At 42.3% G+C, this 144,179-nt stretch overlaps 2 protein-coding genes and 1 pseudogene across 8 annotated transcripts; all 3 read left to right on the top strand.

The window, feature by feature from the left end:
* Positions 1–30,298: 30,298 nt before the first annotated feature.
* Positions 30,299–31,224, top strand: LOC118673262 (annotated as a pseudogene).
* A 9,982-nt stretch (positions 31,225–41,206) lies between these two features.
* Positions 41,207–97,325, top strand: LPGAT1 (lysophosphatidylglycerol acyltransferase 1). Of its 6 annotated transcripts, none has more exons than XM_036342573.1 (9): positions 41,207–41,342; positions 41,587–41,776; positions 42,615–42,879; positions 65,983–66,101; positions 67,993–68,088; positions 71,773–72,046; positions 75,265–75,391; positions 88,210–88,316; positions 91,113–97,325. In XM_036342573.1, exons 2-9 carry the CDS (start codon positions 41,645–41,647, stop codon positions 91,262–91,264), a joined length of 1,272 nt encoding a protein of 423 aa, XP_036198466.1. In that variant the 5' UTR covers positions 41,207–41,342; positions 41,587–41,644; the 3' UTR covers positions 91,265–97,325. The 6 variants fall into 6 exon arrangements, with proteins under 6 accessions (XP_036198466.1, XP_036198471.1, XP_036198470.1 ...); XM_036342578.1 differs by lacking the exons at positions 88,210–88,316; positions 91,113–97,325 and adding exons at positions 76,208–76,256; positions 77,230–77,411; XM_036342577.1 differs by lacking the exons at positions 88,210–88,316; positions 91,113–97,325 and adding an exon at positions 77,230–77,411.
* On the top strand, positions 88,210–138,627 carry NEK2 (NIMA related kinase 2). Of its 2 annotated transcripts, none has more exons than XM_036342570.1 (9): positions 88,210–88,316; positions 129,132–129,516; positions 130,511–130,728; positions 131,008–131,248; positions 132,912–132,994; positions 133,702–133,828; positions 134,753–134,972; positions 136,180–136,305; positions 137,755–138,627. In XM_036342570.1, exons 2-9 carry the CDS (start codon positions 129,421–129,423, stop codon positions 137,979–137,981), a joined length of 1,338 nt encoding a protein of 445 aa, XP_036198463.1. In that variant the 5' UTR covers positions 88,210–88,316; positions 129,132–129,420; the 3' UTR covers positions 137,982–138,627. The 2 variants fall into 2 exon arrangements, with proteins under 2 accessions (XP_036198463.1, XP_036198464.1); XM_036342571.1 differs by lacking the exon at positions 137,755–138,627 and adding an exon at positions 137,408–137,708.
* Positions 138,628–144,179: the final 5,552 nt, after the last annotated feature.

The raw sequence follows: 144,179 nt of genomic DNA, 5'->3' as shown, positions 1-144,179 counted from the left end.
ACATCTTTATGGTAGAGGGAAGAAGGCTGCAGGCCAGTCTCCTGGATTGAGCTTTCTTAAAAATAGATCATATTCTATCTTCATTGAATAGTATAATGATTATAATCACTTCTATTTTCTAAGGACCTACTCTTTATAGTAGTTGTTTTATTTTTCTTTAATTTTGTTTTATTGCTTAAAGTATTACAAAGAGTATTACATATGCCTCCTTTTTTTTTCCCCTTGACCTTCCCCCGGCCTCCCCTGCCCCCCCCCCCCCCAGTGTCTTGTGTCCATTGGTTATGTATAGTAGTTGTTTTATATATTAACTCAACAAATCTGTTCAATAAATGGGTAAAGCAATAACTATTGTTGTCTTCAGGGATCAGGGTTCAGAGATGTGAAGAACTATGGTTGACCACCTTTGGGATGCCTACCTGATTCACAAGAACTGTAGTAACTGCCCCTGGTCCACCCGGCTCTCCTGTCCTCTGCTGACTCAGAGCCTCCTCAGGCATCTGGAACTGTGTCCAAAGAGAGATGGACTAGGAGCTCTAAGATGGAAACAAGGTCACCACAGGAAGCCATATGCTGCTAGGCTGAGACAGAGAGGGACGGGGAGACAGAGAAACAGAGAAAGCAAATCCCTAGAGATAAGCAGAGACCAGGGGAGCTTCCAGGTGGTTCCTGGTCAGTAGACACTCACTTCCCTGGCTCTGGTCCTTCTTGGAACCTGGATGCCTTCCTGCCCTCCGGTCAAGAGTCAGCCCTATATCTTCATGTTAAAGGGACCCTTTTCACTTACATTAGCTTACGTGTCTATTACTTGCAACCTAAGTTCCACTCAGGTTTGTCTACCTCCAGAGTCCATTCATGGGACCTCTTGGCTCCTTTCTGTCTGCTCCAGAGAGGCAAGCTAGGGTAACATTTCCTAAGAGAAGGGTTGGTGGGACCACTTGCTCTTTGCTTCCTCAGGGTGGTTCCTGTGCTGATTGGACATCACCAGTCTGATAACTAGCTGCCCGGATGGGGGACCACAGGTCAGTGGTTCCCCATAATCACATTCTCCCTAAAACGTACACCCTTCCCATAAAGGCGCCGTTTCCAGGTTTAAAAACCATGCCACAGAAACAGTTGCTTTAGAGCTTGGGTTTCTAAGATTACACAGCCCCTCAGACCCTATGCTTGCTCTTTACACACTGCTGCTCCCTCGCTCATCTGAGCTGTCACCCTTGCCCTTCTTGAAAACCTCTGCCCACTCATTCTCACCTAGTTGGAATCTCCCTGAACCTTGTACCAATGTCTGCCACAGCTCTGATAACAAATTGGTGCTTTCATTTACCTAGCTGTCTGCCTCCCACTTCTAGCTGTCATGGCAGCAGCTGTGTTCTCTTTGTTTTTGTGTCTCTAGTCCCTGCCACAGTGGATGGCACATAGTTCTAGCGAGTGAATGAATGAACGATAATGAAACAAACTACTTTCTTTCCCGGATTCATTTCATTCACTGTCTCTTCACTCTGACAGACTATGCTATGTTTTACTTCATTAGTAATGTTTCTTTTATGATGATTTTGTCTTCTCTGTGTTCCTTTGTCTGCCTGAAGGTCTGTAAAACAAAGGCCTTACTCCTGCTCTCCTTCTCACACCTGGCACAAGTCCTTACAAACAATTGGCGTTGATGTGTGGGAGTGTGTGTGTGTGTTGTTTTACAGAGCTCAAAATCATAATCCTATGCTTATTCTTTCAAAGGGAATTTCTAAGATGGCAATTTCTTTACTGTCTTGTCCTTTTTTCTCCTCTCCGTGTGGCTGGCCATCTCTTGACAGTGGGCATAGAGCAACACAGGGCTTTAAATTCAACGTGAGTGGCCTTTGGCTTAGGCAGCCCAGACAGGAATTTACTCAAATATCCAGAAATAGAGGCATCTGTTTAATTGACCTGATTGAACTTGGGAAAATCGGTCACAGCACATGCCGGAACAGAACAAACAAGAACCTGAGTGGCCACTGGGAGATTATCACTGTCCCTGCCAGTCAGATGGCAGAAGCACACGGAGCAATGGGTGAACTCCCAGCCTTACCCCCACCCCCTCCTGACCATGCACATCTTACCTTTGCCCCCAGCTACTGCTGTTTTTACAGGCTGGGTTTCCTTTCCACTACAGGGCAGGGTTAGAGGCTCAACAAGATGGAATTGGACCAGACAGCCAATGAGAGGAGAGGCCTTGATGAGCAGAGCGGCTCTCTGGGTGTCAAACTGGCCATCACTGCCTCGTGGTGTTCAGGTTACCATTCCCCACTGGGCAACCTGGGATGCTACCTTGGTGCTGTTCTTTGAGTCTGGTCTCTCTGGGCAGCAACAGCTCCCTCTGCTCTCCTGGATCACATCACTTTCTTTTAGGTGAGCCAGGACAGCCCCAGAGAGGAATAAATATGTTGAAAGTGAGGCAAACTGACAGTGCCAACTTTATGCCAGGAACTATGCTAGATCTTTCCTTCCTTCCTTCCTTCCTTCCTTCCTTCCTTCCTTCCTTCTTTCTTTCCTTCCTTCCTTCCTTTCTTCCTTCCTTCCTTTCTTTTTTCTTACTTTCAATTAAAGAGCATATCTAAGAAAATTTAGATATCTTAAATTAGAGTCCTGTATGATTAATTTCCTTTTACTAGGTCTAGCTTGCTAGAAATTGTTTAAAATCTCAATGCCCCACTGTTTCAGCAAGATGCTTGTGAAATTGCTTGGCTTTTTTTTTTTTTTTTTAACATATAATATACATGAGAAGAGGACTTGCTCTTGTATTTCTGGTCTCATATGTAGCTCTGACTTTTATGGCCAATATCCGGAGTCTCATTCTGTTCCTGGAGTCCTATTGTTGTGGCAAATGACCCAGGAGAACAACAGCCAGCACCCAGAGGAATCAGGAAAGTAAAGCTTTATTACGCAGCACTGCTAGTCCAGGGGACTCTGATCCAAAGCCCGAACTGCCAATGTGGGGAGGTTTTGATATATATGTCTTCTTGTGGCCAGCCCCAGGGGATGGGCTTTGTAGCTCTGCCCAAGTCAGTTAGAATGGGGAAGTAAGATTACTGTTTAACTAGATACTGAACTAGGCTATAAGCCCCCAAAGGTGTCCCCCAATTTTCCTTCTCACTATAATAACTCTAATTGTCCACCAAAATTTGTTCTCTCCTATATTCTGGTCATATCTCCAGAATCCTTGAAGTTAGATATGGCCAAGTGGCTAAATTTCCACCCAAGGAATATGAGCAGAAGAGCTACATACCACTTCCAGGCCTACACCTTAAGACCTGGGTGTGTCTCCTCCTTCTTGCCACACAATGGGACCCAGTCATAGGCAATGACTTAACTTTGACTATGCAGACAACATTGAGGCCTAGGTGATAGAGGAGCAACGAGATGGAAAAAAAACTTGGATCCCTGAATGCTATGGAGAGGCAGAACCAGCCACTGCCTGGAACACGCACCCTGGACTGTTATCTGAGAAAGAACTAAACTTGTGTTCTTTAAGGTGAGATTATTGATGGGTCTTTTTGTTAGAGCATCTTACTAATGAAGAAAATTGTACTAAAATATGGTATTGCTTTTACAAACATCCAGAACATGTGCCATTGGCTTAGTAGCTGGAAGATAAGAAAGTTGGTATTGTTTACTGGAAAGCCAGTGACTTTGTTATGTTGAGGAAAAAAACATTTGGTGAGATTGTCATCTGCAATGATTTGAAGGAGACTACTTGCCTATTAAGTCCCAAACTCTAGATGAAGTACTTGTGTAAAACCACATTATTAGTGTCTACTAGCCTCTTCTTGCTTTTTAGCAAGTCATTACAATAGAAGGCAGGCAAGAACTGGTCAGATTGCAGGGGACATCTGGAAATTTGGATTTTTACAGAGAGTTAGAAAAATCAATTGCTTCTTTATCCCAAAGGGGAAAAAAAACACACACTATAGTTACTCAAAGCGTTTTTCAAAGTCCCATGAAAACGAAGCCAAACTAAAAGCCAGGTCTGTGGCTAAGATGTGCCTCGGGGTCTAAGGATTAGCTTTGAAGCCTATCATTTCAGATGGAATCCAGATAGCCACGCTAAAATGAGAGAGAGCGAATCATTGGTTGATGGAGGAAGCAAAGACATAAAGCAGCTTTGGGAACTATTTTCAGAAAAGAACTTTAGAAGTGGTGATTGGCTCATGAAACTGACTGACATTTTCTCAGTTTATGAGATAATTACATTGTCAACGAAACGATAAGTTTTTTTGTTTGTTTGTTTTTTTTTAAAAAGGATTTAAGACATAAGGCAATGCTTAGATACCAACATCTACACCAGCAAGGAACCAGCTATGAAATTTGCACAGCTCCAAAAAGAGCTTAAACTTCAAATGTTGTGAGAGAGGGACATAGATGAAGGAGAACCTTTCAGAAGGCAAAGAGTTAGCCATGAAGGTCTATGGACATACCTCTTCCATACTCTTTCACTTCCTGCCAACTTGGATTAACTGTGTTGTTGCATGTAGCCATAGGTCATTCATTTTCATTATCCAAGAGTATCCCAATGTAAAAAGAATATACCAAAAATATTTAGCCATTCTATCATCTATAGTCATTTAGGCTGTTTCTGTCTTTTTGATGTTATGTTATAAACATTCTTTCACATATTTGTTGGTGCCCATGTGGACAGATTTCTCTGAGGTGCAATTGGTGGGTCATAAGGTACTCAATAATGCCAAACTCAAAATAATTTTATCAATTATAGTCCCTTCTGTATTGTACTTGTGTTCCCTTTGTTTTATTTTTAATTATTATTATGGATTTATTGCAGTGACATTGGTTCACAACACCATACAGGTTTCAAGTGTACAACTCAACAAAACATCATCTTCACACTGTATCATGGGCCCACCACCCCAAGCAAAGTCTCTCTCCGTCTCCATTCCCCCCACCCCTTTCCCACCTCCACCTACCCCATTCCCTGGCTATCAGCACACTGTTGTCTATGTCTATGTGATACATATATATATATTGTTGTTTAATCCCTTCACCTTCTTTCATCCAGCCTCACAAATCCCCTCCCCTCTGATGTATCTGTTCCATGTATCCATGCTTCTGTTTCTATTTTTTTCATTAGATTCCACATGTAAGTGAGATCATAATGGTATTTGTCTTTCTCTGACTGGCTTATTTCACACTTAGCATAATAATCTCCAGGTCCATCCATGCTGTCAAAAAAGGTAAAATTTTTCTTCTTTTAGTAGTAGTAGTCCACTGTGCAAACGTACCAGAGCTTTTTTTTTTAATCCACTCATCTACTTATAACCTTGTCTACATTAGTTATTTTCAGATATTTTAATTTTGCCAATCTGGTAGATGTATAAATGGTGTCTTGTTGGGGTTTTAATTAATATTTCCCTATTAATGAGGTAGGCTGAATATCTTTTCATACGGTTCATTGGCCATTTGGATTTTCCCTTTTGTGCCTATTCAAAAGTTTTGGATAGAGCCAATATGTCTCCTTCATATTAATTTTTAGTAATTCTTTTATGTAACTATTAATAATTTACATAATGTTGCAAATATTTTCTCCCACATGCGGGCTTATCTTTTTCCTCTCTAATTGGTCTTTTGATGAATAGAAATACTAAATTTTAATGTGGCTTAGCTTAATTTTTTTTACTCTTCAATCTGTAATCCTCCTTCTCTATAAATCACATTCAAAATCTCTGAGAGATGATCCAGTTAGTAGGACCTTCATGATCAGTACCAACTTTGGCCTTATATGCTGTCCCTAAGATAGGTGAGTGCCATTTAAAAAAATGATGGAGACAAGAGGAAACTAGACAAAGGATAAGATATTCATTCAAGTCAAGAAATATTGTTCACTGACAATAAGTTCTTGAAATGAAGAAAATAAACAGAAAACTTCTTAGAATATTTATCATTCTATAGTATGGGACTTTGCACCTTAAGTACTTGGTGATTAAGTATTTAATAACAGTCACCCAAAATGTGTTTTGTAGACAGATTTTTATTGATTAGATTATGGTGATTCCAAAGTCATCACCAGGAAATTATAAGCTTTAAACTTCATGCCTGGCTGGCATGACTCAGTGATTGACCGTCAACCTATGAACCAGGACGTCAAGGTTAGATTCCTGGTCAAAATACATACTCAGATTTCGGGCTCCATCCCCAATGTGGGGTGTGCAGGATGCAGCTGATCAATGATTCTCACTCATCACTGATGTTTCTCTCTCTCTCTCTCCCTCTCCCTTCCTCTCTGAAATCAATAAAAATATAAACTTCATGAAAGTGTGTTGGAATGTTAAATACAATTGCGATCCAAAATGTGGCAGTCCAAAGTCTAGAAAAAGGAGAGTCCGTGAGTTCAGATTTGCCAGTGCTCATTGAGAAATTCTGAGACAGTGAGACTGGATGGACATGAATGTTCCTGTCAATTCAGGAAGCTCTGTTTCAGTTTTAGAAATTAACCTATTCCTCTTAGAAGCTCAAATGAGGAGGGAAGCTGGTGGGGACTCATGAGGAGAAAATTGCTCCAGAGAGCCAGGAGGGAAGAATCATGGACTCATCCAACTCAACATGCAGTTATTGAACGCCTGCCATCTGACCGATATACCGTGGAGACAAAGTTGAAGATGGAGTCCCTGTAATCAGTTAGGACTCTTCATGTTGCAAGTTACAGAGAACAAGGCTCCCATTTAATAAGCAATTTTTTTTTGGCTCGTGTAACTGGAAGTTCAGAGGTAGGGCAAGCTTCGGGGTTGGATTAATTCAGTGGTTTCTGGGTCATCTCTTCTGTCTACTGGACTCATCTTTGGGTTATCTTCCCAGACTGTGGCCAGTGGCATTTCTAGACACTGGGATTTACAAAAGAGAGGAAAACTTCTATGGAGGTTCACTTAGAAAGATAAAGACAATTCTTTCCCAGAAGCACCTAGCAAAGGTCACCTCATTTTTCATTGGTCCACCTGGGTCACATGCTCCTTTCAAAACCAATCCCCATGTGGAAAGAAATGTCATGCATTGACTGTTTAGAAACCCAGGCCTAAGACAATTGCCTTGGCAAGCAGCATGGGCATACCATTTAGGCAATAAAAACCCACCTCTTTATCTGGGGGGTGGGGTCATCTCTCCCCAAAGCTAATAGGCCAGAGAGTAAGCACCTGAGTGAAAATTAGGGTGCTGTCAGGAAATGGCAGACAGTATGCTGTGCTGTCTTCTCATTACAGTCTCAATCTGCAAGGAGCATATAGTTTAGGAGGGAAAGCAGGGTTGACAATTTAGGAGAGAAAACAGAGATACAAGTGCTATGGGAGACTAGAGGAGAAGGCTGTTTATGGCACCTTCCTCTGGACATCATTCTGATTGTGATGTGCATCTGGTTTTCGTGTAGTGAATTGTGCGCTGAAGAGCTAACAGCGGAGGAGACAAAAAGCAGGAGGGGTGGGGCAGGAGAGGTGCCTGTCAGTCTATTGGCACCTCTCTGAACCCTGCCACTGATTGTAATGGGACTTGCTGTGCCCCGGCTCATAATTTTTCAAGCACTAAGATAAGAGGCCTTATTAATGGCCTCTCATTGCTCGCTTCTTTTCTACTACAGCTTTCTTATTTCCCTGTGAACCTCCCTTCTGTTCCAGACCAAGAGCATATTTTCTCCCCTCCTCCTGGAGGGAGTCAAGCAGGAAAGGGGCCTTTCAGGCCTCTTGGTCTGCAGTTCCGGGGGGAAGTCTCAGAAGTGACTTTGGGTGCGGCTAGGACAGGATATTTAAAGAAGGAGGTGGGAGGCACCAAAAACAGAGGGACTGGGAGCTGCCAAAAGAAAGAAATGGGGGCTCAGTTTAATATCTGTTCTGGTACCAGCCACTGTCACCTTCCATAAGGTATCTCATCGATTGAAGTGGATAGTTACTATTTTGTCTTCTCAAGTTCAGCCCTCCCCTACCCCGCATTTTTATTTTTTTATAACAGCATTTACAAATACCTATTCCTCTCCTCTCCCTACTCTATCAGAAGATTGAGGTGGGACTGTCAATCACAAAACCCTTCTCCCCTCCCAAGGGTGAGCATGCAACCCCGATATGACCAATCAGAGACTTCCTTGGGCTTGTATATACTGACACTGGAAAAGAGAGGTCCTTTTTCTCTCTGGGTTACTAAGCAGAAATGAAATAAAACTATTTACAACCATTGCCACCACATCTATGGAGGAAGCTCATTTATCATAGGAGAAAATGAACGTAATCATAGAAAGAAGCAGAACTGAGTGTGTGTGTGTGTGTGTGTGTGTGTGTGTGTGTGTGAGAGAGAGAGAGAGAGAGAGAGAGAGAGAGAGAGAGAGAGAGAGAAATTGAGACACATATCTCTGTATCTCTATCTACCTATGTACCTATGTATCTACCTACCTACCAACCCTTCTATCCATCCTTCTATGAGAGGAAGACAGAAGGAGAAAGAGATCTAAAACTATTTTAGTCATAATGTAAACAAATAATACTTCTGTACACCAATACTTTTTTTTCCTTTGGTGTAAGCCTGAGTTCTGTTTCAATACTTAGAACAAGGAGAGTTCTAATAGACTCCTTTCATGGTCATATCAAGCTCATGAAGTAGTCAGGGCTCAGAGAATTAACTGTCCAGAAGTCATTTATTTAGTCAATCATTGCTGAGCCAAGGTTCACTCAGGTCTCTCTGATCCCCCAGCTCTGCTGCTGGAACTCTGTCAAGCTGCCTGCCTCCCAACAATGGGCAAAACCTGGTCCTGCCTCCAAGACACAAAGGCTGCGAGGATATGAGACCTGTATAAACCCTATAAAGCAAGCAGAACACAATACTATAAGAGAGACACAAAAAGAATTCAGTGGGATGCACAGAGGAGGGACTTGAGACTACAACTGTGCCTCAAGTCAGACCCAGCTTTGGGGGATTCCTGAATAGTACTTGGATGCCCAAGGAAACCCCAAAGTCACCAGTCTCCCAAAGTTTGGGCTTTCCTGGGCACTGGCTATTTACTGATGTGCAAACCAGCAGTTCTCACAACCCTGAGCAGAAACTGATTGCTAGGAGCTGTGGCCACAATTCACAGAGCTTGGCATTGTTTGTGATTCTGTCACTCATATTTACAGTTGCCTTGAAACCTTTGCTCCTAAGAGCCCCGCCCTACTCCCAGTCCTGATCACTGCTCGCCTGCCTGATCCTTCCACTCCATTCCTTCCTGCTACAACTACAGTGAGCCTGCAGCTGAGTGGGGGGTTGGAAAAAGGTAAGTGTGGATAATTATTTTCTAGGCATCTACCAAGGGAAATGACTTTACACATGCCATTTACAAGCTATTTGCAAAATCGGCAGTATATTCAATTGTTTATTCGGCAGTAGTTTTCAACCCCTTTTTCTTACTTGAGCCCATTTTAAGCTGAGCAAAAGAGCCCAGAGCCCGTCAACGCCATCCTTTCTCATGTACCAATGGAAAAATAACTCAGGGATACTCTTAAGGGGCATTGTAAAAAAGTATATTTTGGGGAATTAAGTGTACATGTGTTTTAGCAATTAGGGCATAAATGATTCATATTCAAATTGCATTGCATAACTGTCTTTAGGAATAATCACTGGAAAATTCAAGGCCAAAAAATACAGTCACTTTAAGGTTAATCAAACAAATCACAACTAACTTGTTAATGATGGAGAGAAGTTAACAGTAAATTATAATGAAAAACAAGCAATTGAAGACCTTGACCCACATATGGCCACACTGATGGTAGACTAATGACAGTGTTTCAGTCCAGAGAATGTCAATGCGTGGGCAAGGCTCCATCAGAACTTTCCCTGGAAGCTGGATTTCTTGGTGGAATATTAAACTAAAACTCGGTAGCTCACTGATTTTGGTTTATGAATTCTAAATTAGATTAACCTTTTAAAAAATACATAAAATTTGAAAAAGGTTAATCTAATTTAAGGGACTATTCCGGGTTACTCAGAGGTGACTGATCCTGGGATCAAAGGTTAATCTCTCCCCCTTTTAAAAAATACATATAATTTTTAAAAGGAAGAGAGAGAGATAGAAACATGAATGATGAGAATCATTGATCGGCTGCCTCCTACATGCCCACACTAGGGATCTAGCCCACAACCTGGACATGTGACCTGACCAGGAATCGAAATGTGACTTCCTGGTTCATAGGTCAATGCTCAACCATTGAGCCACACCGGCCAGGCAGATTAACCTTTAATAACTCACTTAGCAAGCTATTAGTAAGTCTTAGATGTACATAAACATGGGAATGTATGGATTTGTAAATAATTTGTCCCAAAAGACTGAAGGGAAGACTTGCTTTATTGGGTCAGTTTGAGACCTGTTAGGTGAGCCTTGGGGTCGCTTTTGTGAATAAGCTACCCAAGGTGTAAGCTTGAGTTTGGTTCTCAAGCTTTGGTTGGGAGGCTCTGGAACGCAGCTGCATTGTTATCTGCAGGGGTCTTGGACCACAGCAGGAGTGACATATGAGACTGAGAGCCAGGGACATTTGTTCCAATGCTCTTGCTTTCTATAATAAGAGTTTGCCTGGACCTCAGGAGAAAGTGCAGCATTCCAACCGGGCACTCCCAGTGAGGTTAGCATGGAGGTCAGTGTGACTGGGACATTTTTCACACTGGCTAATTTAAAAAAAACAACCTCCTCAAAGCAATGATGATGGATGTTGTTGACTCACAGAAGTGTTATGAAACTTTATTTGTAGCTAGAAAATTGAATGGCAGAAAGACTAGGAAACCGTCAGCCAGAAAACCCAGCAGTACCAGTTTCCCAAAGGTACAATGCCTTCTACCTTAGGAAATAACACTTTACAATTGTGTAACACTTTTAACCTTTCAAAACACATTTGCATATGTTACTTCAATCTAGCCAGAAGGTGTAATTGCTGAGGTGACCAGAGGTAGTTTGCAGTTCTCTGACCCCTTTCTTTTCTCTTATTTCCTCAGTACTCTCCTTCCCTCTCCTTGGGTTCATATCCCTCCTAATTTATCCTTTCTCTCTTGTGCTTTCTATTCACTTTCTCAGTTATTGCTTTAATAGTTGGCCAAGGCCTTGATTATTCTTAAAATGAAACCACAGGACTATTCAGGGTTACTCAGAGGTAACTGATCCTGGGATCAAAGTCTAATTCCATCTAGATCAGAGGTTCTCAACCTGTGGGTCGCGACCCCTTTGGTGGTCGAACGGCCCTTTCACAGGGGTCACCTAAGACCATCCTGCATATCAGATATTTACATTACGATTCATAACAGTAACAACATTACAGTTATGAAGTAGCAACGAAAATAATTTTATGGTTGGGTCACAACATGAGGAACTATATTTAAAGGGCCAGAAGGTTGAGAACCACTGATCTAGAGCTTCTGGATTCTTTGTTATTTATTTTAATTTTTTATTTTTAAATATATTTTTATTGCTTTCAAAGAGGAAGGAAGAGGGAGAGAGAGGTAAAAACAGCAGTGATGACAGAGAATCATTGATTGGCTGCCTTCTGCATGCCCCAGGTATGTGCCCTGATCGGCAATCAAACTGTGACTTCCAGGTCCATCAACCACGGAGACACCACGGCTGGGCCTGGGTTATTTAAAAAAAGAAACCACACACACAAGATTTGACTTTTCAGTGAGTCAGGCCTTCATGTAAAGCTCATTCATTCCTAGGTAGGTTGGGTTTATTGATGAGGAAAATAAGACATTTGGGGGAGGGGGGGTGCTGCTAGCAGCGTTCATTCCTGGATACATTATTCTAGGTAGGTTGGGTTTATGAACTATGAGCGACTCATGCATAGCATAGGCTTTCATGTTTCTGGCCTCACAGAGTCAGCCAGCACCAGCTACACATGTGTTTTGGTTGGGCAACCTAAAATTCAGTGACTCGGGGAGTGTTATGGGTTGAACTGTGCCCCCCCCCCCCCACCTGGCCCAATTCATACTAGTAAGTGGAAGTCCTAACCCCTAGCACCTCAGAATGTGGCCTTACTTGGAGATAGGGGCTTTAAAGAGGTAATCAAGTTAAAATGAGGTCGTTAGGATGGGCCCTAACCCACATGGCTGGTGTCATAAGAAGGGGAAATTTGGACACAGAGACAGACAAGTAGAGGAAAGACACTGGGTGGAGATGGCCACCTACAAGCGAAGGAGGGAGGTTTGAAACAGATGCTTCCCTCACTGCCCTCAGGAGGCGTCAACCAACACCCCCCCCCCCCCCCCCCCCCCCCCGCCCAGCTTGATCCGGGCCTTCCAGCTTCCAGAGCTAGGAGACAATACAATTCTTTTCTTTAAACCACTAAGTGGTCTTTTTACTAGCAAACTGATAAATACAGAGAGCAAAGAGCCCAGGAGACTAATTTTTCCTACCCTCTCACGAGATAGTTTTAGGAATTAAATGAACTGATAGATGTAAAGCACTTTGCTAACAGTTAAATCTACAGCGAAGATTGGTATTAATATTGTAGCAGTTCCTGGCTACCATATTTAAAACTACTGTACTCTAAAAGCCATCCCCTCCCATACAGGCACACGGAATCACTTTCCTTGATTTGTTTTTCCCTACATAGCACTTATCACCTTCTAACACACTATGCATTTTACTTATTTTGCTTATTGTCTGCTTCTTCCCACTAGAAGTAAAACTTCATGAGGGGGAACTTTCTTTTTTGTTCACTGCTGTCTCCCCAGCACCCAGAACTTTGCCCGGTGCCTCGAAAGTCCTCAATACACTTGTTGGATGAATCAGAAATGCCTATTTGTATCCTCTCATCTTTATCAGGCTATTGCCTACTTATCCTTCAAGACCCAACAAGCATCTGCCTTTCTCTCCCCTCGTTTGGAGCCCCACCTCCATTCTCTGGAATGGGTATTTCCATCATTGCACGGACCACATCACACTTCATGCCTCCCTCGCTGTGGGTCCTGGAAGGGAGGGGCCCCCAAGATGTGTGTGTCCTGTGTCCCAAGGAGGTGGCTCAGAGCCTGATCCTTGATGGGCACTCCGTTCTTGATTGCTGAGTGAGCCAGGAACTGGGGAGCAAGGGAAGGGCACAGGGAGAAGGTGGATCAGAAGTGGCTCACTAAAATAAGAGTGCTAGTGACGCTGTGAAGAAAAGGGAATCCTTGTGCACTGTCGGTGGGAATGTAAACTGGTACAAATGCTATGGAAACCGTATGGCAGTTCTTCAAAACATTGAAAATAGAACTATCTGGTCCAGCAATCTCACTTCCGGGTGTATACTGAAAAAGAGAAAGTCACTATCTCAAAGAGATATCTGCACCACCATGTTTATTGCAGCATTATAATCACATTAGCCAAGATATCGAAACAACCTACGTGCTCCTCTATGGATTGGTGGATAAAAAGAGGTGGTGTACATGTACAATGAAGTATTATTAAACCGTTACAGAGAGGGAAATCCTCCCATTTGTGATATCCTGGATGAAACTTGTGATTATGCTAAGTGAAATAAGTCCGAAAGAGAAAAGCAAATGATATATGTTCTCACTTCATAAGTGCAATCTAAAGAAGCCAAACTCATAGAAACAGAGAGTAAAATGGTAATTGCCAGGGGCTAGGGGTGGGGAGGTGGGGGAAACAAGATGCTTCTTGTTTGCAAAGGGTACAAACTTCCAGTTATGAGAACAGTACGTCCTGGGAATCTCACGTACAGCATGGTGACTATAGTTAACAATACTGTACTATGCAGTTGGAAGTTGCTAACAGAAAATCTTAACTGTTCTTACCACAACAGTAACAAAATGATAATTATGTGAGGTGGTGGTGGTGGTGTTAACTAATCTTATTGCGGTAATAGTTTCACAATATTTACTGTATCAAATCATCACATTGTATACCTTATCTATAGAATGTTACATGTCAATTACATCTCCATAAAGCTGGGAAAATAGGAAACAAACGGACAGTGAGGCAAACCATGAGAAGGGCCTCATGGATTTGAAACAAAGGAAATAAAATTAAAAATCAATAAATCAGAACAGATGTATTCAAAATGATTTTAAAAATAATTAAAAAAATGAGCCCTGACCGGTTTGGCGTAGTGGATAGAGCGTTGGCCTGCAGATTGAAGGGGCCCAGGTTCGATTCCAATCAAGGGCATGTACCTTGGTTGTGGGCACATCCCCAGTAGCCGGTGTGCAGGAGGCAGCTGATCGATGTTTTTCCGTCATCGATGTTTCTAACTCTCTATTCCTCTCTGTAAAAAATCAATAAAATATATTTAAAAAATAGAATAAAATAAATTAAAAAATGAAAGGCTCCTGGATATACAAAACAGAAGTCTCACCCTAATTAATATATTAACACAATTACATACAGAATGAGTCCCCCCTGGGGCTGGGTAAGGAGTGGGGGTTGTCAACCTAGAAATTTCAGTTAGAAAAGAGAGAACTGAGGGGCCTTTGTCAGCTGAGCCTGGCTGAGATGAAGATATCAGACTTTCCTAGGAGGTTTTTGATGGGAAATAAATGCCAGAGGTGGAGGCAGGGCCCACTTGGGAATGGGAGAGCCCAGCGTGACCAGGAAGTAGTGCCAAGGTGTAGCTCAAACATAACAGAGTGATTTAGGATAAGAGTTCTCTGCCCTGGGGAAGCATGGTGTTGCTGTTAGCATTTAAAGAGGAAAAGGAAAATCTATACAGGGCATTGTTCTCCGAGTGAAGAATTAAGGGTCTCGGGCTGATGCTTCTCATCTGCAAAGAATGAGGAAAGGCCTCCGCTTGCCAGACTAACCCCCTTTGGGCTTTTACTTTCCCAGGGAGCAATAATCGTCCTTTGTGAATGTTCATGCATTCATTCACACATTTTTGAACCAGACCCTCTGCTATTTCCTGAGGATAAATATTAGTCCAATGAAGAACCTTAACCTCCTAGATCTGTATGCAGGCATACCTCATTTTAATGTGCTATGCTTTATTGCACTTTGCAGATATTGCCTTTTTTTCCTACAAATTGAAGGTAAGAGCCTCCACCCCACCAGCAAAAAGATTAGGACTTGCCGAAGGCTCAGATTATGGTTAGCATTTTTAGCAACAAAGTCTTTTTTAATTAAGGTATGTACATTTTTTCAGACATGATGCTATTGCATACTTAATAGACGTCAGTATAGTGTAAATATAACTTTTACATGCACTGGAAAAACAAAAAATTCATGTGACTCACTTTATTGTGGTGATCTGGAACCAAATCCAAAATATTCCTGGGGTATGCCTGCCATATATAATCCAGTTCAAACAAGTGGACGCTGACTTCTCCCGGGGTTAGGAAGAGCATGGTGACGGGACCACAAGGCTAATGAAGCAGAGCAAAAAGCCATTGGAGGAGTACATGCCAGCCCACCAGGGGACCTGGGACCAAACCCTGCATCCTCTTGCTGGGAACGTTTACTGGAAATCACTTAACCAAAATTACCATTGAGCTAAATGAGGGAAGATTTCAGTTAAGCAGGTCTTTCTAGAATGCCTGCAGTCATTGGCATGAGTCATTGGCTCGTCTTCAGCAGTGAACATTTTACTAGGTGCCTGAGACAAAACAGATTTATAGAATGCCCTCTTGACTCCCGTGAGACCTCCTCACCTGAAGCAGAAAGATTAAAGTGATCAAGCTATACTTCCTGTTTTAAAAATAAACATTCTCCAGGTCTTGAAAAATGAATTTCCCCAGGGAACACTTTACACAAGTAATTCCCTACACTGTGTATTTTGTATTCTCCATAAGTCTTATAAATATTTTGCATATTAGAGACAAGAAGATATTCAGTGTTTACTTTGGAGGCAAAGGGAAAAGGAGGATAGTCTTTGTCCAAAATCATCGTCTGTTTCCCAGCCATCAGAAATTTGTGGAGGTTTTACTATGTCCTGAAAGGGCGAGTTGTCGCGGGGCCTACATGGGCCGGCCGCCAGGCCCCATGAGGCACAGCCTGACCACGCTGCTGGCGGCCTCAGGCACCGACTCCCCAGCCCACGGCGGGAGCCCGGCGCAGGCCACCACCCGCCCGCCGCCCCCGGACCCGACCCACGCGGCAGCAGTGGTGGCGGTGGTGGTGGTGGGGGGGGGGGGGGCGCGTGCCCTTGCCCAAGGAGATGGAGGAGGAGGCGATCGCCGGCGCCCCTGGGGACGAGACGGAGGACGTGGACTTCCTGTCTGGGCTGGAACTGGTCGATCTGCTGGACCCCCGGCAACCAGACTGGCCCCTGGAGCCCGGGCTCAGCTCGCCCTGGGGGGGGCTAGGACTGTGTCCTCCATCTTGCCCTGGGTCCTCCATTTTGGGGGCAGCCGCCATGTGCTCAGGAGACTACCTTCTTCCCGGAAGCCCAGGCCCCTGCTGGCCACGCCCGGGATTTCTTTAAACTAACCAATGACAATCAAGGGACGTGCGTGCCATAGAGATGACCACATCCTGTGTAACAAGACCCGACTCGCGCCTGGCCAATCGTCGGGGCCATAGTCCCCTCCCCTGCCCTTACTATAAAACCCACAATCCCATCAGGCCTCGCTCTCTCTGCCACTGGGCTTACCGTTGCATCGGTGAGTGTGGTCGGGGAGCCGAACTAGTTCGAAATGAAGGACTCTTTGCTTTTGCACCGGACTAGCTGGCTCCCTGGTGGGCTTTTTGGGAACCTTGAAATCTGGGCACAACATGTCCAACACTGTGCTGAGTATGAGGGGGGTGGAGCAGGACAAAAGGGGAAAGAGGATACAACGAAGGTGACAGCTAGTCCTCAATAAGCTTCCAGTCTCAGGCAGGTGCGGTAGGTCAGGTTCCCTGGGTCTGAGATAGAGATATGGGAGCAAGAAGTTTATTGGGGCATGTTCTCAAGAGCACCTGGATGGGACTGAGAAAACCAGGATTGGGCAGAGCTGGGAGTTGAACTGTAATGCAACCAAAGACTCAGCCAATCCCCAGGAAGCTCCGAGGCTGAGATGACCCTTCAGAGGTATCCCGAATGGAGGCAAGGGAGTGCACCGTTGTGCAAGCTATTGAATGTCGCTGGATGCAGGCTTCCCCACTAGGAGGAAAAGTAAACTTGAACAAAACAGCTAGTCGCTATGGAGGGAAATTCATGGGAGGGACTCAGCTATGAGTTTTCAGCAGGCAACTTACCCAAAAGTTGGGGGAATTGTGCCTTGTCCCCGTAGGTGTGACTGGCACACCACCGCCTCCACTACAAGGGAGTACAACACGACGATACAAATCGTGATATGACATCATGGTGCTGTAACAAAGGTGTGGATGTAGTCAAAGGAGCATTCGGAAGGTGGAGGGATCACATCTGCTAGGGAAAAAGGAAAACTTCTGGGTGTGTGCAACCCTCCAACCCCTGCCCCAGGAGAAGAGCTAAAGTGATACCATCAGACATTCCCAGCTGGCGGGAAGGAAAATGGGGCAGTGGGAGGATATATGTTCACTGATTGCCCTGGTCATGGACTGGCTTGCCTGACTGAGCAATCCCTGTTTGGTCCTGGAACCCACCCATCCAAGGTGACCCCAAAATTCTGAGTCTAGATGGCACTTTGTTAAAAGAGTGCTTCTCATTCTCAAAATTTTTTGTTCCTAAAAAAAAAAAAAGAAAGAAAGAAATTGTTCCTATCAAGCCCAGTTGTTCGCCCGTTTTTGAAGCGTGGGTGTCAGGAGTGGTGAACCTGGAGCCACCTTTCTGGGGTCAGAGGGGATGAGAAAGTGATGCTCCACTCTCTGGCAAGGCCAAGGGTACTAGTATTTGCATCAGTTTTGCGATTTATCGTTCTGTTTGAGATGCCTCCAGGGTTTTCCATGGTTGTACCCCCCCAAATAGCAACATGTCCCTTTTCCCATTTTACAGTTCTGTTCAGTTACTCCCCTTGAAATTCTCCATCTTCAGGCAAGGCAAAAAGCTGCTGTCCAGAAACTGAAAAATGGTTTCCCTCCCAGGGCTTTGCATAAATTTGTATACTCCAACACAATTAAACAAATAAAGGAAAGCACTTTAGCCCTATTGCAGATAGGGCCTCATTTTCCTGCCTGTAAAAATACAGAGATTGGTCTTATTCAATGATCTTTATTTGCTATGCCCTTCTATACCAAGAGCCACTGAATTGTACTGACCTCAAACAGCTGGTTGAGACCCATTGGAAGGTATAATAGTTATCTATTGTTGCTTAACAAATTACCACAAAATGTAATGACTTAAAACAACAAACATGTATTACCTCCGGTGGTTTTTGTGGGGGTTTTTTTGGTCAGGAATTCTAGAGCAGCTGGTTCTGCTTAGAGTCTCTCATGAGATTGTGATTAGGGTGTTGATGGGGCTGCAGTCATTTTAAGGCTTGACTGGGGTTGGGAGATCCATTTCTTTCTTTTTTTAAAAAAATATATTTTATTGGTTTTTTACAGAGAGGAAGGGAGAGGGATAGAGAGTTAGAAACATTAATGAGAGAGAAGCATCGATCAGCTGCCTCCTGCACACCCCCTACTAGGGATGTGCCCGCAACCAAGGTACATGCCCTTGACTGGAATCGAACCTGGGACCCTTGAGTCCGCAGGCCGACGCTCCATCCACTGAGCCAAACCGGTCAGGGCCGGGAGATCCATTTCTAACGTAGCTAAACTCACAGTCTCAGTTCCAGGTCACACAGACCTCTCACGACCTGGTACCTGGCTTCCCCAGAGAAGGGGATCCAAGAGAGAGTGACCAAGATGGGAGCCACAATGTCTTTAGTGACTTAGTCTTGGAAGTGACACACAATTACTTCTGCCATATTCTGTCCCTTAGAAGCAGTCACTAAGTCCAGCCCAGAACCAAGGGGAGGAGACTCAAGCTCCCTTCGCCAAGGAGGCCAAGGAGTTAGTGGACATAATTCAAAACCACTTCAGAAGAGAAGTTTACGCTGAGTGTCAGAGTGAGCCCTGAGCAAAACTGCGAATTAGAGTCTCACTTTGTTGCAAGTGTCACCCTAGGGCCCTCACACCCACACGCCCATTGCCATTTCTTTGGCTCAGCATCTCAGAGTGTGTTCTCACCTCTCCTCATCACTCCATCCCAGCCCATTATTTGATCCTTCCCTACGGATATCTGTGCCCTTCAGGACCTGGTCAGATAAGTTGATGTACTTATCCACTCCTGGCTAATGCTGGCATTTCATTATTGGAAACTACCTCTGCGGTGAAAGCCAAAGCTATCCTCCTGGAGAGAGTATGCATTTAGAGGGCAATTCCCTGGCGGACACTGTGGGGTGACTGTCCTGAGTACTCACAAACATGGGGTGTCCTAGGGAGCTTGCATGCAGCGAAGGATCAAGAATAATGTCCAACATGCTGCACACCCCCAAACCTCCTCCATCGCCTTCCACCTCTGAGGTTGGAGAAGCTTCAGGCCTAGAGATGGCTCCCTTTAGGGAGGTCCTTCACATCAACTTCTGCTTCTGGTCCTGCACTGGGACTCCAAGCCCAAGAGAGATGTTTCAAGTCCTTACTGAAGGAGCACAGTTCTGCTGCCTGAGCCGCCCCCCCTGGCCCCTCTCCCATGTTTCATCTACTGGTGTCAGGGCTAATCTGCAGTTTTCTGCAGGTTCAGTAACCCACAGTCAACCATGATCAGAACGTGTGAAATGGAAAATTCCAGAAATAAACAATTCATAGGTTTTAAAGTGTGCGCCGTTCTGAGTCGTGTGATAAAATCCCGTGCCATCCTGCTCTGTCCCTCCCGTGATGTGAATCACCCCTTTGTCTGGCATCTCCACATTGATGTGCCACACCCCCATTAGTCACTTAGTAGCTATCAGATTGACATATCACAGTGCTTGTGTTCAAGTAACCCATATTTTACTTAATAATGCCTCACTGATATAACTTTTATTACAGTATATTACTATAATTGTTCTACTTTATTATTAGTTATTATTGTTAGCCTCTTACTGTGCCCAATTTATAAATTAAGCTTTATCATAGGTAGATATGTATAGGAAAAAACTAGGATAAAGTTTCGTACTATCCTTTGGGGGTCTTAGAACAATGACTGTGTAAAGTTGAACCATCTCCCATCCTAGAGTGGACAGCAGACTCAAGCCAGTTTCTCGGAGTCCTTCTGGATTGGGCCTCCAGGGCCACTGATAATAATTGTAATAACTGTGCTCTCTGGGGTCAACCAGCCAGGCCTGGATCCAGCAGGGACACAGGGAGCTGGACCTATAGCTGCTCAGTAGCTCTCAGACTTGCCTTCATTGGTTGGTTCCAATCACCAGATGATGGAATAAGCTCTACTGGTGTCTTTAGGTGTCTAACGAGGGAGCAGAGCCCATCTAACATCCAAACTGAGTGCTCAGGGCTAGATCTCCTCTTCCATCTCTTGCTTCCTCTCCTCTCCCTTACCATGGTCAGGTCCAGGACCTAGTGACTTCTTTTTTTTTTTAATATATTTTATTGATTTTTTTACAGAGAGGAAGGGAGAGAGATAGAGAGTTAGAAACATCGATGAGAGAGAAACATCGATCAGCTGCCTCCTGCACGCCCCCTACTGGGGATGTGCCCGCAACCAAGGTACATGCCCTTGACCAGAATCGAACCTGGGACCCTTGAGTCCGCAGGCCAACGCTCTATCCACTGAGCCAAACCGGTTAGGGCAGGACCTAGTGACTTCTAACCAGACAGCTGCAAGGGCCTCCCTGCTGTCCTCCTGGCTCTGCTTGGTGCACATCAAACTACACTGGCTTGCTCATTGGCTATGCCCCTCAACAACTTCCAGTGAATTCATCTTCCACGTGAAGGGTGCATTCTACTCCTTCGTTTTCCAGCCACATTCCCCACCACTTGACTTCCTATGTGTGGCTATTCAGGTTGTTTCCCAAACCTACTCTGACGTTTTCCCACCTCTACTTATGTTGTTCTCTCAACTGTAATGTCTTCCTTTCTCACCTTACTTCCATTTCTTTCTCCTTCAAATTTGTTCTCACCTTCACTTCAAGCCATGTCCCTCATGAACATACATAAACAATTCTGACCAAAATTTCAGCAAACCAAATCTAACAATATGTCAAAGGATAATACAACATGACTAAACAGGGTTTATCCCAGGAATGTAAGGTTGGCTTACTAGTAGCATTCCAAAATCAACCATTGTAATTCTTTGTATTCACTTTCTATTGTTGTGTAAAAAATTATCACAAACTTAGCAGTTCACAACAACACAACTTTAGTATCGTACAGTTTCTGTAAATCAGAAGTCCGGGTATGGTACAACTGGGTTCTCTGCTCAGGGTCTTACGAGGCTGAAATCAAGGAGTTGGTCATAGTCGTGGTTCTCGTGTAGGGCTTGAAGTTCTCTTCCAAGCTAGCAATAGCCCTTTACTGTGCCTCTTTCGGTGGCCTATTTTATTGTAGAAATACTCGTGTCTTTGTCTTATTCCCACTACATTCCCTGCCCTAAAGGCAGAAACTGGCCTCTTCATCTAAGGTGTTGTGAATTTGTACCAAGAAGTCCAAATGTACTGCTACTTTCTTGAGCATTTTGTAACAGTGAATAAAGAGTCATTTCAGGTTTTATATTTTTCCCATTTTGCCACAGAACTTGTTTACATTCCACTCATTTGGCAGTACTTTCCCCAGTCTGGTTAGTCAGCATTTCTGACAGCTGCTTGGCATGGCTTTCAATCTGCCCTGGCTGGTGTGACTCAATGGTTGGGTGTCGTCCCATGCACTGAAGGGTTGCAGGTTCAATTCTCGGTCAGGGCACATGCCCAAGTTGAAGACTCAGTCCCCAGTGGGGGACCTGCAGGAGGCAGCCCATAGATTGTCTCTCTCATGTCAATGTTTCTTCTCTCCCTTCCTCTATCTCTCAAAATAAATTTTTAAAAATTCTTTTAAGAAAATGACAGCCATCTGTAAGGTACACTGTCACACAGCCCATTCTCTGGAGGTGGTGATAACAATCGTTACTATTACTTAGTTACAGCCTAATGGGCCAAAGCACTTTTATTTTAGAACTCGTAACCAAACGTGGGTCCACCATTTCTGGATAAAACTTTCATTTTAAGAAATTACATCTAGGGAATCGAACCAGATATAGAGATATCTGAGAAACTGGAACAAATACCCATACCCCAAACTAGAGGGCTCTTCTTGGGTAGACAGTTCAAGGTGGTTCTATACTTCTCCCCCCATCTCAGCTGTACCTACTTGGAGTCCTTTTCTCACTTCCATTTCCATGTGATGGGAGCAGACAGAGTATTGTGACTATGGGAGCCACCAAGGACTTTGCCTCCCTTCTTTTACAGAGATCTCTAGCTGGATGAAATAAGTCAGTCAGGGAGGTTCAGGTGTGCAATACTAGTTAACAGCTCAGGCTTTGGAGCCCAACTGTCTAGGGTTGAATCCCAGGATATGTTTCTTAATATTTTGTACCTCAGTTTCCTCATCTGCGAAATGGGAACAGTTAGAGTGCTTATCTCATAAGCTTATTCCAAAGACTAAATGAGCTAATTCATTTAGAATAGTGACTGGCACATAGTAAACATTAGGTCATAAAAGTTAGCTACTGTTATCTTTAGAACTGTTGTATATTCAAATTAACTGGGAAGATTTTGAAAAATGCTGATGCTTGGAGTTCCCATCCTAGATCAGGATTTCTCACCTGTGACACTATTGATGTTTTTGACAGCTAATTTTTTGTTGTTGAAGGTTGTCTATGCATTGTAAGATATTTAGCAGCACCCCCGGCCTTTATCCATTAGAGGCCAATAACATCTCTCTCTCTCCACTCTCAGTTATGGTAACCAAAATTGTTTCCAGACATGGCTAAATATCCAGTAGGGGCAGAAATTGACCTCAGCTGAGATATACTGCCCCAGATCAGTGAAATAATAGTTTCTGGAGTTGGGGCTTTGAGCATGGGTCTTCCACAGGGCAGATCCAGGTTTTGTGGGGCATGAAGCTTATAAAATTTGGGGGTCTCTCTTTTAGAAAAGTAGTACATATTACAAAATTTGTTATGAAGTGAATATTCATTTAGAATGAGTAAAGAAATCATAACAAAGGATTGGTGACTTGGAGATTCATATTCCTTTCTTTTGAGATCACTATAGACAATTTCCCAGCAAAAATTCTTTTTGATAACAACCTGGCTTTCTCTTTCCACCTGTAATACCCTACACCGCCCAGCGTTCACAGTGGCCCTGAAGTTTAAGCAGCCTGAGCAAGCTTTATGGGCAATCTAGCTCTATGCCTTCTGTTGTTACAGCACAGCGCTTTGGATGAAGGCCCAGCTGGGCAGAGCAGGCACAAAGCCCCGAAGGCCTAGTTCCCTTAATCAAGATTTCAGAAAACTTGGCAGGTAGGATGCAGACAGGGAGCACAGCAAGAGGACATTGAAATTGGAGTCCAAACCTAAAGTCTGGAGAACCATGATTCTGATCATGACATAACTAGTTCAAACAATGGTGCTGAGCTTTGGTTTTCAGCCTCAGCACTGAGGTCCTGGGCAGGCTAATTGATCACAATTCGGGACTAGGGGTGGTAGGGGCGAGGCAGAGGAGAGGTGTGCCTCACAGGTCAATACAATTACCCTCCATGAATTCCTCAGGAATACTGACTCCCAGGTCTGAGCAGAAACCAGGCAATGGGCAGGCCACATAGGCACACAGCAGCCATAACTAGGGAGCCAGACTCCAGGTCTTAGAGAGTAAACTTACTTCTCAGACCCATTAGATGAGGTTGTAAGGAGAGACTTAGCCTGTAAATACTGAACTCTGCTTACAGACTGAATATGTGTGTCCTCCTCAAATTCATATGTTGAAATCCTAGCCTCCAATGTAATGGTATTAGGAGGTAGGACCTTTGGGACGTGATTAGGTTATGAGTGGAGTCCTCATGAATGGTCTTAGTGCCCTTATGAAAGAGACCCATAGAGCTCCCTTGCCCCTTCTATCAATCAAGTGAGGACACAATGAAGATGGCAGTCTATGAAGCAGGCAGTGGGCTCATCACCAGACACTGAATCTGCCAGCAACTTGATCTTGGACTTCCCAGCTTCCAGAACTATGAAAAATAAATATCTGCTGTTTAAGCTACCTAGTCTATACTAACTGTTATAACAGCCCGAATAAACTAAGACAAAATTCCTGCCTCCCTTTGGATGGGCCCCAGAACTGGATGTGAGGAAGAGCAGCCGGGACTGGATATAGGCAGAAGCTGTGAACCCACCTGGGATGCGCTGAAGCAGGAAATGAGGTCAGGACTGACAGGGTAAAAGCTACTAAACAGCTCTCCTGATCCTGGGTATGGAAAACGGGCTAGGTGGAACTTACAGCTCTTTATGACATCATCACGGTTGCCTATGGAAGCATCACGGAACCTGCTAAGATAAGATGATAAACTTAGGGGTTTTCCAGACTCCTGAAATCAAAAGGATTGAACCTTGAAGTCACCTCTGCAATTTGGGTTGGCTATGTAGTCAATTTATCAGAACTGGGGATGAGGACTACTTGACTATGAACGGTGCTCCTAAAGGTTAGTTGGATATGCCAAGGATCTTGCAGACCATTTCCATGAATTGACACCTTTAGCACACTTAATAGAGAGCGTCTATATGTTCAATATTATTACTGCTGCCATTTCAGTAACCAGGATTGCTGGCAAGTACTGTGCCTTTAAGAGACAGTGAAAAGGACAGATTCCTTTTCATTCAGAATTGCCCCAGTGTAGTGTTTGGGTGAGGTTTTAGGGGGCATTGATTACAGCGTGTGTGATGGCACAAGGGATAAGGTGGAAGAGGGGTTTTTCAGTCTGACTCCCTGGTAACTGTGGTCCTCTCCTATCCTACCTGTGTTCCAGTTACCCATGAGTATGGCTGCGTGCTCTCTAATCTTTATATTATAAACCATCAGGGAAGAGGCAGTCTGTGTTTAAGTGATACTCCAGTCAAACTAACTGTCCTAATGAACCAAGGGAACCTCCATCTGGCTCCAAGTGTTCTTCCAACCTCAGGTGTGTGAATCATTCAACTAACCTAGGAAACTATCTAGAACCAGTGATTTCATCCTTCTATTGGGACACAAGCCCATCTTACTCTCCCTTTCCTTGCCAGTCATTAGTAATCCTGCAAATGGATAATAAAGTAGTCCAAAGAAGGCAATGGTAAGAGAAAAAGCAACAAGTTTGGATAATTTTGAAATTAGAACTTCAAACAATCTCTTGAGCAATGAGGACAAATTGCTTAATATTAGAAGGATGTCTCTTCTCCCCCAACCCTCCCCCCGGCTCCCGCCTAATAACCAAAGTCTTCCATGCCATATTCCATAATTCTAGGAACTCATATTTTCTAAAGGAAATTGCTGTCTTATTCTCCTGGGTTTTTAGGTTCGTTATTTGCAAAGAACAATGTTGAAGTCTTTTTCTTAGAATTACGTTAACTCTTTTTATGCTTTACCTTTTAACCTCTCTAATACATGTTAGAGGCCTGAGATTTCACTCTCCTCCCTCCCCCCACAAGCCACAACATCCACAGCACATTAAAAGGAAGGTTAGAGCATCAGCTGTGTCTCTGAGAATATCCTTTTAGTTGCTATTTTCCCAACTATGTTGGGATCTGAGTCCAAGTCTGTCAGAGTCAGGCCTGTCTGGCTTCAACATCAAGACTCTACCCACTCTCCCTCACTGCCCATTCTCCCAGGAGGAGGAGGAGGAGGGAGAGGGGAATGGAGGAGGGGAGAGGGATGGGGAGAAAGAGAAATAGAGATGCTAAAGGTGGTTTGCTTTTGAGGGAATTCAATATCAGCTTTTTATACTTTTGAATGTAACTCTCCATCAAGATATTGTTAATAATTAATAAGGGAATAGCCTATAAATATCTGTAATAGCTACTTCACAGGACTGTTGTAAGGCTACTATTAATATTTAATAAGGTAACGTTACCTTATTAATACCTAAGTATTATTTAAATCTACCTCACAGGATTGTAGAGAGAAATACAGATAAGTATATAAAGTGCCTGGCACATCAATGGTACTTATTAAATAGTAAATCTTACTGATCCTATGAATTTGGTAGAAACACATTCTCTAACTCTGGAGTCAGGCAGACCCGAATTTGTATGACTTTGAACAAGTTATTTAAAGTCACAAAGCCTTAGTTTCTTCATTTATAAATGGTAGAAAATAGCTCCTACGTCACAGTATTGTTGTGAAGATTAAATATGCTAATGCTATGATATTTAACATGATGCTTGTAGAAAATGCTGAGTGAGCATGGTTATTATATTAATGTTATTATGAGGGTCTTATTATTCTGTTTTTGTTTAGTTTGTCCTTGATGCCATCATACATACCATTTCCTTGTTAAAGACTCCACATGCCTTTCCCCCACCCCTCCTTTTTTGGAATATCTATGCTTTTAAAATTCTGAAATCAACTAGGAAAGATTCCATTGGATTTCCTTTTTTCTAATCCTCGTTGAGTCTACTTTCATTACCTTTTTCCCCTTAAATTGTCTCAGTCCTTTCTTTTTGTCATTATTATTTTAATTTAGAGCACTTATGGTGCACAATCCATTATTCAAACGTAGCACATCTTGTGACTTGGAAACACTTTTTGTTCAGTAACAGTCACCAGGCCCAGACGAGTTCAGTGGGGAATCTTACCAAGCATTTAAATAAGAAATTATACCATACCCTAGCCAGTTTGGCTCAGTGAATAGAGCGTCGGCCTGCAGAACAAAGGATCCCGGGTTCGATTCCAATCAAGAGAACTTACCTCAGTTGCAGGCTCCTCCCCGCCCCGGGCCCTGGTGAGGCAACCAAACCATGTGTTTCTCTCACATTGATGTTTCTCTCTGTCTTTCCCTCTCTCTTCCACTATCCCTAAAAAATCAATGGAAAAATATCCTCGGGTGAGGATTAACAAAAAAAAAAAAAGGGAAATTATACCAATTCAACAGGAACTGTCATTCATTGCTGGTGAGAATGTAAAATGAATGGTACAGCCACTTGAGAAGACAGTTTGGCTGTTTCTTACAAAACAAAACACACTCTTACCATACAATTAAGCAATCATGCTCCTTGGCATTTACTCAAAGGCGTTGGGAACTTATGTCCACATCAAAACCCACACACAGATGTTTATAGCAACTTTATTCAGAATTACCAAAACATGGAAGCAAGGAAGATGTCCCTTAGTAGGCAAATAATAAACTGTTGTACATCTTGACAATGGAATATATTCAGCACTAAAAAGAAATAAGCTATCAAGCCATGAAAAGACATGGAGATAACTTAAATGCATTTACTAAGTGAAAGCAGCCAATATGAAAAGGCTACCCACGATATGATTCCAACTGTATGACATTCTGTAAAAGGCAGAACTATAGAAACAGTAAAAAGATCAGTGGTTGCCAGGGTTGGAGGAGGGAGGAACGAATAAGAATAATACAGAGGATTTTTAGGGCAATGAAACTATTCTATATAAAGCTACAATGGTGGATTTTCAACGTTTTTCTTTATACATTTGTCAAAACCCATAGAATACACACCACTAAGCGTGAAGCCCAATGTAAACTATGAACATTGGGGGCTAATGTGTCAATTAGATTCATCGATTATAACAAACGTACCACTCTGATTCAGGATGTTGATAGTGCAGGAGGCTGTACGTGTGTGAGGGGAAGGGTAGTATAGGAACTTTCTGTACTTTTGCTCAGTTTTGCTGTGAACTTAAACCTGCTCTGAAAAAATAAAGTTTGTTAAATAAATACACAGAACATTAGTCTTTAATACCTTCCACTTTGACATTTGTCTCTTTTTCCTAATACATAGTTATTGTTGAAATAAATAATGTCTAATTTTGTGACCAGTTTGGAGGTCTTAAGGTTCAATCCAAAGGGTCTTCCTAACACCAAATGCCAACTCCAGGCAACATTTTTTAAAAATATATTTTTATTGCTTTCAGAGAGGAAGGAAGAGGAAGAGAGAGAGAGAAACATCAATGATGACAAAGAATCATTGATTGAATCAACTGCCTCCTGCACACCCCCTGCTGGGGATTTTGCCCGAAACCCGGCATGTGCCCTTGACTGGAATCGAACCCGGGACCCTTCAGTCCCAGGCTGATGCTTTATTCACTGAGCCAAACTGGCTAGGGCAACTCTGGGTAACCTTTATCCTCTGGCTTTTGTGGCTTTATTTATAATGTACATCTCAAAGCTCAAGGCATTTCCCAATCAATCCTAGCTTCCCTAAGAACCCATTATAAGCCTAAATATTTTTCATTACAAGAATACATAATAAATAAACTGTGAAAATGTATATCACTTGGTACATTCATACTAAGTGGTGCTTAAAATAAATGTATTAAAAATGTAGTTTAGACAGTTTGTATTAGACAGTTTGTTAGAAATGCTAGATCTTGAAAACATGCTCAGTACTAGTACCAAGTTGCACGATATTACTCATGGCATACTATTTTGACATTTATTTGTCCTTATTTATATTGTTAATGACATTATTTCTGGAAAGTATAAAAACACAGTAATAGTAAACAATTGAAAAGGAAGAAGGAGGGTGGGTGGGATGGGGAAGAGAACACTGACTGGGACTTCAACTTTATTTTCAGTTTTCAAAAGAATCTCTTGTGAAAATTCTGGTTTTCTCCTGAAGTGCTCTAGAGGGTAAAGTTTTCTGGCCATTTTGTAATGCTTTTCTTTGTTCCCATGTTTCACTTTCAGTTTTGAGAGGCATACCTAATTTCAGCATTCTGAAATTTGTGGACTTAATTTTGTCACTCTATCTTTACCATTACAGTTTTATAGGCGGTATCCAAAAAGAGTCTATATAAGGTAATTTGACCTAGGAGTAAATCCCAGTGCTATCACTTGTTAGTATTTGGTGTCAAGTAAGTTATTTAATTCTGTTTCCTTGTTTGTAAAATGGTGGTAACAAAAATATTCCTCTCTGGGTGTTATGACATACTGTCTGTAATAGTGGCTGACACTACTAGTAATAGTTGCTGGTACATGTAAATGCTAGCTTCTTTAAGACTCAAATACTATTCTTTCTTAGTCTTAGAACTATTTGTAGTTTGAATGAATGAATGAATGCCAGAAGATTTATATAGTCAACAATGAAGTAGCTATACTAAGATAGCAGGCTAGAAATTTTATATGGAAATATAAGTAATAAGGTAAAGCACCAGGTAACTGTTCATGAATAAGTGTGTTTTAGAGGTAAAGGAAGAATAAATGAGTATAAAGCACACCGTTGAAGAGGAAGCTGATATACCATGTGTAAAATGTGTGATACAAGAAATTAAGTTGTTTCTATCAGCCTTAAGCTACCATCAAGAGCATGGATGGGTCTAGTTATGTCATATGATATATCACATAGATTACCTGTATTAACAACAAAATAAAAGTCATGATCCATAGTTACTAGGAATGAAATGGAGGGTAGAGTGGAGGTGGGAATTTTAAAAGTTAAACATGAAGGTGTGTTGTGGTTTTGAATGTAATAGCAGCTGTGATTAATATGTGATCTTCTAGACCAGTGGTTCTCAACTTTCCTAATGCCGCGACCCTTTAATACAGTTCCTCATGTTGTGGTGACCCCCAACCATAAAATTATTTTCGTTGCTACTTCATAACTGTAATTTTGCTACTGTAAACAATATGTAATTATATATGTGTTTTCCGATGGTCTTAGGCGACCCCTGTGAAAGGGTCGTTTGACCCCCAAAGGATCGCGACCCACAGGTTGAGAACCGCTGTTCTAGACTCTAAACAGGTACGCCCCTTAACAAACCAGCGTTCAGAAAATTGAGAACAGTAGAAGTTTCGTTTCCTTTTTTGACCGCTTGAGGTTCTGAGAACTCTTGGAAGAGAAAGCGCCTATTCAAATATTTTTCAAAGTAGCCAAGTATTTCTCAAAATGTGGTCTAGCTCACCCATAAGAAGTAAATGGATAGCATATGTCTCCAGAGGGGAATATTCTGAAAAGGACACATGGATTATGTAGGATTTGAACCAAAAATGCATAACCCAAATCTAATCACTAGAAAACATTCACTAAACTTACAATAAGGGATATTCTATAAAATATTGGATTTGTGTCCTTTAAAAAGTGACATTTTAAACAGCTCTCCGGGAGACTCTTCTATACATTAAAGCCTGAAATTAAAAAGAACCCGAGACGATCCTTATGATTAGGCATGTTTAAGAAACATGGAGGGTGGTTCCCTGCTGCGGGGTGAAACCCTCCGCATAGAACTCAACTCCAGTGTCTTTTCTCCGGGCCTCTGAAGTTCAGAAAACATGTCCTGAAGATATGACTCCAGGACCACCCTATTTTCTCCAGAAGGTCGCTGTACCAAGTTGAATATGCCATGGAAGCAATTGCACATGCAGGCACCCGTTTGGGGATTTTAGCCGTGGATGGTGTTTTGCTTGCAGCAGAGCGAAGTAACATCCACAAGATTCTTGATGAAGTCTCTCTCCCCACCTCACCGGCCCCCCCCAATCCCCACCCCCCGGAGCAATGTATAAACTCAGTGAGGACATGGCTTGCAGAGTGGCAAGCATAACTTCTGATGCTAATGTTCTGACTAATGAACTGAGGCTCATTGCTCAGAGGAATTTATGACAGGATCAGGAGCCAGTTGCTTGCGGGCGGCTGGTTACGGCACTGTGTGATGTCTAACAAGCTTATACCCAGTTTGGAGGAAAACATGCCTTCGGTGTTTCACGGCTGTACATGGGCTGGGATAAGCGTTACGGCTTTCAGCTCTATCAAAGCGACCCTGGCAGAAATTCCGGGGGATGGAAAGCCACATGCATTGGAAATAATAGCGCCGCCGCTGTGTCAATGTTTAAACAAGACTACCAAGAAGGAGAAATGACTCTGAAGTCGGTACTTGCTTCAGCTATCAACGTCCTCAGTAAGACCATGGATGTTACCAAACCCTCTGCCGAAAAAGTGGAAATTGGCCCACCAACAAGAGAGAATGGAAAGACGTTCGTCAGAGTTCTCAAACAGAAGGAAGTGGAACTGTTGGGCAAAAAAACACGAGGAAGAAGAAGCTAAGGCCGAACGTGAGAAAAAAGAAAAAGAACAAAGAGAAAAGGATAAAATAGAAGATAAAATTGGGGATTTTAGAAGTCTTTTGGAGCACTATTTCAGTGTGAAAGCTATCCTCTTCCACACTGAGAAAGCATTGGCCTTTTTAAAACCTGGATGGTGAGAAAGTAAAATGGTACCATCTGATCAGGACCTCGATATTTCTGTCCAGTTGAATAATGATTGCTCTTCATGAACCTTTTCATTCTTCCCCCCACCCCCCTTTTTGGGAATAAAACTAGGAAAGAATGGAAATGGTGAAGGAAAAAGAAAAAGAAAAAGAAACATTGAAATAGAGAAACCGTGAAATTTTTGGAAGAATGTCATTCAATTCAACAGAGAGTTAGTAACTTTATCAAACGTTCATATAAGAAGTTAAACTATATAATTAGTATAACTTGAATGGCTCTAGACTTTAAAAATCCCCTACTCTAAGAGGCAGTATTTTAGCGTCACTCTTTTGCCCATAGCTTTGTTTGCTTCATAGTACTTAAAACAGGAGTTTGTGTCTAGAAGACTATACAATAGGAAACCAAGGGGTGAGGTGTCTTTAATGACAGTTCCCAATTTACAATCAGGTTATATTTTAAGAGAATGTAAGTTTGCATTTCCTTATAGAAATAATGTTCTGGGTGAGAGGGAGTAGAGAGGAGGGTTTGCCAGCCTTTGGAGTGACAAAGAATGGGGCACTCACTCCAGGGCCTGCCTGTGGCTGTGCTGGGAAGGAGGAGCTGGTCCAAGACACCCCCCCACACACACACCCTTCCCCAGTCCTACTCTGGGTTTTTCAAGACTGTGTAGTTGCCAGCAGCTGATTCTAAATAATTTAGACCTCCACTGCAGTTTATGCTTTGAAACCAAAGTTTAAGAGAAACAAAGAATTTGAAAGCATATTTTATTAAAGATTTCTTGAAGACATTTCAAGAGAAAACCACTTGTAAAGAAATTATTTCTTTACCCTTCATACTTCTTTCAACTAATAAGTGCCTGTCTATCTCACAGGGTTACTGTTAGCATGCAGCATCCAATAATGTGTGTGTGTGTGTGTGTGTGTGAGAGAGAGAGAGAGAGAGAGAGCTTTGTTGACTGCAAGGTGCAGAGGAAATGCAAGGTGGCATGATTTTTATTACAACAGAGTCAGTCCCCAATATGACAAATTAATCTTAAAGACACAGTTGGAATAGGAGCAGAGTGAAAAATTTCTGCTCAAACCTCATGTGATTTAAGCTGATGAAAGCCACAGAAAGAGCCAAGCTGCCCCGAAGAGGCTTGGATAAGAGGGAGAAATTTAACCCAGGTAAGCACAAGTAATATGCTTTAGAGCAGTGGTTCTCAACCTTCCTAATGCCACGACCCTTTAATACAGTCCCTCATGTTGTGGTGACCCCCAGCCATAAAATTATTTTCATTGCTACTTCATCACTGTAATTTTGCTACTGTTATGAATCATAATGTAAGTATCTGCTATGCAGGATGTATTTTCATTGTTACAAATTGAACATAATTAAAGCATAGTGATTAATCACAAAAACAATATGTAATTATATATGTGTTTTCCGATGGTCTTAGGCGACTCCTGTGAAAGGGTCGTTCGACCCCCAAAGGGGTCGCAACCCACAGGTTGAGAACCGCTGCTTTAGGGGAAACATTAAACACACTTATCAGCCCTGAATGGCTTGTTAACTCTGGTGTATCAGGTGATCAGGGAGCAGGTGTAGCACAGAAAAGGTGTGGTGGGTAGAGAAGCTGGACCACTGTAAGCTGGCTGAGGGACTGCCTGGGGACCACATAGGGCCACTAACCACTGACAGGACTGAGGAGTTTCCTGGGATGTGGAACTTGAATGCTAAAATGATGGAAGTCTTGGGCAAACCAGGAGTTGTTCACACTGTAAGACCACAACGGCTCTATTTCTGACACAATCTATGATGAACAAGCCACATAACTTCTCCACACCTATTTCCATTGTTCCTAAGTGGAATTACCCTGTGTTCCATTCCTAAGGGGGAATTCTTCTCCCTCATCAAACATCACTAAATTCCATACCTCAACACCAGAGCAAAGATACTCTGGTGTTGTTTTAAAAATATATTTTTATTGATTTTAGAGAAGAAGGGAGGGAGAGATAGAAACCTCAGTGATGAGAGAGAATCATTAATTGGCTGCCTCCTGCACGCCCCTCACGCTGGGATTCATTCAGCCCACAACCTGGGCATGTGCCCTGACCGCAAATCGAACCGTGTCCTCCTGGTTCATAGGTCAACACTCAATCCCTGAGCGATGCCAACTGGACATCCAGTGTGGTTTTTTGTTTGTTTGTTTGTTTTTAATTTGAGGGAAAACCCAGAAATATAAGACACTTATGAGATATAAGGTTCCGGAATAAGTCAGGAACTTGTTGTCAGTCAATGGCAGGACTTGGAGGTGTGAAAGAAAGCTGAAGTCATGAGATTCAATGGGGTCTCCTGTGGTTGGAGGTGATGGCAGAGGAAAGGGAGAAGAAGCTAGTTCAAAGCCGCTCATCCGGATACTATTTCCAGAAAGAAGTCCATGCTGGGAAAATCTGTGGACAGAACCCAAGAAAATTGCCAAGTTAGAATTCAAGTAAGTGTGAGGAGAGCAGTTTTGTCCAGAAACTAAGGGAAACGCGGGACCTTAAGAAGACCTAGCTTTTCCAAGGGGCTAGAGAGGCTGAAGAAAGTGGAGTTGACTTTGAACTGGAGGCTGAGCTTGGAAGGACAGAGAAATGGAAAGGATGAAGCTACTGAAGGACCAGCAGGTAAAGCGGTGAGATGGAGGAGACAGGACTTGTTTGCATTCTGGGTGGAGTGCCATGAAACTGTGCACCTGGAACTTCTCAAATCTCTTCAGTTTGTATGCTGAGATCTCCTTGAAGTGCAGGTTCCTAATTGGGCAATTAATTATGGCTAACCACTGCACAAGCATGCAGAAGGAATCTGTGAAAGAGAAGAATGAAGTCTCACCTTAATTTGAGGCGGTATGGTGCTCTCTATAAATGCAGTCGTTACTCAGAGAAGGGACTCAGAGTCTCGGATAAGCAGACAGGCTGTTGAAAGATGGTCCAACATTCCATTTGCCACCCAGCACTGCTTCCACAGTCTGTGCCCTGCGCTCCGCTCAGATCTGTCAAAATAAAGTACCGTACGAGGCTCCTGAAAAGCCTGCCCGCTTCCTGTGGATAGTTCTGTGCGAACAGCCCTGCCCCTGCCCTTGCCTCCTGGACTGACAGGACAGGGGGAGCAGCCCCTCGACGCCGTCACTGTCCACGGGTCCCGTGGATTCGGGAGGCCCTGCGTCTGCCCCGACAGGTCACAGAGAAGGGAAGGGCCTTGTGGGATCTGCTGGGACCTTTGTGTCATGCAGCTGAGTGCCCCTTTCCGCCCCTAATAAAGCTTGTCTTCCTCCAGAAAAAAAAAAAAAAAAAGAAAGAAAGATGGTCCAAAAGAAAGAAGGAGGGTATGCCAGGTAAGGGAGACAGCCAAATTGAAGCTATGGGATATGCTTATTTAAAAAAAGTAGAGGAGGCTGGTTGAGAAGTCAATGAGAATTGAAGTAGAATTTGACAATGTTTCCCAACCTTTAACTCATGGCACTTATTGAAAATGGTAATGATAGTGTGGGGTGAATGGAGGCAACCTAAAAGCATCAGGCTCTGCCACGTGAACTTAATTGAGATAGTTAAGTCAGTGTATATGGCCCATTGATTGATAAGCTCTCGAACAGTGGTTCTCAACCTTGGCTGCACCTTAGAATCACCTGGGAATCTTTTTAAAATCCTGATTTCTGGGCCTCATCCTCCGGAAATTCTGTTTCTTTGTTACTAATGTTGTGGCCCCACCCCATAACAAAGAAACAGAATGTCTGGAGGATGAGGCCCAGAGATCAGGATTTTAAAAAGATTCCCAGGTGATTCTAATGTGCAGCCAAGGTTGAGAACCACTGCTCTAGGATAATGAGTGAGGAATCCAGTATTGAAGCCCCTGATTGAAGTAAATCACATAGAGACATTCAGACTTGATTTGTTAGGATACGGAAAACCAATGTCAAAACTTGAACAGAAAAACTCGAAATGTTCAAAATGGTACTTTAAGGAAAATTCTATGACCACAGCATCTGGGATGGATTAAAAAGTTAGGTGATAGCTTGAGAATGGAGGAAGGAAAATATTTTAATACTAAAAGGTGGAATAGTATTTTGTGCAATTAGTGATTCCGTTGAGGTACTTCTGATCACTCAATATTACTGAAACAATAATTTTTAAAAGATTGTAATACATTTTAAGATTTTTTAAAAATGTATTTTTATTGAGTTCAGAGAAGAAGGGAGAGGGAGAGAGATAGAAACATCAATGATGAGAGAGAATCATTGATCGACTGCTTCCTGCACACCCCACACTGGAGATAGAGCCCACAACCAGGGCATGTGACCTGACTGGGAATTGAAATTGAATCCTGGTCGATGTTCAACCACCGAGCCACACTGGCCAGGATGAAATACATTTAAAATAAAAAGTATAAGCAACATTTTCTTCTGGGTATGGTTTGGATGATGATGATTATGATGATAATGATGTCACCATTCAAAGTATTCTATTGTCAACTAAAAAATAAATAAAAAGAAATCATTTAGTCTGAGTAAGTGAAACATTGAATTTAAAACTCTTTCCTACCACATAGAAGGCACTAAGCTGGACACTAGGAAAACAATAATGAAAAAGATAGGTGATGTGGAACCCCTAATCTTAGCAGACAACCTGAAATATAGAACATCCAGGCTTGTTCCAATGTAGTAAGCACTGTGACAGAAGCATACATATGGAGGAAGACACAAAGAATTCTAAAGTGGGGTTAGGAGTGGGGTGTGTGGCTTTTTTGATACCTTACCTGGATGAGGGATGAATACGATCAAATAGAGAAGGGAAAAGCACGGACAAATAAAGCGTGAGCTTATGGGTGTGAAGTTGCGCCACTGCATCCTTTCAAGAAGTGAGTACATTAATGTGACTAGTGTAATAGCTGAGCAGGGAGGTGCAGGGGCACCAGAGGGGCCGGGGGAGTGATAGGAGGTGAGAATGGAAAAGAGTAGCTCCTATCTCTCTGAGTGGAGCATAGCTTTTCTACCAGTCTCTCCTAGAGCGGCAGTGTGTGTGGTCAGCATGGGCTCTGGAGCCAAGTCCCCACCCTGCCACTTGCTAATTTAGTAACCTAAGGCAGATTGTTTAATCTCCCCATCTGTAAAATATGGGTAACAATATGGTCCCTGTCAGGTCTTTGTGATGACTGAATGAGTTAATGCATGAAAAGCGCTGAGAAGAGGGCCTAGAAGTTGAAAGTCGGCTATTATTATTAACATAATCAGGAACAACGTAATTGTTTTAGTTCTTGTGTTAGGAAAATGCAGTTTGAAATGTGAATTTTTCTTATCCATAGGTGTATGTACTCCATGCCTTCACAAGGTCTGTGAGTGGAGAAACTTGCTGAGATAGCTTCTAAAATATCTTCCAAGAATACTCACCCACTATCGTGCCTGAGAATTTACCACTAGGAGGTTCTTTATAAAATGTTCATACTCTAGGAAGAGGGAACATGGTTTTTTAGCTATAAGCATCTCAGCATGAATTAATTTACCACAGTGGGCAGGAAGGACTGGGCTGAGCCAAGGAAATGCAATGTTGGACAGGTGAGAGAAAGGTTCTAGCTTAGAATGTTGTCTATTGGGAGAGTGGAGTCTTCCCTTTGGGAACTAGGGATCATTTTGGAAAGGGGAAATTAGTTGAAGAGGAGAGCGGCCCAGAGGAGAAGAGAGAATTGTTTATTTAATTTTGCTTAGGGCCAACCTTGTTCATGAAAAGTTGCTGAAATGGTTTAAATAAAACTGCAGTCTGTCCTGGCCATTGTAGCTTAGTGGTAGAGCATCGGCCCGTGCACCCACGGTCTAGGTTTCGATTCCGGTCAAGGGCACATGCCTAGGTTGTGGGTTCGATCTCAGGGCATGTGTGGGAGACAACCAATCGATGTGTCTCTCTCACATCAGTGTTTATCTTTCTCTTCCTCCTTCCCTCCCTCTATTCCACTCTCTCTAAAAATCAATGGGAAAAATATCCTCCGGTGAGGATTAACAACAACCACAACAAATTAAATAAAACTGCAGTCAAGCCATAATTGTTTGACCCAATTTGCCTAAAAAATATTAAGGCTATAAGCCCTAATACATTTTATGTAAAATGTTTACTGATACTAACATAGAAGAAAAAATATTTTGATATATAATATGTTTACATATATATTTCCCTTTTTGTTTGAAGTTAAAGCTGACAATGGAATTCATGACTCTCTTGGGGTGCTAATTTCTAGGCAGCAACTGTTTATATGATGTGGGGTGCCTGTGCCAAATCATTGCACATTTACAGCCCTGTTGATGGGGTTTCCCCCTAGAGAGGACATAGTTCATTGGAGCTTTAGTGCAGACACCAGCACAGGCAGGTAAAATGTTTTTGTAATTGCCACTAGGAAGAAGAGAGGGCCCAAGGGTTCTTTTTCTGCCCAAGAGAGCTCCTCCCTTGTTAGAACTTAATTTGTTGTGTGTATGTGGACCAGATGGGTGGAATTAAACCTTCTAAGGTGTTGTGGTTAGATTGTTTTAAAATGTCTGGAGACTCCAGGAAATGTGAGAAATCACATTTCTTTTTCAAAGGACCATCCTTTTGTGGTTCAAATGTGGGCTTTTGAAACTGAAACTATAGCGCCCCTGGCTATAGGGTGGGGGTCTGTTTTCCTTTTCCTCCTATTGGGGTGTATATGAATTTCTTGACTTAATTAATGTTGGTGTTTTGGTAAACATGGCTCTAAGGTAGCCAGAGAGGGGACTAGAAGCTACTTAGTCATTGAAGGAAGTCCTTGCCTTCTACATATTGTCTACCCTGAAGAACTGGCCTCCCCAGTCTTCCTGCTACAGTCCTTCAGAGCATTCATATATCTGCCTGCCTGTGGTGTTGTAGAAGTAAGCTGTAGAAAAAAATCTCAGGAGGCTGCTTACGTGTGTGTGTGTGTGTGTGTGTGTGTGTGTGTGTGTGTGTGTGGTGTGAAAGAGAACAAAATATTGATCTAAAATGAACTCTGAAACTGAGGAAATATAAACTGTGTGTGATATTGTTCCCTGAAGAAGTTAGCCCAAATGCAGTTTCTTTTCCATTGTAGGTACTGAATTATCTTGAAACCGAATGTGCCCCAGTGGTAAAGGAAGTTAAAGAGATAAGTCCCCTCATTCTCCCTGGGGAAAGAAAAAAACACATATCTACATTTGGAACACAATGTATTGCTCTTTTTTTTTTTTTGCTTAGCTTTAAGAAAAGTCTAATGAGGTTGGAGCCAGTCAAGAAAATAGCTGAAATAATCAAAATTAGGGCTTCTATGTCCCTTCCATCAGGACCTACTTACATGGCAAATTCTGCAGCCTAAACAGTAGGATTATGTTATGGGTGAATTGTGTCTCCCCCCAGCCCCCTAAAATTTATATATTGAAGCCCTGACCCTCAGTAGCTCAGAATGTGATTACATTTGGAAATAGGATCTTGATAAAAGGCACATAATTAAGTACTATGGGGTCATTAGAGTGGGCCCTTATCCAATGTGACTGGTCTTATAAAAAGTGATTAGAACACAAAGGGAGAGACGGACACCAGGCACATGCACACACAGAGATGATCATGTGAATGACACAGGGAGATGATGATCACCTATAAGCCAATGAGAGAGGCTTCAGAAGAAACCACTCTGCCAATACCTTGATCTCAGGCTTCTAGCCTTCAGAACTGAGAGAAAACAAACTTCCGTTGTTTAAGTCACCCAGCCCATGCTCTTTTGTTATGGTAGCCCTAGCAAACTAAGATATGGACAGATGAGCACAGATATGGACAAATGATAAAGAATTATGAAGGGTCTAGAAAAGGAAGTGATTATCTCAAGATACCCTCAGGTCAGGGTTTCTTAAAGCAGCATCTGTATACTACCTGTATCAGAAACACCTATGATGCTTTTTACAAAGCAGGTCCCCAGGCCCCTCTGGACCTAGAGTTTTAAAATGAGGCCCAAGAATCTGTCTTTTCCATAAGACACCCCAAGTGATTTTTTTTGCACACTACAGTGTGAGTGAGACCCACCGTACAAGGTCCTGCCCAGCTTCTGGCTCTTTCCTGGGCCTACCTGTCTGGTACTAATACCATCTCAGCAAGTGCTGGTGTGTCTGGCACTCTGGCAGATGCTCTGTGGTCCAGGAACCAGGTATATATTCCACTGTAGATTATATCTCTCCAGGTGTCAGCCAGTGTTTATCAGCATGTGGAGAATGCTGGATAGGATGGACCACATGGAATCCTTAGGGAGTTTACTCTTGGTTCTTAGAAGAAATATGTGCCTCACCTATCTTTTTAAATAATGATCTACAGTACCTATTTCTATCATGAACTTTATTTAAAGAAGATATTACCTCGGCACCTAAATTCTCAGAGGGAATACAGGCCATAGAAAGAGTATATCTAACTTTTGCTATCCATCAGTAGAACTTATATGGAAATTTCTCTGACAGGATCTGGTGCCTTTTTACGCCTTGTATAGTAAATATAATATTAGTGAAATAGAGCAATAACACATACAAATAAATAATAATAAATGGAAAGGCATCTAGTAAATTACTGCAGCCAGGCTCTGTGCTTTCTCGAATTTCTTCATTTCCAAAGGGAATGGGAATGGAAAGTATTCTTTCATATACTAGTAGCATAAGGTGAATTTTCTTTCCCTCATCTGTGAACCAAAGAGAACTGAAGCTAAAGAGAGAGAGAAATAGTTGAGAATCCAAAGCAAACACAGTGACAAATATTTTCAAAGTAGGCAGGATAGGTGACATTTTGATTTAAATATGACAGTTCCCTAGAAAATTGTAAAATCTGCCCCCTTCCTCATTTACAAATGTGACTGCAGGCTACAACAAGCTTTTGTAAGTTTATTTTTATTTATTTATTTAAAAATAGTTTGTTTTTTTAATTGATTTCAGAGAGGAAGAGAGAGGGAGAGATAGACATCAATGATGAGACTCATTGATTGGCTGCCTCTTGCACGCCCCCTGTTGGGGATGAGCCCCCCAACCTGGGCACGTGCCCCGAGGGGAAATTGAACCATGACTTCCTGGTTCACAGGTCAACGCTCCACCACTGAGACAGGCTAGTCGGGCCACAGGTTTCTTTTTCAAACTGGAATGTAGACAGGCCATTTGAGAATGTCCAGGTGGGCAGGTCTTTGGGCTGGTTCTCTGTTCTCCTCTGGCGGTACCCCCTTGAAACAGGAGGCAGCTGGTGCCCACCTGTCCAGGGTTACCTGTGGCCGGCATTTCTTCATCACCTAATGGCAGGCCCTGCCGACTAACTGCACGTTCGTGTCTCTGTGTAGCCTACTCATTCCCACTGGACTTCTATTTCTGACCGGGTGGGGATGGGAGGATGAATGGCAAATGGCAGTTGTGCTTCGGGTGCTTTCCAGAAACAAGAATTCTGGCACTGGAGATAAATTGATTTTAAACTCTAGACCTTAATCGTCCGGAGAGGTTCAGAAGGGAAGCCCCGAGAGCCACCGGGCTTCCCGAGGCAAGAGGGGAGGGAGGACGCGCGCACTCTTCAAGGAGACAGCCTCCGGCGTGGCCGTGACCGCGACCGCTGTCAGAGGCGCCCGAACAATGCGCGGCGGCGGGCCGGGCTGAACCGGGCTCTCCACTTGGACCCACGCGTCCCTCGTGTGGCGTAAGGATGGGGCTCGTTCCTAGCCGTTCCCGAGCGGCCCTTCTCCTCCGACCCGGCCTCGGCAAGGTCTCGGCCTGAGGCCAGGCAGCCCCACGGGCCTTGACCCTGGGACCAGCGGGCTCGGGGGCGCGGCGGCGGCGGGCCGAGCGGGCCGGCGGCGGCGGCGCCTTCATTAGAGGGCGCTCTGGGGGCGGCGGCGCCGCAGTCCGGCTCCCGCCGCTTCCTCCCGCCTCCCTTCCCCACCAGCCGGCGAACGCGATCGGGCCGTGGGGACCGCGTTTCCGCGCCGCCAGGGACGGGCGCGGGCCGCGCCGCAGCCAGAGGAGCGGGTCCGGGTCGCGCCGCCGCCTCCTTCCGCCGGCCGCGCCGCCGGCCATGCATTCTTCCGGCTCCTCCGGCTCCCGCAGCCCGGGCGGGGGCTCGGCCAGCCCGAGGTAACCCGGCTCGGCGGGCGCAGGCCCGGGGCTGCGGCGGCGCCGGGCCCGGGGAGGCGCCGGGGGGTGGGGAAGGGGTGTCGTGCGGCTGGGAGGCGGCGGCCGCGGCGGCGGCAGCACGAGAGACCCAGGGCGCGGTAGGCCCCGAGGAGGAGGCGGGAGCGCGGGGCGTCCGCCCGCCTCCCCGGGACCCGCCCCGGTGACAGGTCCGGCCTCTGAGTCCCCGCCGTCCCTCTGTCCGCAGGCAGCCGCGAGGGCAGTAAGGCGCCCGCTCGCGCCGCGCCTGGGCCGCCGCCGGGTCCATGACCGCGACCCCTCGTCCGGGGACACACGCCGCCGCCGCCGCCGCCGCCGCGCACTCGCGCGCCCAGGGCCGCCGGTCCCCGGCCCCGCTCGCCCCCGCGCTCCTGCGCCAGCCGGCCGCGCACGCCGAGGTGAGCCGGGCGCGCGGGCCGACACCGCCGCCCCGACCCCGTCCCCACCCGCGGAAACCGCTGCGGGCTCCACCCGCCAGCCGGGCGCAGTCGTCGCCCCCGCCTCCCCGCTCCTTCCATCCTCCCCCGCGCCCGGCCCTCTCCGCTCGGGGACTTCATCCCCTCCATCCCTTGACCCTCGCCTTCCCCTCCTCCTGCCCTTCCTCCTTCTCGCTGTATTACCCCCCATTTGCTTTCTTCTCACCTTTCTGCCCCCTTTCTGGCCCCCCCTCCTTTCTTTCTTAAAAAAGGAAAACAAAAGCCCCCTTTGCGCAAATGAGCGTTTTTTAAGCGGAACTCCTTTTGCCAACGCGAGAGACTGATTCTGTGCATGAATGGTGTTGGAGAGGGTACCGGGTCTCCGGAATCTGGGAAATCTGATCGAGAGGTGCCAGCCTTCTCGCCACTCGTGTCCTCAGTTGGGAGAGCCTGAGGGTGGCAGAAGCAAGTGGGTCTGTCTGTCTGTCGGTCTGAGTGTCTAAAACAGAAGACTGCAGTGAGGCGCGGTGCGAGGACGGCCGCCGGTTAGTTCGTGGGCACGGCGCTCTCCTTTGCTAAATATATTATGACATACCCTGCGCCTCTGTGAGCGGCTCCCTTGACCTTGTGCGGCTCCTCCTCCCTCGCTCTCTGTCCCCCTCTGGAATTTCCCGGAGAGATCACCGAGGTACTGAGATCCCTGATTTTCTTTTATTTACTTTTATTTGTGTGTGTGCTGGAGACGATTTTCTCTGTTGGTGGCTGTGTAGATGTGTTTAACCCGTGTGCCTTTTTAAAATGCATTTTCCTTTCACCCCAGAAAGACAGGACGGACTCCCATGTGAGAATGGCTGTGACTTTGGAACGAGCTCCCTGGCTGGGCTGGACCTTGGTGAAAGCCCTGATGAGGTTTGCCTTCATGGTTGCCAACAACCTGGTTGCAATTTCATCCTACGTCTTCTATGTGATTGTGCTTCAGCCCCTCCGCGTGCTGGACAGTAAGAGCTTCTGGTACATTGAAGGAATCATGTACAAATGGCTCCTAGGCATGGTGGCTTCATGGGGATGGTATGCTGGATATACAGGTAAGAGCGGGAGCCCTTTCGTTTTATGTATGTACTGTTCAGGAGCCATGATTAACTATATGTTATACTTTGGGTGGACGATGTTTTTACGCTTGGACTATTGAAAAATACATAGAAAACAATTCTGAGTTTTTTTCTTTAGAATCCCAATTAATAAGGGTATTTTCAGCAGTATAATTTCATAACTATATGTTGATAAATTCCTTCAATGACATGTTATTTATGTGATTGACAGTTAGTAAAACCGGTCTGCAGAAGCTCTCTTAGAGAAATAGGAGTGAGTGGGTTATATAGTATTTGAAGGCTTATAAAATGAAGAGGTAAGATACTTAGCTCATAAACAGTGGGCTTTTAGAAAAAGGACTGAGCTATATGTGTGTTAAGATAGTTTAATATGTTTTTGTTCATTTAATATAATAATTGTACTGTTAAGATTTTAAGTCAAGCAAAAAAATGACTCTTTTCTCTTACGTACGTTTCTTTTGCTTACTAGAACCTCTGTTTTATCTCATAAATCTATATTAGAAGATTAAATGTAAAGGTTCAGTTTAACATATGTTAAGCTAATTTATCTTCTGAATGCCTTTAAGCACATTTTTCTTTCTGCCTTTACCTTGCATTTCGGGAAGCAGGACCAGTGCTGTTCTGGAGTGGACTTTTAGAGACCTAGAGGAGAAGTAGGGTTTGTTTTCTGTTTTGAGGCCTGGTGTGCTGTGAGAACTTGTGCCTCACTGATGAAAATTCTCCATTGTGTAGTATATTGATTTGACTTTTTTTTCCCCCCTAAGAATTGGGATGATGAAAAAAAGCATTGAGGTTTCTTAGCACTTGTCTCAGACTATTGAGGCTTTTAGATTTTTATGACTGATGGGCTCCTGTAGATGGTGTGGGTCAGTGGAGTGTAGTTCGGAGTTTAGAAGAGTGAGGAAGGTACTCTCAGGCTCAAACAGCACAGCAGTTCCCCATTTTAAATTCTCTGCCTCCCTCTTTCCTGCCCAGGCTGCACCTGCAGATTTTGTCCAGACACGTGAGAAAAGGACTGACAGCACCCAGGTTTTATGGAGTCTGACAGACTCTTGCCAGGTCAGAGTGCTCTCAGTCGCCCCAGATGAGGCCTTTTCTCCTCCTGGCGATGCCATTTATGATACTGGAAACCCCAGAGTCCCTGGGTAGTGTATGCATTGCTTCCTTGTCATATGTTCTGTTTAGATCCTAATGCTTTTTGGGCATAGTTAGTGAGCTTCTAGTCCTTTCATAGGAACTTGTGGTAGCAGTAGGGGCGATAGAGAAAAAATGAAGTTCTCATCTATGGTGTTGAACATTTACCTGAACTGCATTGCTGTTTTAGAATTGCTTTGCTGTATATAGTTTGTGCTTCCCCAGATATCCTATATGGTACGAGTGGCTTTGTTCTCTGTATGGTATACTTCAGTTGCTTTTTTAAAATGAGTTGATAGGGTTTTTAGATGTAAATTCTCGAAGTTCATTCTACTTAAACTCGATGCAATTACTGAAATGCTTGTGCTTGTGTGTGCGGTATATTTGTGTATAAGTGTTAGCATGATGAGAAACTGAAAAAAATTAATTTGGCATTGACCTTGAGATTGTAAGGAGTGCAGCTGTAATGCTGCTTGAAGTTAAAGTTAATTATCCTATGGCCACAGCAGGGCCGCAGTGTATTTTAAGCGTATTTTCTTGGGGTGTCTCTTCCTTGCTGTCTATGGAACTGCATGTTTCTTTGGCCACCTGCTTGGTCTTGACATGATCTGCACATTTTAGTCTCTCTGAAGCATTTGCTGTCTTCAGGCTATTGCATTTTGACCATTTGGTCAGTTTGTCTCATTTAAGAGTAGATTATTTTCGTGTGCTTATTTTAAATGGTTTTTCTATAGGTAGACTACTTTTAGAGGGTCTGGTCATGGTTTGATCATAGCAGAGCATCGTCAAGAGGTCAAACAAATGTAGGAATGACATTCGTTGAAAGCTGCAACTGGGTCTAAAGCAAACATAAGCAGGGATTGATGGGCAGATGTACCCAAAAAAGCATCTAGGACAGTGATTTCCAACCTTTGTCATCTCATGGCACACATAAACTAATTACTAAAATTCTGCAGCACACCAAAAAAAATGTTACTTTTTTTTTTGCCAATCTGATAAAAAAAGATATAATTTTGACTTACTCACATTGGACAGCTATTGTTGTGTTGGCTGTTGTCATTTTTTAAATTTGACAATCTAAGGGAAAAGAAGTCAGTGCCCCTGACTTAATAGTCAGCTATTGCATGTTTTAAAAATTCTTGTGGCACACCAGTGTGCCTGCCCTCGCTCGCACACTGGTTGAAAATCACTAGTCTAGGAGGTCATAATAACCTCTGTAGGAATTTATCTTTCATTTCTTCCTTTTGTATCAAGAGGAGGATGGGTTTAAGTTTTGTTTTTCCCCCTCTGCTGAAATTTCACAGATGGAAAATTGAACCTTGTTAAAGGAATTCTTCTCAGCAGGTCTCGTCTGTTCATGTTTTAGAATAAAAATGGCCAAACTTTGTTGAAAAACCACTTCCGAGGAAACCTTAAATACGAATTAATTAAATATTAATTAGGAAGCTGAAAAGTGAATATTGGTTTAGAGTATCATTTTTTCAAAATGTGGTATTCTGTCTAAGACAAGTCGATTACACGGCTTATGTTGCTTATCAATCCTACACTGCCCTATATGGTAGCTTCTAGACTCTGTGGCTATTTAAATTAAATTAATTAAAATGAAATAAAATTTAGTTTCTCAGTCACACCAACCACATTTCAAGTGCTCTGTACTAGGTGTCTAGTGGCTATTGTATGGGACAGTGCAGATGTATAACATTTCCATCATCACAGAAAGTTTTGTTGGACAGAGTTAATGAATAGTCAGTATGGCTTTCTCCTATTTCTTAGGAAAAATGCATTTTATCTTTATAAAGAATACTTTTCTAAACATAGTTCTAAATAGGTTTCTTTTAGGAAAGGCCCGAAGATTTATTCAAGCTTTTTACAATTATCTTTTAATTTGAGGCAAATGTCACTAAACTGTGTCCTTTAAACTCAGACATGCTTCTTGGATGGGGAATGAAGTTGAATGAACATTTTTTTTTTTTAAATATACTTTTTTAATTGATTTTAGAGAGGAAAGGAGAGAGATAGAGAGATAGAAACATCAATGATGAGAGAGAATCATTGATAGGCTGCCTCCTGCATGTCCCCTACTGGGGATCAAGCCCGCAACCCAGACATATGCCCTTGGCCAGAATTGAACCTGTGACCCTTTAGTCCGCAGGCCAACGCTCTATCCACTGAGCCAAACCGGCTAGGGCTTGAATGAACATTTTTGTATTTCATTTGAGTTCTCAGAGCTGGAGAAGACAAAGAGGACGGAAAGGGGTTTTCTGGCCTTTCTGCTGGTTTCTGACTTTATGTCTTGTTAGGGGAACACAGTTCTTTTTTATTTATTTATTTATATTTATTTTTTATATATTTTTATTACATTTATAGAGGGAGAAAAAGAGAGAGAGAGAGAAACACCAGTGATGAGAGAGAATCCGGGATCGGCCACCCCCACCAGGAATGCAGCCTACAACCCAGGATGTGTCCCTACCACCTGGGTATCACTCTAATCACCTGTGCTTCTAGGCCAGGGCATGGGGGGAAACACAGTTCTTAAAAGATCTCTGAAGATATTGGGGTTTGTTTTGTTCATCTCTAGCTTGAGACGAAGTAGTGATGCTTGTTGGTACTGGATTTCCTTTTGTGGGAAGGGCTGTAGAAATATCTCACGTGGAGGAAAACGTGTATACTGCTTTTGCGCTAATATTTCAAGGGCACACCAAAAGAGGTACTAGCTTAATGAATGATTCATATCTGTGATAAATCAGTACACTTCTCTCCCCTCAACTTAAGTGGACACTGGCAAATTCCAGGGAGAATTTTTAAAAATAAAATGTTTGTTTTGAATCTCATTCACTTATTTTAATAAATTCATTGTTCCCCATCCAAACACATTTAATTAAAGTCTCTTACACAAAATTGTTTAAAAATATTCATTGTAACTGGAAGCACCAGTTATATAGGGTGAGTCTTTTTGGGCCATAGTCAAGCTGAGAGGGAGCTGGGGTTGTCAGGGCACTTGCCACTAAACTATTTTTGCTTAGCAAATGCTGTTTCTCTTAGAGTGGGTATTTACTTGGGTGGTTTTAGGGAAGCTGATGGAGATTAGGTTTAGCTTCCTCCTACTCCCCAAGTGACAGCTGTCATGGTTCTATGTTAGTCTTTGTGGGTTGATTATTTGATTGTGTTTTTTACCGGGATACAAATTCACCCTGTGAGAAAAAAATACTTGGAATTATGTATGACCTTGAAATTCTAGAAAAATGTAGAAAATATATCTTCTAGAGCAGTATTTTTCCACCTTGATTGAGTCATAAACCAATTTAGTGTGTCAAGATGAACATTTTTTAAAAGTAAAATATAATAGAGTTAAATAGAGAAGATCAGAAAAGTTTGTATCTATCTGTACTAGGTAGTGCTACTGAAAGTGTTGTTTTACTGTGAGCCCTGTCAACATATGAAAGGCATTGTTCAAGGGAGAGAACACTGCAGTTTACAACTCTGGGAGTCAGATGTCTTGATCTGGCTTTGACTCACTGGAGATGGGGGGCGGGGGGGCGGGGGAGGCGGCGCGAGATCCTTACCTGCTCTGTGAGCACTGGAGACATGATCTTCTTTATAACCCTGGAGCCCAGTTTGGTGCTCGATGCTCAGAGTGCGCCATAGTGTCTACATATTTCTTGAACGATCCCTTCTTTCTTTCTTGGCCCCAGCTGAGGTGCTTTAGCTGCCTACCTTCCTGAAAGGTCTGATATCCAGGTATTGCAATCCCCAAATATAAATCTGAAACTGCGTCATGTTTTTCACACACATACATATAAATACATATAAATACATATCCTATAATACCGCATTTGCTAACTTAACACACCTTTATTGAGCTTCTATTATGTCTGGATTTCTGGAAGAAGTTAAAAACATGTTGCTTCATCAGAAGTATTTTTAGTGTACTGTAAGTGATAAAAATCCTACTTCAGTCTCTCCTCTTACAGAGAACAATAGTCCAACTGGAATTTTAATTTTTGAATGCTTGACGATAAACCCATTAGAGTGAGGAGTTGCTGTATGATGTTAGGTTGAAAACTGATCTTGACATAAATTCAGCTGAGGAGTTTTCAGTACAATGTTTTGATTTTTATATAGAAAATAAACCATTAAAGGTAAATATTACTAAATGCTTTAAATTCAGCAGCCTGGTGGTACTTCAAATTTGATAAGTAGCTTTATTTCAAAGATCAAATGTAATTGAGTAATTTATTCTAGATAGCTTTTCTTTTGGAAATATATATTCATTCATGCCCATGTGCAGTATTACAGAAGCTTATGAAGCAGTATTTTTAGTGCGTAAGACTTCGGATTCTGGATTCAGATAAAGAGCTGGTGAAACAATTCCTACTTTCTTTTTGTTTACATTTGCCTGGTATATCTTTGCCCATCCTTTTGTTTTTGAACTTTTTAAATGACTGATTTAGATATGTGTCTAATAATCAGTATAGAATTAGGTTTTGCTTTATCAATCAATTTGAAAATCTCTTTTAATGAGTTGAATCCATTTACATTTATTGATATGTCAGATTATGTTTTATCAGTGCTCTGTCATTGTACTTTATTTTGTTTTCTGTTTTTATATATATAAATTTTAAGCCTTTCACTGTGTAGTCTGTTTTTCTTTGCTTTTTTATTGTTCTGATATTTAGTAAGGCTTGTATATTTGTCTTCTCAGTTACTTTATATGATAGCTTTAGTTCTCTATTGATAATAACTATTAGTTGTCTTTCGATAAACAAAAGTAAAATTCTTTTTAAATCCTCTCTTCTCTCTTCCTCTTTCTCGTTTCCATCATCCAATTTTAGTCAATGGTCAATAATATTTATTCACAATATATTTAAATTTGCACTATTATGAGTCTTATACTTATACTACTTGCTTTGTGAGCTTTAAGGCTATCCATTTACTCTCAGCTATTACATCAAGGTAATCAGTAATCAGTGCTCCCTGCTCACTCTCTCCTTTCTTCCAGTTTTTGTTACTTGCATTTATATTTTGTTATGGCCTATAATATTTATGTTTTATTTTATTACCCTCATTTCCTTCTGGTTTAGTCTTAATTCTTCAGTTAAATATATATAGTGCCCACCCAAGCACTTTTGATGAAGACTTTCCCAGTCAGCCTTTGGTTGGCTAAAGTGCATCCTCTAGTAGTTTCTCAATAAGGAATCATGGGAACAACATAGGAATATTATTTTTACGATATTTTCAGAACTTCTTTTAATTGCTTTATACTCAAAGGACATCTTAGTAGGCAATAAAATCTTTGGCTTACTCTTTCTTTCTTACAGGTGTTGTAAAAATGTCTCTTGGCATTAAATGTTGTCATGGAGATGTGTGAAGCCAGCTTGAATTTTTCCTTATGATTTGATGTTTTTTGCCTATCTACCCCAAAGAGATATAATTCACACACCTTAGAATTTACCATATTAAAATGTACAATTTAGTGATCTTTATTATAATTGCAAGATTATACAACCATCCTCCCCATTCACTAATTCCGGAACACTTAATCACCCCCCCCCCACCCATTAGCAGTGACTCCCCATTTCTTCCTCTCTAACCTCTGGCAACCACTAATCTATGCTCTATCTCTATGGATTTGCCTATTCTGGACATTTCCTATAAATGGAATCGTACAATATATGGTCTTTTGAGTCTGACTTCTTTCATTTAGCATAATGTTCTCAAGGTGTGTCTATATTGTAACATGTCAGTCTTTCATTCCTTTGTATGATTGAATATTTCATTGTATGGATAGATCACACTTTGTTTATACATTCATCAATTGATGAAAATTTGGTTTGTTTACACATTTTGGCTATTGTAAATAATGCTGCTGTGAATATTCATGTATGTCCACTCTGTGTGGACATACGTTTTTCCTAGGTATCTTAGTTTTTTTGTTGCAATGGTAAATGGAATTTTTTTGTTTGTTTGTTTCTCTTTCTGTGAGTTCATTACTGGTATATAAAAAAGCCATAGATTTCTGGGTGTTAATTTTGTATTCTGCTACATTGCCAAATTCATTTATTAAGTCTAGTAGTTTTTTGATGGAGTCTTTGGGGTTTTCTATGTACAATATCATGTCATTGCAAATTGGATGCCTTTTATTTCTTCTTGTCTGATCGCTATGGCTAGCACTTCCAGAACTATGTCAAACAGGAGTGGTGAAAGTGGGCATCCCTGTCTTGTTCCTGTTCGTAGGGGAAATGGTTTTAGTTTTTAACCATTGGCTATAGGTTTGTCATATAACGGCCTTTATCATGTTGAGATATGCCCCCTCTATTCCCACTTTGCTGAGAGTTTTTATAAAAAATGGGTGTTGGATTTTGTTGAATGTGTTTTCTGCGTCTATCGATATGATCATGTGATTTTTGTCTTTCAACTTGTTTATGTGATGTATCACGTGTATTGATTTGCAAATATTGTACCAGCCTGGCATCCATGGAATAATCCCTCTTGATCATGGTGTATGATCTTTTTAATATATTGTTGGGTGCGATTTGCTAATATTTTGTTGAGGATTTTGGCATCTATGTTCATCAGGGATATTGGCCTGTAATTCTCTTTCTTTGTAGTGTCTTTATCTGGTTTAGGAATTAGGATAATACTGGCCTCATAAAAAGAATTTGGAAGTGTTCCTTCCTCTTAGATTTTCTGAAATAGTTTGAGAAGTATAGGTGTTAGTTCTTCTTTGAATGTTTGGTAAAACTCCCCTGTGAAGCCTTCTGGGCCTGGGTTTTTGTTTGGTGGGAGTTGTTTGATTACTGCTTCTATTTCATCAGTTGTTATTGGCCTATTCAAGTTTTTTGATTCTTCCTGATGCAGTTTTGGGAGTTTGTATTTTTCTAGGAATTTGTCTATTTCATTCATATTGTCCAGCTTGTTGGCATATAGTTGTTTGAGCATATGTTTTTAATTCTCTTGGACCTAGGAGTCAAATTGCTGGGTCATATGATAATTCTATGTTTAACTTTTTGAGGCGTTGCCAAACTGTTTTCCATAGAAGCTGTCCCATTATACATTCCCTATTTAGAAGAGTTTTAATTTCTCTACATCTGCACTAATACTTATTTTCTGGGTTATTGTAGTTTAAATTTGGCCATCCTATGTAAGTGAAGTGGTAGCTCATTGTGGTTTAGATTTGCATTTCCCTAGTGACTAATGATGTTGAGCATCTTTTCATGTGCTTATTAGCCATTTGTATCTCTGGAGAAATGTCTATTAAATTGCGGACAGATCACAAGAATTCTCATGTTTTCATATTATACAGTGTTTTACAAAGTATCATACTTTAAAAAATATTAGTGTGTAAGAACATGTAATAAATTACTTCAAAATGCAATGGGTATTTAATTTTAAGGCGTGCCTTTAACATTTATGTAAAATGTTTTTTGTACTCGTTCAGTAGAAACTTATCTGGCCACTGGGTAAAGCTAGCAATAAAACTACTGGTCTGCAATGTGTTAAAATCCTTTGCCCGTTTTTAAATGAGGTTGTTTGTCTTTTTTTAAAATGTGATTTTAAGGAGAGAGAAGAAGGGAGAGAGAGAGAGAAACATCCATGAGAGAGAACCATCTATGGGTTGCCTCCTGCACACCCCCTACTGGGGATTGAGCCAGCAAGCTGGGCATGTGCCCTGACCAGGAATTGAACTGGCGACCCCTTGGTGCATGGGACAATGCTCAACCAACTGAGCACACCAGCCAGGGCCGGTTGTTTGTCTTTTTATTATCTATCTACATATAAAAGCCTAAGTGACAGAACAACCTGTTGCTATAACACACACTGACCACCAGGGGGCAGGTGCTCATCGCAGGAGCTGGCCCCTGGTGGTCAGTGCGCTCCCACAGCAGGAGTGCTGCTCAACTGACAGACCTGTCCTGGCAGCCCACCAGCCCGGGCTGCAGCCACTCACTCCTTCAGTAGTCCTGCAGGTCCAATCTCCGGAGAATGGGCCAGGCACCAACAGACCAGCGCAGCAGCATGATCCTGACAGTGCTGCCAGCCTTCTAGAAGTCAGCCATGGCCACTTCCCCTCCCTAGATGCTCTGCAAAGAAGAAACAATATAAAAGTGGCTGCCAGGTGGCTCCTGATAACCACCATGAATGTCAGCGGGACAGATCCAGATCCTGGGCCTGCAAGGGCGTCCTACCACCTCCCTGGAGGGCCAATTGCATCCTGGCACTCTCCTCCCCACCCGTGACCCCACCTGTGCATGAATTTGTGCACTGGGCCTCTAGTTGAATTATTATATTTTTTCTATAGTCTGTATACTATACTGTATCAATTTTTTTGTGTGTGTGGTTACTTGTGCTTTTGATGTCATATCTGGGAAACCATTGCCTAATCCAACCAAGGTCATGAAGATTTACACTTATGTTTCCTTTGAAGAGTTTAGCATTTATATTTAAGTCTCTGATCCATTTTGCATTAATTTTTCTCTCTGGCATATGGTAAAGGTCCAAACTTCCTTCTTTTGCATAAGAATATCCAGTTGTCCTAGCATAGTTTGTTGAAATGATTCTTTCCACATTGAGCGACCTTAGTACTCTTGTTAAAAATCAGTTGGCCATATGGGTTTATTTCTGGACTGTCAATTTTAATTCTTTGATTGTATATGTCTCTCTTTATGCCAGTAACATGCTATTTTTATTACTATAGTGTTGTGATAAGTTTTGAGTGTTAAGTATACTTTAAAGTATTTTAATTCATTAAAAATTCATGACCCTTTTTGTTATATATTATGACTTCAATAGTAATTCAGAAATCCTAATTTAACTTTATTTTGGATTTTAAAATGTTCACTGACAATAGTTTTTTTTAACAATATTTATAATGGGTTAAATGACCCTTTCCTACCTCTATGTTGAAGAAATGCTTACTAGTTATGTGTTTCAGTAGGAGTTATTGTTAATAACAATATTTGCTTTCTCAAGAAAATAGAACATTAGTTGTAGGAGTATCTTGTGTGATTGATCAACCAAATGTTTATTGACTACCTACTGCCAGTTAGCAAAGTTATTGATTTGTAAAATACTGTGCTAGAGAATGTGATTTAGACTAATTTCTACCAAAAGGATTTTTGGCATAGTTTTTATTTTGATGGATGGCTTGGGGAATAGTTACGTTTACTATGAAATATGTTTCCAAAAGAGACCTGCAAAAAGTTTTCTAGAAAATGGAAATCAATATGCACATTTTTCCCTAATGTGATGGTTCCATTTTTTAAAGGTAATTGAGGTCCTTCCAGAGATGAAAATTAACTGGAAGCTACATTTATTTTGTAGAATAAAGTATAAATTACATGGATAAGGAACAAGGGTCATTTTTAGTGAGTGGCAGGCTGTTTTTTTGTGGGTGGGATAGAATTGATTTTTATACATGAGAGACTGAATTGGGCATTTATTTTAAAACTGAAATAATCATTTAAAACCATTTTAAGCCCAAAATACGTATATAAAGATGTTGTATTTTTAATGAAGAATAGATACTGCTAAATTAAATATGATATTAGAGATAGTATGATATCTTTTTAAAAATTGACTTTTGAGTTAATATGAGTTTGGGTCCTGCCACCACAACTTACTAGTTGTATAACTTTGAGCTAGTTAAGTCACTTCTCTGAGCCTCAGTTTCATCATTATGAAATGCTTCAGAGCAATTTATGTTTACCTGTCTTCTAATTGATTCAGTCACCTATTCTGATAATATTTGAGTACCTTCTCTGTCAGGCCCTGTGCTGGTGGTGGAAGAACAGTGACAAAACAGCACAGCTCCTGTGCTTCTGTAGTTGACTGTTTTGTGTGGGAGACAACAGGAGTCACCTGATAACCATGTAATCACAACTGTGAGAAGGGTTACAAAGAACAAGTAGAGGGGCTATGCAATTAAGTAACAGAGGGCTTAATCTGGAAATGAGTGTTGTCAGGGAGGAATGCCTCCTTGAGAAAGTGGTACTGAGACAGAACTGAGGAATGAGTAGGAGTTGACCAGGTGATGCTGGGTAAGGGGCAGAGTATACAGAGGATGAAAGATTTGTCATGTTTGAGGAACAAAGGGAAGGCTAGATTGACTGCAGTATGGAGTGAATGAGGAGAGGAGTAGAGTGGTTGTGATGGGAGTTGATAAGGCCAAATCCATTGAGCCTTTTTAAGTGCATATTAAGGATTTTAAAATTTATATTAAGAGGAAACCATTCAATGATTTTAAGTAAGGGGATGGTGAGATCAAATTCATATTTGTAATTCTATACTCTGCGGACTTTGTGGAAATGGATCAGAGAGAATTGAGAGTGTACAAAGATACCCTCTGGAAGATGGTCACCTTAGACAGGTGAGGTGATAGTTGCAAAATACCGGCTCTTCCACAAAATACTGACTTCTGCGCATGGGCCATGAAGTTTCAGTCGCACTGTACGTGCACGCCCGCACGTGGTATTTTGTGGAAGAGCCACACTCAAGGGGCCAAAGAGCCGCATGTGGCTCGCGAGCCGCGGTTTGCCGACCATGGGTCTAGGTGATGGCAGTGAGATGGAAATAAGTGAACTAATTGAAGAGTTTTGTAGGAGGAAAATTGTAGGAACTAGCTGAGGGATTGGACATAGAGCATGCAGTGAAGTCTTACCAGACCGAAGTCAGTGTACCCGACACTTCGAAAGACCAAAATTCAAAATGTCAGAGTTTGGCATATGGAAAAGTTAAATTGACCAAGAAGGCACCAACTGAGAAGATGGAAGACTTAGTGATGCTTCAAATTCATCTTAAGAAAGTACAGAGTTTAGGCTGCTTTTATGTCAAGGAAAGGGTAAATGGGAGGGGCAAGAGGTGCTTGCCATCTGCAAACAGTTGGGCGCCAGCAGGGGTTTGAGGAAGATTGTGAATCTTCTTTGTTCTTATTCTGACTCTAGTTGATGTGAGTCTGCTTCTGAGTTTCCTGCAAATCTTTGATATATATCATTATTTTTGTACATACTCCCTTCATCTCTTCAGGAGAGGCACCTTATGGTAAAGGGCTATTATTGTAAAACTCAAGCTGCAAGGAGAATTGCTCTAATGATTAGCATGTCTATATGCAAGAAGCTATTAACCTGAAGGCCATGGGATCAAATTAGGCTTGCATAAATGGAATCACAGAGGCCCAGCATTTCATTCCATTACAGAAGGGTAGGTGATAGGGATGACCATGAGATTTCTGGTATGAGCTGCTGGGTGGTTAGGGAAGCCCAGAGGAGTAACATGGAGAGGAAAGATACAAATTTAGCATGGGACAGCTGAGAAGCATCTAAGTGGAGCTCTGAAGTAAACATATAGGTATGAAGTCTGGAACTCAGAAGAGAAACCTGAGTCAGAAAAGTAGACTGGGAAATTACCAATAGTATTTAAAGCCATGGAGATGGATGAGATCACCTAGGGAGATTGTAAGTGCTGAGTGACTCGAGGCCCAGGATCAAACTCAGAGGATTCCGACATTTGGAGGATGGGGGAGTCTAAGAAGGAACAGTGGAGAAGTAGAAGGAATGCCTGCCCTAAGAATGTGATGTCAGAAGTCAGTTGTGTGTCAGGGCGGCGGTCTGATGAATGCTGTTGAGAGTGTCTTTTGTAAGATGAGAGCTGACTTACCCTTTGTTGCTTTTGGCAAGAGCAGCTTCATTGAGGTGGTAGAAGTGGAAATTAGATTGGAGTGGGTTGGAGATAAATGATGAATGGGAGAAGATAAAATGCAGGCACAAACGTGTGACTTTCCAGAAGTTTGGCTCGGAAGGAATAGAGGGTGATAGTTGCAGGAGAGAAATTAAGTCAAGAGAAGGCTTTTTACATTTTTTTATTTTTAAGATGGAAAAGTCGAGATGTCGAACCACTTAGAGTTGTACCTGATGAAACTGGGGACACGTATATGACTAAAGTATTTAGGGAACTATTCTTAGTGAAGATTTAATGAGATAACACTTATCAGGGCAAGAAAGCACTTAAATGTTGGCCCTGGTGGTGGAGGCAGGCAGCGCCTGCATAATTTGCTCCTATTCTGACTCTTACTTAGTAAGACTGCTCCGCCTCAGCCCCGCTGCATTTTTTCGCCGATATTCTTCCTCTCCCTAAGATCTTCAGTTTCTCTGAAAATTTCTACCTACTTATCTAACCCTTTGATATCACTCTCCACTCCTTCAGTTTCTTCTCTTTCCTTCTTTCTGAACCTCTTTGGCATCTACTCTATAATTGTGGTTCCTAACCTTTGGGCTATGATTTCTTTTTTATAAAACATATTTTTATTGATTTCAGAGAGGAAGGGAGAGGGATAGAGAGATAGAAACATCAGTGATGAAAGAGAATCATTGATCGGCTGCCTCCTGCACGCCCCCTACTGGGGATTGAGTCTGCAACCCAGTCATGTGCCCTTGGCCAGAATCAAACCTGGGACCCTTCAATCTGCAGGCCGACGCTCTGTCCACTGAGCCAAACCGGCTAGGGCTGGGCTGTGATTTCTTGTAGTGGTTCATAGTTCTCTTAGAGGGTCAGGAATCTATGTACATATGAAATATCATCTGTGGATGAATAAATTATGTGTTGTAAATATATGTAAATATTTTTCAAATACAAGTAGCTGCTTATTTGCTTAATAAGAAATGAGTGAATGAATGAATGAATGCGTGAGTGAGTGGACGAATGCTTATGGCGAAGAGACTGGTTGGCATTGCCATGGTAGCCTGGCACTGCCTGCTTGCAGGTCCCACCCCCTGCTGCCGCCGGTCACCTCCCTCTGTGGGAGGTGACCAGCAGGGCGATCAGGGGCCCCCGCTGGCACCTGCCTTGGCTGGCCTGGGGCCTGCGGGCTGGGGGGCAGCTCCTGCATTGAGTGTCTTCCCCCTGGTGGTCAGTACACATCATAGCAACTGGTCGTTCCACCGTTCATCGATTTGCATATTAGGCTTTTATTATATAAAATAATGGGGTGGATAGTCCCACCCCGCCGGTCGTCCCACAGATCGGCCAGGCCTAGGGACCCTACCCGTGCACGATTTTCATGCATCAGGCCACTAGTTATATATAATGAAGACTGGTAGAAGTTAAATAATTTGGGTGATAGAGCTTTGGTGGGTGATAAAGCTAGCAAGGGACAGAGCTACCTTTGAATGAAGGTCTACTCGAAAGCCCATGCTGTTTTCATTATGCCATGAAAACTTAGCACACTTCCCGTTTAGTTGAGTGGTTGATAATCTCCTTAGACAGGAGCTATCTATGCTTTGGTTTCAGGGGTCAACAGACCAGGATTTCAGTCAGATTTATAGTGCTTACTTACAGTATTACCTTGTACAATATCATCTCTATCCTCAGCTCTAAGTAAGACCGATACCTGGCATGTGTGCCTTCTAGAGCTACTGTAGCAATTGAGAGAATATGAATGAAAGCTCTTCAAAATAGGAAAATGTACTACTATGTAACACAGTTAATTAGTTTCTCATTTGATTATATTCTTAGTACTTTCTTCCTTTACTAGCTTAGATTTCAAAGTTTGGAAATATAGTCGAGCCTCAAACCAGAGGCTATATTAGCTCCAACTGTGAATTTATTTGCTTAAGACCTATTGGGCATTTGGTTGGTGTGAATGCTTATGTCTGCTTTCTGCTCTTTCATTTTAAGGTACACCTCAAACTTTGTCTAGCTTAGTTCCACTTAATATATATATGTTCATGATCATTTTCTGAACACTTCTCTTTCCAAGGTCAGTTTTTAACTCCTCTCATTGCCCACTTTGCCTTGGATTTGGTTGGTGGCCTGGGACTGTGATCTGGAGACTTGCCCTCCCCCTTTTTTCTATTCCCTCCCCCAGTTTCTGTACACCCTCATCCATCTATAGTTATCCAAAGCTAAGATCCCATCTTAGCTTCACTTCACTAATTACTATCTCCTTTTATCTTTGCTCTTGGCTTCCAGGGTATAAAGATACTAAATACATTCTTATCTTTTACAAAAATACCCCCCTTTAATAAAAAACAACTCTCCCTCATCCCCACAGCCCAGCCCAACCCTCCATACCAGGGGTCCTCAAACTACGGCCCGCGGGCCACATGCAAATACAAATATTGTATTTGTTCCCGTTTTGTTTTTTTACTTCAAAATAAGATATGTGCAGTGTGCATAGGAATTTGTTCATAGTTTTTTTTTAAACTATAGTCCGGCCCTCCAATGGTCTGAGGGACAGTGAACTGGCCCCCTGTTTAAAAAGTTTGAGGACCCCTGCTCCATACCAAATAATGTCAGTTCCTTCACCTGCTGGCTTTCTGTGTTTGTTAAGATAGGTAGAATCCTGGTACATGAATTTATGCACGGGTGAGGTCGGCTGGCCTGCCCCGATGGGGCCCATCTGTCTGGGCCGGTCTGGGGGAGGGGCTGCAGGTGATTGGCCAGCAGCCCCACTCCTGATCGGGGTGTTGAGGGCCGATCGGGGGTCAGGCTGGTGGGGGTGGGGGCGATCGGGGTCCAGATCAGGCTGGTTGGCTGCTGCAGTGCACGTCATAGTCACTTGTCGTTCCAGTCGTTCTGGTTGTTCTGCCGTTCTGGTCACTGGGCTTTTATATATATAGATATACAGAAATCTGGTGCCTAGTTGTAGGGTAATCTGATTGGAATATTTCATTGGAGAGCCCTAGATGTCCATATTTTTAGATCTTTTCTCTAGAGCTGGTCAGATTTTCTAGAGAAGACTCTTCCACACTCCTGGCTGCCATATCCTGGTGCTGAGTGGGTGAGGGGTGGGCATTAGAGGGAAGGATCTGTTTCCAATAAGCACATTTATGCTTAGGCCTCATGTTATTTGTACTATTCTCATTTGTTATTTAACCGCACTCTGATTTTACCACAGGCCTATATTGACCTAACTCATCTTGAACTCTCTTAGTGGTTCTTAAATGGGATGGAGATGGGGGTGGGATGTATGGAAATGTGTAGGGTTTTGGGGGTTGTAACAGAAACTGTTGGCTGGGTGCTAAAAGTTTTGTAGTCCTAATGACTGCAGGAGCAATTGCTTTTCCCAAGATATCAATAGCTCCCCTTTTGAAAGCAATGGAATTTTATTTTATTTATTTGTTTGTTTGTTTGCTTGTTTGTTTGTTTATTATATAAGATGTTCAGGTGCACAACATTATAATTCAATATCTGTATATACTATAGACTGATCACCCCCAAAAGTCTAGTTATTATCCATCACCATATAATTGACCCCCTTTTTGTCCAATACTCACTCACTTCCCCTCTGGTAACCACCAATCTGATCTCTTCATCTATGAGTTTGTTTTAATATGTTGGGTTCTTTTTAAAAAAAAAAAAAAATACCAGTTAGTTACTTACTGATTAGTACCTTTGACTTTCCTGCTCTTCTTTAATACATGCATGCCAGTGATGATTTTGATTTTATTAGTATTTTGAATTGGAAACTCTTTTCTGAAGCTTTCTTTTAAGCAGATGGCTAGAGTGGAAGCAAGACTAGTTAGGAGGTCACTGCAGAAGTACAACAAAGAGTTAGTGGTTGGTTGAGAGCAGAGAAGGATAGACAGAGGATGCTGGAGGTGTTTTGGAGGTAGAGACCACATGATTTTAAAGATGGATTGAGTGTGGAGAACTAAGGAAAAGGAGGAATCAAAGATAGCCTTAGATTTTGTCTTCAGTTGACTGGGTGAATGATGGTGTCCTTTGTTGAGATGGAGAAGGCTAGGGTAAGGAGCTGATTCTGTATTGAGCATGTTAAAGTCAAGATCCTGGGCCCAAAGAAAATGTTGATTTTTTTCCCTTTAGATACCCATTGCCTCTTTACACCTGGTTATTATTCAACTGTCATGCAAAAAACACTTAATTATTTGGCAGTATGCTTCTGTATTCCTCTTTATTGCTGCTGTCCACTAACTTTATTTGTTGAGGACTTTGGGACTTGGCTTGTCTATCTCACTTCCTAGCATAATCATGGGCAGCTGCAGGGGCTCGGTGAGCAACTTATCCAAGTTACTGTCTTCAAGGTTCTCTGACCTGTAGCAGGCCAGCAGTGACAGCATGATACAGTGGTTTTGAATCTTAGTTCCCCTACTTCCTATCTGCTTAATTGAAAACACTGCTTACTCTTTGTGTCTCATTTTCTTCTATTGTAAATTGGGTCTAATGGTATCTGTACACTTGGAATTTTGTGAAGATTAAATAAGAAAATAATGTAAATTATTTTCTGTTAGTAATTATAAATGCTTGGCACATAGTAAACATTCTATAAATGTTCTCTATTAAGATGGTTAGTATTTAATTCTATATCTATGTAATACCATGTGCTACTGTTATTCTTTTAGTTAAGCAATCCTTTCAAACGCTACACCTTGAACCTTGCCTCTTCAAGTTAACCTCTTAAATTTTAAGTGCCAAAAAGAGGCACTGACCATGATTTCCTAGTATGTTTTGTATACTTGTTTTTTTAAAAATAAAATAAAGCAAAGCTCATTCAATTCCAGTGGTTCTTATTTACAAGTATATATCAGATTCACCCAGGAGGTTTTTTCAAAACATCTGGGCCTTACTTCTGGGAGTTTGAATATGATGGGTAAGGGTTGGAGATAGGGGATAGCATCAAATACCTCTATTATAATAGTCCTCCCTTCGTTTTCTTTTAGTTAATAACCCCCTTGCTTGGCTCCTTTCCTCACCAGTCCCCCCTCCATTAATTAGTATCTTAAGCTACTTTCCATGGCCACCCTTAATTATGTTCCCATTCTCTTTTTATCTTGCCCCATTTGCTCTACTAACTTCTAACATTCAATGAATCCAGTCCAATCTGCCTCCATGTAGGCTGCTGAAAGCCACAGTTTTTGAGCTATGTGAGATTCTTCATATGCTATTTTGTTCTTTAATCTTTACTATTCATATTAGAATACCTGACTGTACGTGACACAGTAGGCATATGACTCTTTTAATAGTCATTTCAAAAGTGACTTCAACTCTCATGTAATCCAGTTACCCAGGATCTCTTGATTCTACCAATTATTTCTAATTTATTTGCACAATGTTTTGAGTAGCATTAATGATATTATTAATGTTTCATAAATGAGAAAACCAAGGTACAGGGTGGAAAAATAGTTTGTGGCATCAGCTTGCAGGCATAATTTTTTTTGAACTTTGAAAGATAAGTTATAATGGTCATATATTAAGAAACCTTTCTTCTCCACATTAATTCTGTCTTGTGGGTCAGTATAATGGCTTTAGCCTCACTGTTTTTAAGGAATTTGTGATGAATTAGTATTTTTTAAATTTTCTTTTTGAGATGTAAAATGTCCTGATCAATTCTAGTTTATAAGTTTTGGGGGAGATTTAGTGTGTGTGTGTGTGTGTGTGTGTGTATGTATGTAGTAGTAGTAGTAGCAGTAGCAGTAGTAGGTGATCATCTTTGGCCTTGGTTTTTAACAAGAATTTTGAAAGTTTGTTACAATTAGCAAACTTCTCTTCCAGTTTTTATTCAGTTTTCCTTTATTCCCTTTGGAACTAGTGGACATGACCCAATTATTTTTTGAGAATTCATTTCACAGAACAGTGTGTTAAAATATTTTTATTCTTCTAATCAAGTTCAATGCAAGAACTGGCAGGCATCCATAGCTTCAATTCTTTAACATGCAAATAATTCTATTCCTTGGTTAAGATATTGGCTCCATTATTATGCTTACTGGTTCTGGGGTAGCAGGATATGACCTGAAAAACATAGCTGCTTTATACATAAAATAAATGTTTTTTCTCTTTCAGCATTTTATCTTGATTTTGTTAGTCATATAACTCTCTCTTTGAAGTATATAATAGTATGGTTAGAGTATAGTAGAAGAAGAATACCATATATATTAGATATTAAGTTTATTGTTGAATAATATTTAAATTATTACAAAATTCAACATGACTTTTTGCAACATCAGAATTTCTTAATAAAAAAGTGGATCCAGTACCTTCACTTGTTTGATTTAGTATGCCATGTGAGTCTTAGTAAATTGACATTTATTTTGAAAATACATTATGTCTAAGTTATGGCTGAGAGATAAATATGTGTAGTAGATTAACTTGATTTTTACCTTGAAAGTATTATAGAGATGAACATTGAGAACCATACATACTAGTAATGTTAGATGTTTGTTAAAATGTTCTAGGTGTTTAAAGTATAATACAGTTGTTCTTTTCCTATATTTGATTAGAAAAAAAATGATAATTTGTGGGGGAATAGAATGAAAAGAAAGAGAAAGGATGAGCAGGGTTGAGGCGGGTGGGGCATATTAGGTTCCGAGACCTGCCATAGCAGAGCACCACAGACTGAGTGGCTTAAAACAACAGAAATGTATTCTCTCCTAGTTCTGGAGATAAGAAGTCTAAAATGAAGGTGCTGGCAGGGCCATGCTCTCTCTGAAGGCTCTCGAGGAAGATCCTTCCTTGCCTCTTGCTTCCTTCTGGTGGTTATCCACGATCCTTGGCTTGTAGACACATAAGTCTAATCTCTGCCTCCGTTGTTACATGTTATTTTTCTTCTGTATCTCTGTGTCCACATTTCCCTCTCCTTTTAAGGACAACAGTCATTTTGGATTTAGAGTTAGTAGGGCCCACCCTAATCCAGTAGGACCTCATCTTAACTTGATTACATCTGCAAAGACCCTGTTCCTAAATAAGGCCAAATTCACTGATTTAGGACAGATGTAAATTATGGGGAGACACTATTCAACCCAGTACAGAGGGCTCTAAATTTAATTTATATTTTGAGATTTAAACCAACACAGTTTATATAAAAGCAAACAGGTAAGATACAGCTTATGTAAAAAGCATTTTCATTTGCAATTATATTTACATACATGCTTCCCCTAGGTAACTAGTATTTTTTTTAAAAGCATTTTTTAAAATTTGATTTGAGAGAGAGAGAGAGAGAGAGAGAGAGAGAGAAACACCCATGGGAGAGACAAACATCAACTGATTGACTCCTGCATGCATCCTAATCAGAGACCGAACTCGAAACCTGGGCATGTGCCCTGATGGAGTGGAACCTGAGACCTTTCCATGCACGAGACAACGCTCCAACCAACCAAGCCACACCCACACTGGCCAGGGCTCTAGTGTTTTCCATTTATGTAGCAGAGATTGCATTAAAGGAATATTTGGTTATGAAATATCTATTTATATAGATGTGGAACCAGAAGACTTTTCACACAGCTCAATATTTATAGAACCAAGCTAGACTTTTCTTGAGTGTTTTAACTGCTGTTAGAATAATACTTTTGTTCTTATTTATTTTAAATCCGTAACACTGAACATTGCCTGATGCTGATTTACTGAATGAAGAGTGAATTAATAAAAGAATGATGTGTGTGTGTGTGTTTGTTTCCATTGAGGGGTTGTCAATAGAGGCAGGATTTGGTGAGTTTTCATTTAGTAAATGAATTCTCCTTAGTCCTTTTAAAAAAGCCAATTGATGGCATTCTTCACACACTATTCTATATTTTGCTTTTATTATAGTATGCTATTCTGTATCAGTATACAAATGCTATAATTGCATAATATTCCATTGCACAGATATATTATAATTTAACTAGTCTTCCTTTTTTATTTTTAATTGTGATAAATACACATAACATAAAACATACCATCTTAACCATTTTTAGGTGTATGGTTCAGTAGTGTTAAATATATTCACATTATATAACCAATCTCTAGAAATTTTTAATATTGCAAAATCAAAACTCTATATGAATTAAACAACAACTTCCCATTTCTCCCTCCTGGAAACCACCATTCTTTCCATTTCTATACATCTTAGTCTCCCTTCCTAGTTGTTTTTATCTTTGCTCTTAAAAACAATGCTGCTATAGCCTTAGATATGTGTCATTTTGCATGAGTAAGTATTTCTGTAAGATGAATCCCTAGAAGTGAAATTGCTGGGTAAAAAAGATTTTCACGTTTCTTAGTTTTGATATATTGCCAAATTGACTTTCAAAATTATTGCACCAATTTATATTCCTCCAGCAATGTATGATATAGTAGCTGTTTAAATATGTTGCAGTAAAATTAGGATGTCAGTCAAACTGAATAGGGAACTTGGGAAAGGATGGGTACTGTGGAGGGAAGTTAGTGGTGCCGCGTTGTGCAGGACCCTGGGCTCTCCTACTGTTCTCCCTCTACTCTACCTCGTTCCTTACGGATTACTTAACATCCGTGATGCAGTGTCCATACCGCATTCATTTTAAAAATTTGCCCGGCTGGTGGGTCAGTGGTTAGAGCATCGGCCTGAGGACCAAAGGGTCGAGGGATCAGGGTTCAATTCCCGTTGCAGGTTCCCTAGCCCCGGTAAGGGCTCCTGAGAGAGGCAACCAATCAGTGTGTCTCTCTCACATTGATATTTCTCTCTTTCTCTCTCTCCCTTCCTCTTCCTCCCTCCCTTCCACTCTCTCTAGAAATCAATTTTAAAAAATCCTCAAGTGAGGATTAAAAATAAATAAATAAATAAAATGAAAAAATTTTCCCACACAGTGTAAGCTATTTGAATATTAGTATTAATATCTAATAGAGTGATTGGAACACCGCACTTTGCAAGTGGGAATCACAATGTAGATGGTAGGGGCAAAAGTAGGTTTACAGATGTGAGCATGTAAAACAAAGAGTTTATTCTTGTATTATTATTTATTCATTATTATATTATTTTCTTTACAAACAGCTGTACACCTACTTTCCCCCCCACCCTGTATGTTCAACCCAGCCGAAAATTTCCTTAATTTAAAATTTTAAGAGATCTGAAATGAATGGATGCCTTGCTTAAAGAAAATATTTTTAATAGAAAGAAAAAATTAGCAGAACCCCTTTCTAATGAGCTCTTCTGAAGAGCTCCCTCTATTGTGAGGAGCTTAGTTGTAGTGGAGTGACAGTGAAGAGGGGTGGAGAGGAGGGAGGCTGGAGGAGGTGAAGCAGGTTTCCTCATCCCTATCATCCCTATTTCATCCGGAAGGATGACCTACAGGTGGCTCGACTTCTTTCCTTGTAGCCGTGAGTGAGATGAGCGAATACTAATGTATAACCAGCCTCTGGTAATTCATGTCGTAAGCTTCTTGGTAGGATACTAATGTTTGAAACTGGTGCTCAATTTCATTCTTTTCTGTGAAGTAAATTGACTGTAAAACGAGGCATAACCTCATGGAGATATCTCTGTTTTTCCTTAGAGTATACACATAGGTTTTGGCTCAATGACTTTTTATCTGGAGATTTTTAATAAATGTAACATCTTTATTTTCTTATTTTAAGATGAAAATACTTAACATATTTTTGTAATATTTGCATATATTATTCTAAAGCAGAATTTGAAGGACTCTGGGACTCACTTCCTAATGATGATCAGTATTAATAGTTTGGGATTCATCCCCTTAGGCTTTTTTCAATGTATTTACAACATATAAATGTTATTTCTTCTTTAAAAACGTGTAATCATACTATATACACTGTTTTATGATTTTTCTCTGTTTATTTGATAACAAGTCCTTTTTGGGTTAGGGTATAGAAATACCCTCCATCCTTTTAATGGATTTATACTCTTCCATTATATCATAATTTTCCTAGCCATTCTATTGGTGAACATATAAGTTGCATTAAACATACTTTATGCTTATCTTTGCCTATGTGGACAAATGTTTCTGTAGGATAAATTTTAAGAAGTAGGACTTCTAGATCAAAGAGTCTGACCATTTTATATTTTAATAGATGTTTTGGGGCTCTGCAAAATGTTATATCAATGTCCTGATTTTTATAGGAAATAAAGTTCTGAAGTTGCAGAAGTTTTAGCTAAGTGTTGTATATATCATTATTAATATATACCAGTTCTTCTAATATAAGGTTTCTAATAATGTAAAAATCTTTAAAATGACAGCTTGTTTATTCTTACAGTGATGGAGTGGGGGGACGATATTAAAGCAGTTATGGAAGATGAAGCAGTAATGCTGGTGAATCATCAGGCAACAGGAGATGTGTGTACTCTGATGATGTGCCTCCAGGACAAAGGGCTGGTAAGCCATCCTGATGGCGGCAGTAGACAGCAGAAAGGGGAGGTTAACAGAACCAATTCAAGTACCTTATGGTTTGGAACATAGACTTTAATATGTATATTTTTCCTGAAAATTTAGAAAAATTTAAAAGGAAAAATATGTAATTCTGAGTTACTGCGGAAGAGGAGTTTAGAGGCTTTAAAAAAAAAAATGACGGGGATAATGTGAATTATATCTCCATAAAGCTGTTTTGTTAACAAAGTTAGTATGGTTTAAATCGGGGGCTGTCTTGAGGTGAAGTGGTAGATTGCCAGTTTGAGAAATACAGACACCAAAAGCAGTATTGCTTAAGATAGAAGAGTAAAGGTGGTCAGTGAATTTGGGGATCTTTAGCCAAAGGAAAAGAAGGCAAATACTATTTTGGATTTCATTTGTAAAGCATATTGGAAGGAAAATATCAGACTCATTTATTGTTGCTAAGGCTGTTTGAACTGTTGATTTACGTTGCTTCTATTGATAACTAAAAGAGATGTATATACTGGGTGGGCTTAAAATAAATTGTCTTTAGCATGAAAGGAATTATCACCTTAGGAGAAGTTAATGAGGTTCTATTCTTAGAAAACGAAATAAGTAGGAAGTATATAAAGTTAATGGAGCTAATATTTGGCCTAATAATAAATAAACAAATTACTAAGTATTTACTGAATGCTTCGTATTCATGGTCAGTGACTATAAATATAGAATACCATCCTATGAGACACTCTCCGACTCTTAAAGGAATTAACAGGCCAGTGGTAGGTGGAGGGAGGGTGTGGCAAGCAATACATAAGTGCACAATGAAAAGCATTCAGTGGCAGGTGAGCTCACAAGTACTGGATGGATATAGAAAACTCTGTGGAGGGAAGAGGACATAAACTTGACCTTGAAGAAGGAGAATTTAGTAAGGCAAAGTAATGAAATAAGGGCCTTGTTCTTTAGGGAGAGTCTTGGCCAAAATACCAAGGCAAGAATAAAACTGGTGTGCTTAGATCCTAGAGATTTTGATTCAGTAGGTCAGGGGTCAGAAAATGAGGTGAGAGTCAAGGAAAATATGTTTATTATTGTGGAGTCTGTTTTTCTTGTTTATATGAAAAGCAGAGGTATTATCTTGCTGGAATGTGGAATAAATTCGGTTCTTTCTTCAATTCACAATCTTGACTTGTTAAAAAACTATCCTGTATAGGTATGTTTGTACTTCTAGTAATATTTATTGCCTGTCTCCTAAATTCATAATGTTAAAATTTTGTAAAAATTAGTTTATTTGGCTTTGTATCCCCAATTCCTATTTTTATTCTTACTGATGATAATTACACTTATAGTGGTTATTCAGTGTCCTTAATTAGTTTTGAATCTCAAAGAATGATTCAAATGGTCCGTATAAATATGCCTAACATTATTACTCTAACTCCAGTTTGACATAGATGATAACTGTATTAACCAGACATAGTTAATCTGAAATTCACCAATAATGTGGACAAAAGAAAGTTTTCTTTGTAAAAAGATTTCAGTTAGTTTGTCTTAGGTTCCTTTTTCTGTACAGAGTAATTTTGTTTTTGCTTTCTGATTATACTAAACGTTTTTTATGATCTGATATTATTGAACAATTTGAAATCTTAAAGCATTTTAAAATCTTCTTTCATAAAGGAGTAATTGAGAAATACAGAGCAGGAAGTATTATAATCTTTACTTATTGCCTAATAAGTTAGGGCAGTATTAATTTATATTTACAAGTAGGATTGTTTACTTGATTTATTTCATACTCCATGGTGCAATCAAAAGAAAGGACTCTCAACACTTAGAGAGTTGTCTACTAGACTATAATCAGGTTTCTTCTATTCAACATTTAGTTATTTCTTGTTTTTAAATATTTTAGGTTGTTGCTCAAATGATGTGGTTGATGGATCATATTTTTAAGTACACAAACTTTGGAATTGTTTCTCTAATTCATGGAGACTTCTTTATAAGACAGGTAAGTAATGAGCTTTTCCCCCCACAGTGATAGCCTGATCAAACTGATACTTTATTATATAGAAAGGCATAACAAAACCAATTACAGCAGTAAAGTCAGGGCCTTTCCTCTGACTCTTTATTCCCTAAATCATTTATTTCAGTCTGAGCTTGAGTATGCATGAGCATTAAAGTGCTGATACTGTAAACATTATAATCTCTACCCTCCTTCTCCCATCTAAACAGTACAACGTTCAATAAGTACCTATCAAGCACCTGCCATAGTCTCAGCTCCTCTACTTTGTAGTTACGTGAATTGGGCAAGTTATTTAAACTCTCAAAGTTTCCTCATTTTTCAAATGAGAATAATAGGTACTCCCCTCATAGGTTTGTTGTGGGGATTAAATGAAGTAGTACCTGTGAAGCACTCAGCACAGTGCCTGCTACCTTTGTCATCATATTTGTCATGATCACCACTATCATCATCTATATTATCACTATTTTTATTTGCACGTCACTGTTATATGAGGTATGTAAATTAGCAGTAGAGAAATTATTAAATAAATAAGAGGAAATATTTTGAGAATTCATAGTAGGAAAAGTGAGTACATCAAATTTCGGTGAATCCAGAAAAACTTTAGAGGAAAAGATGATATTTGGTATACATATAGAGAATGAGTATGGGTTTGATAAAAGAAGATGGGTTGGGATTGAACCTCAAGCATTAGGAATAATTTAGTGTGTAGGAAAAAGTATCACAGCCTCTTATCAAGTCAGCACTACATTATAATATTTCCCTGCTATGCTACTAGTTTCACACACTTTACTTTCTCAGAAATGGGCAACTGAAATATGCAGGCATTTTTATGTATGGCAATGCCACACTTAGATGGTGTTTATATATTTGGCAAATTAAACCAGGATTGTGCAGTACCTTACACATAATAAGTACTTAATGAATAACTAGTGAGTCTAATTAAACCTTTCCTAAGAACCACAAATTGAAAATAAGCTGGAAGTATGTAAGAAAATTCTAAGCTCTATGAAAATAGGTGTCATAAAACACATATTCTTCAGATAGTTTTATGTACAGAACATGTTTTTGTTTTTCACATGCTATGCAATTATCTAGTTTCTTCTGGAAACACCCTTGGTTCTTCTGAGCAGAGATGAACAGACATATGCTCTGGAACCTCAGGGAGAATTGGAAGTGGGGATTGGCCACAGGTTGAGACAAAATAAATAGTGACCAGAACAACAAAGAAACTAGCCTAATATTTCAGAGTATCTCAGCAATTGAAGCACAGCAGTTTAGGAGAATCCAGAGAAAAAACTAGCTGAGCCCTTTGCATCATGGGAGTCTAAGGAAATTATTGAATTTATAGTGTAGTGTGGTATAATAAGTGACCCTAATATGATTCTCAGTTATCAAAAAGAGGCTGTTATACTAAATTAATGGTGTACTTTGAGAGGATAAAAGTAGAAAGTAATGCACTCTAAAGCATTTTTTTGTTACATTATAAAGGCTTGCATACTTAAAGACTATTTTAAATATCAGAGAGATTTGCAAATTCTTTTAGATGGTAACAAAATCTATAATATGGAAGGAGGGGAGAGGGAAAAATATTAATGGTAAAGAAAATCTCTTGGGACTTTGCTACTAGATGATTTTGACAACTTATTTCCAAGAATATTAAAAATATTTTATAAGTAGACTTGGGAACTTACATACATGAAGCTTAATCATAATTCAATTCAGTAAATTAGCTAAGAAAACGTCTTACTTGTTTTGCATTTGGAATAATGTAAAGACTGAAAGCTTACAGATTATTTTAGGGAGCTTCTGTAATTGCGTTGGCTGGAAAATTATTAGTGAATTGATCATACTAGAAGGAAGAACCTTTGTAATATTTAGTTGTGGATTTTGGGACTTTCTAAAACTTTTTCTGGATTCCTCTTTTCGTTCTCTAAGTCATCCTCTTTCTTTCCCTAAAATCCAATGCATCAGAGTGTCCTGTTGGCTTGACTTTCAATTTTTTTCCCCTGAATGTATCTACCTCTCATCAATGTACCATAGTCAGATGTCATCAAACTCCTTTGTCTGGACAACTGCCAAAGTCTTCTTATTTATCTCCTTAATCTTTTTGTCACTGGAGCCAGATTATTTTTTTAAATTTATCTTTATAACCCTAGCTGGTTTCGCTCAGTGGATAGAGCATCGGCCTATGGACTGAAGGGTCCCAGGTTCGATTCCATTCAAGGGCACAATGCCCGGGTTGTGGGCTCGATCCCCAGTAGGGGTCGTGCAGGAGGCAGCTAATCAATGATTCTCATCATTGATGTTTCTCTATCTCTCTCCCTCTCCCTCTCCCTTCCTCTCTGAAATAAATAAAAAAATAAATTTAAAAAATGTAACTTTATGTTGAAAGTATTACAGATGTCCCCTTTGTTTGTTTGCTTTTTCCCCGTTGACCTTTGGTGTATGGGACGACACAACAACTGAGCCACACTGGCCAGGGCTCTCTGAACCTCTTGACCCTCTCTGTGCTCTTATTCTTTCTTCCTAACACTAATCGCCAGTTGAATTTTCACTCACTTACTATCTTCCCCACTTGAGTAACGTCCATGAGGGTCTCTTACTTCTCTATCTCTAGTGTGTAGTGTTTCTGGGAAACCCCCAAGTGGGCTTGGGCTGCCTGTCGCAGTGTCCAATAACGCAGGTAGGGTTGAATCATATCAGGCATTTATTGAGAAGGCCAACCAACCAAGAAGACAGGGAGTTTACAAGCATCCAAAACTTGTCTTGCAGATAGGTGCAGGGGACAGGATTATAAAGGGGAATGGTTAGAGCAGCCGTGGGCAAACTACGGCCCGCGGGCCGGATTTGGCCCGTTTGAAATGAATAAAACTAAAAAAAAAAAAAGACCATACCCTTTTATGTAATGATGTTTACTTTGAATTTATATTAGTTCACACAAACACTCCATCCATGCTTTTGTTCCGGCTCTCCGGTCCAGTTTAAGAACCAATTGTGGCCCTCGAGTCAAAAAGTTTGCCCACCCCTGGGTTAGAGTGAGGCCGAAATGCAGCTACACGGAGTCCTGGAGGTCCGCAGAGTTCAGCTATTGTTCTTGGTCATCAGTGATGAGATGATGTCTTGACTCTTGATGGGGTTGGCCTGACCGTTTGCTTGCTTGCTGGGTACATTGTCTATTGTCTGCAGTTGAGTCAACTCCTCAATCACTATGTTCGTGATCAAAGAGAGTATGCAGGTGCACCAGCCTAAGAAATGAAACTTAGAAAGACAACCCTCTGTTCACATAAGTATATGTATTCTAGGATTTTTAAAGTAATATGATTATTTTCCAGATTAATTCAGGTGTTCTATCAGATTATAAGTCTTCCTCCCGTCAGTAGGACTTTGCCTGGCAAGGAGGAGGCACTCAGTAAACAGTCACAGAATTGATGAATGAATGAACTTTCAGGGGCAATAAGAGCAATTTTTTCCATTAGAAAGAAGGGTTTATTTATATGATACTGTTAACTTCTTTTTACCACTATGGTCAAGATGGGCTTAGGTAAGTTGAGGGAAATCACCATTCTAGTTTATGATTGGATTTTACTTTAGAAGCTGTTACCACTATTTAATTTTATAGCAGTTTCACGTCAAATGTACCTATACTTATTATGTGTGTCTACCTTCTAGGGAAAATCTCATCGTGACCAACAGCTTCTTCTTCTCAGGAAGCACCTAGAAAATAATTATAGGAACAGAGATCGAAAATGGATTGTTTTATTTCCAGAAGGGGGCTTCCTCAGGAAGAGGCGGGAAACAAGTCAGGCATTTGCCAAGAAAAAAAACTTGCCATTTCTTACACATGTCACTCTGCCAAGGATTGGAGCAACACAAATTATTTTGAATGTACTTGTGGCACGACAGCAAAATGGAAGTCCAGCAGGAGGAGATGTTAAAGAATTAGGTATGATGGTTGTTAGCATTTTTTGCCTTTGTTGGAGTTAAGGAGTTCCAGATGATAGCGTTGTTCTTTTCTATATTTATACTTTTTGTCAAATAGAAATGATACTCAGAGAGAAGATGAAATACAATGTTAAGGGTTTTTATTTACAAAGGTAGTTCATGCTTACAATAATTCATCCAAATAATACAGAAATGCATGAAGTCAAAGTTGTCTTTTCCTTACCTTACCTATTCTTACTCCTGGCGATTCTCACTGCTACAGTAAAAGCTCCTGTAAATATATTTACATTTTTGTGGAAGTATTTCTGTGGTGTAGATTCCTAGAAGTGGAATCGCTAGAGTAAAAGACATAGGGGAGAGAAGTGACTAATTTGTGAAACTAAAAATAGATATGCAAATAAAAGTAGTAATGAAGTTTTTTTTCACTTATAAATTTAGAAAGCTTTTTTGTTTGTCTTTAATACAGAGAATGAATTTACTGTAGTTTGGCATTATTTAAGAACCTTAAAATGTTGATAAATGACTCAGTTACTCACTGCAAAAAATTCTTATTAAAAGGAAATAATCTTTACTTTCAACAATAAAGATAAGTTAAAAGAAAAAAAAAAGAAATAGCCTGAAATACTGGCAAAGCTTATTACAGCATTATTTATAACAGCAAAAAAGTTGGAAATAGCCAGAGGGGAAACAGGATAGGTAATTATAAAGTAGCCATACAACAGAATACAACACAGCCTTTACAAATGATGTTGGTGTTTTCTTGGCTTGGAAAGATACTTATACTCTCTAATGTTAATGGACTGGGAGGAACATACAACTCTGGTGCAGACCATCTGAGCCCAAAGACAGAAACAATAAGGCAGTAGAAAATGAGTGAAAGATATCAAAATGTTAACTGGGATTGCTTCTCTGAGTTGTAACATTATGATTTTGTTTCTCATTTCTTACTTTTTTCTGTATATTTTAAAAAATAATGAGTATATATTACTTTTATGGCCAAGAAAAAGTAAATCACACTCAAAGATGCAACTGCAAATCTTAGACAAGCCTGGTGAATTGTGAAGATTTGCAGACAGTTTGTGCCAACAAGATGAAGACTGTCATGAGCAAGTTTAAGACACTGTGACAGTTTGGTGATAGAAGCTGAAAGAAACTCAGTAGGCCTATTTCCTTAGTAGCATTTTGCTATTTTTTAAAATATTCTTTAGACAAAGTAAAAATAGGAATGATAGGCCCTCAGAAATATGTATTTTTAAATGACAATAAGGACCAGACATAGAAATAATGTGAGATTACACTGAGTTTTCCTTTTATTTGTTGTGTTGTTTTTTTCTAAGCAACTGCTTGGCAGACAGCTCTCTTAATCTTTCATCATCTATTAAGACAACTTGAAAAAGTCTTTTAATAGAAAAGGAAGGTTCAGAATAGCTTTGCTGCTAGAGAGCCACTGTGGCAATGTCAGCCAAGACAAAACTTGAAGACAAAGGACTTCCAAGTAGGATTTGTTGCACTCACTAGGACTGCTGTTTTTAAATCCTTATATCCAGTCAGTCCCCTGTGATGTTGTAGATCTCAAATGTAGGGACAATTTTCACACAGATTACCAATGATGAAGAAAAATGTTTTTTTCCCCTTGGGAATGAGACAACTTTTGCTTATAACCAAAGCGAAGTAGTTTATTCTCTTACCTTAATTAAAATTTTTATTCTGTTTAGGAAAAATAAGATATTCTAGAAAATTGTGTACTCAAAATCTAGTTTATTTGTATTTTACCATTTTTCTCTCTATGTTATGGTATTATGTATTTTATTTTGTTGACGATCCATATTAGTTATTTAGGGATTTATTTCATACAAACACACATGTCTTTGTGTCTGTTTTAATATTTAATCCATACACATTTCAAAGTTAAGTTGTGTCTGTTTAACTTTAAATGATTAGGTTTTCTTTGTTTACTAGTATTGTATCATTTAATAGATATTAAAAAACAATTCTTGTGATTTCCCCCCCCCGTGGTTTTATTATAAATTTTTCAAACATATGTAAAAGTTAAAACATTTTTATAGTTAATATCTATGAGCTGACCAACTAGATTCTGTAATTAACGTTTTACTATAATTTACTTTATCATCTCTCTGTCCATTTTTGTATCTATCCATTAGTCAGTCTTGTTTGTTTGTTTTTTAATGCATCTCAAAATAAGTTGCAGACATTAGTATACCCCTCAATATTTCAACATGCATGTCATGGGTAGCTTGTCAAAATGTGTTTTGTTACATAAACTCTGTTCCTGTAGCACTATGTTATTAAAAACATTTTTTAATTTTTTATAAGCATTACCCCCCCTCAGGATGTTGCCTAAAAAAATTTAAGGCCAGTTTATAATTATTTGACATACAAAAGTAAAATATCATTGATTCCTAATGTACATTTGGACTTAGGTTTGAAAATAAGTTTTCCTTTTTAGGGATCTCACATACCTCAGATAAAAGATAGACCATAAAACGTTAACATCTGGCTATCAGCATTCTCTGTGAAGATTCCCCTCCAATTCTTGCTCAAATTGTATTCCATGCTGGCAATAAAAACAGCACTTCCATTCCCTCTCACAACGGTAGTTACCTGTTATACCGACCAGGGCAAACAAGTTTATTGCTTTAGTTGTATGTAACTCTTGCTACAGTGGAAGGAGTTTTTTGGTTTTGTTTCAGACAAGAAAAGCAACTGGCGATCATGTGTGTCAATAAAATGTTTACTTTTATTGACTTATTCCAATATTTATTAATGTCTCTCTGGTGTCACAAACCTTGGTGTTCATACTATATTGTGTTATATTTAGTGAATGTTTTTGAGGCCATTTTTGTGATGTGATACTTTAGTTTCTGACCTTTTCATAGTCCAGTTTTTTATGAGTGATAAGATATAAAAAATTAGACATTGGTAGTGCATAATAGTATTGACTACTTGAATGATACATGTCCAATACATAATAGTGCTGTGATTTGCTAATTTGTTTGAAATCTATCTTTTTTATAATATAATAGGAAATTCTTCATTCTAAATGCATCATATAGAACAGTAATACCAAAATTCATCCTGTTTTCTTAAAGCAAAAGTTATATCAATATGCTTTATACTCCTCAAGTAACCTATACTGTTGTTTGTTGTAAATAATATAAAAATTGACCCAATTTTAAGTTGCTTTTTCTTTGTTCTCAGACAGCAGATCAAAAGGTCTCCAGTGGATAATAGATACAACTATAGCTTATCCCAAAGCTGAACCCATAGATATTCAAACCTGGATCCTTGGATATAGGAAACCGACAGTCACACATGTACATTACAGGTAAGGATTCTATATTAGTACTGAACATATATCCAACATAAAGCACTATCTCAGAACAGTGCGATGTTTCAATATTAAATTTTTAATCGATTTTTTTTTCTGTTCTCAGAAAGATTGGCTTTTTGTTCAGTTTCTAGTTGTTTGGTTATATTTTTAAAATTTTAAACAAGGATGAGATGTTTTCGACTACAATAAGAGATTTTAAAATGCAACATTAGAAATCATATATACACAAATGTGAATGATATAAATAACTGGGGTTAGATCTCTTTCTCTTTAAATCTAGGGAGGTTGGTAGGAAAAACAAAACAGCATTGATTGCCTCAAGTGGGAAATGGGTGCCCAGAGAGATAGAAAAAGGTGATCTGGAAACTATAAATTTCACTGAAAAATAGTAGTTTTGCTTAATGTGGGCTACCTAATCTTCACCTATAGGCAATTTTAAAAACTATTCATAAGTGTATTTTTTTCTGCAGTTAAGCATAATTTATCTTGAATATTATTATTAAGCCATATGGTGCAAAAGCCAATTTTGCTTCACATGATATAGAACAAGTATTTGTTTTCTTCTTAAACTCAGCTGATTTTTAAAATATATATGTATATATTATTGATTTTAGAGGGAAGAAGGGAGAAGGATAGAGAGATAGAAGCTTCGATTGGCTGCCTCCTGCACACCCCCACTGGGGATTGAGCCTGCAACCCCGGCACATGTCCCAACCAGGAACTGAACCGTGACCTCTTGGTTCATGGGTGGACACTCAACCACTAAGCCACACCAGCCAGGCTAACTTTTTTTTTTTTAATTAAATAAAGCAGGCAGCCCATCCTAGGACCTTGATGGCCAGAGGTTCCCTGAGTTTCAGTGAGTACATTGTTTGAGCACCAAATGATATACTGATTAAAAAAGTATTATAGAACTACAAAGCACCTTACAAATATAATGTACTATTACTAAGATATATAAAGTTATGTGTATGGATTATTGCTAAATCCACTATTAGTAAATGAACCTTCCCCATAGATTGGATGTAAGCCACTTACTACTTCAAGAGAAAAAAATGTATTTTCTTATTCCTGACTTTATTTTTTTTTTTTGACTTCCCAATATTATGTATTGTTTAACTAGGGAAATATTTGTGATTAGTTTGCTTACAACTACATTATTGATCTTTTTCAAGAGTAAAGCTTGTTTTAAAATAAGAGGAACTAAAGGTTTAACTCTGGGGAACATTTGAAGGGAACAACTTTCCTCACCCTCTCCCCTTTGTATTCCTGTCACACTGGAAAGCAGCTTCTCCCTATTAAAGAAGTAATGGGTGCGGTGTGCTGCTGTTAAGGAGTTAATAGGAAAATTGAACATGATTAGATTTTAATCACAGGGGCAAGGTGTTTAAAGGGATAAAAGCAAAAGTAAGCCCTGTCCTTCAAATAAATGTCTGCTTCACTTCAAGTCAGAATAGTGAGTTAGATAAGCTGATTGTCTTGTGCAGAAGGAGCTTACAATTTCATTGTCAAAATCTTGAAAAAAGATGTAACCGTGAGTGTAGTGGCATAGCTAGATTACCAGAAGCAGGTGTGTGGCTTTCGTGTCTGATTTGATTGGGACTTTGGTTACTTTGGAAAAGGCATTCAATTAGAGACTTTGGGCAAGAATTTATTTTCAGTTTTGAGGGGAAATTAATTCAGAAAAGGAATATTTAATGTTTTTTAAGAAACTATGCTCATTAGCAAGAGTGGGCAAATGTTAACATTTTGATATATTTGCCTCAGGACTTTATTTATTAATAAAAGAAATAAAGCATTTCTAGTAAAGTTCCCATTGTTTCCCTTCCCAGTTCCATACCCCTTCCCTCCTACCCTTGAAGCCACTACCATCATAAATTTGGTGGGTATTCTTTCTGTTCTTACACTTTTATTATACAGATATGTTTATAATATATAATATTGTTTTGTATGTTTTTAAAAATGTATATAACCATACATGGATATGCCATCTTGCAACATGTATTTTCCACTCTGTTGTTTACTAGGTCTTTTTATTTTTATGTTTATGGCTCCCTTTCATTCATTTGAACTGTAAACACTATTTAACTATTCTATTCCCATTATATGATTGTCAAACCTTACCTATTCATTCTGTCATTGTTGGATACATATTTTCTCTGTCTTTTTGCTATTATAATAAGTAATATTGCAATGAACATTCTTATGGCTGGTGTGGTTCAGTGGTTGAGCGTTGACCCATGTACCAAGAGGTCACCAGTTCAATTCCCTGTCAGGCTACATGCCTAAGTTGCAGGCTCAACCTCCAGTAGGGGGTGTGCAGGAGGCAGCTGATGAGTATTTCTCTGACATCAATGTTCTATCTCTCTATCCCTCTCCCTTCCTATTTCTTTTTTTTTTTTTTTTTAATGCACTGCTATGAAATATAAGATTAGGGTTAAGGTACAGTCTTCTTTGAAAAGTTTAATTAATCACTATTGGGAATCTATTTGTGTGTGTGTGTGTGTGTGTGTGTTACCAATGTTCTTTTTTTTTATTATTATTGCTTAAAGTATTACAAAAAGTGTTACATATGTCTCCCTTTTTTTTCCCCGCCCTTGACAATCCCCTGGCCTCCCCTACCCCCCAGTGTCTTATGTCCATTGGTTATGCTTATATGCATGCATACAAGTCCTTTGGTTGATCTCTTACCCACCCCTACTATTGGGAATCTAAATGGTTTACTGATTGGTGTCTGTCTTCCCTGTTTAGAATGTAACCTCCACGAGAGCAGATACTTTGCCTGTCTTGCTAACAATTATATATTAAACTAATGCTGGGATATAGTACAAACACAGCACTTATTGAATATATGAATGCTAAAGTTCATGCTGTCTAGACATGCACTGTCCAGTGGTAACAGCCACTAGCCACATGTGACTATTGAGCACCTAAAATGTGGCTAGTCTGATATGATGTCCTGTAAGTATAAAATACACATTGGATTTCAGAAACTAGTAAGAAATAGGAATGCAAAATATTTCATTAATAATTTTTGTTGATGACATGTTGAAATGATATTTTAGATTTGGGAAGGTATTGAAGGATTAAACTTTCAAAATGCTACTAGAGAAATAACAGCAGGCTGAGAAATCCCATGATCTACTGCCTGCAAGCTGGACAACCAGGAAAGCCAGTTCCAAGGTCTGAGAAGGGGTGGGGGAAGAAAAGGTGATGGTGTAAGTCTATCTGAGTCTAAAAGCCCAAGAACCAGGAACACCAGTGTCCTTGGGGCATAAGGTGGATGTCGTAGCTTAAACAGAGAGAGTGGGCTCACCCTTATTCCACCTTTTTGTTCTATTCAGACCCTCAATGGATGGGATGATGCCCACCTGCGTAGGTGAGGGGAATCATTTTTACTCAGTCTACTGATTCAAATGCTTATCTTCCAGATACACCCTCACAGATACACCCAGAAATAATGTTTTACCAGCTATTTGGGCATCCCTTAGCCTAGTCAAGTTGACACACAAAATTAACCACCACAGTAGTCTACATAAAAACCCAAGAAACTGAGTTCAACATCTGTTTATCAGGTTCAGTAATCTTGACAAAAAACCATTACAGAACAATCAGTGGTATCCCTTTGTCCTGACAATAAAACAGAAAATGTAAGTTAAAAAAATACCACTCTCAGAAGCAAGAAGACTATAAAGTATCTACCAATAAAATGTAACAAGAAATGTATAAGACTTTTATGAACAAAAATAAAAAAATTTGTTGAAGAATATAAAAGGCCTTGAATATAAGTGGGAAGAGATACTGTGTTTGTTCATAAAGAGGAAGACTCAAAATTATAAAGATGTCAATTATCCAAATTAATCTATAAATTTAACATAATTCCAATTACATTATATCCAGGAGGATGTAGAATCAGAATCCAGGAGGATTTTTCTGGAAACTTGACAAAGTGGTTTTAAAATTTATTTGAGAGAGTAATGATAAATGAATAGCTAAAGTAGTTTTGAAGATGAATGAAACAGAAGCATTCTTCCTACCAGATATCAAGACTTAGCGTAATTAGAACAGTGTACTATAAGGGCAGGACCAGAGCAATAGAAAAATTAGAAAATCAAGATTTATTTGGGAACTTGTGTATGATTGAGTAGGCATCACATTTCAGTGGAAAAAGAATGAAGTAGTCAATAAATGAAATGGTTTGGGACCATTGATTCTACATATGAGGGAGCATAAAATTGAAATTTCACCCTTTATTATATCCCCAGGTAAATACCAGATAGATTTTTACCTCAACATCAATGATGAAACTTTAAAGTATTGAAAGAAAATTTAGGCAGCGCTTAGTGTTCTCATAGTAGGGTAGACCTTCCTTATAAGACACAAAAGTCCTAAGTCATAAATCATGAAGGAAAAATACAAATTTGACTGCATCAAAATTAAAATTAAATACAAATTTGCATCAAAAACAAAAGACATCACAAACGAATTTAAGGTGTTTGAAATGCATATAGCAAGGATTCACATTGAGTATACATGTAAAGAGTTTCTATAGATCAATAATTATTTATATTAAGTTTTGGTGAGGTAGAGAAAATGAAACAAATTGGTGCAGCCAATTTGAAGAACAATTTGGCAGTATTATAAGTTCTAACTCTATGACATAACAGTTCTACTTGGGACTATATACATATTCCAGAGAAAGACAAAGATATTCAAACATCATTTTTAGTAAGAGTAAAAAATTGGAAGCAACTTGAATATCCACCAGTAGAGGAATGGCTAAATAAAATGTACATTCTTCAAAGGAATATACTAAACAGAATTTTATATCTGAGTGCTTGACATCTTTAGTGGGGTGTCTATACTCATCTCTCAAGCGAAACTGTCCTAAAAATATGTGCTCCACATAGCTTTCCCAGTCTAATTATTGATAGCAACTTCCATCCTTCCCGTTATTCAGGTAAAAAACCTTGGTGTTATACTTGTCTCCTCTCTTTCTCTTATATCTCACTCAGTCTGGAAGTCTTTTTGGTTCTATATGCAAATATGTATCCTGGATCTGACTACTTTCTTTACACCTTGGTCCTGGCCACCATCCCCTCTACCCAGCTCTTAGATCACTATATAATCTCCTAATTGGTCACCCTGATTTTACCCTTGGCCCTCTTAGTGTCTATTTCCAGAGTGGTTTTTGAAAATCTAAGATCATGTCAGCCTCAGGTTCAGAATTCCATAATGTCTTTACCCATCTTAAAAGCCAGGAGCCTTACAGTGGTGTCTAAGGCCCTGCTTAACCTACACCTTCCCTCTGACCTTATCTCCGACTACTTCTTACTCACTCCCCCTTTGGCTATGCTGGCCTTCTTGCTGTCCTTGAACATGCCAATTATGTTCTTGCCTCAGGGTCTTTGTATGAGCTTTTCCTCCTTCTCAGAGACTCTTCTCTTGGAAAACTGCAATGCATGACAGTGAATTCAGGATGATTTCCTAATTATATTTCTTACTAGAGGCCCAGTGCACGAATTCATGCATGGGTGGGGTCCCTCGACCTGGAAGTGATTGAGGCCTATTTGGGGGGTCGGCCAGCTGAGGGGAGGGGCCGCAGGAGGTTGACTGTGGGAGCGCACTGACCATTAGGGGGCAGCTATTGATCTGTCGTTCCGGTCATTCGGCCATAACAGTTGCTTAGGCTTTTATATATATAGATGTAGATATATAGAGATAATTGGTAGTTAAATGGTGATATTCAAAGTATATCCCATAGAGGTAGTGTCATTTCTTAGATGCCAGAATTAAGTTCTGAAAAACATAGTAAATGAGAGATCGTATTAAGAAACATATTTTTTACATTTGAACACCTTTGAAATGAGGAGGGATCTTAAAATTAGTATAATACAACATTTGTTATCATTTAATTGGATATTTGCATGTAGCACTCCAAACAAGCCAAAGTCCAAAAAGTAATTGCTCCTTGTCTCCTGCCCCCTTCCAAAAGGCCAAACAGTGACTTGCCATATGGTTGGTATTCAGCTGTTGACTGTGAATGCCTCTGGGGAAGGGATCTTATTTTTCATTGTATTATTTAGATTTTTTTAATGATATGTCTTCTTCAGTTTTAAAAATTAACTGAAAAAAGAAATTGCCCACAGAATTTAGAATTTTGCTTGAATAATCATTTGAATCATTACAACAAAAGCATTTTCATCAGATATTTATAAGAATTTAATAGGTTCACATTTAAAATGCATATCCCTTAATAGACACTAAGTAGACCTTACCCCTTTAAATCAAGGATATTGAAATACTTAAATGATATAGTCTAAGAGATGTTCATATGCTAGTGTTTTATCCATAATTTATTTTTACATTTATTTTTATTAAAGTATACATACAGTATTGCATTAGTTTCAGATATACAATGTAGTGGTTTGACATTTATATACCTTACAATGTGATCACCACAATAAGTCTAGTAACCACTTATTACCATACAGAGTTATTACAATATTATTGACTGTTTTTCCTATGCTGCACTTATATCCCCTTGACTTATTTGTTTCGTAACTGGAAGTTATACCTCTTATTCCCCTTTATCTGTCATTCATCCCCCGACCCTCTTTCTCTCTGGGAAAGATAAATTTGTTCTCTGTATCAATGAGTCTGTTTCTGTGTTGTTGTTTTTTTGTTTGTTTATATCCTTAGTTTTTTTTATGCTGAGGCTTTTTCTGTCATTGCTTATAATTATTGCTCATTTCACCCCTACTCCTGCTGTTTAAAATGTGCCTTTTCCTGTCTGCTTTTCTTTTTTCTTTAAAAAAATGTTTTTATCGATTTTGTAGAAAAAGAAAGGGAAAGGGAAAGAAACACCTACGTGAGAGAGAAACATTGATCAGCTGCCTCCTTTGTGCCCCCTGCTGGGGATTGAGCCTGCAACTGGGCATATGCCCTGACTGGTAGTGGAACGGGTGAACTTTCAGTTCATGGGGCAACCTGCAACAAACTGAACCACTCCGGTTGGGCCTGTCTGCTTTTCTTAACTCTTTTGTTTTCTATTTCTTTGCCTCTGTGTTCTAGCTTTTTTTTTTTTCTGGAAAAGGCTGGACATTTTAGTCATTTGTCACTGTTTAGAACTTCCATTTGGAAAATGCAGTTACACATTAAATGTAATCATCAAATTTTTAGTTCTTCTTGGCTGTTTTTATTAATGTTCACCACCCACAAGTTCTTTTTGCTTTTCTGCACCAGCAGACTTTTTTTTCACTTCCCTTTAAGAAAGTAAAACTTTTTTTCATATGTTTTTTTAGTTTATTTTTATTGTTGACACTATTACAGATGTCCCCATTTTTTCTTCTTTGCCTCCTCCACCCAGCCCCACTCCCCCTTCCCTCTGGCTATCACCACACTGTAGTCTGCGTCCAGGGTTATGCATATATGTTCTTTTGCTAATCTGTTCACATTCTTTCATTGGTGGTAGCCATTCTGGCAGGTATGAGGTAGTATCTCATTGTGGTTTTAATTTGCATCTCTTTGATGATTAGTGACATTGAACATTTTTCCATATGTCTATTGACCGTCTGTATGTCCTCTTTGGAAACGTGACTATTCAGGTTCTTTGCCCATTTTTAAAACTGGATTGTTTGTCTTCCTGGTGTTGAGTTGTGCAAATTCTTTATTTGTTTTGGAGATTAACCTCTTATCAAACATATCATTGGCGAGAATATGTTCTCCCATACAGTGGGTTCCCTTTTCATTTTGTTGATGGTTTCATTTGCTGTGCAGTAGCTTTTTAGTTTGATGTAGTCCCATTTGTTTATTTTTTCCTTTGTTTCCCTCACCCTAGAAGACATATTGGCAGAGATATTGCTCTGAGAGATGACTGAGATTTTACTGCCTATGTTTCCTTCTAGGATTTTTGTGGGTTTTTTTTCGATTTACATTTAAGTCTTTTATCCGTTTTGAGTTTATTCTTGTATATGGTGTAAGTTGGTGGTCTAGTCCAGTTTTTCCATGGTCTCTCCTAGAAAATGTTCTAGTCGCTTTGTGCCCTAACATGTGGTCTGTCTGCAGGCTGATGCTCTATCCGCTGAGCCAAACCGGTTGGGATGAGTTGGAGATTTCTAAAAAACCTTTCTATGAATCCAGGGTGTAGCTATAAATATTATATGTTAGTATGTTGAGGAAGAGGCCTGAACAGCTTATTTCAGGACAATGGCTCAAAGCAAAATTTCTGGGAATTGAATACTGGGAGAAGTTCTCGCATGTTAAAGTGGACAGTATCTGTTCTTGTCTGCAAATCTATTTGTTGGCAAGTAGTTTCTGCGTTTCTGAGTTATTCTTGTCACACTAACCCTGATGGTGTCAGTTAACAGTGCCCATGGTTTTGATGTCTGACTACAGATGGCATCTCATAAAGGTTTACGCTGGCAGATTACTTTCAATTCAGTTCATCAAACTCGAGTTCCCACGAAGGAACAGACACTGATTTACACATTGGGTATGCAAAGATGAGTATAGCGGGGCCCGATGGAAGACACATAAGAAAAGAAATAGAACACACACGAGTAAGCATAATTGCAAAGGACAGAGTTGGCACCAAGAAGGAATTATTAACTGTATGAAGGAAGGGGGGGGGCGGGGCGAGGAGAAGAGGACAAAGGAGTGAAACAGCCTCATCCTTGTCTTCCTCAGGAAGAAGTCAACGAGTCCATTTTAAATGGGATGATCCAGAATAGTGGAATTGGCATGTTTCTGTGTAAGCAATATGGAGGTGATAGCAAAAAAAAAAAAAAGGGTTTCTGGGAGACAGGTATTTGAGGAGGGAAAACAGGGCTACTATTTTTCATTTTGAACCTTATGGTACTATGACTTTTGAAAACTACATGCATATTGTTACCAGGTTAAAAAAAAAAATTTAGTGTTAAGTTCTATTAACTCTTAGGCCATTTCAAGTGATGTGTTTTTCACGTGTCTCGATTACACATGGGGTATGCAAAGAGGAGTACAGCAGGGCCTGATGGAAGAAACAGACACACACACACCCCTTCATTTAAACTTACACAGAAATTCTTCCAACTTCTTATACTACACTTACCATATTCCAGTTGTATGTTATTTGTTTACTTTTCATATCCTGCTGCTAGATTATTATGCTTTTGAAAGTAGGAACACTTTACCTTAAAACCTTCAGTGCTTTTTAGCTCCTTACATGCAGTTGGCAGAATTGAATTGAGGGGTTTAAACCATGTTGTTTGTTAGCTCACATTTTGGAGCTTTGTGGCATGAAATGTTCTTACTCGAATTTATAGAGGTGCCAGCTGCTAAGCATTATTTCCTATCTTTTTGTGGAAGTGTAATTTACTAGTGTTCTGAAATCTGATTCTATGGATATTGGTAGAATACTATGTATTTAAGAGTTCATTCTGGATTACAGATAATGAGAATTTTTATTTCTTGAAATTTAGGAGCTAGTTTCTCATTTGGCTAGCTATTGGTATTGTAAAGATTTATTTCTGTTTTTTTACTTATTTGTTTATTTAATTCTAAGAGGACTGGTATCCAGTGCATTTGATACTTTGTCCTATTAGGGGATGATTAATCCTTTTAATATTGTAATCCCATGGTGCCCAAACAATCAGTAGATGGCTTTGGAGGAAGCATTTCGTCTGCCCTCCTATTATTTCCTAAGGTAAGAGAATGTCCAAGCTATTCTAGGCAGATGGTAGGGTAGGATTTCTTTTAAAACATAGCCCTACTCCCACACTCTCCCCCATTTAAAGTGATAGATACTTCACCAACCTCACCATGTTCTTTCAGGAGAGTTCACTTTGGTAAACCCAGACTTCCTCTGTTTAATTCAGCCTTACTTTTCATGTCATTTTTCTACTTATAAAGATGTTTTAAATACTGTTTCAAGCCCTGACCGGTTTGGCTCAGTGGATAGAGTGTCAGCCTGTGGACTGAAGGGTCCCAGGTTCGATTCCAGTCAAGGGCATGTACCTGGGTTGCGGGCACATCCCCAGTAGCGGGTGTGCAGGAGGCAGCTGATCAATGTTTCTCTCTCATCGATGTTTCTAGCTCTCTATCCCTTTCCCTTCCTCTCTGTAAAAAAATCAATAAAATATATTTTAAAAAAAATACTGTTTCAGAATAAAGATATTCATTCTTTAGCCCTGTGGCTCTTTATAAATTATCCTTAGGTTGAGAAGGCCTGATTTTACATTTACAGAAATAGAATATATTTTATAGGTCAAAATATTAATACAAATAATTCCCCAAATGCTGGTACTCAGTGTGGTAGAGGTGAATAGTTTAAAAAGTGCTACTTATATTGCAAAACTTAAAAAGTAATTTGTAATTCCATTTACTTAAAAAAATAAATCTGATTTTTAATTTTAAAACATTTCTCAGATTTTTCTAAAAATATAAATATTTAAGGACATTTAGTCTGAAGAAAATAAAACAAATGACTAAATTTCCTGAGTAGTTAAATTTTCTCTGTAACTCTGGACACCTTCCCTGTGCTGGAACTAAAATTTGTGAGGTTTTATTCTGCTTGGACTTCACCTCACATGTACATATTTCAGGGGTCTTCCAGAGATTTGGGTAGGCTTTAGACTCAGGGAAAGAACAGCTTCCAAAAATCCACATAGTACACGAGAGTTCATTAACCTTTTTCTCTACTTTTGTGCATATTATACCATAGTACAAGTTACCATAGTAATTCTCATAGAGTTAAGATTCTCATAGAGGTATGATATTGCAACAATAAAACAATAATAGTATACTATAAAGAGGAACACTCAAAGAACTCTTAGAAATTAAAAATATGATAAAATGAGTAAAAACCCAATAAGAAGTTTAGATATTAAATAAGAAATCTCCCAAGAGGACGAAAGACAAGAGATGGAAGAAAATGAACTCCAACCCTGAATCCTATATCTAGTTCAATTATCAACAAGGTGTGTGGACAGAAAGAAGACATTAACAGAAATGCAAGGCTTTAAGTTCCCTTTGTCAAGAAACTGCTGGAGAATGTGCTCCCTAAAAATGTGAAGGAAATACAGGCAGAGGGAGACATCGGTGTCAGAAACGTTAACTCCATTTTAGGAGTGCAGAGGACCGCCACATCCACCAGAACGACAGTGAAGGGCCTTCGCAAGATGAAAACTACAGGCAGCCAATCCAGAGTCTGGGTAAAATCCTTCAGGGAGGTGAAATTGAAAGGATGTCTGATGCACGTGTATGCCTTGGGAGAACCTCTAGACCGCAGGCCAATCTGGCTCTGCCTGTTTTTTAAGTAAAATTTTATTTGAGCACAATGGCACCCTTTTATTTACACATTGTCTAAGGCTGATTTCGCACTGCAAGCAGAGTTGAAATGTTGCAACAGAGACCACATGGTCTGCAAAGTGTAAATAATAGGGTGTCCCCCCAAAATGTATGCACACACCTTGAATAATTATAAAGTCAGTATTTATTAAAATACATTTCATTTTCAAAATTGAGCTATCAGCTGTTAAAGTGTGTGTACATTTTTGGGGGACACCCTGTATTTTTTATCTGACCCTTTAAGAAAAAGTTTGCAGACTTGATCTAGAGAATTGATTCTAGACAGTTGGCCAAGAGCTTCTGGCTGAATCAGTTATGTGTACTTACAAAACTGTAACTGCTCAATTCAGGGAGAACAAAAATAGATCAGGAGAGAAAAAATAGCCATGATTTACTACATGGCCTAACTTTGTATATATTTACATGATTATAAAAATGCCAATGTCTAATATTGTGCTAATTAAAATTACTGTACAAACTGCATTAGGAAGATGAGAAGGATGTGCATGTGTAATGGGAGTAGGAAGAAGAAGGAGCTTAATCCTCACCTTCCATAGTGAGTCAGTAGATAAGCCCCCAAACTAAAGACGAAATGTGGTGATAGATATCAAGATAATTGACCAAAAGAGGTAAAATTTGATTCTTCTCGGAAGGGAGAAACGAAGGGCAGAGGGACAGGGTCTGCTGTTTTTTCATACAAACATTCATTTTGTAGATTTTTTTAACTGTTTCTTAATAGCTTTGATAAAGGAAAAAAATTAAAGCCCCCCCCCCCCCAAATTTGGAAAACAAAGAAGAAAAGAAACTCTTTCCTTCCCAAGGTCAGCAAATACATAGCACTTCCTCATGCTATGGCTCTCAGTTCTCACCTCCAGGGGACATGTATCAGTAATTATCCCAGTCTACTTGGTGGTGAGTCAGGACAGGGTTGCAGCATCTTCAGAATCATGCTCTAGCCAAGAGTGGGCTTTGCTCATGAAACCACTATCTCTGACATAATTAGCAAAATGGCACCAATTTAGGGGTATTCTGTCTAGTTCAGACATTCCCAGTAAAAGAACATGGCAAAGCTGCATTATGTGGCCTAGCATTCGACTACTCTAGTGTCCTAAAGGAGTTGCCTTTTAAAATTTCATCTTTTCTAAACACCATTCCGACTTAACACACGAACAAGGGAGGACAGTTTTTTCTCAGTAATTATTTGTAGATGGAGGATAATCTAATAATATGTTTCTACCATTGAGCACTAGGCCTAACATATAATAATAGGCTAGTGAATGTTTGAATGAATGAATAAATGAACTCGATTATATAATCAACATTTAAAAAAAAATCAAAATAACTTGAGAAGCTGTAGAAACCTACCCTTGCAAAAGAGGATTCCATACCTTTCTTCAGCTTCTCAGTTACTAGAGCTAAACTGCAGTTCTGAATGATTTTGACTTCTGAATTAAAGTAGTTTTTGCTCTTTTTTTCTTAACTAGGATCTTTCCAATTAAGGATGTACCCCTGGAGACTGATGAACTTTCGGATTGGCTTTATCAGCGTTTTATTGAAAAAGAGGAACTCTTATCGCATTTTTATGAAACAGGTACACAGTATCCTATTACATACCTTCCTGAAGTTACTGGTAGTTCAAGATAAGCATTTTTTTTTAAATTCTTCAGATATCCTAAAGGAATCAGAGTATTCTATACTTAAGAATTTCATCTTAGAATTTTCATAAAGACAAACTTACATTAAATGTATTTGGGCGCTTGTTCATTAGCCATGTACAAATGGGTCTAATTCAAGAGAGTACACAGTATATAGAAACTTGTGGTCATACATATGCAATTATATGGACTGTTTTATAAAATAGCAAATGACCTTCATTTTTGGCATTGTGATTTGATTGTTTAAATAATACCATCATCATCTGTAAACACTTTTAGTATGCTTTATTTTTTTAACATATAGGGATAAAGTTCACTATTTAGTTTTCATGGATACAACCTTTTACTTTTCTCCTTGGGAGAAAAAAGTCTATTTACCCTCAGTCTCTTTTCTATATTTAATATTTTTTATGTTTTATGAAAACTACAGTGCAGTGAAAAAGACATAACAGGGGAGGAGGAGAGAGGAAGGAAGAAAGGAAGTTTTGAAAGGAGGAAATTGATGTTGGTAGAACTCCAGGCACTACCCAGGTGGTTTCACAAATAGCTATTTGTAGGCTTATTTTCTAGAGCAGGGGTGGGGAACTTTTGTTCTGCCAAGGGCCATTTGGATATTTATAACATCATTCGGAGGCCATACAAAGTTATCAACTTAAAAAATTAGCCTGCTGTATTTGGTCAAACATTTAATTAACTCACCCCAAATGCCTTGGCAGGGCCAGGTGAAATGATTTCCCGAGCCCCTACATGGTAGCCTCTAGAACAGACTGGACATTCCTCACCTCTGTTCTAGAGGCTACCCTGGGGCGGGGAAGATGAAGTGAAAGTTGTTCCAGGTTTGAGAATGACTATGGGATATTCGATGAACAGAAGGCATTATTTTTTCCCCACTTAGACATTTTTTGGTACAGAATTAAAGTTCATGCTGAATCAGACTGTCAAGGCCTGCTGTTGAGCAAAGGCTGGTACAGTGATTACCTTTAGTACTTTTGGTGTGGGGTTTAGGACTGTTTCACTTTGCCCTCCAGAGGATTCCTTCCTGATCTTAACTTTCTGATTCTGGGGCTGTGGAGTAGTGCCTATTAATGTGCCAGGAGTTGGGCACTGTGTATGTCTTTAGCATTCCTAATAAGATGCCCCTCTCCACGTGTGCAATCCTTGGTCTCACTTTCACACTTAACTTAAAAATAAGACAGGATAGATGTATAAGAAGGCATGATGCCGAAACCGGTTTGGCTCAGTGGATAGAGCGTCGGCCTGTGGACTGAAAGGTCCCAGGTTCGATTCCGGTCAAGGGCATGTACCTGGGTTGCGGGCATATCCCCAGTGGGAGATGTGCAGGAGGTGGCTGATCGATGTTTCTTTCTCATCAATGTTTCTAACTCTCTATCTCTCTCCCTTCCTCTCTGTAAAAAATCAATAAAATATATTTAAAAAAAAAAAAAAAAAAAGAAGGCATGAGGCACTTAAGAAGCCAACAAGCTCTCTCTTTTTTTCAATCTGTCTCTTGCTTTATGATATTTGCCCTAAATTGTACAATAATGGAAGCCTCTTTAATAATGGAAGGTCTAAAGCTATTTGCATAATAGACCGTAAAACAGTGGTTCTCAACCTTCTGGCTCTTTAAATACAGTTCCTCATGTTGTGACCCAACCATAAAATTATTTTCGTTGCTACTTCATGACTGTAATGTTGCTACTGTTATGAATCGTAATGTAAATATCTGATATGCAGGATAGGCGACCCCTGCGAAAGGGTCGTTTGACCGCGAAAGGGGTCGCGACCCACAGGTTGAGAACTGCTGCCTGAAAACTTAAAAGTGCTCTCTGTATATTGCTTGTGAGAAGCAAATCCCCTCATGAACCAGCTTAGCTGGGGATTATCCACAAGGACAAAGACTATTTGAAATGTTGAAGAGTGTTACCAAGATGACCTTAGATAATATTGCCCTGAAATGGTCTAGCTTTCCTTTCCAGAAACCTGTTAACTTTGTGTATTAATTAATTATATAACAATTAATAATTGAATTAATTAATGCAAAACACTTAAATGATTCTTTTTATTATTAAGATATATTTCATAAACCGTATTGCCTTTTGAAAATATCAATGATTTACAACTACTTTTTTTTTTCCCCTATTGGATACTTGAAAGAACAACCACTTTTTTGTGGCAAAGACATTTAACTTGTAAATAGAAGAATGAATGTAAGTTCATGCTCTTTCAGAAAGTATTCTATATCGACTTCACACATCTTGTGTCCTGGCCACTGTAGAGATCTCTAGGGATAAAGTGGGAAACAAGGCCGTGGGGTGCTGCTCTCATGCAGCTTATTCTCCCACAGGAGACAGTCTATAGGAAAAGAAGACATAGGTGGGGATAGTACAGATTGCGAAAAGTGCCAAGAAGGAAATAAACGTGGAGGTGACGGTGACGGGAGGGGGGGTAGGCGTGGGGGACAGGGAGAGGCGGTATTTTTTCTGATACTGGAGGAATGCAGATGCCCCAGCCATTCACTGAGATGGAGGAGGAGCACCCCAGGCAGAGAGAATAGAGGCAGAGGCTCAGGCAGGTTGAAAATTGTATTTCAAATGCGATCTCTCTTCAAGAGCAATGGGAAGTCACAGAAAATGCATTAAAAAAAAATTCTAGTTAAAACTAATACTCAACTTGTACTCCAGGAGACCTACTGCTGCAGTAAAACAAAGTGATGTTTCCATCTTGTTTTTCAGGGGCTTTTCCACCTGCCCAGGGCCACAGGGAAGCTGTTTCCAGGGAGATGACCCTCAGCAATATGTGGATCTTTCTCATCCAGTCTTTTGCATTTTTGTCAGGCTACATGTGGTACAACATCTTCCAGTATTTTTACCATTGCCTGTTTTAGGAACTGACTTGGACTTGTCAAGGTCACCATAGGAATTCCAACTTTCATGAGTGCGTTATTTCACATGTGCAAATCAGAATATAAAACAAGCAAAGGAAATTCCATGGATGGATTAATATTTATCCCGCTTTGGGATATTTTAAAACTCTGCTAAAATGAGGATCAGTAATCTAATGACCTGCTAATATGTTTTAAGGACTTTTCATGTTTTAAAAAGATACACTCTACCACACATTTAAACTAACATCACATTTGGAGAAGAGGAAATCATAAGATCATCCTAGAAGACAGAGAAATTCTGTTGCCAGCAGATACTTGATCACCTAGTTCAAGCTCAGAGCTGAGCTCATCCTCCTAGCTAGTAGTGTCCCTTAGGGCAGTGCTGTGAGCGCCCTCACTGCCCACTCCTGCTGTGTCACTAGGAACCTCCAGGGGGGCTGGTTGGCACCTTCTGAAGAACTGTTGCCCTGTCCTTTGCAGCGATGCTCCAGTCCTCACCAGCTTAGTGAGTCCAGAGTCAGGCATGCTGTGGGGGGAATCAGTGTCCACTGGACACGTCCGGTCCTGGAATGGGCTCTTTCAAAAGGCAGGCTCGGCCCGACACCGTGTTTACATGCACTAGTGCTTTCCGCTTGCGTGTGCGTGTGTGTGTGTGTGTGTGTGTGTGTGTGTGTGTGTGTTGGGGGGAGGGCACTTGATTTCTCCTTTTATATAGAAAGCATATCGTAGATTGATCATTTTCTTTTACAAAATGCACTTTCATCAGCTGCATCTGTAGCAGAGGATTAGTAGTATAGCCTGGAAACCAGTCTACACATAGTCAGTGAGTGGGACTCGCGCGGCTGTCTTGTCTGCGTGTTTTACCTGCGCTCCTGCCCTCCAGCACCTCCCTGAGCTGGGCACCACACCTGGGGGGGCTCCAGCTGTTTTCTTGTTTGTTTGTTTGTTTTAATTTTGGTGTATTAGCACCAACTGCATTTGGGGATGGTTGAAACAAATTAATGCAAAACACTTAAATGATCAATATACGGTGAAATAGGCTAATTTGTTAGAAAAATAAAAGCTAAAGCCAGACACTGGCTTAAAATGGGGACAGGCTGTCACATGGCACCCCCAGCACCTGTCTCATCAAAGAGCTGCCCATGTCAGGGTGGTGTGACCAGGAGAGAGACCAGCACATGAGGCTTCCCAGTCTCTTCCTGTTGAAGAGGATAAAGTCATGCCTATTTCTAGAAGACTTTTTTTTTTCTTTTGTCACTATGTTCATACAGTTTACCTCACAGTAAAACCAAACTTCTCACAAAGTGCTGGCCCTGCATCGGTCACCGTGGTCACCGCCTGCACCCCAGCATCAAGGCGGGAACGCCCGCTGGCCTGGGGCTGTGAGACTGAGATTCTGGTGAATCAGTGGTGGTTTTCTGTGACATGACATCGTAGATTCCCCTGTTGTCGCTAATCATACAATTTGACAGTTCTGAGAAAGGCCGGAAGGTAAAGGTAAAGCATGATGTTTTTTGTTTTTAAATAAACCAAAAACAACAACAACAACAAAAAACCAGAAAACCAAAACACTGAGAAGATAAGAATTTTCTCCCAGTTGTGTGGGAAAGGTAAAGCAGCACCAAATACAAGCCCACAGCGGCTTCATCTTAGGTTAATGTGTGCATGTGTGAAGAGAATGATGCCTGAGCTGAAATACCTCATTGATGATACTACTGCTGGTGAGACGCAGAAGGCAGTGTTCCCGTGTGTGGTTTAGGAATGGTTGTCCTAAGGTGCCACTTTTACAAAATTTTAGCATTTCATTGTGTGCTTTACAGTGACAGTGAGTAGGTGAAACTAATCTCAATTTAGAGGTACGGATACAGATAGGAAGCCACATGGAAGCTTAGGGGCACTTCTGTTTGAGGCCCAGCAAATGCTATCAGATTACAAGGTGAATTGGGATGATTCATTTGAGAGATTGGTCAGCCATCTGGGGGACAAGTTCATTGGCAAGGATGGCAGACAGTCCTACCTATTTGACCTTTTCGTCGTTGCTAAAGCAAGCCACAGGCAGAGCGGCCAGTCTCCCATCAGGGAAGAAGAGATGCAGGCGTGTGCACACACAGATGTGGTGTCTTTTGCCATCACAGCTCCAAAGGAGGAGGATGTTGTTTAGTTTAATATACTGTACACATTAAACAGACTGTTCTGTAAGATGCTTTGCTTTCCAAGCACAGTCATTTCAACAGCCTCTAGATGTGTGGGTTAATTTTGAACATAGATCTGTGAGTTGTAAATAGGTGTGTGTTTGATCTGCCCCATCCCCCCCCCCCCAACCCTGTTTCTTTCTCAACACGTTCCCTCGCTTCTGTTAGCAAACATGCTGTTTGAGAGCATTGCTGGTGCTTTCCTTATCAGTAACTGAGGTTCTCTTGTTTGCACAGGGGAATGTAAAGAGCGAATCAGTGTTCTTATATGGCAATCAGGGAAGCAGCAATATGCCACTATACAGAACTGAGTGAAAATCCCTAATCTGTACCTCCTTTGTAAAGTGAGTGAAAGGAGGTTTAGCGAATATCCACTTTGTCCGGGGAAAAGCAGTAACACTGTGCCAGTTTTATACCGGTAGCTTATAGAACCTCAGCACTGCTTGGTCTCGGCTGTCCTGCCTGATTCCCACAGCAGACAGGGTTGCAGACTCTCTGCTGGATCCCAGAGTCACGGTGATGGAGCACCTGCTTGGCCTCAGGGAGCTGTAGCGACCACAGAAGTGACCACCCCAGAAGTTCACACTTAACGTCAGAAACTACTGTTGGTGTTTAAATATGCAGTTATTGTAGAGAAGCCTGTAGGCCAGTGGAAGGTAAGGAAAAATTACAGAATGGAAATGATGTCTTGGATAGTCATACAAGTTAATTGAGAATCTAAATAGATTTAAAAAAATAGCTGTGAGTGTAATATTTTAATATTACACACAGTCCTTAATTTTCCATAGTAAAGGAACTGGAGATTATGCATAATTATTCCAGTAATAAGTCATGGTAAGCCAAAAATTTGATTGCATTTAGGAGTTTGAATTTTCATTCTCATAAAACTTTTTTTCCCTTGCTGGATGCTTACTAATTTTAAAAAATGATGTGAGTTGTTTATTAGCGTCTCCTGCCTATGCATTTGACTGTGTTGATGAGTAGTGGAAAGATTTGGAAAGACAGCTTCAGGAAGAGAAAACATAGAAGCCTGAATAACCCATGGTCTAGAAAAGGAATTTCTAATGATCAAGCGTTGGCGGTATTGCGGTTGTTCTCAAGCATTTTTATGAAAATGAAATGTTAAATCACCAAATGTAAACCTCAGAACATCATTCTAGCTTTCATATCGTTTGGATCAATGTTAAGAATGCCTCTTCAGTCTTTGCTCATGTTCCTCACTTCGTGTGGATTTGTCTTAGTAACATTTTTTGACAATCACTTCTCTGAAGACTCTTCTGACCTAGTGGGACCTGGTTATAATGATAGGATGTAGTCTTTAATCATGGATAGTCCAATTGGATTCTTTCTGTATTAAGAAAATTTTTGTTTGCACTGCTGCATAGGAAGAGTTAGTTATTTTCTTCACTGCACAGAACTTCACTCCAGCGTTACCAAGACGAGCGTGCCAACACTGGTCCACAGAGGATGGATACAAATGGTTGGTCTTACTTTTTGCCAGGTAGTGCTGTGAACCTTGCTTCTGATAACATGAAAGGCAAAGTCAAAAGCCGCACTGGGCAGCAGGTATACTGGTTCGTTGTCTGAAGGGGTAGAGACTAATATATTGGGACCAAAACCACCTACATCGGACATTTCTAGATCACGAGGGGGCCGGGTGTTCTCTGATTGGTGCTTTATTGCAACCATTTTGCATTGATCCCCAACAAGGAGGAGCTGGACCTGGGAATGAGCTGAGAGTGCTGAGCTGTTGGGGGAGGGTGACTGTGGCCACATGGAAGATAAAATACATGTTTTTCTGCAAAATTTCCATTTGAGGGTTTTTACATTTAATATTTTTTTAAAACAGTTTAAAGAGCAAAAAAAAATAGTGTATTCTAGTTGCAAAATATGCACACATTTTGAATGGCTTTATTTTTGTTGTGTAAAACTGTTGAACGTGGCTGTGGTGCACAAATTCTTTACACGAAGGAGTCTAGATGCATTTTACAGTAACTTATGATTGGTAATGAAACAGACATCGAACTGCCATTGTTGTGTTAAGTGCTTTCATTTTCTTTCAGTTATCACAAAGTTGTATTTATTTTATACAGATGGATTTTCGTTTTCTTGATGCCATAATGTTTACTTCAGCTTGGTGACCTGTCTTTCTTTGTGTATCTGCATGTTGTAATGTATGATAAGAATGAATGTAAAGGCTATGGCAACTGTAATTTTTGTAAAGGGCTGGTCACACGTGGATCTGGTTTATGAATACATTGGGATTACTTTAGTAACCAGATTACCTTTTCAGAAATTGAGATGTGAATACCAAAAGAAGCATTTTCTCAACAAAAATTAATAGCTGGTTCTATTTTTTTTAACCTAGAAAAAATAAAGTTGATTTTTTTCAAGTGAAGTGCTTTTAATTCTTAGTAGTGGGCATGGGGTGTTTGTGTTTTCCTGCAGCTATTTTGGCATTAACATCTATAGACGTGTACTCAGAACACACCACGGCCGTTGGATGCTGAGGGCAAACTGAAAAACACTGTTCTCCTCTCATTTTAAACTATGTCCCTCTCCCCTTCCCGATTCTTTCCATCCAGTGGTACACTGGTCAATGGTTAGCATTCACTCTCCTGGGGAAAAAAAATTATGTATACAAGTGTACATAAGTTATAAATTTTGCTGATAGCAAGGATTTTATAACATGACTAACAGATCATAATAAAATATACTTTACTGTAAATTCCATATAGCCAATTGATTCTCCCAGGATGCTCTAATTGATTTTTCCTGAACTCTTTGGCCAGCCTATGACTGTGATCCAACCATGATTTGAAAAATGGAATTACATCCTAATCCATTTAATTCTCAAATTTGTCATTCAATCTGATATGTGATCTGTTAGACTATTTCTTAGCCTTGTACAAGTTATACTCATTAAAGTGAACCACTTTTAGCTTTAGCACCAATGGGAAGCTTATATAATTTTATTTTAATAACAGCCATTTAACAACTACTGGCAAAATTCTAAAACAGTTGGCTTTCTTGAGCAAGTGGGAGGTGTCTCCAGCACACCACTGCCCAAAAAAACATTCTGGTTTATGTTTTTTTGTTCAAAGAACTGTTAGTGTTGAATGAAGGTCTCACAGTTAATCTACTCACTGCTCTCAGGAAATTCCTCTCTCTGACCCTGACAGAGGCTTTTAAGGGTAGGAAAGCATTAACATCAGTCCTACAGGGGCTTTGGATGTTTGAAGAATTTGCCAAAAGCCAACTTTTCCTGAAGTGCATGGAAAGCTTGCATATTTCTAAAGTTGTATGCTTTGATTTCTCAAAGTGAACTGTGATAATAGACATCTCTGAGATTTTGTTTTAAGCATTTAAAACATTTTTTGGTCTGATATTTGTAGAGTATGTTTGAGCCCACTGAAAATTTTAAGTGTATTAAAATATTTTACATAATAATGGGTTAAATAGTTACAGTTCAGTCTACCTCTTGTTTCCTGTCTGGGTTTAGGCTGCTGATTTGGTGAGACTGTAATCCCCCCCCACCCCCGCCTGTCACACCCCCCAAACGTGGGTTCTGGTGGAAGAGGAAGAATAAACGGGGCAGAGGCCTGAAAACTAATTTGAAGCACTCGGAGATCTATTGCTGACCAGCCCTATTCCTCCTGAGTTGGGGAAAAACAAAACAAAAAGCCATTGTTTTTAATTTCCACTTAATATGAAAATGTTTGTTTTAAAAATGTTTCTTCCTGCTGGGAAAAAAAATGTATTTTTAAAAGGAAAAAAAATTCCTCTTTTGGCTATAAGAAGAAGTCAGCTGTGGCCATATCATAACATGCTGATATGATCTACATCAATAAATTTTTTATCTCTCAGGACTTGGACAACCTTGTTCTTAACTCTTAGAGGCTTGAGAAACATAAGTATCCATAATCCAGATAACAAGTTGAACATGGGAGGAGGGTTGGCTAACCACTGGCAACGAGACAGGCTTCTTTCATAATCAGAAAACACTCTGAACGAGCTAGGGTTAAACCCATTTTACAAAGGAAGAAATTGGAATGGTGTTCCTTGTTTTCTGGAAGAAATTAGAATGATGATTTTTGCTGGAAAGCATGAGCATACCACAGAGCCCATTCCCGAGTTCTCCCCTAGAGAGTTTCTGTTGCCTCTTCTTGAAACACTGTCTGCCTTTTAGGTGGGTGATGCTAGAGACAGTGGTCGAGTTCTCGTGACTTGCCTCAGGCAAGAGGGCATGGCCATCCTTGTGATCACAGCTGTCTTGGCTGCTGAGAAATGGCCAGGCTGGGGTACTTCCCCTCAAAGATTAATTGCTGCATCTTCATTCCTTTGTTTCATTTGTGATGCAAAAACTCCCTGAAAAGGGTCTTGTCTTTAATTTTTTACCAGTCAATAACACTGTATCAGGGTCAGCTGATGGACGGTTGAGGGGAAAGAAGTACCTAGAAGTGGAGAAATCAGAGGAGCTTGGCGTGCGAGGAGGAGGAACCCAGGAGCGTTGGAAGGCCAAGGGAATGCCGATGGCTGCTGTCTACAGACAGGCACACACACCCTGACCAGGAGGACCCGGGAAGTGTTCAGACATGGAAGTCTTAAGGAAACCAACTTCCATGGGAACTGTCCTTAGACTGCCTTCCCTGAGGGCTCACCTGTAGAGGCTTCCACCTGCGGTTTCTGGTACCGTACCCTCTTGGCAGAAGAAGAGCATGTCTCTCAGCCATTAGGCGTCTCCAGGATACCAAACAAAGGAACAAATCAAAATATTGGTGATAAGAAGCCTCTTAAGGCATCTAGAACCCATAATAGGGCTTTTTTGTTGTTAATCCTCACCCAAGGATAGTTTTTCCAGTGATTTTTAGAGAGAGGAAGGGAATGAAGAAGGAGGGAGAGAGAAACATCAATGTGATAGACACACATCAATTGGTTGCCTCCTGAACATTCCCCAGTGGGGATTGGGCCTGTAATCCAGCTTATGTGCCTTCCACAGGGAATCAAACCCACAACTCTTTGGTGCCTGGGCCGGTGCTCTAACCACTGAGAACACTGGCCAGGGCCACAATAGGGCTTTTTATCTTTCTCTGGTACGTACACATTTCAGTAAGGACAAAGGATGGCATTGGAAACGAGGCATCTGGGCCTGCATTGGATTGAACGCTGGTATATTCAGTGTGGGACACTGAGACCAATGGCAGCTCAGGGCTCCCCAGACACACACAAATAAAAGTGTTTCCGAAAATGCCCGATCGGCTGCCTTGCACATCGAAATCCAAACTCATCAGACAGGTGCTGGTGCAAAAGGGGTGGCCAGCCAGCCGGTCCTGTGCTGAGACTGAGGGCCGCTAACGGTAACGGAAGCAACCAAGACTTCTTTCGGCTTACACTCAGGACTGCCAGTGTCACTGGTTAAAGCGAGTGACAGGGCCAGTCCAGGCTCAGTGTGGGAGGGTGTCTGAAAGGTGTGAGTACTGGGCGGGGCTCACTGAGAGCCAGCCGTTTGTGAAGGCCAGTATCACATTAAAAACAAATTCCTCAGCTGTTCAAGAGCACTGAAGGGGTCTAAACGGGTTCTTATATTTGACAGGTTGGTCCATCATTTCAGTTGGAAATTTTTTGAGCTTCCAAATACTATTTATTTTCCCATCACCATTTATCCTCCCAGTACCCTCTTCCACCACCCGCCTCCAATCACCACACTATTGTCCAAATACCTGTAAGAGGATTAGCTATGTAGATCCATCCATCATTCATATAAATCCCATTAATCAAAGGAACACCAATCTGAAAGAACACAGGTTTTGTTTGGGTGTAATCTTTATATTACTTTTGTCACTCATTGATGCATAGGCCCTTAGAATTTTAGAGCCAGTAGGAACTTTAGAAATCACCTTGTTTTGAAATGGTGGATTTAATTCTGGTGCAATTTTGGCCCCCGTGGCTGATCGTATGAAATGGCTACTTAATGGAAGTGCGGAGACTAGAACCAAGGCTCTTGATTTCCACTTGGATGTTTTCCCCAGAACAGCAGATTGCTTCTGTTTGGGTTTCTGTTTTTAGTAAAGAAGAATTAAAGCTAGAGGGTTAAATACACTTATTAAAGGGGCAATGAATCCAAGAGCTTCTATCATTTCCTTTTCCTTGATTTTAAAGTAGATGTAATAGTTCCCAAATGGGTTCCCCTCAGCTGTTTCAGAGATACAATTAGCTACTAAGATTGTCTGAAATACATGTTTTTATCTTTTTGGACATGAAAGTGAAATGTATTTTGTTTTTATTTTTGCCCTGTAGAAAAGAGAAAGAGAATGCTTTCGTTTCAGACCGAAAGGGGTAGTTCAATCTCAGATTAGTTCCTTTCATTTTTGAATTCCAGATGGAAACTGGCAGCAGGTAATAAATTCAGGGCCGAAACTGCATCCAGTTCCCACCGTCCCTCTGTCATGGTGGCCGCGGCGTCAGGGCTTCTCCAAGTAGGAGCCAGCGGAAGGGGAGCAAAACCCATGGCTCAGCCCGGGAGCTTGAATTCCAACGATGAGTTTCTGATCCTCTCAACCTCACTCTGATCATGTGTTAAATGGGAGGCTTTATAAATTCCATATGTATTAATTCATTCATCCCCTTCCCTGTTTTAGTCATCCTTTAGGAAAACAAAGCCCAGTGCTCTTCACTGTGAGCCAGCCCAGGACTGCTCTGCATACTGTTGTGCCTGGGGGGCACAGGTGCAACTCCAGGAGTCATTGTTCTGCCAAGCTTTCCACCAGGTGATGGCTTCTAACTAAGTATTGCAAAATCTCCTCTAGGAAACCTCTTCCATACTCTCTCTTCATCCTTCATCTTCTCTGGTGGAATTGCCACCTTCTGGTGTCTACACTCTGAACAAGTTCTATGAATGGTAGATAGGCTGCACAGGCCCTTAGGGCCAGATCAGACTTGGAAGCATCTCCTTCTTCTTTTTTAAAAAATATATTTTTATTGAGTTTAGAGAGAGAGAAAGGGAGAGGGGACAGGGAGAGAGAAACATTGCTCAGCTGCCTCCTGCATGTCCCCCACTAGGGATGGAGCCCACAACCCAGGCATGTGCCCTGACTGGGAATTGAACCAATGATATCTTGATGCATGGGACAACACTCAACCAATTGAGCCACACTGGCCAGGATAAGTATCTCCCTCTTATCACCTCCCCACTCCCACCTCTAGCAGAGCCAAGTCTCTAGTCCATGCCTGCTGTCCCAGCTCCGCCTAATGTTCTTCTGTACTCTACCATGTCACCCTCAATAACCATAAGCAACACTTGATTCTCATCTGCCCATTTCTCTCTGGTACCTGAATTTCTAAGAATTGAGTATGCTGCACTTACATCTGAAAGATGAAATGTCAGTTCTCCATATCATGGACCTCAGAGTCTTCTGCAACTAGAAAGGAAAAGGCTTTAAAAATGAGTGTGGCTTTCTGAATCTTTAGGAGGCCTCCAATGGCAACAAGACTTTTGTATTTAGGATCGTGTGAATTATACATAGAGAACTATGGGCTGGTGGATAGCTTCCAAGTACTAGAAATTATATTTCTCTCCCTTTTGATAATTAGTTCAAGGTCTTTACCACAAGTGACATCATGTCTCAGAAGCAAAAATAGGTCCCTATTAAGACTCTGTAATGTCTTCTATCTAGTAGATCCTATTTCCTCCTCATGGCCTCATCTCCTCACCTTCCTCATTGGCTCTCTGACCTCAGAGCTTTTTCTTGCTGCTGCCTGGAGCCTTAGATAATTAGGTATAGTCTGACTAGGTGAGGTTAGGGGCTTGGCTATGCTGATTGCTTTTCAGTTTACCTTAGAAGCCCAAAGGACCCAGGGCTCTGGAGAAGGAGATGGTGGGCACTGTAGACAATTATCATGAACCAAGTGGGTCATTTGGACCTTAGGCACAACTAGGTGTGGGAATAATGTATATCCTCTGTGAAACCTCGTTGGGTGGGATAAAACTGCCTCCCTCACTGAGCAGTCAGTACGATGTGCTTCACATGTGTGATTTCATTTAATACTGAAAAGAACTCTTTTAAAAAGCTGTGGCACATTTACACAATGAAATACTACTCAGCCTTTAAAAAAGAAAAAAGGAAATCTTACCCTTTGTGACAGCATGGGTGGATCTGGAAGGCATTGGGTTAAGTGAAATAAACCAGTCGGAGAAAGACAAGTATCACATGATTTCACTTATACTTGGAATCTAATGAACAAAATGAACTAACAAGCAAAATAGAGACAGACTCATAGAGAGCAGGCTGACAACTGTGTGTAGGTGTGTGGGAGGGCTGAAGGGGGTGGGTGGAGGGATTGAGCGAAAAAGAAAAAAAGAGAAACTCATGGACAGGGACAACAGTATGGTGATTTGGCCGGGGGGGGGGGGGGCGATGTGGGGGAAGGTGGAAGAAGGAATAGGGGGGATAAATGGTGATGGATGGAAACTTGACTTGAGGAGGTAAACACAGTATGGTGTATAGATATGTGTTGTAGAATTGTGCACCTGAAACCTGTCTACTTTTGTTAATCAGTGTCACCCCAATAAATTCAATAAAAACGGGGAAAAGGTTTTTAAAGAGAAAGAAAATTCTCCTTGGAGGCAGAGAAATGGGATCGTTGACTACTCAGTCTTCAGAATCACTTTCCTTTAAGAGCAGGAGTAGGAATAAATCGGAGTTATGTCTGAGTGATGGGGAGACTCAGTGTGCCAGACTCAGACTAATTCCAGGAAAGGAGTGACAAGAGGGCTCCCTCACCCTGGCAGTGGCCTGTCTAACCACAGCGGTAGATTCTGACACGAGAGACCAGCCCAGGTGAGAGTGTCCGTGGGTTTCTCATCTGGAAGGTATTTATTGTTGGAGTTCGGGGTGGGGAGCAGTGGTGGTGGTGGGCACAGAATATTGGTACAGAGAATATGAAAACTATCACAGACAAGAAGGGAGTGAGAGTAAAGGCTGGTGCCACCGAGGGTTTGCTGTAAGCTGTGGAAGCAGGAGAGCATTAGGCCTAAGGATCAAGTGAGAAGCAGCAAGCATGGCATTCAAGGAGTTCCCGCCACACGCTCAGCCCCAGACATCTTGTTGGTGCAGGTGTGTGATCACCAGCACGTGCAGGAGATGAGCACTTGGCTGCTCCCCCTGTGGGCTCCAGCTCTTCCTGTCAATCCTGCACCCCACCATGAAGTCAGCAAGCCAAGGACAACCCTTCCTGCCCGCTCAGGTCCCAGGTCTCAGGGACCTCCACTCAGTTCCTTGTCCTACCCGTTCTCTCGGGCGACTGCCCTCCAAATTGGAGAGCATTGGTGAAGTGCTCAGGATTCTGTCGCTGAACGCGTTTCCCTAATCTGGGGTGGGACAAAACCACATGGTTCTAGATTAGAAACTCCATTTCCTTCCTTGACTGGCACTTTTAAAAGTGTATGTTCTACCCTCTTTCCTTGTGTGTTTGGTTGTTGGGTTTTGCGGTTGTTGTGTTTTTACATTTCTGTGCCAATGGGGAGGCAAGTTCTGTGATCCTGCTTTATTCCGCCATCTTTAACAGAATCTGATACATTGAACAGTCAGTTTGTTAAAGGGCAGCTTAGCTCATGCCGTTTTCATGACTGTTATTACGTTACTACAGCTCACAGGGAAAAGATTAAGTACAAAGAATTCAGGGATTATTTCTTCTCTATTAATAGGCTGGGAGACTTCCCAGGTGAGGGGAGATTTCCGTTGCTGAAAGAAGGAAAGGGAACGGGGAGTGGGGCAGCAGGGACAGCTAACCTGGGAGTTACAGGTCCCTCAATCTCTACTCCTTAGACCAGTGATGGCGAACCTATGACACGCGTGTCAGAAGTGACACTCGAACTAATTTTTTTGGTTGATTTTTCTTGGTTAAATGGCATTTAAATATATAAAATAAATATCAAAAAATACAAATCTTTGTTTTACTATGGTTGCAAATATCAAAAAATTTCTCTATGTGACACGGCACCAGAGTTAAGTTAGGGTTTTCAAAATGCTGACACGCCAAGCTCAAAAGGTTCGCCATCACTGCCTTAGACCGAGCCTGCCACAGGGAGGGTGGTGAGAATCCAGTGAGATAGTCCTTGTGAAAGGGTTTGGAGAACACTCCACAAGGGCGAGGGGCCTTACAATTAGAGTCACCAATGAGACAGGTCACTTCTTGTCATTAGAAGAATCCACAAAGCCGCCGGGCAAGCCTGTGCCAGCAGTGCTGGGTAGAAGAACCCAACTCTGGGTGGGCCTGGACCAGCTGACCCTGGAGCCATTGCCAGTCCCTGGGGCTGTGGTAAAGCTCCCGCTCTGCCTGTGTTGCTCCGAGTTGGGAAGAAACGATGAGCTCAGAGGACAGGGCTCCTTTGCTCTGGTCCCTTGAAAGAGGCCTCTCTAGGGCCATCAAGCCACCAGTAGGACCAGCCAGGAGGTGGTGGGAAACGAAAACACAAAGCTCCTGCCTGGTTAAAAAATTTTAAGAATTTCATGATGGCAACAGCAGAGCATTAAAACAAGTGCGGTGGCACAATTATAAAGCAAGTCCTGCCAGCAGGACCGCCAAGGAGGAAATGAGGATTGGGAAGGAGCCTGGGGCTCCTCAGTGTCCCTGCTTGTCCCTCCTCCCCAGGCACTGCACTCGGAGCTCCTGAGGAGGAGGGGCTAAGAGGAGTCAACACCAAGCATGTCCGTGTGCCAGGCAACGCTCTCAGCGCGCACACACCAACCCTATGAGGTAGGCACTGTTACATCACTATCTTACAGATGCATGCAAGGGCACACCGAGTTTAAGAGACTTGCCCAAGATCACCCAACCAGCGGTGGCAGAGCCAGGATTCAGATGCAGTCTGTCTGGCCTCAGAGTCTGGCCCCTTAGCCACTGTGATTTCCAGGGCGTTCTGTATCATTGCTTAGAGAGGGGAATAGTTGCAGGGGAACTGCTGCAGGAATGTAAATGGGTCACCAGGCTGTAGCCTCTTTTCCTTTATTGCCCTTAGTAAAGCCACACCAAACCCACCAGGGAGGTGGGCAAGGTGGCCAGGAGCCCCAGCTATCCAGACAGGCAGAGAGGACCGTGTGCTCCTCCAGGAGGGGCATCTTACCTGGGTTCCCTCTAAAGCAAAGCCTGAGGTAAGGCTCTGGGTGCAGGTAGTTTATTTGGGAGGTGATCCCCCGTATGAGTCAGGGAGAAGAGAAAGAGTAGAAGAGGGGAGGGAAGGGATGGGAAGAAGAGGAGGGAGCAGAAAACACTGGGCCCCCCTGCTCCTCAATCCCCTCCTCCTGCACGTGGGCTCTCTGAGGCCTCCAGCTGGCGGCTGGCCTGGGCTCAGCCAGGGCTCCTGGCTCAGCAGGCCTGTTCTGAGCCTCCCAGCCACGTCCTTCCCTCCCTGACGCCTCTTCCCTTGGCCTAATTCCCTTAAAACCACTTTCTAGGCCCTAATTACCTCCTTGTTGTTCTGAGAAATTGGTGGACAAGTTGACCAGCCCAGAACTTCTGCAAGCTCGTGACTGTTATGAATCCGTGAGGAGCAGGAATCCAGGCCTGGGGACTAGGAGTGTCTGGGTGTGGGCCCAGCTCAGCTTCCTTCTACCCAGCTAGGTCACACCTCCTCAGTTTCCACATCTGTGGGCAGTAATCAGCCCTGCCACGTCCAGCTCACAGCGTCTGTGTGAGATCAGATGAAACAACGTCTGTGAAAAGAATTTTCAAACCAATGGAGGTTTATGTAAATGGAACACAATAACCATTGTTTACTGCCCTAGTGCCTGGCATCGCACTCGTTCCTACACGCTGTCTTCCTGGCACCCACAGTGGGCTTTGTTAGCTTGGCAGACTCCCACTTGTCTGAAATCTGAACTGTATGCTCAAACAGGCCACTGATGAGTTGTCTCGGGTTGTGGTCCAACAAGGGGCACTCAATCTGGGGACAGAGTCAAGAATCCTCCCTCCAGGTCCAAATGCTAGGGGCTCCATGGCCTTGGGCAAACTTCTTGATTTCCTAGAGCCTCATGGGATTCATCTGACAAAAGGGGTTATCATGCCTGCCCGGTCTGCTTCTTAGGTTCTCCTGAGGGTCAAGCTAGATTACATGGGTCTACGCAAGGTGGGGAGGTGCTCAAGGGCTAAGCGAATGAAGGGATTATTACTGAAAAAGGCTTTTGACTTGATCCCGCAGCGCGTATCCCCCCCATCAGGCCTGGCGTAGAGTTGGAGGTACAGACAAGACCCTGAAATGTTTTTTGGATCTTCTGAGAAAGTCAGCAAATGAGAGGAAGGCTCATTCTCTTACAAGCCAGTGGTACAGGGAGTCATCGTCATTACAGTGGTGGTGATTTCATGAAGGTGCTGTGTGTCAGAAAAAAAGAAATGAGAGGGAAAGGAGTGGAGTTTGAGTCCCAGAAAAGGAAGAAAACGGTAAGATGTCCTGAAGGGGAGGCAAGAACCAGGAGGAAGGATCGAGGCAGGGCCTGTGCAGAGCTTGGAATGAGGCCATGTGGCAGGTGATGTTGGCTCCCCCCTGCCTTCTGTGCTGACAGAACCCCAATTTTTCTCATGTGTCTCCCCCTACCCATGAACCCTGGATGAGCCGTGACTGACCTAGCATCTCCTTCTATACCAGTGATCCGCTTATCCGTGTGAACCAGTCCTGGCCAATAGAATCTGAGGGATAGTCACTGGAGGCTTCTGGGAAAGATTTTTCTCCTTCTAGGTATGAAAATGAGATGAGGGAACCTCGTCCTTCCTTCCCATCAACATTCCTCCAGTGCCTTGTCCCCTCCCACCGGACATTAAGTAGCTGAGCTGGATAATTGCTGGTTCACGATTCTAACCAGCTCCCTATCCCCCACCCCCACTGCCCACACCTTCCTGTTTTGACTGCCTGCCAGAGAGGCTGAGGCTTGGAGCAGCGAGGGCGGTCCAGGGAGAAGAAACCCAGGAGTGTTGTAGAGAAGTTAGCCAAGAACCTGGACCTTGTGAAGTTGCTGAATCTTGCAATTCCCTCCAGGCTTCTTGATGTGTGAGAGAAGGAATGTTCTGGGTTAAGTCACTCTAATCCCGTATTCCATTGACAAGAGAACCAGGGTCAAGTAACACTGATAATAGGTGCCTTTGCAGCGTTTGCGCAGCACTTGAATATATACTTATTTTATTTGTCACCAGACAAGAGGATAAGTGATCTTATCTCCTTTTTTACATAAATGAGGAACCCCAGGCCAGGGAGGGTAACTGACTGCCCAGTTCACACATTAATTGGTGGAAGGTCTGATATCAAAATGAGGTTTCTGACTCTTGGCCCAGCACTTCCTGCTCTATCTGGGAGAGACCAAAATTGAAGCTCAACAGGCATTGCAAATGCCCCAAACAGCTCCCACCTCTCACCTTCCAAAAGATTCTCAGGGAGAGAACCTGATCATCAACTGTTGGTCAGCCTTTATATTGGGGACCTGGGAACCAGGCAGAGAGGGACCGGGGAGGGGGACAGATGAGGAAGATGGCATGTTCCTCCACCACTCCCAGGAAGCTCCTAGATGGAGGAAGAAATGAGAAAGTATAAACAAGGACTGGCAGGCTTTCCAAAGCGTGAGGCCAGCTGACTTCCTCAATGACGGGCACTGTGGATCCGGCAGTGGAAAGACAGGCCATGCGGGGGGGGGGGGGGCGGGGGCGGCTAGAGACACGAGTGTCAGGAGCAGGCTCTGTCTGGGAAGCTTTCCAGAAGGGTTTGTGGGTGTATAAATTACAGTGGGGGTGGGGGTGGGGGGTGGGGGGTTGTTTCTGTTTCAGCGGCCCTGGTGAAGGAGGAAGTGGGCAGTGGGAGGGTGGTGAGGAAGGGCGTCAGGCCTCGGTCTCTTTCCAGTGGCTTATTCAAGAGGGAAGGAGGGAAGTAGGGTGATGACTATAGGGGCAAAGGTGGGGTTTAAGGGCCCAAGACCCGAATATGTTTATACGTTGAGGGAATGGATAAGTGGAGAGCGACGGGTGAGAGTCTGGAGAACCAAGGGATGGCACCAGGGGAAGGGAGGGGCCTGGAGCACAGGTGGAGTCCGGCCAAGGAACAAGGACGATCAGCAGACACAGTTTAGACAGTGACAGAGATGGGCAGGGAAAGGAGCATCCAAAGTATCAGCTGCCCACAGGCTAGTGAGGTTGGGCAAAAAAGAACTTCCATCTTTTTCCTAAGTTAGTTCCCAGAGCATTCCTTTTTCTCAATTACCCTTTCACTTCCTAGTGTGTGGGAAGCCATTGCTGAACTTCAGTGGCCCTATCAGGTCCCTGGCCTCCAGCTGGGTCCAGATCTCCTCAATGCTGGCCAGGGTTCAGGGTAATCCTCGAATTGTTCCCCGGGTTGTTACCTGACCTCGGAGATCGGGTTACCCCAGGATAGTGTTCACTACTTTGTCCTGGGCCATGTGATCCTGTCCAGGGAGGAGCACGGATGTAAATTATTAAGGAAACCTCAGGTTCTCAACAACTCCCTCGTGATTCAGAGATGCCAAGAAACCCGAGAGGAGGCGGCCCTTGGGGTGCAGCAGCTGGGATTGAGCAGCTGATCACGTCCCAGGCCTCTGAGCCTGCCAGCATTTGAAACCTGAAGTCTGGGGCTCACTAGGGCCACGTGTTAAAGGTCTTCTGCACCCAAAGATCTGTAGCAGAGAGGTTAGCCCCCTGATAGAAACCCAACTCAGCCTGGCCGGAGCGGCTCAGTGGTTGAGCATTGACCTATGAACCAGGAGGTCACAGTTCAATTCCAGGTCAGGGCACATGCCTGGGTTGTAAGCTCAATCCCCAGTGTGGGGCATGCAGGAGGTAGCTGATCAGTGATTCTCTCTCATTATTTATGTTTCTATCTCTCTCTCCCTCTCCCTTCCTCTCTGAAATCAATAAAAATATATTTTAAAAAGAAAGAGAGGAAGAAAGGAAGGAAGGAAGGAAGGAAGGAAGGAAGGAAGGAAGGAAGGAAGGAAGGAAGGAGGAAGGAAAAAAGAAAGAAGAAAGAAAGAAAGAAAGAAAGAAAGAAAGAAAGAAAGAAAGAAGAAAGAAAGAAAGAAAGAAAGACTCAGAAGCTCCTTATTCGGGGACCCCTGGCATGTGTGAAGATGATGAGGCAAAATCAGTGCCTGTTCTCACTAGAGGAGTTCAGATGAGGCACAGTCTCCCCTAAAGGGAGGCTCAGCCTCATTGTGGAGGCAAGCTTCTGGTCAGACAGAGGACACACACATAGAGTGTGACTGCAATTGATAGCAACTGGAACCAGATATAGACAGGGTATAAGCACTACACAGAACTAGCCAGCCCACTATAAGGGCAATGCCCAGAGGACTAGCAGGAAGTCGCCCCCTTCCCAGGGGCTATGCCAAGAAGGGTCCAAGCTGGTTAGATGCTTGCTGATTCCAGCTGCAGAGTGTCCAGACACTGTGGTTCCTTACAGGCATAATGCTGCAAGGATCGTACTTGCCTATTGCACTAAGTCCCAGCCTATGTTCTGGAAAAGAGGGAGGGAAGGCAGGGAGGAAATCAGTGTTCAGCCTCTCCAAGCTCCCTTTTGCTTTGGTTATCGAGCGGCAGGCCCATGGTGATCTTTGTGTGATAATTCCTGTATTTGCCTAAGTTGTCCCTGTGCACACGAGCATGTGTGTGCTGGGGGTCCTCTTCTGCAAACACACTGAGTGTTCATCCACCAAGTTTTAAATGTTCACCAACACTATGACATTGACACAGCAGGCTGAACGTTGAACTGAGTCTCACTACTTCCCTGGCTTTGTCCAGAGCTGACACGTGTACCCTAATGTCCTAAATGCCCCTTTTTCCTTCTCAGCCTGCCATGAGTCTCTGAAGAACCCTTGTATTCTACACCCCAGACTTCCCAAGAAGGGCTGAGGATGTCTGATCTTTGGAGCTTCTACTGGGTCTCAATGCATTTGTTCACTTACTCCTCAAATAATCACTGTGCTTCTGCCGAGCCAGGCCTAGTGTTAGAGTCAGGGATACAGAGATGAGTAAGACATCATCCCTGTCTTCTTGAAAGGCACGCTCCCAGTCAGGGAGAAAGCCCTGGACAGAATTAATCATGTTCAAAGGCAGCTCTGATGGGGATATGGCGTACAGAGAAAGAAGATGCTAGTGCCCTGGGATGGTTTCATTAAGGTCACCCTTGGCTAGTACTTGGGTAGAGTTTTGACAAAAGAATGTGCAGAATAGCATTCCAAGCAGAGCAACAGTGCAGTTGAAGACCTAGACGTGAGAAAACCCATGGAGGGTCTACTTTCAAACCCTTCCTTAGGGCTGGTGTGTTCTTGACTCCAGGGGAGTGTCCGTTACAGAGTACAGTGTGTCCCCTGAAGTTGTGTGATGCTGTGGTCCTGCCCTTCTTCACCTATGTTCTTACCAGTCTGTGCCCCAGCACAGTCTGTGTTCCTTATGTTACATTAAACCCATTCCAAATAGGACCAAGTGAACTAAAGTCGGGTTCAAAGAACATGGGGCAGGAGGAGGCAATTGGACATGCGGTGATCTCAGACTCGGGCCTCCTGAGCTGTGAGAGGATGCATTTCTGTTGTTTTAAGCCACCAAGTTTTTGGTAGTTGTTAGGCAGTCCTAGGAAATGAATCCAATGCATAACTGATTTTCTACTAAGGTGCCAAGACAATTCAGCAGAGCAAAATTAGTCTTTTCAACAAACGGTGCTGGAACAATTGGGTATACATATGCAAATAAGTAAACTTGGGTTCCTGTAAGAATGAACTGAAAATGGATCATAAACCTAAATGTAAAACCAAATCTATAAAACGTCTGGAAGAACTCAGAAGAGGAAACCTTTGTGACCTTCTGTTAAGCAAAGATATTTTTAGACAGGACGCCAAGGCACGCTCCATAAAATAAAAAGTGATAAATTAGACTTAAAACCAGAACCTGGTGCTTTTCATAAGACACTGTTAATAGAATGGGAAGACAAATCACAGACTGCAGTGCATATATCTAATAAAGGACTCATTTTAGATTTTACTTTTACAACTCAATAATAGAGAAACAAACAACCCAATTTTAAAAATAGACAAAAAGTCAGATAGACACTCCACCAAAGAAGACATACAGCTGGCAAATAAGTGCATGAAAAGATGCTTGAAATCATTTGTTAGGGAAATGCAAATCAAAACCACATGATACTACTACCCACCTATTAGAACATCTAAAATTAAAGACCTGCAGTACCAAATGACGGTAAGAATACAGAGCAACTGGAATTTTCATGCACTACTGGTGGGAACAAAAGATGGTACAACCATCTGGAATACAATGAAGTAGTTTCTTAAACATGTATCTATGTTATGATCCAGCTATTCCACTCCTAGATGTTTACCCAAAAGAAAGGAAAGCATATGTCTACACAAACACTTGGACACAATGCCCATCAGCAGTTGAATGGATCAAACAAATTATGTTATTTACACAATAGATACTACTCAGCTACAAAAAGGAATAAACTAGCAATATATGCAACAGTGGATGAATCTCTAAATAATTATGCTGAATGAAACAATCTGGACCCAAAAAAAGGTACATAATACATGTTCCATTTATATAAAATGTTATAAGCAGAAATGAATCTATAGTGACGAAAGCAGGTCAGTGGTTGCCTGGGGTGGGGTGGGCTATGGGGTGTAGAGGGGAGGGAGAAACTTTGGAGGAGGATGGATATGTCCACTACCTCATGGTGAGGGTTTCATGGGTGTATACATGTCAAAGCTTATCAAAGTGCATATTTTAAATACGTGCAGCTTGTTATGTCAATTAAACCTCAATAAAACTCTAAAACAAAAAAGAAGAAAAACTGATGTCCCCAGCGTTCTCAGCATTAATGCGACAGCCAATGCCTAACGACGGAGGGTGGAGGAGGGGGCGAGGCACAGAGGGGTCCCGCAGCCCTTACTCCCAGGCAGCCACACAAGCCCACCCCCATCCATACACACACTCTGAGGACTGGATGCAATGACAGCAGGCCCCCACTCCTCAGCCCCTCCATCAGGAGACTGCCCCTGCTTGCCTGCCCACTAGCCAGAGGGAAGTCAGGGGAAAACAAGGTCATTGGCGCCCTTGGAGCAAGATCCCAATAGAGTTCGTACACATGTCAGAAACCATTTAGTCCAGCAGATGCTGTGACCCGCTTGGAGAAATCACTCTTTGCTTCATTAGTCTTTGCAGCCTCTGCAGATGGCTCTCTCCACAGAACTGGGCCCAGTTGCCTCCCTGCAGTCATGGGCGGCTTACTGGGAGGAGGGGAGAGCTCAGGGCCTGGCTTTAACTGTGGTAAGACCCCAAGAAACTGGGGGTGTACTTCCCAGATTATCAAGGGTGTGATTTTTTTCCCTTTTAAAACAATTGCTTATTAAATGTAATTACATCTTGTAGTTCCGTAAGGCTTTTCTATGAAGACGTTTTTTTTTTTAATTCCTTGACTGGGAGATGAGAGGATTTACAACCACATTCCCGGAAGCCTCTGCTGAAGGACTTGGAGGTAGCTAATTCTGTAAAGAAACTCGGAAAGCTCTCCCGCACTCCACCTATCTGGTTTGTGCTAAAATGGAGTTCAGTTCACCCTTCTGCTGGTGAAAGACCCAGAAATCCAGCCTCCTGTGTATAAAGGATCACAACTCCAAAATGCTTAGAGTCTACATACCAGTAATTGGGAGGCGTTGGAAGTTCTGCTGGGACCCAGATGTTTAGGGCAAGAGCCTGGAGGAATCCTTCCACAGTGTGGGTTAGAGCCCCAAAGTCCCAGAAGAGACTCTCCGCTCCCCCATGCCATCCTGCATCCCAGTCCCCTCTCTCTGAAAAGAAGGTCTACCAACCCACCTCCTTCCGGCCCTGCTCACCACCAAATGGTAATAATAGCCCGCATGAGGGCACGTGGGTGGCCAAGCACTGCTGTGAACAGGTATGTATTATATTGTGTATATCACCCAGCAAATCCTTACAACAAGCATGCTGTGAGTTTGACATGCTTGCCTTACAACAACCCTTTGGGACGGGTAGGATGATTATTACTACTTTACAAATGAGGAACCTGAGGCAAAGGAGATGAGGTGAGGGTTCGAAGTTTTTAGTTTTCAGGGGAGTATCGTTTTTAAATTTTTTAATTGTGGCAAGTTACACAGAACAAAAATTACCATCTTAGCCGTTTTAAGTGTTCATTCAATAACGTTAAGTACATTCACACTGTTGTGCATCCATGCTCCAAACCTCTTTTCATCTTACAAAACTGAAATGCTATACCCATTAAACAACTCCCCATTCTTAAATACATGCAGCTTGGGGAATATTTAAGAATACTACTGGCTGCCATTCCCCTTTCTGGCTGCCATTCCTCTTTCTGTTTCTCTGACTCTGACAACTCTAGCTATTTCATATGAGTGAAAACGTATAATATATATGCCCTTTTGTGATGGGCTTATTTCACCCAGCACAATGTCCCTCAAGACGTTACCCATGTTGTAACGTGTCACAATTTCCTATAGTTTCAGTTTAGCAAAATGAAAAGAATTCTGGAGATGAGTGGTTATGATTTGCACAATGGTAGGAATGTACCTCATGCCACCGAACTGCACACTTAAAAATGGTTAACGTGGTTTCATGTTATATGTCTCTTACCGAGATTAAAACAACAACAATGAGAACAGGCCAGATTTGCCCCAGGGCGCACAGCGAGTGGCAGATCCCAACCTGAGTGGGCGGGCTCCTGTGTCCAGGCTCCTCAGCACCTTGCTCTACTGCCACTCAGAACAGAAGTCACACAGATGAAGTTCAGCAGCTGGGTCACCTCCCAGGGAATCACTGGAAGGAGCTGAGGAAAAGCTCCCTTCTGCCTCCGTCCCCCTGCCTGGTCTGTGGGCAGCCACGCCTGGAGTTCGAATGCCATGGGGGGGCCCCCTCCTGGTCACCCAGTGACAACTCCCTGGCAGAGGAGTGGGGCGGGGCAGGAAATGCACATCCTGGGAGTCAGCTCGGTGTGTGTGCAAGGCTGGCCCCAGCAGTGGAAGAGCTGGTTCAAGCACGGAGCCGTATTACAGCTTTCAGCAACTTCCTACTCCCCAGGTGGACAAGTAGAGAAGTTTAAATGGACAATCTGATCAAGAAGTCAAGAAGTCAAGGAGTCATGAACACTACGACTATACTTCCCTCTCCCTGGGACCTGGGGCCCTAAAGTGTGGCTTCTCAGAAATCTATACGGCTTCTGGTTTCCTCCTTTCCATACACATCTACTTATCACCTCGCCCTCCCGCCCCTCTCCTCCCTCCAGTGCCACCACCTTGTTCAGATCCTGCAGGAGACACTGATCTTGCACTGCCTGGTGGTGTGATGATGTGTGCACCTGCAGCTTTATCTTAGACCAGTGATGGCAAACCTATGACATGCGTGTCAGAGGTGACACGGGAACTCATTTTTTTGGTTGATTTTTCTCGGTTAAATGGCATTTAAATATATAAAATAAATTTCAAAAATATAAATCTTTGTTTTACTATGGTTGCAAATATAAAAAAATTTCTATATGTGACACGGCACCAGAGTTAAGTTAGGGTTTTTCGAAATGCTGACATGCTGAGCTCAAAAGGTTCTCCATCACTGTCTTAGACCTTACTTTCTGGAGCGACTTGAGGCCCAGATTCCTGACAACTCCTGGCCTATAAGCCACGTGGCCTCACCAGTCCTGCCTGGTAGCCTGTTCCAGAAAGGGTTCGGGTCACACTAGGGTTTGTTGACAACCTTCTAATGCCCCAGTGCTTAATAAAAGAATAACCAGCTAATGTTTATTGTACTTGTACTAGGCCCCAGGCATTTATTTACATGCACTACTTAATATCTCTTCACAACTTTAGAAGTTTGAACTAGAAGTTAGGTGATGTTTTAACCCTTACTGAGACAAGTAAATCTCAGTAAGCAGAAAGCCAGTTCTCAAATGGGACTTTGTTTGTACCAAATATCAGTGTTTCTCAACTTCCAGGAGCATCAGCAACTCCTGGGAGCAACTCCTGAGGGTGCCTACCCCAGAGTTCCTGATTCAGTATGTCTGGGGTAGAGCCTCAATTTGCATTTCTCAAATGCTCACAGGCAGCACTGGTGGTCTCAGGAGTCTCCCTTTTAGTTGCACTGCACCTATGGCCCCAAACTCCTGCAGGGACTACCTGAATCTCTCATAACCCTCTGCTGTTGTCACCTCAAGGTCTTCTCTAACTTGGCAAAGGAAAAAGATACACAAGTCCAGGAAGCACAAAAAGTCCGAAACATGATGAATTTAGAGAGACCCACACCAAGACACATCATGAAAATGGCAAAGATTAAAGACAAAGAGATAATCTTAAAAGCAGCAAGATAAAAGCAGTTTAATTTTTACCTACAAGGGAGCTCCTATAAGATTGTCAGCTGATTTCTCAACAGAAATTGTACAGGCCAGAGCAAGAAATATTCAAAGTGATGAAAAGCAAGGACATACAAACAAGATTATTCTACCCAGCAAAGCTATCATATACAGTACAGTAGAAGGATAAAGAGCTTTCCAGATAAGAAAAAAACTGAAGGAGTTCATCAAAACAAACCAGTATTATAAGAAATGTCAAAGGATCTTCCAGAAGGAGAAGAAGAAGAAGAAGAAGAAGAAGAAGAAGAAGAAGAAGAAGAAGAAGAAGAAGAAATAAAAATATGAATAATAAAATTGCAATAACTATATATCTATCAACAATTACTTTAAATGTTAATGGATCACATGCTCCAATCAAAAGACATAGGGGAGCTAAATGGATAAGAATATAAGGCCTTTACATATGCTGTGTACAAGAGACTCAATTCAGATTGAAGACATACACAGACTGAAAGTAAAGGGATGGAAAAAGATATTTCATGCAAATGGAAACAAAAGAGAAAAAAAATCTGGGGTAGCAAGACTTATACGGGACAAAATAGACTTTAAAACAAAGGCTATCACAAGAGACCAGGAAGGACCCAGCAATTCCACTTCTGGATATTTTTCTGAAGAAACCCAAAACACTAATTCAAAAAGACATGCATCCCTACATTCATTGCAGCATTATTTACAGTAGCCAAGATATGGAAGCAACTTAAGTGCCCATAAATAGATGAATGGATAAAGAAGTGGTGCATATATAATGGAATATGACTCAGCTATTAAAAAAAATGAAATCTTGCCATCCTCAGTCAGACAAAGACAAATGCCAGATGATTTCTCTTATATGTGGAATATGAAAAAAAAAAACCCACAAAAGAAGTGAACAAACAAAACAGAAGCAAACTCATAGATACAGAGAACATTTTGATGGTTGCCAGATGGGAGGGGGTTTAGGAAATGGGTGAAAAGGGGGAAGGAGTTAAGAAGTACAAAAAAGTCATAAAATAGTCACGGGGATGTAAAGTATAGCCCAGGGACTATCGTCAATGATTTGTAATAACCATGTAGGTTGTCAGATGAGTACTTGATTTATCAGAGTGGTCACTTGGTAAGTTATATAAATGTCTAGTCACTATGTTGTACACTGGAAACTAGTATACTATTGTAGGTCAACTATTAATGCAAAATGAAAAATTATTAAAAAGTCGCACGTTTTCATCACTAGCAAAACACGACAGCACCACAAGGGTGTTCTGTTTGTAAAGGAACTGACCTTGCCCTTTCTTAGAAGTAGGCAGGGGTCAGGGTCAGGGTCAGGGTCAGGGTTAACTGGGAGATTAAGATCCCCAGCTATTTGTTCTTGGTCACCCTCTTTCTTCATTTGCAGCACTTGCGACCATTGTAATGTACACTGATTTCTGTATTGTTTGGTTAACGTCCTGTCCTCCTGCTGGAATGATAGTGCCATTAGGACAGGCCTCTTGTCTGTTTCCTTCCCCAGTGTTTGCCCAGTGTCTAGAACAGCAGCTGGCACACAGGATGTGGGCAAGGAAAGTGAGTTGAATGAACAAATAAATGGACAGTGGACAATCAAAATAAACAGGTGAATAAACAAATGCTGAAACAGTCATTGAAGCAGTCATGAGAGCTGGAGTATTCACTTGGCTGGATAGAGAAGCCAGACAGAAGACTCTATTCTGGGACCCTTGGCGTCCCCTTCTCCTTTCTCAAAAGAGCGCACCTTTTCACAGGTGTGGCCTGGTGTGTCTCACCTGCACAGTAATCTGGAGAGAGATGGATTAGTTTGCTAGTTTGTTACAAATGGCCACAAACTGGGTAGCTTAAACCACAGACATTTACTGCCCCACAGTTTGGAGGCCGGAAGTCCGAGATTCGGGTGTCTGGCTGCCTAACTGCCTTCATCTTCCCAAGGTGTTCTCTTTGTATGTGTCTCTATGCCCGGATTTCCCCTTTTTATAAAGACATTGGATCAGGGCCCACAAATTTCATCTGCAATGATCCTATTTCCAAATAAGGTCACAGTCTCAAGTTCTGGGGGTTAGGACTCCAACATGTCTTTTCTGGGGACACCATTCAACCCATCACAGACATGAAGCTGGTGGGGGTGTTTCCAGGCACAGTTCCCAAAAATAGGTCCTTTTTATTTGTTTCCAGAGGTAATCTGTTGACGTGACTTTTAAATCTGTGAGGAAAACACGTTTGGAGCAGTGTGAAGGGAAGACCAAGAGCAGACCTGCTGAGAAGGTGGTCAAAGGTGTGTGTCCCTAGGTGGTGGACTGAAGACCACACCCAGGGGTTCCTGTGCAGCTGGAAGATAAGAGTGGGCGGGGGGGGGAGGGGGGTGTTAGGGCTGAGGGCGCTGGGTGCTGCGGGTCCCACATAGACCTCTCCTCTCCAGGAGGCTGCCTCAGTGAGCCTGCCTCATGAAAGCGTCCAGAGAAAAACATGCTTCAAGTTCACATTGCAAACTTCCCTTTCTGGTGCTTTCTGCTGTGGGTGCAAATTGCAACACTGCCACCTCTTTTGTGGCACAGTCCAACCTCCTCACCCAGACCTCTTGCTTCACTTCCTTCCAGGGCTCATCACTGCACTGTGCATGAGGTTTCTACTGGGGGAAGAGGGTCACCTCTAACTCGCTTCTATGCCCTAACTTTTTTTTTTTCATTCAATTGGGCTCAATAAACTCAGTTTTAACACTTTCACCAACAGCCCCTCATGAAGGCAGCCGCCAATAATTACATAAAACAATGAACTTATTGGAGAGCTACTTTTGATCCCAGGCACTGTTGTTCCTAATTTAGTGATCATAGCCAGAATTTACCTAGCTTTGGATTTAGCAGAGCAGGAGCTTGGCAAAGTCATGAAGACAGGGAGCCCTCTCCCCACACACCCTGTGTTTGTCTCTGCTCACCTCACTCTCCCCTGCAGGATCCCCTCACTTCACCTCTGGGCACCCATCCACACCCACATCTGTGTCTTCCATTGCTATTTACCTGCTGATGACCCCAGGTCTCCCTGTATCTCCTCAGATCATCTATTCACTGCAGAGAGGAATCCAGGGGGAGGGCCCCCGGCACATCAAAGGCTCTGTGCCTGGAACAGACCTGACCTCCCCCTCAGACCTGTTCCTCCTTCCTCCTTATCTCTGTGGATGGCGCCATCATTCTCTAGCTTGCATATCTGGAAACCTGGCTGTCTGCCTCAGCTCCTCCCTCCTGTGTATTGCCTAGTTCAGTCACGTCTTCCCAGCCAGTCTACCTTGTAAGCGTGACTACAGGGTGCCCTCTCTCCTTTATGCCCATTACTGCCTTGGCTCAGGGATCTCACAGTAACCTCTTATCTGGATGCCCTGCCTCCAGGCATAACATCTATCTTTCTCCGTGATTCAGATGTGGCCTTTGTAAATGTATGTCTGATATGCTGCTGCCAAGATCTTGTCACTGTCAGGATGAAGCACAACCTCCTCACTGAAGATTCAAGGACTTTTAAGGCCTGGTTCAACCCCTTGCTCTAGTAGCATCTTCACACACATCCCGGGCTGCTCCCCTGTTTGCTCTGCCTGTAACACTGTCCCCCACCCAGCCCTGATCTCCCTGGCTAACTCCTCCTTGACCTTCAAAACCCAACTCAAAGGTCACCTCCTGGGGAGTCTTCCCTGATTCCCACAGTGGGAGGTAGGTGATGCCTACCCTGAACACGTGTACTTAACTCTATTAAAGTACTTAACTTGATTTTTTTCTTTTCTCAGCCCAACCGGACTTTCGGTCTAGACTTGAGAGAGCAGGACTGTGTCTTGGGCCTCACGGGCTCCCCAGCACCTAGAACACAGTCTGGCATGTCATAAGCAGGTGACTTTGGTTGGTCAATTAGTCAGACTCTGTGGTATGTCATAAACGGTGACATGGCCCTGAGTGAGGTGAGAAGAGGTGCCCACCTACTCATCTCACCACTAAGATGGCACCATGTGCTGGTACTAGTTTGGGCTTTGAGATTAGCCAGACTTGGATCCAAATATTGGCTTTACCACTCACTAGCTGGGCACGAGTCTTAACTCCTCTGAGCTTCAGCTGCCTAATATATAAAATGAGACTAAGTAGGTAGGTGAGTAGGGATGGGGTTTGGGATGTAGGTTAATGGTACTCCAGCAGCCTTGGGTCCTCCCAACATCTCCTCTCTCTTTGTCTGTGCCCCCTCCCTGTGCTGTGAGGCCATCTCCTCGGGTGCAGCTTCCTCTGTCAGGATCCGGCTTAAAAAGAGGAAGTGTATGGCTCATCGCAGGCCTGGAAGCTCACCCCCAAAGCCCCGAGGGTGCAGCGGGGAGACCTCACAGCCATGGACTGGGTTCTTCTCAAATTCAGGTCATGGTAGGTGGGAGGAAACTTGGAAGTGAAAAGAGTGAAGGCTCAGAGCAAACCACCCCCAGACTTGGGCAACCAGCCGCTGGGTACCTTCAGGCACATGCCTGTCCCTGAAGGGCAGTCATTGGCTGTTAACTATTTCAGCAACAGGGTCAACATTTCTAAAATCGGACCCTGTGCAATTTGTAAGCATCCCAAGAGTTTTGAGTTCTCTAGGGTCCTATCTCTCACAATCCACTCACCCCACACCCCAGAAAAAGAGTGTGCTGGCCCAGGGGCAGGCTCTTCTCCTAGTGGTTCTGCAACCTGGGTGTCCCTCAGAACCACCTGGGGGACTTCCTGAGTCATAGAAGCCTGGCCCCTCACCCACAGTCCCTGATTCAGAAGGTCCAAGGTGTGGCCCTGGCATTTTGTATTTTGCAAAACAAACCCCACAGGGCATCTGATGGCCACCCAAGTTGAGAGCTATAGGGTATTGAGATCAGATACCAGGTGTTACAAATAACTTCCTGCTAATCATAGCTAAATTGCCAACATTTGTGACTCTTCTATCTTTTTAAATACATGTTAGAGTTGAGGCAGGTCCTCTCCCTATACTCTGACTCTGTATTCTGACTCTGCCGGGAACCTTCCCTGAGGCTGTCACTGACGCTGTGCTGCTCACTGTTGGGATGGTTTCAAATTGGCCAAGTGCTTTGCTGGCCTCCTCAAACCTGCGGCTCAGTTCCAATCTGGGACTCGCCTGCAAGTGTGTCTCCAAAGCAACGTCCGCATGTGTTCCTCACCTTTCTCTGGTCACCACCTCCCTCCCCCACTCCACCCTCCCACTCCAGTGCAGCTATTCCCGACTAACCTGCACGGAATCACGTGGGGACTGTGTGAAAGAGCAGGTGCTGACTTTGCAGGTCTGGGTGTGGCCCAAGAGTTTGCATTTAGAACTAGCTCCCAAGGGATAGCATTGCCGTTGTCCAAGGACCACAGTCAAGAGTCTGCACCTCTTAGAAATAACACTGCTCTAGCTATGGGGTGCATGCAAAGACCAACCATCTGGTTCACCTGGTTTCCCAGGATGGGAAACTTTCAGTGCTACCCCCTGGGGCAGTTCCAGGTAGACTAGCATGCTTGGCCACCTTACCCACAGCCCATGTCCCAGTGCAATTAGTTTAGGGGAAGCCTTGAAATAGGCATCTGGGAAAAGCTTCGCAGATGCTTACAAAGCAAGAAACAAGATGTTCTACGTTTATTTCAGTGAAGAAAAATAACTTTTAAGTCACTGAGGGGTCTGGATCATGTGGTTCAGTGGTTGAGCATCCACCTATGAACCAGGAGATTGCTGGTCAGGGCACATGCCTGGGTTGTGGGCTTGATCCCCAGTAGGGGGCGTGCAGGAGGCAGCCGATTGATGGTTCTCTCTCATCGTTGATGTTTCTATCTCTCTCTCCCTCTCCCTTCCTCTCTCTGAAATCAATAAAAACATATATATCTATTTTTTTAAAAAAAAAAAAATCATGAAGGGAAAGTGGATTCAGCTCACAGTCATGGTGAAGTGAGGTTGATCTGGAAAGGCTGAGCTTGAGTCAGGGTGGGGAGGACAAGGTTCGGAAAATGATCCGAGGCCAAGATGAGGGAAGGGCTCCCATTCCCACACAAGCCGGCTTGGGTTGGCATTGATTTCAGCTTGGTTGTCAGAAGCTACAAGACCATTAAAAGCGTGTTCAAGGGTGAGCTGGTGTATTTGTATTAAATGCCTACATCCAATTCTCATCGGCCACTTTCTTCCCTTCATGCCCGTGGCACTTGACCTGGCCCTGCACGTAAGTTACCGTGGCCTCCTGGCCCAGGTAGCTTTTAGACAATGCCCTGCAGTGCAGTGGTCCAACGGCCTGGCCTTGGGGGCTGCAGCACGGGTCCGGATTTGGTCCTGTCTTGTCTCTGTCATGTGCCCTGTGACTTGGGTAGGACAGGGTCAGCATCTACCTGTCCATGCTTTTCTTCTTCCCCTCATGGGGATGACTGAGGCAGGAGTGCCCCGAAAGCCCCCTGGAGACCCAATCTTTAACTGCCTGGGAAGGCCCGCGGCTGCTGCGGGAAGGCTCGTCCCTGCAGACTGTGTGCAGAATCGGTGGGAACGCAGCCACACTCTGCCTGTGGGTTTTGATTCCTAGAACTCAGACTGTGTGGGTTTGGAATGCAGTAGCCTCTGGGCTGGAATACAGGGAGGCTTCTTAATTACAAAATATATTAAAATAGCGCCGTTTTATGTCTTTAGCAGCGATGAGGCTATGAACTTGGGAGTCGGAGGGCAAGGCACATTCCAGTGGTTTGACCTTGGCACATTGCTTAACCTTTGAAGCCCTGGCTTCCTCCTGTGTGAGGCCGATCTAATAATAGTTCCTGGTCCCCAAGGGCTGCAGTGTCTCAGCTGGCACAAGGCCAACGCCCCAGAAGAGCAGCTAGGCCGGGTCTCTGTCCCTGTCACAGTTTCACAGGCTGCAGGAGCAGGTGCCTAGCAGGACCCCTCCCTGCTGTGCCTCCTTTAAGGAAACTGCTCAGGAGCACAGTGTTAGCCGTGGAAAGCGCCAAGATGCTGCCCCACTGCTTGAAAAGATGTGAGAAATCCACATTCGGTGAAGGAGAACAAAATCCTTGGCTCACAAAGCTCAGGGGACAGGCTAGCTCTTTTCCAAAACATAACTGTCTTCATTTTTGAAGAGTTCTCAATGTATAGAAAAGTTGTGAAGCGAACGCAAGAGTTCCCACATACCCCACACCTGGTTTTCCCTACTGGGAACATCACAGGGCAGTGTGGTATGTCGGTCACAACGGACGAATCAAAATTATTATTCGTTATGAACTAAAGTCTATATGGATCCTGATTCCCTTCATCCTTTACCCAATGTTCCTTTTCTGTTCCAGAATGGGTTCGCAGGACACTTAGCTGTCATAGGCTCCTTAGGGTCCTCTAGACTGGCAGCTTCTTAGATGTGCCTTGTTGTGGGTGCCCTTGACCGCTTTGAATACTGCGGACCCTCTTTTTACCAATGAGGCAACACAGGCCTAGGAGACTGCAGAGCAGCTGAGGGAATCACAGAAACCCTCTTCTCCATAATCCTGCTCTGGTGATACGCACAGCAAACCCTTCCTCCACAGTTAGCTCAGAGGAAAAATTCTGCTCGGCACTGAAATAGCCCAGGTTCTGCTTTAACATGTGACGCTGGGGATTCCCTAGGTCCTGCCAGATGCCCTGTGTTCCTCAGGCCTTGTAGGCACCCTGATGTGCCTCTCAGGTCAGAGCAACACAAGAAGGGAGGCAGGCACTAGGGAGTCGTTTGCACCTGCTCATCAGTGGGGAAGTGGATTTGAGAACAGCTTTGCCATGACCTGGCTCCCCTGGTCTGGCCTTGAGAGCTATGCCCTTGAATGCAGGTTTGAGAACCTGCTGAGGACAGGATGCCACATGGGGCAGGCAAAGCAGAAGCCAGGTGAAGGAGCCAGCTAGTGGGGAAGTGTTTGCCCTCGGAAATGCTGGCCAGGGGGACCAGGCTGGAGGCTGTGTAGAGTGCCCCCAGGAGCCTCAGCAGTCAGCGGAAAGTGTAGTCAGTGTGTCCCCCCAGGGCTCCGCCAGTGAGAGAAGAATACTAAAAGCCACAACAGCGATCATGTCTGGGCGTCTACGGCAGCTCAGACGCTACATCCATTTCATTCACCCGCAGGGAAACCTTGTGAGGTGGGCATTGCCCCCTGACTCTGCAAGGCAGGTGCCTGGGACTCGGGGGAACAGCTGGTGGTCTCACCCAGCCGCCTCAGGTTCCTGTGATTCAGGAGCAGGGGCTCCAAGCCTCTCTGTCCCACATGGACTTGCCATGTCACGCTGTTACAGTAGGCTGTACTGTACACACACACTCTGTCTACCCTCCCCCACCATCTGGTCCTGCTGCAACCTCTGTGTGCTGACTTCTGCCCCACTTGCCTTGAAAATGCTGTTAGTCAGGTCACCTAGACTCTCCGAATGACCAGACCCAGTGTTCTCATTCCTGCCCTTACCTTACTGGCTCTGCCTGCTCCATCTGGCACTGTGGACCACTCCCATGTGCTTAAAACCATCTCCTCTACTGGATTCTGGGTTCACATGATATCCACATGGCTCCCCACCTCACTTTCCTTGGTCTTTGCTGGCTTTTCTTCCTCCTCCTGCCCAGTATAACCTCCCGGATCTCTTCCCACCTCCCTTTTCACTCTGCCACTCTCTGGACATATTTATCCCCACACCTGCCTGCTCTGTTGAGACCTTGTTTCCAGCTGCTCATCGACTAGCTCGCCCATAGGCCCTTGGGCTCAACATGAGCTCAGTTCCCCCCGCCCCCCCACCCCCAACTCCTCCTCCAGCATTTCCTCCCCATGCCCCCTGCTCACTGATGATCCCTGCTTCTCATCCAATCAACCTCCCAAACAGTTCTGGATTCCTCCCCGCGCCCCCCACCCCCCTCTCATTGCCACAGCCATTCCCTTAGCTCAGTTGGCTTCATTTCCCCATAACCTCCCACACTGTATTCCTGTCCCACATTCATTCTCTATGCTGCTACCAGGGTGATCTTTCTAGAGCCCAGTCTGGTCATGTTTGTCTGCTCAAAGCTCCCACTGGGACTGCAGCACCTTCAGAAGATTGCCTCAGGTTACCCTCGGGCTGTCCTGCCCACCTGTCTGGACACCTGTTTCACAAGGTGAGATGCACCCTTTGGCCCCCCAACCGGCAGGCCCCCCGACTGCCTCCATGCTTTCACCCACAGTTATCTTGCTCTTAATTCCAGCTCAGCCTTTACATGTAGTTCAAGGGTCACCTCCCTGGGGCGCCCTTGCCCCGCCCTGCACTCCCTGCCTTCCTCATCAGAGCCTGGTTCCTCCCTCTGGCTCCCTGGACATTTAGGGGGAGCTCTTTCAGTGATGCCCGCACTACACAGGAAGAGCTGATTCATACTCGTCTCATCTTCCCAGTGGACCCCTTTGAAGTCAAGGACTAAGCTTTCAGCTTTCTGTCTCCAGCACCTATCACTGTCTGTCACGCAATAAATGTTGCTGGCACAAGTAAAGAAAGAATAGAAGGGATGCGGAGAAAGCTAATGCAGACATAACTACTTACCAAAAACTGTCACCTGGGGTCAAGCTAAAGGTCAAACAGAGCAATGCTCTGGCTTTGTCAGCAGTTCCTGTGAACTTTCAGGAAGAGGAGATAAAAGATTCATAACATGTAGAGCTGAAGGGTCCTTTAAGGTTATCTAATTTAACACTCTCATTTTATAAGGCCCAGAGAGGTCGAGTGGATTCCTTAGGTCGCACAGCTCATGAAAACAGAGCTAAATGAGCCTGGGTTCCTAGACCTCGCACCCACTACTCCTATGATTTTATTGTGCTAAAGGGAAAATATTCTCTGAAAGCTTCTATAGTCCCTTAGAAACATATTATGGAGTCAGCATCTGTGATTACTTTTAACGTTCTTCTTAAGCAATTTATGTTATCAATATTCTTAGAGACAAGAAATATCCCGAATTTACAAATATAATGAAAAACCATATAAAATTTGTGCATGGCTCTCTTTGTCTGAAAGTTTATCCTTATTTTGAGCAGAAGTCAGCCATCCTCTAACTTGTACCTTTGGCAAGTTTGACACTATCCCTCTTTATTTTTTATTTTTTAAAATATATTTTATTGATTTTTTACAGAGAGGAAGGGAGAGGGATAGAGAGTTAGAAACATCCATGAGAGAGAAACATCAATCAGCTGCCTCCTGCACACTCCTTACTGGGGATGTGCCCTGACCAGAATCGAACCTGGGACTCTTCAGTCCACAGGCCGACGCTCTAGCCACTGAGCCAAACTGATCAGGGCGACACTATCCCTCTTTAAAATGTGGTGGAGCTCAGAATGAAACACTATTTGGTTTCACAGATAAATTTCTTCTCATATATTATCCCGTCAGCTGCCTGCCATTAAATCCAAAGCTTTCTCTTAGTTCACATATTGCCTTTCTGTTTCTATCAATTGGGGTGTTCCTATTAGGGCCAGTCTCCACAGCCCCTCATTCTTTATTCTAGAATTTGGTTATTTATTGAGCACCTATTATGTCATGCACCTTTCTTTAACATCATTTAGCATCTGATTTCTATAAACAAAGAATCTCTCCTTTTTCCTTTCTAGCAACCTTTTTAAGTACTTTAAAGGAATTTCACAATTCCTGATTTCAAATTACTCCAAGATGCTCAAAATGTCTTATCTGAGATTCGAAATGCTTGATATGAAAATCTTGAAGTCTCCTATAAGGACAGGCCTCTGCAGGTGGACTGGTGCGGATGTACCGACTCCTCGTTCACAATGAAGTTATTTACAGCCCTCTAGTGGGTCTTTCATGTAACACAAGAAGGGAAGCTGTGGGTAATGAGCTATGACTTTGCTTGTCCATTCCTTCATTCATTTGTTCATCTATTCAATGTACAAATGTTAATTGAATGCCCACTATGTTCCAGGCATGTTTTAGGTGCTGGAGATACTGCAGTGAACAAGACAAACAACAACAAGATCACATGCATTAGTTACTTAAGACGAAGAAGACAGTAGAACAAATTTTGAGCAAAGCCCAGGAGTTTGATTTTGGACATGCTAAGTTGAAGATGCCCACTTGTCCTTCACGTAGCTTCTTTTAACAATGAGTTGGAGTCTCTGGGAACACCTGTAGAGCACTTGTGAGCAGAAAGCATAGACATCGTGCAAATAACCTCTTTATTTGAGATTTCACCAGATTTAAACTAAAACTGACAACAGGAGCACATTTAGTAAGACAATTGTGAAGGCGGTGAATTAGGCCCTGGGGTGCGGGTGGGTGGTGAGGGAGAAGTTCAAACCTTGACCCTACCTTCATGGAGCTGATCTTCCCTTAGTCCTGTTTAAATGTTAACTTCTCATTTCTGTCTCAGTTCTTTGTTTGTTTTCTTAACTTTCACCACGATTTGTAATGGTTGGATTTCTCTGTGACCTTGTGTACATCTACCTCCTCCAGCCCCAGGACTGCACGTCACTGAGGTATCTTTAGCACCTGGCAGGACCTCAATTTTTATTTGTTGAAGGATGAGTTTTCAAATTAATAGGTCAGGTAAGATAGACATAAAGGAGAAGCTGGTAATATAGACTAGTGTATGGCACATCCTGAGTGAGTAAAGAACACAGTTAATTGCTCTCTTAGGAGACCGCAGAGGGTTGAAGGCAGCCAGGGAAAATTTTAGGGAAGAAACTGGGAGTGAGCTGAGTCTTCAAGAATGGGCGGAATATGAAGGAAGGAGTGTGTAAGGGATGGGGAAGGGGTGTTTCCTGTAAAAGCATTTCTGATTAACCCCTACATGCTCCGCAGCCACCAATGTCTCTTTCTGCTCTGGTGTCTAGTGGTCTCTGTTGGGCTGTCATGTCCCTCACCCCCACCAAATAAATGATATGGTGTAACGCAGTGATATGGCCAGTCATTAGGGTTTGTCATGCCATGCCGAGGCCACTCTTTTCTTTATCATTGTCATTGTGGCCCCACTGTCTCTTTTTAAATGAATACCTTTTGTATCAATGCCATCATAATACCTGGGTTATAGTAGGTGCTTAATAAATATCTGTTAAATGAACATGTGATCCTAGAAGCCACTCTCCATACTCCTGGGATGGCCTTTTCCCCAATAGTTAGTCTCTATCATAGGGCTGCAGACATTTAAAACATGAGTACTTGAGGATTTCCTTTTAGATCCATGTATGATTAATAAGCTTTTTTCTCATATTTTCATTTAACAAAGATTTATTGCATGTGTCCTTTATTAGAGAACTTATGCTGAATACAAGAAGCTTAGAGTTGAGCTACTATGCAAACAAATAATGAAAAATAACAAGTGTTGATTTATGTACAAAATGGTCTGCGAACAATGTAGATGAAGAAGTTGCATGTTGTAATGTGCAAGCTAGAAGAGGCTTCCCAGAGTACAAGTTGGCACTGAACCTTTTATTTTTTTTTTTTATTGATTTCATAGAGGAAGGGAGAGGGAGAGATGGAAACATCAATGATGAGAGAGAATCACTGATTGGCTGCCTCCTGTATGCCCCTCATTGGGGATCAAACCCACAACCTGGGCATGTGCCCTTGGCCAGAGTCAAACCCGGGACCCTTTAGTCCGCAGGCCAATGCTCTATCCACTGAGCAAAACCGGCTAGGGCTTGGCACTGAATCTTGAAAGACAAGTTGTGTCCGTTAGACAGACATGATACTGGGTGGGGGAGTGGCTAAAGGGGCTGGGTAGACAGTATTCCAGACAAATGGAATAACAGGTGCAAAGGTGGTGGACGGAGTCTGCCAGGTTTGGGGAATTGGGGCAAAGCACAAGAGCTTAAGAGTAGCCAGAAATAAAGTATAGGACTGGATTTTGGGCAGGCAAGCCAAAGAGCTCTGTGGATGTCAATTTTTAAGAGGTACTAAAATAAAAAATATAATGTCAATTAATGCAGCTACTGTAGCTCCTTACATAACTTCCAAACCTAAATGGTCCTATTCTCTTGAGGTAAGACAGTACCCTTGAATGTGACTTCAAAAATTCTCCTGGCTGGCAATTCAAATTCAATTATGTTATATTCAGGGTATGTAATAAATGTCTTTTTTTAAACATAAAGATATTTGTAATTCTTATTAATAGAAAATCAAGTTCCTTTCAATTCCATGTTGAAGAGATATTTAAAGAAAATTGATCTATTTCTGCATTGCCAAATTATTAGCGCAGATTTCTCCATCCACATCTGGATGGAGGCCTCCAGCTCCCCTCTCCCAGGTACAAGTGGGACTGTCTCATCTGCCTGGGTAAGCTGGAAATGTTGCTTTTTGTGTGTCCCCAGAAGAGGCTACATTCAATGAAGTATTGTCAGTTAATTATGTGTTCAGCACCTCAAATAATCTATTTGATAGCTTTTGTTGTTGTTGTTTTTTGGTAGGCAGTTTAAAGGTAAACCTGACCATCTCTGCCTTAGAGCCACCATATTTTTCCTGGGTATTCCTAACCATCAGAGACTTCCATATTCTACCCTGAGAGTTTGCACATATCCTCTGCATGTTCAACAGGCCTCTACATTTGGTGTTCAAAAATATATTCTCTTGCCCAGCCAGCCTGGCTCAGTGGTTGAGCTTTGACCAATGAACCAAGAGATCACGGTTCAATTTCCTGGTCTGGGCACATGCCCAGGTTGTGGGCTCTATCCCAGTAGGGGGTGTGCAGGAGGATGCCAATCAATGGTTCTCTCTCTCTCCCCCTCTCCCTTCCTCTCTCTAAAATCGATATATATATCGATATATATATATATATATAATTGATATATATATATATATTCTCTTTATGATAACAGCAACCTGCACGAAGTAGTTACTATGAGTATCTACTCTTTTTGCATTGATTTTTCTATTTCTGGCTGTTGATCTAAAGCAAATAATTTTGCTTCCGTTTCCAATTAAACTAATTCCTGCTTTATAGGTTTGTGTTGAGGAATAAACGAGACCATACATGTCAAGTGCTGGGCACAGTCCCGCATCATAGTCAGCACTCACAAGTGCCTCCTTCAGGGCGGTACTGTACTTTTCACCTCTGTACTCAGCTCTCACTAAGTCTTGGGCTGATCCCGCCCAGGCTCCGGGTCCTGGAACCTGAGAGAGGGCTCACAGTGCAAAGGTCAGGCGGCAGTTGGTTGAGGCAGGGAGCAAAGAAGTCTGAGGCGAGGTCTCTGGACTTCGGTTACCTTGACGACTTCGGCCCGAGGGCCAAGAGTATCGGAGACCTGCCCGACGCCACTTTCTATCTCCCGCCCTCCCTTTGATTTAGCTCCACCTCTTCCTCCCAATGGGTTAGAAAGCAGACGCCGATACCGACGCCGACGCGGTTGCCTATGGATACGCCTTCCCAAGATGCCTAGGGTGTTGTGTTCCTCTTAGCCAATCAAAGAGGCGAAGCCGCCTCGCTTGGGCCAATAGACTGCGAGGCCAGGGCCCGGGACGGTTAAACTGAGCAGCGGGCTGTGGCGGCCGGCAGTGTGACTTGGAGACGCTTTGGAGACGGTGGCTCCAGCTTCGGGCTGCGGCGCGATCTGCAGGAGTCCCCGGCGGGCCCTGCCATGCCGACCCGGGCGGAGGACTACGAGGTGCTGCACACCATTGGCACCGGCTCCTACGGCCGCTGCCAGAAGATCCGGAGGAAGAGCGACGGCAAGGTGAGCGCGGGCCCCCTTCCGTGTCCGGTCCCTGCAGCGGTCTCGCCAGCTGGTGGCGATCAGTGTTTGTACTGGGTCTCGCAAGGGTTATGTTCCTGTCTGTTTCGCTTTCTCTCCCATTTCCTTTTTTTTTTTTCTTCTCTGCTTCTACCTGCTAAGGGCCTTTCACTGGTGACTCCTGAACTATCTTTATTATTTTATTTTTGAAATTTAAAATTATTGATTGCTTGAGTGGTTGATTTGAGAAAGAGAAACATTGATTTGTTTCACTTATTTATGCATTTATTGGTTGCTTCTTGTATGTGCCCTGACCGGTGATCATACCTCAACCTTGAACTTTGGTGTCTGGGAGGACGCTCCAACCAACCCAGCAACCCAGCTACCCCGCGGGGCTCCTGGGCAGTTTAGAGAAGAGTAGAACTCTGGGCCACGGGAAGAACCTGGAGCTTTCTGCCCGGCAGTTCGAGCTCATTTAAGATACCCTTTAATCGGATTATTGGTTTCATAGTTCTCCTGTGTGTGTAGGGAAACTTTATTCAGAAAGAAACAATGGAGAGGAAGCTGCCTGGCTGCGGATGGAGGGAGGTCCTCAGGTCTTTCCCCCTGGAAAAGCTTGCCTGGTTGGAATGGTCAAGGACTTGGACTGTCTCTGCCCCACCTTTTTGACCAAAGCACCATTGCCAGCCTCCCACAAAGGAACTGAGGGGAGGGGGTTGGAGGAAGTCTAATGAGCCTCATCTCCCTCTCTCCCCTTGCATTCTTTTCTGCTTAAAAATTAGAGAACGGTTATGGAGTTAAATTCAGGGGTCCTTAAGTTCATTGAACTAAATCAGAGAATAATGACTGTATGATCTATTTAATAGAAAAGTAGTGAGTGATGACTGGCCCTAAACTTTAGTGCCTAAAGGAATGTCGCAGACAAAGGGATGGTGGTCCATGGAGCTCTCAATCTTCATTTTTGAGTTCATTCATACCTTGGGAATTCTTATTTCAGATATTAGTTTGGAAAGAACTTGACTATGGCTCCATGACAGAAGCTGAGAAACAAATGCTTGTTTCTGAAGTGAATTTGCTTCGTGAACTGAAGCATCCAAACATCGTCCGTTACTATGATCGCATTATTGACCGAACCAACACAACACTGTACATTGTAATGGAATATTGCGAAGGAGGGGACCTGGCTAGTATAATTACAAAGGGAACCAAGGAAAGGTAAGTGATTCTCTTCAATGTAAGGTGAAAGTGGGCCCAGTTTCGCTTTGGATAAGCATTCTGTTTTAGGATCAGGGACGAAGTACTTAGTAATGTGGAAGAGTGTTCTAGTATTTGGTGGGTCTACAGAACTTTAGGAAATCCCTTGTGAATGAACACCCATATTTCATATCAAAATATGATATTTATTTCCCTATTTGTACACTAGATAATTCATCATTCCCTCTTTGTAATGGTTTTATTCAGAAGTTATATGCTGTGTAACTGCTTTGATTTCAGACAGTACTTGGAGGAAGAGTTTGTTCTTCGAGTGATGGCTCAGTTGACTCTGGCCCTAAAGGAATGTCACAGACGAAGTGATGGTGGTCATACGGTGCTCCATCGGGATCTGAAACCAGCTAATGTTTTCCTGGATGGCAAGCAAAACGTTAAGCTTGGCGACTTTGGGCTAGCTAGAATATTAAACCACGATACCAGTTTTGCAAAAACATTTGTTGGCACTCCTTATTACATGTCTCCCGTAAGTATTTCAGAATTTAGATACTTTTTAAACCTCTTAATGTTAAGCATTCAAATGCAGGGAAAGTGAGTCGTTTTGATTGTATGTTTAGTAATATCCAATAACCAAAAATTAACACTGTTTCATTTTTAATTTATATATTTTCCAAATGGACCACCAGACCATTGAACTCAGCTATATCAGCAATTCAAGTCAGGCTTTTATTAAAGGACTACCATATACTAAATTACAAAAGATGAAACACGCTTTGTCTCTGGCCTCAAGAGCTATGTTTCCCTAAGTGCTGTAGGTCCTGTACACCAGCTTGGCCTCCTTTGGTGTGCTTTTTCAAATGCAGAATCCTGGACCAAGCCCCAGCCCAGTGAGTTCGGATCTCGGGACAGGTCCTTGCTCTGTTTTTCTCCTACTTTTCAATTTGGACTCTGCATTTTAACAGATTCTCTGGATGATTCTTGTGCCTGGAGATTCGGGGCTCAGAGCCTCACTCACTTCAGATAACATGTTTTTACAGTGTTAACTGTTGGTATTTGTTCTTTTTTTGTTGACTTTTCCTACAAGGGAGCTGCTGAGTCTACCTACTTATCTATTTCCTTGATTGCTGGATAATATTTTGTTTCCAAAATTTCTCACCATTCTAAGGAGCACTGCTATGCATATGAATTATTCTTTCTTCCTTGTTGGTCATTTCCTTGGCAGATAGCTCTCAAAATGAAATTGCTGGGTTGGGTCAAAGGCTATGAACCGTTTATGGCTCTCTAGATTTTGCCTGATGGCTCTTGAAGAGCTTAAACCAAAAAGTGATAGCACCAGGGGGTTGTATCTGGAATCTGAGCATACAAAGGTGCAGAGGGGTTAATTGTTTTAGCAGTCATAAACATTTCCGGGCTTTTCTAAATCTCTTTTAGTTACGTTAACCAGTCTGACTACAGTATAAAACTTTGTATTAGTGATTTTGTTTTTCACTAATATTAGACATGGCCAGAACAGTGTCATTTTCTCACTGGATCAAATTCCAAATAGAAAGCCTTTAACATAAAGGAAAATTATACAGAAGTGGTTCTTGGAAAATTTGAAACCTACGTGATTCTTTTGTTCCTTTTCCCTCCTGCCCTTGTAATTAGATCTATTCAGCCTTCTCTGAGGCATTGCCAGGAAATGGTATCAGACGCAACCTGTTGGACTTAAAGCACTGGGGAGCCTCCTGAAGAGTTTGGTACTTGCCTCTGTGCCCTCTGTTGCTCCTGAGAGTGTGAGAAAGACAATTAAATAGGAAATGAGAATGTTAGTTAGTGTGGTTTATACAGTAGACTAAGGAAAAATATAAATGAATAATTCACTTAGCCATTTATGTCTACATCCATTTAAATGTGGGCCAGATGTATGCATTGGTTATTCTGAAATTTTCTCTGGTTCTTTCAAAATAGTTTCTAGATTATTAATGTCACCAGGGTAGAGGTCTCATTCTCACCTTTGAATAGTCAGTGCCTCACCTCTAGTAACAATAAGCATCTGAAGGAAAAAGAATTGAATGAATTATATATGACAAAGTATATTAGGGTAAGATCATTGTCTTTTTCCATTGTAAATTTGAAGACAAAGTATACATTTTAAAACAAAATAAACTTTTAATTCCTCATACTTTCTTACGTTTTCCCCCCTTAAGGAGCAGATGAGTCGCATGTCCTACAATGAGAAATCGGATATCTGGTCACTGGGCTGTTTGATGTATGAGTTGTGTGCATTAATGTAAGTATATTGAAGACAGATTTCTAGTCTGAGGTTTATACTCAGGGTTTGTCACCTTTCACTGGGTTCAGTTGTTTGACCATCCATTTGTATTCAAATCTGAAAGAATCACACCGTGGGTTAAAATTAAAGTAGGTGGACAGGTAAAAAAATTATTTAGAAATTAATAATATAACCCCTGAGGCTGGATGTTGACTTGTTCAAACTCCTAACCTGGTTAGATGTTTCCTTGTTAGACTGATGCTTAGCTCAAGGGGAGAGCAGATAGGTCAGGCCCATGGAAGAGATAAACAAAGATCTGGGGGTAGCTCTGGCGATTTGGAGACGAAGAAAGAGCTCCAGTTCTTTCTCTTCTAAGCTGTTCTGTAGAGCAGTGATTCTCAACCAGGGAGAGTGAAGCAGTTTTGCCCCCCAGGGGACATTTGGCATTGTCTGAAGACATTTTTGGTTGTGACAAACAAGGATAGCTACTGGCATCTAGTGGATGGAGGCCAGTGATAGTTCAAATAAATACTATGATGTTCAGGACATCCCCACAATAAAGAGCTATGTGACCCCCAAATATCAGTAGCACCAAAGTTGGGAAACTTAACTATGGAAGAAAATCCCAGAAGCAGAAACATAAATAAAAACTGGAGCTTAAACTGCAAAAGATTTGCTTCCTAATATATTTTTATTTTTACATTATTATTATTTTTTTCTTCCAGGCCTCCATTTACAGCTTTCAACCAGAAAGAATTAGCTGGGAAGATCCGAGAAGGCAAATTCAGGCGAATTCCATATCGTTACTCTGATGAGTTGAATGACATCATTACAAGGATGTTAAATTTAAAGGTAAAGATTATAAGATTATTTTGTCTGTTTCTATCTTTCAATTAAGTTTTGGGGTATGTGTTCTCTCCTGTAGAGCAATGAGACTGAAGAAACATTAAATGTATTTCCTTAGCTAAATCTACTCTGTTAACACAAGTGAAAACTTACATAAATTTGGCAAATTGCACATCCTTGCTGGCCTACCCTCTGTGCATTCTCTGTCTTCTCCCACTCACTCCATGCTAACAGATGGTCGATAGCAAGAAAAGATTGCATGAAGCATCCAGATCCTTAGTTCCCCGTGTCCTTACCTACCTCAACGTGGCAGATGGTATGGAAGGGGCCACAATAAGACTTAATTACTCTGCCTCTAGCTCCAACTGAGAGATAGGGGTGTGTGTGTGTGTGTGTGTGTGTGTGTGTGTGTGTATGGGTTGCGGGGATGATTGGGGCAGTGAGAGGGTAGGGGTGGCTAAGAAGAGTGGAGGGGAAATAACTCTAAGAGATTATGTGGAAAAAATCTGGCCATGGGATGGCGAGGGAAATGTCCAAGAGATCAGGCTGATGTAAAGTTAAATGCTGTGGGATTACAAAGAAGGATTCAGATGAAGTAATGGGGTTTAAGGGCTGAGGGAGGATCCTGCTTCCTGTAGTTTAGAGATGCCCTAACACAGACCCTGGCCATGCTACTGAGCACCTGCACAGGGATGAAGCCTTTAGGTTAAAGGGGGATCAAAGGTAGGTAAAAATCTGCATTACTGTTTGGACCCAGAACCTCATTTATTAAAGCCACAAGTGAACTTATTTTTCCAGATAGTTAAGGCCCATCCAGAAACGAGTTTTTCTTTTTGCCTTGGAAATATGTATCCTTTTAATGTAGCTGTTCTTTTGGCATGCGTATTCTGTTACAAAATGTGACTGTAACACTGAATATTTTTTCCCCAGGATTACCATCGACCTTCTGTTGAAGAAATTCTGGAGAGCCCTTTGATAGCAGACTTGGTTGCAGAAGAGCAGAGGAGAAATCCTGAGAGAAGGGGGCGACGATCTGGAGAACCAGAAAAGTTGCAGGATTCTAACCCTGTATTAAGTGAGCTGAAACTGAAGGAAATACAGTTGCAGGAGCGAGAGCGAGCCCTCAAAGCCAGAGAGGAAAGACTGGAGCGTAAGTCTGCATGATGGGGGCAAAACAAAGGAGAGCTATTGGAGGGTGATCGTGATGAGTGTGAAACTCTGTTTAAATGAGTATATTAGGACATTCTTGCCCTGGCCTGGTAGCTCAGTTGGTTGGAGCATCATCCCAATATGCCAAGGTGGCAGGTTCAATCCCTGGTTAGGGCACATGCCTGGGGTGCAGGCTCAATCCCCAATGTGGGGAGTGCAGAAGGCGGCTGATCAATGATTCTCTCACATCATTGATGTTTCCATCTCTCTCTCCCTCTCCTTTCCTCAATGAAATAAATAAAAACATATAAAAAAAAACTATTTAAAAAAAAAGGAGAACCTTCTTACAAATACTTGAGAAACCAAACTGTGCTTTGTAAAATATGTAGGTCACGCTTTCTGGCATCTTCCTGTTGAGCTGCCTCTTTCTCTGCTATTGTTGGCTTAACTTTATACTTTGCTATAGAGTTTGTATACTTTAATGTGTACATTACATTTTGCTGTTACTTTTTTCTTTCTGTTTCATAACATATACATACACTACAGTTTTTCCATTGCAAAGGTAGATCTTAGGATTTGCTAACTTCTACAATAACCATTACTCCTGTGGCTGAGCCAACACAGTCCAGGTCAAAAATCCTACAGTGTGTAGGACTAAATATGCTCTGTCAATTCAATAATGTGGGTACAAGATATTCTAGGTTTATAAATACTCAGGGCTATTCACTGATTAGGTACAAGTTAGTTGTTGTTGTGTTTTTTTAAAAAAAATATATATTTTTATTGATTTCAGAAAAAAAGGGAGAAGGAGAAAGAGATAGAAACATCAATGATGAGAGAGAATCATTGGTCGGCTGCCTCCTGCATGCCCCCAGTGGGGATCGAGCCCGCAACCCAGGCATAGGCCCTTAAGACTGGAGTTGAACCTGGGGCCCTTCAGTCCCCAGGTCGACACTCTGTCCACTGAGCCAGACTGGTTAGGGCAAGTGCTAGTTAGTTTTTGATGGTGAGAGTCTGTCTACTCCAGTAAAGCGACAGGTGCTACAGACTAGCATGGTCAGGGTGGCTTGGGAACCCGGCGAGAAACCTTTCTCAGAGCATTACTAATCGCTGCTCAGCAAGCCGGTCTCAGTGATTAGGGAAAAGGGAAGACTAGCACGTGTAAACTGTTTTTGCTAATCTTTTTCTCATTCCATGCCTTTCTAAAGAGAAGGAACGTGAGCTTTGTGTTCGTGAGAGGCTGGCGGAGGACAAGCTGGCGAGAGCGGAAAGTCTGATGAGGAACTACAGCCTGCTGAAGGGGCAGGGGCTCCTGTCCCTGGCCAGCGGACCAGGTAGGAGAACCAGTGCAGTAGACAGAGGCTGCTGCGTGTGAGGAAATGGGCACTGGTTTGCTTTCGAGGGGCTTTGGTAGGCCTTCTCATTTTTTAATGTTTTTATTGATTTCAAAGAGGAAGGGAGAGAGAGATAGAAACATCAATGATGCAGCTGCCTCCTGCATGCCCCACACTGGAGATCGAGCCCACAACCCGGGCATGTGCCCTCACCGGGAATCGAACAGTGACCTCCTGGTTCACAGGTCCATGTTCAACCACTGAGGCACACCGGCTGGGCTTAACACTTTTTTCTTTCTTATAAAATTATTCCATTAGTGAGATTTACAAGTTACATAGGTATTTGTATAGGAATTTGTGGGAATAAAGGTGGATATGTTTGAAACAATGGAGTTAAGGCTAAAAAAACCCAAGTGTGCTTTGAAGCAGAAACAATGTTGGCGATAGGCAGTCAGGGCACAATTGGAGGGCAGTGTTCCTTGCAGCCTACTCCTACCTCTCGGCCTGGCCTTTCCTTTTCTTTGGCCTGGAGTTGGTTCCTCAACTAACCCGGTGGCTTCTTATTTCCTCACTTTCAACATATCTCTGCTCAAAAGTCACTTCATTATGCGGCTCTCATCACTGTGGCCACCGCCAGCACCCCTGTTCTCTTTCTCAGTGTTATTTTCCCCCTCAAATAGTCCTCATTTGTACTTGTTTATTGGGTTCTGGTCTCTCTCCTCCTATGAGAATAGGGCCTTTGTTTGTCCACAATGGCTCATACAATGAACTCATAAAATTTGAATGTATTTCCTTTAAATGAATGTAAAGGAAATAACAAAAAGGTCTGGAATTCAAGCCCTCAAGTCTCCAACCTCCAGATAGTCTGTCAGTAGCGAATAGTGCTGCCATTTCAAGTAAATTTTTTTTCATGTAAAAAGCCCAGTTCACCTTTTTTGCTATACCTTTACTTGATTTACCTTTTCCACCCTGAATTTGCTTAGTTTCTTTTTGAAGCAAGATTTCAGTCAATTAATCAGTTTTGAAGGAAGTGTTGTTGAATATTTAACCCAAACTATAAGTGTCCATAAAAAGCATTTCTGCTTCCATACTTTTCTGGAAGCCCTGTGTTCTAGGTAGAATGGCACTTGTTTTCAAGAATGGAGTAGATGATACTGATTTTCAGAAGTTTTATATTGTGGCCCATCATCCCCAATGCATTTGACTTCAAGAGAAAAGGTGATTGTTAAGGGAATAAAACCTATGTTCCTTGATATTTGGCACATTCCAGGATTCTTTTTTCAGTGCTGTGGCTTAAAAGACTGATTGATTTCTTACCACCCTCAAGCTCCCAAACTCCCGGAGATACTAAGATTAGGTTCCAGATTTCAAATGAACTAAAAGAGGTTGTATTTTTGCTAAATGTAACAAACCTGTTCAAATAACTCGAAACCCTTTTTCTTCCTAAAGAACTTTTAGCTCTTCCATCCTCAATACTTAAGAAGAAAGTTCATTTCAGTGGAGAGAGTAAGGAGAATGTCCTGAGGAGTGAGAACTCTGAGAGCCAGCTCTCCTCCAAAGCCAAGTGCAAAGACCTGAAGAAGAGGCTCCATGCTGCCCAGCTGCGCGCGCAAGCCCTGGCGGACATTGAGCAAACGTACCAGCTGAAAAGCAGACAGATCCTGGGCATGCGCTAGCCGGCAGGGCCCGGCGCTGTGTGCGGGATCTGACATGGCCAGCCCCCGAAGGACTGATTGATGTTCACCTGCTGCAGCTTGATAAACTTGGTTCCGTGAGCCATGCCTTTTTGTACAGTAAGAGTGATATTTTGGAATTGCCTTTGCTGTCCTTCAGCAATAATTGTACAAAACGTCCACACCTTTCATTTTTTTTCTTTTTTAAAAGAACACTTTATAGAAAGAATGATACTTTCTTGGTTGGGGTTTTAATCCCATGTGTGATTACTACTGGAACATTACCTTCTAAATGTTGGAGGAAAAACATATGTATCCACTTACTGAGACGTTTTACACGACTGAGTGGTGTGCTTACAGTTGTCATGTCTAGATTTACAACTTCAAGTCTGAGGTTTTAAATATTCTAGAGCTTAGAAAACCGAATTGGATCCAAACTGGTCACTGATACTATGACATCTTGCTTATAGATATCGCTTATTGATATCCCATTGCTCTTAGTGCAAAATCTGTCACCTTTTGTGAAAATCCATCACTGTGATGTTGATACTCTTTTTTTTCCTTTTTACTCTACCTAACTGTATATAAGCCAGCCGTCATGGGCTTATCTGTTTCTCACTAAGTAAACGAATTCTTTAGTTTTCCTGTATTTGTGTCTCTTGTATTTGTTGGGTTTATGATTCATAGGCACTGATGCTCACAGGGGCTGCAATGGCACTTCACCTCATTAATCCATCTGCACCAGTGGCTCTTAACTGGGGACTATTTTGCCCCCCAGGGGACATTTGCAATGTCTGTACATATTAAATGATAATGATTGCGGGTGGGAGGGTACTATTGAATGGAGTAGGTAGAGGCCAGGGATGCTGCCAAACATCCTACAATGCACACAGCAGCCCCCCACAGCACAACATCAACAGTGCCACTCTTGAGAAAATTGATCTTGTGGAGAGCTGCTACAGAGTTTGGACAGGTTCAAGCCTGGGACTAATGAGAAGGCACGGTCCTCTCGTGGCAAAGCCACGTGCAACTCTCAGCACAATTATAGCCAAAGGCTGTGGCTGTAAGCTTGACCTTATGGTCCGAACCTGTGGTCCCACGTGACTGAGTGATATGGGCTGCGGGAGGTTCAACAAGTAAACAAAGCTTGATCAGGTGCATGTAATTGAGTAGATTTGAAACCTGCGAGAGTGTTGTAACCACGCTCTTACTTTGCCTCGTGGAATCTGGCCATAAAACAATTGGGCAGCTGCTGTGAGCCAGGCACTGTTTAACATGCTGAACATATAGCAATAAAGAAACACTGATTTAACATGCTGAAGATAGAGCAATAAAGAAACACTGACATCCCTGCCCTCATGAAGATTCCATTCCAATAAGGCCGGATAGAAAACGAGCCACACATGGAGATTGGTAGTGCTAAGGAGCAGGATGAAGCAGGAAAGGGGACAGGGAATGGGGGTTTGCCATTTTGGAACAGGTGGTGATTAGGGGTGCAACAGGAAACCGAGGAGGCAGAGGTTTGGAAACTGAATTTTTAATTTGATTGTGCTTCCTTCTCCCCGCTCCAAAGCCAACAAAACCATGTTTCCTGTTCACCCCTAAAACTGGGAACATCTGGGGTTTAAGGGCAATGATGGTAGATTAGAAGAGGATCTCTTTGATGGGAGAGTCCTCTCAAATGATACTTCTCTAGCATCTCTTTCTAAGATTTATCAAGATAGGGTCAGGATGGAGGGGGTTAGTGGGGGGAAAACCAACCAAGGGGACATCTGTAATACTTTCAACAATAAAAATAAATTTAAAAAATAAAATAAAGGACTTATCAAGATGCCCGGCTAGATACAGTACCAACATAAACTTACCATTACAGGCTTTACATGAACAACACCTGCTCGTAGGCATTTGCAAAAGCGACAGGATTTGAGTAAGATTAACCAGCTGTCCTGAGCGACAGCAACCACAAGGTGGCGCCATGGTCCTGTTAGACGGCAAGTCTGACACCTTCCCCGGAGCCGGCGCAATTGGCTGCTACTAAGAAAGGACTTGCCAGGCTTTGGTTAAATGCCTTGGTCCATTATTTCATTCACTCCTCACAACATCCCCTGATGAATAGGCATCATTAGTGCCACATTTTTCATGGGGAACCCGAAGCTCGCATCACAGCTAGGAAGAGGCAGCTGGTCTCTGAACTGACATTTTGGACTCCAAAGCCTTTAACTATGACTCTCCACATGACCGCCAAAGGTCAGCTTTGTTCCCAAACCACCCAGTGTTCCATAATGATTGCGGGGTTAAGGGTGCTAACCCATGGCTCTACCCAAGACGTTTGAATGACGAAGGAAGGGTGGACGCAGAGCTGGCACGGTTAGGGTCCAGGGGCCTTCACACCTGCGGCTAGAGGAGACGGGAGAGTGAGGGCCGGGGCGGGTGGGGATAAGTGGTCTTCAGTGACCCCAAGAGGACACAGGCCTTCCCCCTTTCCTCAGCACCTTCCATCATTCCACCTATGGCTCCCCATTCCCTCGAAGGCCCAGCCCCAATGCCCAGCGTCCTCCCAGGAACCACTTCACCGGGGCCGTCACCGCCTGAGGGACTGTCAGTCCTCCTTCCAGGACAAAGCCCCTTCCCCCAGGCACGCTAGCTCCCTCTGACTCTCAAGGCTGCCCTCCTCCAATAAGTGTTTTAAAAGGAATGGAGAGGTTCATAGGCCCCAACGAGGAAGGGTTATTGTCCACTGTGAGTGGCGGCTGGGAAACCAGGGACCCATATTGCACGATGGATTTCAGGGCAAGGAGGGTGGTGAAAGTCGCCTTCCCCAGGGCCGTGCGGTGGAGGACCTGGCTGATGGAATCTGGGTGTGGGTGGCCCTGCCCTGCCCATTACCTGGCTCACCTCGCCCCTCCCTCCTCCATGGCTGCCCCAGAGCTGCCCAAGTGGCTGTTAAGTATCTGGTCTTTGGTGTTCCCTTCCAGGTTGGGTTGGACACCGTATTTGGAGGGGCTGATGGGGGTGGGGAGGGCCATGGGGACAGGGTGTCTCTGCATATGGGGTCTGTGGTGTGTGTGTCTACATATATGTGTATGTATTTTTAAAGCACACGCACAGCTAGGGTCTTAATCCATGGGCTCTTCTTCATTTGCTTTTTTAAACGAGCACGAATCATTTCCGTTGCCTTCGTTCTTGGGGAAAGCCGCCCGCGTCTCTGTGGGATCCATCCTAACTTCCCTGGAGGAGTGTGTCTTCCCAGAGCCTCCGAGGAACCGGTTTGCCTGGAGTGCCCAGCCAGGGGGGGCCCACAGCCCCTGCCTTCGGAACTCACCCTGGCGGCGAGGCAGGCACCCGCCTTTGCAGCCCTGCACACTCCCACGGAGCAGTCGCTGCTCCAGAGAGAGTCCCTGCCTGGCTCTGCTCTCCAGAAGCTTCATGGCCCGTTAACCAGGGGCACAGTGGACAGAGCAGGCAGGAGCCTCCCCACCAGGGTTTGGCTGCCCCGGAGCAGGCTGGGCAAATCCCCATGATGCCTGGTGGAGAGACTCGGGCCCCTACCAGCCAGCCAATGCATCTCCCCTCTGTTCGCTCTCAGCACAGGGCTGGCCCACCTGCCACAGGAACCGCGTCCAGGTGCTTCCTATCCGGCCAGAGTGGGAACGCAGAGCCGACACCTGACTCGCGCGCTCAGCAGCGGCCCTGACTCAGCCTTGTTTGTTGCGTCTCCCTGAGCTTCGGCTTCGTCCTCTGGAGAAAGGCACAGTGACACTGTAAGTGGGGCAAACGGTAGTCAGGGGCCTGGAACTGTGCCGGACCGTGAATTCATTCCACCTGCCTTTGGGAAGATTTAAAGCGGCTTATAAGAAAACATGGGTCAAATGGCCGTTCCATTTTTAAATTTTTGAGGAAACGCCATACTGTTTTCCACAATGGCTACACCAGTCTGCATTCCCACCAGCAGTGCACGAGTGTTCCTTTTTCTCCGCATCCTCACCAGCACTTGTCATTTGTTGATTTGTTGATGGTAGCCATTTTGACAGGTGTGAGTTGGTACCTCATTGTCGTTTTGATTTGCATCTCTCGGATGATTAGTGACTTTGAGCATGTTTTCATGTGTCTCTTGGCTTTCTGAGTGTCCTCTTTTGAAGAGATTCTATTTAGGTCCTTTGCCCATTTTTTGATTGGATTGTTTATTTTCCTTTTGTTGAGTTGTATGAGTTCCCTGTAAATGTTGGGGCGGGGGGGGCGAGGTAAGAGATCAACTGAAGGACTTGAATGCATGCATATAAGCATAACCAATGGACACAAGACACTGGGACAGGGGGTGAGGGCATGTGCTGGGGGGTAGGGGAGGCCGGGGGAAGGTCGATGGGAAAAAAAAGGAGACGTATGTACTACTCTCTGTAATACTTTAAACAATAAAATAAAATATAAAAAAGAAAACATGGGTTTAATAAGATGCATACGTTAAAAGTACAGCGGAAGGGTGATGCCAGGAACGAGTCCAACGTGAATATTGTACCCAATTACACACTATTGTTTTGTGCAAACGATTTGGCTGTAAGCTTCCTAGCAGCCAAGGCAAAAGGTTGGGCGGGGGGGGGGGGGGGGAAGCTTACTTATCCTGTGCAGGCCCCTGAAATAAGGGCACTCCACCTGCACAGGAAATGTGGGAGCATCTGGAGGTCTCTTCCTTGCACCCGTATAAAGAGGACACCCTGTGGTGGGAGAAGCACCCTCTGAGATGCCCTGCGTAGTATGTGTGATGCCCCAATTCCTCCCCCCCCATGCAGGCTGCTGGCACCTCCCACACTCAACTCAGCAAATGCTATTGTCGCTGGCAGAGCAGTTTTGGGGATATGTTAGTGTGTTCTGCTCTTTCAAAGTTCTGTACTTTGCCTCTTTATTCTCCCCACCCCTATTTTTGAGCTATGCCTGGGGGAGGATTAGGTTTGTTACAAGAAGAATATGGAGAGAAAGAAAAAGTCACTGTTCAGTGTGTGATATCACAGGCACCGAGGCAAGATTTTTGAGTCGGCAGCACTGGGCTTTGGCAAGAGAGAAGAGAATTTCCTGCATTTGCTGAGCTCCCATTAGTACATGTCAAGCACCAACCGTGAGGACCAGGTTTGGAGTCTGACATCAGGCAAGGACAGCAAACAACCTGGATGCGATGTGAGCACTTCTGCTCCTCAGACTTGGCTGTGCACGTGAGTCTCCTGGGCATCTCGTTAAAATGCAACATTTGAACCAGGGGGTCCAGAATGGGGCTTGAGAGTCCACGTTTGTAACAAGTGGCCAGGTGATCCGGACGCTGCCGTGCATGGACCACACTCTGAGGGTAGCAAGGCTGAAAGTGAAGGGGGAAGACCCCACTCCGCCCAAGACCAGGGGGGTGTGAGAAGAAGATGGGCCGAGGTCGGGGACGTGGGTGGTCAGACTCATGGGCTGGCCTTGAGGCTCCAGGCTGAAGCCCAGAGTGAGGAGGCAAAAGCAGAGGGTGTTTGTGCCCTGATTGCCATGGAGAACTCTGGCAGTGGGAGGAGCTGGGGGGGAGGGGAAGCCCTGTGCTGGGGACTGTGGCAACATGGGGGTGGGAGAGCCTGAGGAGACCGGCTTTCTGCATGTCCCCATGGGGATCTTCAGTAAGAATCTGGCTGAGACCTGGCTGCTGTGGCTCAGTGGTTGAGCATTGTTGACCCATGAACCAAGAGGTTGCTGGTTTGATTCCTCATTAGGGCACAGGCTCAGGTTGCGGGCTCACACTCCAGTAGGGGGCGTGCAGGAGGCAGCCAATCAATGATGCTTCTCTCTCACTGACGTTTCTATTTCTTTATCCCTTCCTCTCTCTCTAAAAATCAATAAAAGGAAAAGAGAGAAAGAATCTGGCTGAGGCATCAGGCTACACATGGGTCTTATGCTGAATGGGAGTTAGAACCATGCTTCAGGGGTGAGCAGCGCCTTTGGGAACAGAGGAGGTGGCCAATGGGTTGTCTGTGCCAAGAGAAGAGCCCAGGAGTTACACCTGTCAGTGATGCCAGTAGTAGATGCTCTCAGGGTGGCCATGGACAGATTGGGCCGGACTAGCTCACGGACCAGTCACCTGGAGAGGAGAGCCATGCAAGGGTCAGCTGGAGACCCATCCCTACCACTACCCAAGCAATGACATGAGGTCTCCTAGCTTTCCTGATGCCACTTACCAAGGGCACT

This window comes from Myotis myotis, unplaced genomic scaffold (genome assembly GCF_014108235.1).
Source record: "Myotis myotis isolate mMyoMyo1 unplaced genomic scaffold, mMyoMyo1.p scaffold_m19_p_18, whole genome shotgun sequence".
In the NCBI taxonomy this organism is placed as follows: domain Eukaryota; kingdom Metazoa; phylum Chordata; class Mammalia; order Chiroptera; family Vespertilionidae; genus Myotis; species Myotis myotis.
The sequence above is the reverse complement of the archived record's forward strand: the minus strand, read 5'-3'. Positions and strand labels throughout refer to the sequence as shown.

Coding starts and splice junctions, on each gene's coding strand:
- LPGAT1 (XM_036342573.1), top strand. CDS start 41,645: ATGACCGCGACCCCTCGTCCGGGGACACACGCCGCCGCCGCCGCCGCC. Junction 41,777..42,614: donor AGCCGGCCGCGCACGCCGAG/GTGAGCCGGGCG, acceptor CTTTCACCCCAG/AAAGACAGGACGGACTCCCA. Junction 68,089..71,772: donor GAGACTTCTTTATAAGACAG/GTAAGTAATGAG, acceptor TCTACCTTCTAG/GGAAAATCTCATCGTGACCA.
- NEK2 (XM_036342570.1), top strand. CDS start 129,421: ATGCCGACCCGGGCGGAGGACTACGAGGTGCTGCACACCATTGGCACC. Junction 131,249..132,911: donor CTCCTTATTACATGTCTCCC/GTAAGTATTTCA, acceptor TCCCCCCTTAAG/GAGCAGATGAGTCGCATGTC. Junction 132,995..133,701: donor TATGAGTTGTGTGCATTAAT/GTAAGTATATTG, acceptor TTTTTCTTCCAG/GCCTCCATTTACAGCTTTCA.